This window comes from Heterodontus francisci, chromosome 31, assembly GCF_036365525.1.
Source record: "Heterodontus francisci isolate sHetFra1 chromosome 31, sHetFra1.hap1, whole genome shotgun sequence".
NCBI lineage: Eukaryota > Metazoa > Chordata > Chondrichthyes > Heterodontiformes > Heterodontidae > Heterodontus > Heterodontus francisci.
In genome coordinates, this window is record NC_090401.1 from 10,978,064 (window position 1) to 11,122,242 (window position 144,179).

Below are 144,179 nucleotides of genomic sequence, written 5' to 3' on the forward strand. Positions count from 1 at the left end.
CGGTGGAGTGTTCAATGCAGGGTTCTGCTTAAAGGGAATTTGTAGCTGAATTTCGTCACAGTTTGTGAAGAGTTTGTTTAACGAGAATGCCAGCAAACTGGATGCAGTAGGTGCTTGTCATCAGCGTGCCATTCATTCCCACTGAGTCATCTCCTTATTATTTTCTCCCCAGTTTTTGACTTTTAAGTGAAGGTGTACTGGGATACCATTTCACAAGAGCCTGGTGCTCCCATCGTACTTCACTTTGTGTGAGTCCACACCATGAGTGCTGGCAAGCTATTTAACTATGGGGTGCATCAAGCCTAGCCTATTCCTGTTCTCACCCAATGACCACATCCATCTGCCCTCCAATAACAGTTACTGGCTAGTGATCAGGAGCAGGATGTCTGGCTAAATTGCTGTCTCCTTAGCCTGGAGGTGCACAGACCACCTGTAGCCCCCTATAATTTCATTGGCTGAGCTCAGCAAATCAAGTGTAGGCCCTGAGGCCTCGCTTCCTCAGCTCTGGTTATCTAAGCCCAGGCATCTCACTCCTATTTATCCCTCTGTTTCTAACTCGCCAGTTGGTCCTGTTTGAATGTCCTGGGCCTGGAGATTTGGGATAGGCTGTTGTTAGAGCTATTGTATCATTGGTGGGTAAAACCCCAATCAGAGCACCGGGATCTGCTATTGTCTGCAACTGGAGATAGCAAGGAATTACCAGGAATATGGATCACAAGATCATTGTGGATGAGAAACCATTGTAATCTATAAAAAAGAAAGACTTGCATTTTTCGAGCGCCTTTCATGTCTACTGGACATCCCAAAGTGCTTTACAGCCAATGAAGTACTGTACAAGTGTAGTCACTGTTGTAATGTAGGAAACGCAGCAACCAATTTGCGCACAGCAAGCTCCCACAAACAGCAACGTGGTAATGACCAGATAATCTGTTTTCGTGATGTTGCTCAAGGGATAAATGTTGGCCAGGACACCGGGGAGAACTCCCCTGCTCTGCTTGGAAATAGTGCTGTCTGATTTTTGAAGTGCACCTGACAGGGTCGCAGTTTAACGTCTCATCTGAAAAATAGAAGATTCTACAGTCTCCTCATTGTTGGATTTACATGTCAGACTTGCTTACTGAAAAACAGTTGTGCAGCTTTTGAAGATAAAAGCTCAGGCACCCCTGAGCTATCGCCACACTGGCCAGAGAGAGACGTATTCTCCTGGTCTGGATGGTTCAATGCCATGCTACATCATTGCACTGACCTAGCAAATTAGTGAGAGAGCTCTGGACTTTTCTAAATGACTCTCAGTTATCAAGGTGTTTGAAATCCATGAAAAACTAGAAGGACTGTAGGCTCACGACTGGATCAGACAGGAGGTAAGGTTTGACATGTGATATGGAGATGCAAGTTGGGTTTTAAAGCTGCTCTTAGTCAGGTATTGGAGCATTAATCACTTTGATTTAAGCTGTGCTGTGTTCTGGTGTCCTGGGGCAGCAGCGTGCAATTTTACACCAATCACACACATACAGATCGATTTTTACAATTTTATTTGCGTAACAGAAATGCTGGGTGCTCAAGGCCAGGAGGCTCTCCTATTGGATTGTGACTATTAATGTCTTCGAGAATGTTGTGGATGGGGCAGGGCTCATTCCCCAGAATGAACCAAGCAGGTGAGGGAGTGGGGAGGGAGTGGAGGGGACTGGGGAGGGACTGGGGAGGGCATGGAGGGACTGGACAGAGACAGGAGGGGGACTGCGGAGAGACTGAGACTGATTGAAAGGGATTGGGGAGGGTTGTTAGTTGGGAGCTAGGATATTCTAAAGTAAAACAGGACATTTAGACAAAAGATCACATGATTGTGAGCAGATACACGAACTTATGTGTGATTGTGAAATGGATATTAACGTGCATTTTTGTGTGAAACGGAAGAGTAACATATGTGGCAGTGTGAAATAGGATGACAATGTATGTGATCATGTAAATCTAGGTGAAACGGGCTTTGATGCATATGGTGTACGAGTGAACTAACATATAGGGGAATGTGAAATGCTGTTAATGTATATGTGAGTGCAGTTATTTACAGGGCATAATGTACTGTAACCAGTGAAATGTGTAAGGTTCAATTTGTACACATGCTGTGGCTGGATCTAAAACGTGTACATTTCCTCAAACTGTGACTGCATCGAAGCAGCAAGTTGTTGGGTTTGAGAAGCATCTCAATGCAGTACTGAGTGCACGGATTGGACTGCACAATATAGATCAGAGATTCCTGGTGAGCTGTGACCAAGAAGTTGAGGCAGGAATGCACTCGGAGAAGGTGACAAATAGAAGAGAGTGTGCCATGAGATGCAGGTGGAGAGGAGGCTGAAACTAGCTAACTCCTTCTATGCTCTGGAATGTGAGCAGTTTGATGGAGACTGTTTCGAGAAGAGTGAGGAGGTTGGCGAATAATATGTGGACTACCGCCTGCATGAATGGTACCGCAGGTCAGGGAGCCACAGAGAAGCTAGACACGTAGAGAAATAGACTTTCAGGGCTACGAGGATCGAGCGGGGGAGTGGGACTGACTGGATAGCTCCGTGGAGAGCCGGCATGGAATCAATGGGCCAAATGGCCACCTTCTGTGCCATAAGTGACTGAAATTCTATGACATCAGTAAGAGAGTTTATGATTGGAGGATAGACTGGAACGCTTGTGTGCCAGTCAATCAACACCCCACATGCACAGAATTACTTGCTTTTCCCCTTTAAGGAGATACTCCACGGAAGAGCTGCCATATTACCCGTCCCTGGCCCCCGACACTCCATCAACCAATCAGCAAGCTCAGGCAGATCACCTAAATGAGGCCAGACCATGAAAACAGTTTGTGTTCCCTGATGATACTGCTGGAGTAATGTGATCACTCTGCCCACTGTGCTGGTACCACTGGAGTAATGTGATCACTCTGCCCACTGTGCTGATACCACTGGAGTAATGTGATCACTCTGCCCACTGTGCTGGTACCACTGGAGTAATGTGATCACTCTGCCCACTGTGCTGGTACCACTGGAGTAATGTGATCACTCTGCTCACTGTGCTGATACCACTGGAGTAATGTGATCACTCTGCCCACTGTGCTGGTACCATTGGAGTAATGTGATCGCTCTGTCTACTGTGCTGGTACCATTGGAGTAATGTGATCACTCTGCCCACTATGCTGGCACCACTGGAGTAATGTGATCACTCTGCCCACTATGCTGGTACCACTGGAGTAATGTGATCACTCTGCCCACTGTGCTGGTACCACTGGAGTAATGTGATCACTCTGCTCACTGTGCTGATACCACTGGAGTAATGTGATCACTCTGCCCATTGTGCTGGTACCATTGGAGTAATGTGATCGCTCTGTCTACTGTGCTGGTACCATTGGAGTAATGTGATCACTCTGCCCACTATGCTGGCACCACTGGAGTAATGTGATCACTCTGCTCACTGTGCTGATACCACTGGACTAATATGATCTCTCTGCCCACTGTGCTGGTACCATTGGAGTAATGTGATCACTCTGCCCACTATGCTGGCACCACTGGAGTAATGTGATCACTCTGCCCACTGTGCTGGTACCACTGGAGTAATGTGATCACTCTGCCCACTGTGCTGGTACCACTGGAGTAATGTGATCACTCTGCCCACTGTGCTGGTACCACTGGAGTAATGTGATCACTCTGCCCACTGTGCTGGTACCACTGGAGTAATGTGATCACTCTGCCCACTATGCTGGCACCACTGGAGTAATGTGATCACTCTGCCCACTATGCTGGTACCACTGGAGTAATGTGATCACTCTGCCCACTGTGCTGGTACCACTGGAGTAATGTGATCACTCTGCTCACTGTGCTGATACCACTGGAGTAATGTGATCACTCTGCCCATTGTGCTGGTACCATTGGAGTAATGTGATCGCTCTGTCTACTGTGCTGGTACCATTGGAGTAATGTGATCACTCTGCCCACTATGCTGGCACCACTGGAGTAATGTGATCACTCTGCTCACTGTGCTGATACCACTGGACTAATATGATCTCTCTGCCCACTGTGCTGGTACCATTGGAGTAATGTGATCACTCTGCCCACTATGCTGGCACCACTGGAGTAATGTGATCACTCTGCCCACTGTGCTGGTACCACTGGAGTAATGTGATCCCTTTGCCCATTGTGCTAGTACCACTGGAGTAATGTAATCACTCTGCCAACTGCACTGATACCATTGCAGCAATATGATCCCTTTGCCCACTCTGCTGATACCACTGGAGTAATGTGATCACTCTGCCCACTGCGCCCGCCTCTGTGCTGTATATGAATATCATCCCCGCTGCTCCCCAGCTCAGGCCTCGAGTTAAAGTAGCATATCAAGACTAGGTGACAACATTGGAACTTGATCTGTATATTTAAAGGGGTGCTGCACCCGAGTATGCATATATAAAGAGCACACTGCACCACCCCCCCACCCCCACCCTCAATCTGCATATTTGCTGTGGGAAAGGAGCAGGTTAATCCCACACTCTATTTTAACTGGTAGTTTTACTAACTGAAGACACAATCTCAAGCACTGACAGGAAGGAGTTGACATTCACAGTCTATCTTGATTGAGGTAGTAAATTAAAACGAGTTACATTGTAGCCATGGAAAAGTGGGAAAGAAACTTTGAGAGGTTTGCAGTGGCAACAGTGTTGTAATAAGGTGTCAGCCATGACTCAGGGGGGTAGCACTCTGAGTCAGACGATTGTGAGTTCAAGACCCACTTCAGATACTTGAGCACAATGTCTCAGCTGGCATTTCAGTGTAGTACTGAGGGAGTGCTGCACTGTTGGAAGTGCCATCTTCCAGATGAGATGTTAATCAGAAGCTCCATCTTCCCTCGCAGGTGGGTGTAAAAGATTCATCAATAGTAATTCAAGGAAGGGCAGAGCAGTTCTCTCTGGTTTCCTAGCCAATAATCCCTCAATAGATCATCTCGTCATTATCACATTGCTGTTTGTGGGAGCTTGCTGTGCACAAATTGACTGCAGTCTTTTCTAAATTACAACAGTGACTGCACTCCAAAACCACTTCAATGGCTGCAAAGTGTTTTCAGTAGTGAAAGCTGTTAGATAAGCTCTTCCTTTTTTCTATTTAATATCAAACCTTAATGTCACTACACTATCTAATGTAGATTGGAAGAAGGCAAAAGCTTCTGGTTAAATTAGCCAGTATCTAGGAACTGCTTCCTGAAACCCTCAGTCATGCCTTCGTTCCCTCTCGGCTTGACTATTCCAATGCACGCCCGGTTAGTCTCTCATTTTCTACCCTGTGTAAACTTGAGATCATCCAAAACTCTTCTGCCTGTGTCTTAACTCGCACCAAGTCCCATTCACCTATCACACTTGTGCTTACCAACCTTTTTTTCATTCATTCATGGGATATGAGCATTTATTGCCCATCCTTCATTGCACTTGAGAAGGTGGTGGTGAGCTGCCTCCTTGAACTGCTGCAGTCCATGTGAGGTAGGTACACCCACAGTGCTGTTAGGGAGAGAGTTCCAGGATTTTGACTCAGCAACAGTGAAGGAACGGCGATGTAATTCCAAGTCAGGATGGTGTGTGCCATGGAGGGGAACTTACAGGTGGTGGTGTTTCCATGTGTCTGCTGCCCTTGTCCTTCTACGTGGTAGAAATTGTGGATTTGGAAGGTGCTGTCAAAGGAGCCTTGGTGAGTTGCTGCAGTGCATCTTGTAGATGGTAGACACTGCTGCCACTATGCGTCGGTGGTAGAGGGAGTGAATGTTTAAGGTGCTAGATGGGGTGTTTTGTATGATGTTGAGCTTCTTGAGTGTTGTTGGAGCTGCACTCATCCAGGCAAGTGGAGCGTATTCCATCACAATCCTGACTTGTGTCCTGTAGATGGTGGATAGGCTTTGGGGAGTCAGGAGGTGATGGTGGTGTAGTGGTAATGTCACTGAACTAGTAATTCAGAGGCCCAGGCTAATCCCCTAAGGACATGTGGTAGCTGGTGGAATTTTAAAAAAGTCAATTAATTAATAAATTCAATTAATTAATTTTTAAAAATCTAGATTTGAAAGCTGGTCTCAGTAATGATGCCAGGAAATTATCATCGATTGTCGTAAAACTCGATCTGGTTCACTAATGTCCTTGAGGGAAAGATAGCTGCCGTCCTTACCTGGCCTGGCCTATATGTGACTCCAGACCCACAGCAATGTGGTTGACTCTTAACTGCCCTCTGAAAGGCCTAGCGAGCCACTCAATCATCAAGGGCAACAAATGCTGGTTTTGCCATCAACGCTGACATCCCATGAAGGAATAAAAAAGAAGTTACTCACTGCAGAATTCCCAGCCTCAGACTTGTTCTTATTGCCACAGTATTTATATGGCTGGTCCAGTTCAATTTCTGATCAATGGTAGGTAACTCCTCGAATGTGCTGGGGGGATTCAGTGATGGTTGAGATGGCTAGATTCTCTCTTGTTGGAGATGGTCATTGCTTGGCACTTTTGTGGCATGAATATTACATGCCATTTATCAGCCCAAATCTGAATGTTGTCCAGGTCTTGCTGCATGTGGGCATGGATTGCTTCATTATCTGAGGAATCATCAGCGAACATCACCACTTCTGACCTTATGATGGAGGCAAGGTCATTGATGAAGCAGTTGATGATGGTTGGGCCTAGGACACGACCCTGAGGAACTCCTGCAGTGATATCCTGGGGCTGAGATGATTGCCTTCCAATAACCACAACTGTGTTCCTTTGTGCTAGGTATGACTCCCAACCAGTGCAAAGAATCCTCCCTGATTCCTATTGACTCCAGTTTTGCGAGGGCTCCTTGATGCCATACTCGGTCAATTGCTGCTTTGATGTCAAGGGCAGTCACTCTCACTTCCCCTCTGGAATTCAGCTGTCTTGTCATGTTTGGACCAAGGCTGTAATGAGGTCAGGAGCTGAATGTCACTAGTGGAATCCAAACTGAGCAGCAGTGAGAAAGTTATTGCTGAGTAAGTGCTGTTTGACTGTCGGTGACACCTTCCATCACTTTGTTGATCATTGAGAGTAGGGATGGTAATTGGCCAGATTGGACTTGTCCTGCTTTTTGTGTACAGGACATACCTGGGCAATTTTCCACATTGTCAGGTAGACCTATATTGTCTCCCGGTCAAGCAATGTCTTGATTTTGAAATTCCCATCATTGTTTTCGAATCCCTCCATGGTCTTTCCCTTCCCTATCTTTGTATTCTCCTCCAACCCCACAAACATCTGTGATATCTGTGCTCTACTATTTCTGGTCTCTTCAGCATCCCCGATTTTAATCACTCCACCACTGGTGGCCGTGCCTTCAGTTGCCTGGGCTTTAAGCTCTGAAATTCTCTCTCTATACCTATCCACCTCTCCACCTTGCTTTCCTCCTTTAAGACGCTCCTTACAACTTACTGCTTTGACCATGCTTTTGGTCACCTGGCCTAATATCTTTTTTGTGGCTTGGTACCTGTTTTATTTCATAATGCTCCTGTGAAGCGCCTGTTATTACGTTAAAAATGCTATATAAATATAAATTGTTGTTGTAGTAGATCCTATGTGGAAGAATGTTTGGCTTCAATAATACCCTGTCAACACGCTGGCTGAATTTATATAGTAACCTCATATCTCCAACTGATATTAGAATATTGAGGTAACTTGCCTCAGAACAATTTATATTTCCAAAGCATAACACACTTGATATTGATTCCCCTTATGTGTTACAGATATAATCTTTTTGTTTTTATGAACTGAGATGGGAATCTATAATGAAGAATGCTTGCATTTATTATGGTGCATCATCACATCTCTCTTCAAGCTCGAGCAGAAAGCACAGCTGAATGAGCTGGTTCTGCAGTGAGTTGGTTTGGGAGTGAACTTGTACTGGAATAAGCTTGTTCTGGAGTGAGCTTTTTTTTTTAGTGCATTCATGGGATGTGGGCATCGGTGGCTAGGCCAGCATTTATTGCCCATCCCTAATTGCCCTTGAGAAGGTAGTGGTGAGCTGCCTTCTTGAACTGCAACAGTCCATGTGGGGTAGGTACACCCACAGTGCTGTTAGGAAGGGAGTTTCAGGGTTTTGACCCAGCGACAGTGAAGGAACGGCGATATAGTTCCAAGTCAGGATGGTGTGTGGTGTGTGACTTGGAGAGGAAATTGCAGGTGGTGGTGTTCCCAATCATTTGCTGCCCTTGTCATTCTAGTTGGTAGAGGTCGTAGGTTTGGAAGGTGCTGTCTAAGGAGCCTTGGTGCGTTATTGCATCTTGTAGATGGTACACACTGCTGCCACTGTGCGTCGGTGGTAGATGGGGTGCCAATCAAGCGGGCTGCTTTGTCCTGGATGGTGCCGAGCTTCTTGAGTGTTGTTGCAGCTGCACCCATCCAGGCAAGTGGAGAGTATTCCATCACACTCCTGACTTGTGCCTTGTAGATGGTGGAAAGCCTTTGGGGAGTCAGCAGATGAGTTACTCGCCCCAGGATTCCTAGCCTCTGACTCGCTCTTGTAGCCACGGAATTTATATGGCTACTCCAGTTCAGTTTCTGGTCAATGGTAGCCCCTAGGATGATGATAGTGGGGGATTCAGCGATGGTAATGCCATTGAATGACAAGGGGAGATGGTTAGATTCCCTCTTATTTATTTTTATTTAGAGATACAGCACTGAAACAGGCCCTTCGGCCCACCGAGTCTGTGCCAACCAACAACCACGCATTTATACTAACCCTACAGTAGTCCCATATTCCCTACCACCTACCTACGCTACCGGTAATTTACAACGGCCAATTTACCTATCACCTGCAAGTCTTTGGCAGGAAACCAGAGCACCCAGCGAAAACCCATGCGGTCACAGGGAGAACTTGCAAATTCCGCACAGGCAGTACCCAGAATCGAACCCGGGTCCCTGGAGCTGTGAGGCTGCGGTGCTAACCACTGCGCCACTGTGCCGCTCTTGTTGGAGATGGTCATTGCCTGTCACTTGTGTGGCGTGAATGTTACTTGTCACTTATCAGCCCAAGCCTGGATATTGTCCAGGTCTTGCTGCATTTCTACACGGAAATGCTTCAGTATCTGAGGAGTCGCGAATGGTGCTGAACATTGTCCAATCATCAGCGAACATCCCCACTTTTGACCTAATGATTGAAGGAAGTTCATTGATGAAGCAGCTGAAGGCGGTTGGCCCTGAGGAACTCCTGCAGTGATGTCCTGGAGCTCAGAAGATTGACCTCCAACAACCACAACCATCTTCCTTTGTGCTGGGTATGACTCCAACCTGCGGAGAGTTTTCCTCCTGATTCCCATTGACCTCAGTTTTGCTAGGGCTCCTGGCATGAGTTAGTTGGTTCTGGAGTGAGTTAGTTCCAGACTGAGCTGGTATTTGAGTGAGTTAGTTCGAGACTGAGCTGGTATTTGAGTGAGTTAGTTTGGGAGTGAGCTGGTATTTGAGTGAGTTTTCTCTGGAGTGAGCTGGTATTTGTGTGAGTTTTCTCTGGAGTGAGCTGGTATGGGAATGGAGCGAGTTGGGAACAGCATGATCTATAAACTGGGTAAACTGGTAATCGAATGAATTGGAAAACATTAAACTGGGAACAGGGGAGTTGGGAACAGATTAAATTGGAGTGGAGTGAGCTGGTCAGGGAAGTGAAGTGGGAACAGAGTGAAGTGAAAATCAATGTGAGCTGGGAAGAGAACAAACTTGTAAGGAAGGAAATAATGGAGTGAGCAATGAATGGAGTAAAGTGGGAACAGATTGATGTGGGAATGCAGTGAGCCGGGAATAGTGAGGGCTTCTTAAAAGGGTATTTGTGAATCAGGTACTAAGGAAATTAACTGAGGGAGAAAAATAATAATTTAAAGGGATTTTTCTTTCTCTTTTTTTCTCTTTTAGGCCATTTATTATAACTAAAACAACCTGTAAATTTTAAAGTTTCCTAAGTATGAAATACTTTGTGGGTTGTAGACGTTGTGAGATTTTTGCCTTGCAGGGCCAGATTCTGGCAGGGTGGGGGGGTGTCAGCTGCATGGTCGATGTACTCAAGGCTGAAGTGGTCCACCTTAGTGAGCGACTGGTCATTCAGTAAAATATCAGGAAGGGAGAAGTTTTTAATCAATGAGCTATTAGAGAAGACCACATTGCAGGTCAGAGTAGGAGATCAGATCTAGAGGAGAAGTGTCGATCTCAGCCAGAAGCCGTGGTGAGGTAACGAGGCAAGAGCAGTCAAATTTGGTGCTGTCTAATATGTTCTCCCCTCTGGAAAAGAATGATGTGAAGTAGAGCAGGGCTACCTGACCCAAACCCGACGGGACCCGATGACATGTGTCGGGTTTGGGTTTGAATCGGGTCGGGTCGCTTCTTCCAGGTCCGACATTCGGGCTTGGGTTGGGTCGGGCCGGGTCGGACACAGTGACAGCCAGGACGTCAAGGCGGGAAACACTCCGCATTAGTCTGCTGTGAGCGATGCCATTCAAGGTAGAGCACAACCTCTTTAATATAATCAACTTTATTCTGATGGTCGGGTCGGGCGCGGGAAAAACTGAAAGGACTTAGGCCGGGTCAGGCTCGGGTCGGATGTGGTTCTGTCGGGCTCAAGTCAGGTTTCATTTGCAGACCCGAGCAGGCCTTTAATGTGAAGACTTAAAAGGTGTCTGCGACAGGATAAAATGTGCTTTTCCCTGGGGCAATCCAGCAGCCTCAGAGGGGGATGTGCTTTGTCCTGGGGCAATCCAACAGCCTGACAGGGAAGGAGGGAAAAACAGTAAGTGTGACAAGTCTGATATATGGGGATTTGGTTATTCAGTTTACAGATAGAATTCTGAGCAAATAAGACCCAGAGAAACGAGTGCTGTGTTGCCTCCAAGTGCATGGGTCGAGGATCTGACATCCCAGGTTGACAGAATGTGAAAGGGTGCAGGTGAGGAATCAATTGTTGTCTTTCATTTGGGAACAAATGGTTGCGGTGGAAATGGGCCAGAGGTCCTGTGTATAAACTTAGGCTATTAGGAAGGAAGTTTAAAGGAAAGACCTCAAATCTAGTATTTTCTGAAATACTACTTATGCTACGTGCTAGCAAAGAGAGGCAGAGAGTAATTAGATACCAATATGTCACTAAGGCTTTGGTGTAGGGAATCAGGGTTTTGAGTCTTCAAATAATGGGAGAGCTGACACAGACTAGATGGACTCCACTTAAACAAAAATGGATGGGTGTTGGCAGGCAGTGAAATGCAAATAAGTCCAATTCCAATATTGGAAGAAAAGCAAAGTAAAAATGTTAACAATGTTCATGGGAAAGGTAAAAAGCATTGGAGCTATTTGGCTTGGAAGGTCTTGATGGCATTGATAGATTGGACATCATTAGTATCACAGAGTCATGGTAGAATGATTCCAATCAATGGTATAAATACCTGGCAGGATATAAATTGTTTAGAAGAGATTGGATCAGGAGAAAAAGAGGTGTTGTGGCAGTACATATAAACTCCAGTATATTAAAAGCAAAACACTGCAGATGCTGGATATCTGAAATAAAAACCAGAAATGCTGGAAATACTCAGCAGGTCTGGCAGCATCTGTGGAGAGAGAAGCAGAGTTAACGTTTCAGGTTTGCAGAACTGCTGCTATTATTAGGTATATGATATAGATCCCTGCCCCCCCCCCCCCCCCCCCCTACTCCCCCACCTCAACGAGGCCAGGGCAAAAGCCTTGATCTGGAACTATGGGATGAGATAAGGAAGGTGATGAGTAAGAGACCAACTGTAGTAATTGGAAATTTGTACTTAGAAGAAATTGGCTGGGACAATTTTTGACTCAGTTTTCAAAAGAGCTAACAAGGGGGAAAAACCCCTCCTGAATTTGATTTAATGGGGCAATCAGATAACAACAACATCTTATATTTATAGAGCACCTTTAATGTGATAAAACATCACAAGGCACTTTACAGAAGTATTATAAAACGAAATATGACACCAAGCTACAAAAGGAGATATTCGGTCAGATGACTGAAAGCTTGGTCAAAAAGGTAGGTTTTATAGAGCATCTTAAAGGAGGAAAGCGAGATGGAGAGGCAGAGAGATGTAGGGAGGGTATTCCAGAGCTTGGGGCCTAGGTAACTGAAGGTGTAGCCTCTAATGATGGACTTCACAAGAAGCCAGAATTAGAGGAGCACAGATATCTGGAGGGTTGTGGGGCTAGAGGAGTTTACAGAGATAGGGAGCTGTGAGGCCATGGAGGAATTTGAAAACAAGGTTGAGAATTTAAAAATGAAGATGTTGCTTGACCAGGAGCCAATGTAGATCAGCGAGCACAGGAGCAATGGGGGAACGAGACTTGGTGAGAGTTAAGGCATGAGCAGCAGACTTTTGGATGACCTCGAGTTTACAGAGAGTAGCCAGGAGTCAGTCCAGAGGTAAAGATTGCATGAATGAGGGTTCCAGCAGCAGATGAGCTGAGACAGGGGCGAAGTTGGGCGATGTTATGGAGATGGAAATAGGTGATCTCCGTGATGGCATGCATATGAGGTCGGAAGCTCATCTCAGGGTCAAATGTGACAGCAAGGTGGAGAACAGACTGGCTTAATCTCAGACTGTTGCCAGGGAGAGGGATGGAGTCAGTAGCTAGGGTATGGAGTTTGGAGTGGGAACTGAAAACAATGGTGTCAGTCTTCCCAATATTTAATTGGACGAAACTTCTGTTCATCCAATACTGGATGTCGGATAAGTAGTCCTACAATTTAGAGACAATGGAAGAGTCAAGAGAGTTGGCAGTGAGGTGGAGCTGGGTGTCGTCAGCATACATGTGAAAACAACGCTGTGCTTTCAGATGATGTCACCGAAGAACAATATGTAGATGAGAAACAGGAGTGGGCCAAAGATAGATCCTTAGGGGACATCAAATGTAACGGTGCAGGAGCAGGAAGAGAAAACATTGCAAGTGATTTCTGGTTATGATTAGATAGATAAGAATGGGACAAGGTGAGAGCAGTCCCACCCAGCTGGATAACGGTGGAGAGGTGTTAGAGGAGGATGGTGTGTTCAACTGTATCAGGTCGTGAAGGATCAGGAGGAAAACCTTTTGTCACAGTCACACAGGATGTCATTTATGACTTTGATAAGAGCTGTTTCAGTACAGTGGCAGGGGGGGAAACCTGATTGGAGAGATTCAAACATGGAGTTTCAGGAAAGATGGGAATGGGTTTGGGAGGTGACAACACATTCAAGGAGTTTGGAGAGGAAAGGGAGGTTGGAGATGGGGTGGCAGGTTGCAAGGGCAGTGGGGCCAAGGGTTGGTTTTTTGAGGAGAGGAGTGAAGAGGGAAGATTTAAAGAAGAGAGGGACAACACCTGAAGAGAGAAAACCATTTATAATATGAGCTAACACAGGGACCAGGAGGGGAATTTAGGTGGTCGGCAGTTTAGTGGGAATAGGACTGAGGGAACAGGAGATGGGTCTCATGGACAAGATGAGTTCAGAGAGGGCATGACGCGACATAGGAGAGAAACTAATGAAGGAAAGGGCTAGGGCAGGGGGGAGCATTATAGGAATTTTGACCGGGGAGCTAGTGGAAGGGAGAGACATGGCAAAGGCAGCTGATCAGATGGTCTCGATAAAGAAATCCATGAGCTCCTCATACTTATTGTTGGAGATGAGGGGAGAGGGCACAGGAGAGAGGGGTTTAAGAAGAGATTTAGTAGTGGAGGTTATCTTTGCATTCCAAGATGGTCCTGGAACAGTGAGAAGTTTTAGCAGAGGAGAGCAGGACCCAATAGTATTTTAAATGGTCCAACCAAATCGAGCAGTGAGTGGCCAAATCAATTGTCCACCATATCCTTGCAAGTCTGCATCCCTTCGAGTAAAGGGAGTGGAGATGAGGGCAGTACCAGGGGGAATGGCTGGTGTGAGAGAGACAGATCCTTTTACTGGGGACTATGGCATCAAAGGTGGAGGTGAGGATGCCGTTGAGCAAATCAGGAGCTGCAGAAATGTTGTGGCGAACGGAAAGCCAAAGGCTAGTCAGTTCAGACTTTGAAAGTGCAGTTGCAAGTGAATAGGGGGATAGTTTTTTCCAGGGACCGATAGCAGATCTGCAACACAAAGGGGCTGAGGCTTTAAGTAGCAGTGATCAGAATATGATCACATTTGACATTGCAAGAATTGGAGGGGTTACTAAAATTCAACCAAAATTGCCAAGTTTTAAGAGGACCATCGCTACGTGAAGTGAAGGATAATAATAAACATGTTTTCAGTTATAAAAAGAGAAAAAGAAAGCAAGGGAGGGAGTGGGGCTGTGGCATCAGATGAGGGCAGGACAACTCTTGCTGCACAGGCTGCAAAAGTACCAAATAAATCTTTTGCCTCAGTTTTTAACAGGGAGGAGACAGATAGGTGAAATGATCTGAAAGAGACTGAAAGGATATTGCAGAGGAAAGTTGTGACATTATTCACATTATGACCATCATGGTTGCTGGAAAGCTTTGCAATGTTAAGGTAATGTTACGACTGTGGTGGGAACGACATTCTGTCAATTCAGTCCCATCACTCCACAGGTCGCAGGATATTATTAAAGTTTTCCACCCAACCGGAAAACAGACAAATTAAACACTCTAGTAACCCCCAGACAGTGAAGAAACGGCAACATATTTCCAAGTCAGGATGATGTATGACTGGGAGGGCAACTTACAGGTGACGGCGCTCCCATGCATCTGCTGCCCTTGTTCTTCTAGGTGGAAGAGGTCACGAGTTTTGAAGATGCTGTCGAAGGAGCCTTGGTGAGTTGCTGCAGTGCATCTTGTAGATTGTTCACACTGCTGCCACTGTGCACCAGTGGTGGAGGGAGTGAATTTGTAAGGTGGTGGATTGGGTTCCGATCAATTGGGCTGCTTTGTCCCAGATGGTGTTGAGCTTCTTGAGTGTTGTTGGAGCAGCACTCATCCAGGCAAGTGGAGACTATTCTATCACACTCCTGACTTGTGCCTTGTAGATGGGAGACAAGCTTTGGGGAGTAAGGCAGTGAGTTACTCACTGCAGAATTCCCAGCCTCTGACCTGCTGTCATAGAGTTACACAGCACTGAAACAGGCCCTTCGACCCACCATGTATGCGCCGGCCATCAAGCACCTATCTATTCTAATTCTATTTCCAGCACTTGGCCCGTAGTCTTGTATGCTATGGCGTTTCAAGTGCTCATCTAAATACTTCTTAAATGTCTACCACCCCCTCAGGCAGGGCGTTCCAGATTCCAACCACCCTCTGGGTGAAAACATTTTTCCTCAAATCTACTCTAAACCTCCTGCCCCTTGCCTTAAATCTAAGCCGCCGGTTATTGACACCTCCGCTAAGGGAAAAGGTTTCTTCCTATCTACCCTATCTATGCTCCTCATAATTTTGTATACCTCAATCAGGTCTCCCCCCTCAGCCTTCTCTGCTCTAAGGAAAACAACCCTAGCCTATCCAGTCTCTCTTCATAGCTGAAATGCTCCAGCCCAGGCAACATCCTGGTGAATCTCCTCTGCACCCTCTCCAGTGCAATCACATCCTTTCTATAGTGTGGCGACCAGAACTGAACACAGTACTCTAGCTGTGGCCTTACTAGCGTTTTATACAGCTCCATCATAACCTTCCTGCTCTTATATTCTATGCCTTGATTAATAAAGGCAAGTATCCCATATGCCTTCCTAACCACCTTATCTAACTGTGCTGCTGCCTTCAGTGATCTATGGACAAGTACACCAAGGTCCCTCTGACCCACTGTACTTCCTAGGGTCCTACTCCCTTGCCTTGTTAGTCCTCCCAAAATGCATCACCTCACTGCTGTAGCCACAGTATTTATATGGCTGGTCTAATTAAGTTTTTCATCAATGGTAATCCTCTGGGTGTTGATGGTGGGGGATTCAGCAATGGTAATGCCATTGAACATCAAGAGGAGATGGTTGGATTCTCTCTTTGTTCGAGACGGTCATTGCCTGGCATTTGTGTAATGTGAGTGCTACTTGCCAGTTATCAGCCCAAGCCTGAATGCTTTCTAGGTCTTGCTGCATACAGGCATGGATTGCTTCATTATCTGAGGAGTCGCGATTTATACTGAGTATTGTGCAACCATCAGTGAACATCCCCACTTCTAACCTTATGATGGAGGAAAGGTCATTGATGAAGCAGCTGAAGATGGTTGGGCCCAGGACATTATCCTGAGAAACACATGCAGTGATGTCCTGGGGCTGAGATGATTGGCCTCCAACAACCACAACCATATTCCTTTGTGCTAGTTATGACTCCAACCAGGGGTGAGTTTTCCCCCTGATTCCCATTGACTTCAATTTTGCTCGGGCTCCTTGATGCCATACTCGGTCAAATGCTGCCTCTTTTCTTAATATCTTCATAACTGATCTGGAGCTTGGAGTCACAAACAAAGTGGCTAAACGTGCAGAAAGCTAATGAAGTAGACTGAATAGTTGAACAGAATAAGGTATAGGAGGATTTGGATATACTTAGAAAATTGGGCAGGCAGGTGGCAGATAAAATTCAACATAGAGAAATGCAAAGCGATTCACATGGGGACAAAAAAAAAATCCAAAAAGGGATTTTACTTAAATGGAAAAAAATAAGATGCATGGAAAATGAGAGTCTGGGGCTACTGATTGACAGTAAATTGAAGCTTTCACAATAATGCCCAGCAGCAATGAGTGAAGTGAATCAGATCTGGAGATGTGTTAGAAGTCCCATCTTCACATTGAGGATACCCTCCATCATGCTGTGTGGCATTACCGCCATGCTAAATGGGATAGATTTCTAACAGATCTAGCAACTCAAAACTGGGGACCAAGAGGCTCTGTGGGCCATCAGCAGCAGCATAATTGTCCTCAACCACAATCTGTAAACTCATGGCCCAGCATATCCCCCACTTTACATTGCCATCAAGCCGGGGGACCAACACTGGTTCAATGAAGAGTGCAGGAGGGCATGCCAGGAGCAGCACCAGGCATACCTCAAAATGAGGTATCAGCCTGGTGAAGCTACAATACGGGACTACCTGCATGCCAAACAGCGGAAGCAGCATGCAATAAACAGGGCTAAGCGATCCCACAACTAACAGATCAGATCTAAGCTCTGCAGTCCTGCCACATCCAGCCGTGAATGGTGGTGGACAATTAAACAACTAACAGGAGGAGGAGGCTCCACAAATATCCCCATCCTCAAAGATGAGGGAGCCCAGCGCATCAGTGCAGAAGACAAGGCTTCAGCATTTGCATCCATCTTCAGGCAGAAGTATCGTGTATGATCCCTATCGGCCTCCTCCTCAGGTCCCCCGCATCGCAGATGCCGGTCTTCAGCCAATCCAATTCACTTCTTGTGATAAGAAGAAAAAGTTGAAGGCACTGGATACTATGGGCCCTGTCAATATTCTGGCAAAGGTACTGAAGACCTGTGCTCCAGAACTAGCCGAGTCCCTAGCCATGCTATTCTAGTACAGCTACAACATTGGCACCAAATCGGCAATGTGGAAAATTGCCCAAGTATGTTTTGTACACAAAAAGCAGGACAAATCCAACCCAGCCAATTACCACCCTATCAGTCCATTCTTGATCATCAGCAGTGATGGAAGATGTTGTGGACAGTGCTATCAAGTGGCACTTACTCAGCAATAACCTGTTCACAGATGCTCAATTTGAGTTCCACCAGGGTGACTCAGCTCCTGACCTCATTACAACCTTTGTCCAAATATGGATAAAAGAGCTGAACTCGAGAGCTGAGGTGAGAGTGACTGCCCTTGACAACAAGGCAGCATTTGACCGAGTATGGCATCAAGGAGCCCGAGCAAAACTAGAGTCAATAAGAATCTGTGGGAAAATTCTCCACTGGTTGGAGTCATACCTAGCATATAGGAAGGTGGTTGTGGTTGTTGGAGGTCAATCATCTCATGATATTCCAGGATATCACTGCAGGAGTTCCTCAGGATAGTGTCCTAGGCCCAACCATCTTCAGCTGCTTCATCAATGACCTTCCCTCCATCATAAGGTCAGATGTGGGGATGTTCACTGATGATTGCATAATGTTCAGCATCATTCGTGACTCCTCAGATACCGAAGGAGCCCATGTCCATATGCAGCAAGACCTAAACAACACCCAGGCTTGGGCTGATAAGTGACAAGTAAAATACGCACCATACAAGTGCCAGGTAATGACCATCTCAAGGAAGAGAGAATCTAACCATCTATCCTTGACATTCAATGGCATTACCATCACTGAATCCCCCACTATAAACATTCTGGGGGGGTCACCATTGACCAGAAACTGAAATGGACCAGCTATTTAAATACTGTGGGACAACAGCAGGTCAGAGGCTGGGAATTCTGAGGCGAGTAACTCACCTCCTGACTCCCCAGTGCCTGTCCACCATCTACAAGGCACAAGTCAGGAGTGTGATGGAATACTCTGCATTTGCCTGGATGGGTGCAGCTCCAACAACGCTCAAGAAGATCGACACCATCCAGGACAAAGCAGCCCGCTTGATTAGCACCCCATTTACCACCTTCAACATTCACTCCCTTCACCACCAATGCACAGTGGCAGCAGTGTGTACCATCTACAAGATGCACTGCAGCAACTCACCAAGGTCCTTGGACAGCACCTTCCAAACCCATTACATCTACCAACTAGAAGGACAAGGGCAACAAATGCACGGGAACATCACCACCTGCAAGTTCCCCTCCAAGTCACACACCATCCTGACTTGGAACTATATCGCCGTTCCTTCACTGTCGCTGGGTCAAAATCCGGGAACTCCCTTCCTAGCAGCACTGTGGGTGTATCTACCCTACATGGACTGCAGCGGTTCAAGAAGGAAGCTCACAACCACCTTCTCAAGGGCAATTAGGGATGGGCAATAAATGCTGGTCTAGCCAGCAATGCCTGCATCCTAATAACAAATAAAAAAAAGAAAGCTAATGTTCTGCCAAAATAGTGAGGTAATCCTGCTCGTTAATAAATCACTGGTGCGACCGCACTAAGAATATTGTAGGCAGTTCTTGTCTCCACAGCACAAAATGAATACTGCAGCTATTGAAAGGAGACAGAAGAGAACAACAAGAATGACTGAGGGAATGGAGGGATTGGATTAAGAGGAATGATTATGTAAATTGAGCATGTTCTGTTATTGTGATATGATTGCTGTTTCTAACATTCTAAAGGGACAAAATAATATCGGCCATGATCAGCTGTTTCACCCTGTCCAGAACAGTAGAACCTGAGGACATGGCCTGAGCTTGAAGGGGGGATAAATTCAGAATCAATCTGCAGGAACTTTATTTCAGTGAGCGAGGGGTTAATCTGTGGAACAGACTCCCTCAGAAGATGGTGGAAGTGTTAATTTATTAAATGTAAATTAGGTAGATTTCTTTCGGAAAGTAACATTTCGGGATATAGTATATGAGTAATTAGTGACACAATGTGGTGAGTGTAGCATAGCTTGGGAGGAACAGGTGACTTTGGACCCATGGTTCCCAAAGCTCTCCACCATTGGGATTTTCCTCACCTGGTGTCTACCTCTGTTGTAGACTGATAAAGATTGCTGTGACTGCTCAATAACTCCAGCCTCATTGGATCTTGTGACCATCAGGATGATAAAGGGTAAACTAGTTGGATCTTGGTCTTTCTCCATCTAACAATTCCCATGCACCTGTGTCTCAAAGCACGTTGCACACAGGAGTAATTTCTGAGCCTGTGCAATCTCTGTGCAGAATTTTACTGCAAGCGCATCTTGGGAAATTGTGCACGGTTCAGCATCCAATCACCTTAGTGGAGAGAAGATCACAGGCTGTGGGAATGCAATTTTCTGGAATGGGTTCCAGAGATGAAAAGTTCCAGGCCAGGAGCACGGAAAGAGAAAAGTTACCCTGTAGTGAATGACATTGAAGTGCAGTGACCATTATTACATAGGGAGATATAGCAGCCATTTTATAGGCAGCAAAACCTTGTTGAATTCGGACAATTGGATCTTGCACATATGCCTGAATCACTGAGACAGGCAGTCAAAGTTTCGGTTTTACATGTCATTTGAAAAGCAGTGCCTTTAGCCAGGAAGAACTTCATCAGTGCTGCACTGGAATGTTATTTTAGATTGGGAGAACTGGACGACAACTTGAACTCTCGACCTTCTGACTCAGACAAGACTGCCAGTAATTGAACGAAGTTGCTATTGCCTTTTTGAATACCCAAGAGCCTTTTGCCTCACAGTATCAAAGACTGCACTATGGGGGAGGTGGGGGAAAGTCTGCTCTCAAACCTACTTAATGAAACAGATGCACAAAACCGAGTTGTTTGTTTTTGGAGTCAGTTGTGAATTAACTCTATTCTGAAATATAAAAACACTGTCAGAATCATTTTGATCTCATATTATCTCCTCATTACCATGTGTGACATCTGACTTTTATATTTCCTGTACATTTGAGGCAAAGATTCTATTGTGATCTAAAGTTAATGTAGCCTGCTGTGTGCCCGGAAGGTTTCTGCCTGTGTGCTGGGTGAGGGACAGACTGCAGTCCTTTCTCTTTTCAAAACATCATGCCTCAAAGCACAAGTCTTTTGATTTTAAATAACTGAGATTGTGCAACTTTGTGTAATTTTACAAGGCCTTTAAGCCACACTGGGGTAGATTTTAATTCCCAGCGGGTTTGGAACTGGCAATGTGGTGGGGTGAGTGGATTTAACTCCTTGGCCTTATCTGCCCACCACCTGTCATTGCCCGCCTGAAATGTGTGGATAGTGGCTGCTGAGTGGTGAGTTGGAATGGAAGATCAGGCAATTGGAGGCATCAAAGGGAGGCTTGATGGTAACAGGTAGAGGGTGGGAAGGACTCACAGGAGAGAATGGGTAATTCTGGAGAATGGGAAGCTGTAACACTCCTTGCACTCCTGCTTCTCCTGGCCCCAAAAAGTAAAGGTTTTAACTTACCTCTAACTTACCTCAGAGATTTGGAGGGGTGGGTGCAGGAAACAGTGCACAAATGGGTTGTGCCACTTCCTGCCTCCTACCACTCCTCCTGAAGGTGGCTTCTGTGCCTTGATGGCAACCTGCCTGGCAGGGGCAAGAAGCCAATTCAGATTAATAATTAACTGCAATTTTCAAAGGACAATGCCATTTTCCCAGCGTCACACGGGCCCCGTGCTGTGTCAGTACCTTGGCAACTTAGAGGAGGCGAGTGCACATTGGAAGGTCGGAGTGACATGAACATTCAATGGATTATGACCTCTATCAGCAAAAAATGGCAAGCCTGAGGCCTTCTACAGGTAGAGGCTGCCATTGCAAAATTAACTCCTAGAGACTGATGTGACGGATAGTGCTGGGGATGATGGAGTGGCTGCTGCATTAGTCTTATCACACATCCATTTCATCCTTCCCTCTCCTGCTGCATTCCCCTCAGCAGTACTCTCACTGCAGACACAGTGAAGGCTGTTGGCTGCCCTTGCAATAGCGCACACTAAATTGACCTCTCAGCTCGACCGCTGTCGCTAATGGAACAGCAATCCTGAAGATGGCCTATTAATTGGTCACCTTCTGGAACAGGAAGCCAGAAGATGCACAGCTTTCACAGCTGGGTACAGACCTGGAAATGATCCTGACGGTTAAAGATATTCTATGTTGGGAAATTGAGCCCTTGAGCACAAAGTCTAGGCTGGCACTCCAATGGAGTGCTGCACTGTCAGAGGTGCTGTCTTTTGCATGAGATGTTAGACCAAGGCCCCATCTGCCCTCTCAGATCGATATAAAAGATCCGACGTCACTATATCAAACAAGAACAGGGGAATTCTCCCCAATGTCCTGGGAGAATATTTATGCCTAAATCATCATCACTAAAAAACAGATTATCTGGTTATAAGCTCATCACTGTTGTGGGATCTTGCTGTGCACAAATTGGCTGCCATGTTTCCTAAATTACAACAGTGACTACACTTCACAAGCATGTCTTTGGCTGTGCAAACTTTGGGATGTCCTGAGGTTGTGAAAGGCGCTCTATAAATGAAAATCTTCTTTTATGCAATGCCTTCTTGAGGGAAACAAACTTGTAACTTGCTCTTCCGATTCTTTCCAATGGAGGGGGGACATTTGAACTTCAACTCAGAGTCTCCACCCGATGGTAGGGATCAAATTAAAAACTTGGCGTTGAACATATAATGGGCACAAGCCTGTACCCGACTGTTGTGTGCGTCAGCTCTGCCGATAAACTGCTAATAAATCCCACATTTGTTCCAAGGCTATACTTCCTTTCTTAAAGTACATATATTCTCACCTCTCCCCATTTCCTGTGGGTCTCGCATCTTGACCATGTACTGGTGAGCCATTGTAAAGTCTCACTAATGCTGACATGAATCCAACCACAAGGAGAGTCACTGAAGTTAAATCATGGAAAGAGGCCAATCAGACCATCCATTCCATGTCAGGGATTACACTCCACGTGACCAAATCATACCTATCACCTTGACCTACCCTGTTCCCATGTCCCATCAATCCTATTTCCTTCCTCAACCATCCAATGAAATGATCCAAAAATATCAACATTTTGCCCCATTTCCCTTCCACTCTCTGCATGGTACGGTGTAACATGATATGCCTGACCATCTGTATCTCATCTGAATGGCCACTTTTCAGCCATCAGACCAGATAGTGAGTGTCACCAGGCTATTTGCAGCTGGAGAACATTGCAATCATCAGCTGAAAAGCCCATGAGTTCCTTGGAACGAGAACACAGGCTGGATTTTCCCTTCCCTATCGTCCTACCACTGGTAGCTGTGCCTTCAGCTGCCAAGGCTCTAAGCTCTAGAATTCTCTCCCTAAACTTTTCTGCCTCTCTATACTGTCCCATCAAACACTCCCAGGACAGGAAAATCAGTGGCTGAGTTTTGGGTCCCTTGCTGTTTGTGGTGTATATTAATGATTTGGACTTACATGTGGGAGGCATGATTGGGAAATTTGCAGATGATGCAAAAATTGGTCATGTAGTTGATAGTGAAGAGGATGGCTGTAGACTCCAGAATTATATCAATGGTTTGGCTGAGTGGGCGGAAAAGAGGCAAATGGAATTCAATTCAGAGAAGTGTGAGGTAAAGCATTTGGGGAGGGCAAACAAAGCAAAGGAATACACAATAAACGGGAGGATATTGAGAGGGGTAGAAGAAGTGAGAGTCCTTGGAGTGCATGTCCACAGGTCTCTGAAGGTGACAGGACAGGTAGATAGAGTGGTGAAGAAGGCATATGAGATGCTTTCCTTTATTGGCTGAGGTATAGAATACAAAAGCAGGGATGTAATGCTGGAACTATATAAAACGCTGGTTAGGCCTCAGCTGGAGTACTGCATACAGTTCTGGTCACCACATTACAGGAAGGACATAATTGCTCTGCAGAGAGTATAGAGGAGATTTACAAGAATGTTGCAAAGGCTCGAAAGTTGCAGCTATGAGAAAAGATTGGATAGGCTAGGGTTGTTTTCCTTAGAACAGAGGAGGCTGAGGGGTGACTTAATTGAGGTGTACAAAATTATGAGGGGCCTAGGTAGAGTAGACAGGAAGGACCTGTTTCCCCTAGTCGAGCAATCAATTACCAGGGGTCACAGATTTAAGGTGATTGGTAGAAGGATTAAAGGGGACATGAGGAAAAACCTTTTCACCCAGAGGGTGGTGGGTGTCTGGAATTCACTGCCCGGATTGGTGGTGGAGGCAGAAACCCTCAACTCATTTAAAAGGTACCTGGAGATGTACCTGAAGTGCTGTAACCTTCAAGGCTATGGACCAGGTGCTGGAAGGTGGGATTAGATTGGATGGCTAGTTTTTTTCAACTGGTGCAGACACGATGGGTTGGATGGCTTTCTTCTGTGCTGTAATTTTTCTATGGCTCTATGGTTCTGGGTCAGGTACAGCACGGATTAGATACAGAGTAAAGCTCCCTCTACACTGTCCCATCAAACAATCCCAGGGCAGGTACAGCACGGATTAGATACAGAGTAAAGCTCCCTCTACACTGTCCCATCAAACACTCCCAGGACAGGTACAGCACGGATTAGATACAGAGTAAAGCTCCCTCTACACTGTCCCATCAAACACTCCCAGGACAGGTACAGCACGGATTAGATACAGAGTAAAGCTCCCTCTACACTGTCCCATCAAACACTCCCAGGACAGGTACAGCACGGATTAGATACAGAGTAAATCTCCCTCTACACTGTCCCCATCAAACACTCCCAGGGCAGATACAGCGTGGGGTTAGATACAGAGTAAATCTCCCTCTACACTGTCCCCATCAAACACTCCCAGGGCAGATACAGCGTGGGGTTAGATACAGAGTAAAGCTCCCTCTACACTGTCCTATCAAACACTCCCAGGGCAGGTACATTCATTCAGCTGAGTCATGGAACTATTGTTATCCATCACCATCCCTCGATGGGACAGCAAAGGGAAAAGATGAAGATAAATAACAAGATACCGAAAAGGGACGGATTAAACAGTCTCATTGGTTAAAAAACTCTGGCCAGCAACTTCCTGGGAGCTGCAGTCTCTCTGCTGCTGTAACTCAGGCAGAAGTGCAGTGGAAGCCCAGCCTTGCACATGTAAGCAGGTTTTACGCAGTGCTTCCAGCTAAGTTACAATGGTTCTGAGGATATTCCTGGCTACCTGAGTTTTGCCTGAAGCCGAGCTCAGGTTCAAGTATCCTGTCCCTCATGGCTGAATGGATCTCGCTTGAAATTGTCTATGCCAGGTTATTAATTGGGTGTGAATTACAACATTAAACCATTCACCCGCTGGGTGAAAAATTTACTCCTTCTACCAATTACTTTCAAGCTATGCCCCCTGGTTATTGACCTCTCTGTAAGGAAACTAGGTCCTTCCTGTCCACTCTATTTAAGCCCCTCATAATTTTACACATTTCAATTAAATCTCCCCTCAGCCTCTTCAGTTCCATAAATAACAACCCCAGCCTATTCAATCTTTCCTCATAGCTAAAATTCTCTATTCCTGGCAACATCCTGGTAAATTTCCTCTTTGCCGTCTGGTTTGGATGGTTTATATGCAAAATAACAGATGCTTTGTTTGATATGGGAATACTTGATGAAGTATCATGTTAAAATCAAGTGCAAAAATATATTAACACTTGTACCAGAAATATAACTGGAGAGCAATCTCCTGTGAGTGCTGATAGCGATGCTGGTTATTAGACCCACTGTAAAAATCCTCCCCATCTCCCAAACAGTTACAATTTAATTCTCCCTCGGTTTAAGCTAGGTACAGTATCTGTCCAACAACACACAAATCTCCGATTATAACCAACACTCTGCCAGAGGCAATGAGTGATAAACAAACCAGGGCAACAGGGACGCACTCTGCTCCCCAACACAAGGAAGTCCAGGTACAAGTAATCAGGGGCAGCGATGAGCAGTCAGTCTCACTGATTAAATTTCAATTAAGTAAATTAGACAATCAGTCTTCATATCGAGCAACATTGCCGTCTGCTTCACAGGCACATGAAGAGATTAGCACACAGGGCTTTCTATTATGTTACCTAGTGACGCCATCCAATGTGTAGTTCAGTCCCAGATATCCATTTTACTATCTGTTAACCATGCAAACACCCTTGATTAGACTCCAGCCTGTAATGCGCTCCCAGATAACATTCTATATATAAACCAATCCAAATCTTTTGTTTCGATTCCAGCCTGTAACTGACTCCTCAGTATCCATTATTCTATATAAACCACCCGAATCCCTCGATTTGATGCCAGCCTGTAACTCACTCCTCAGTATCTAGTATTCTATGTAATAACACAATTAAAAAAAACTTGATTAGATACCGGTCTGTAACTCATTCCCAGATATTCATTATTCTCCATGTAACACCCCCAAACCTCTTGGTTAGATGAAACTCACTCCAGGTATTCACAATTCGATATATAAAACATCCAAACCCTTCGATTAGATTCCAGCCTGTAACTCACTCCGGGTATTCACTATTCGATATATAAACCCCACTGAACTCTTTGAGTAGTTCCAGTCTGTAGCTCATTCCAGGGTATTCACTATTCTATATATAAACCATCTGAATCCTTCAATTAGATTCCAATCCGTAGCTTACTCCCAGGTATTCACTGTTCTATGTATAAAATGCACCCCCCCACCCCCCCCCCCCCCCGCCGCCACACACAAACCCTTCAATCTGACTCCAGTCTGCAGGTCACTCCTAGGCATTCATTAATCGATACATAAACCCCTCACACTTTTCCATTAGATAGCGGTCTGTAACTCACTCCCAGGTATCTGTTATTCTACATATGAATCACCCAAAACCCTTGATTAGATTCTAGTCTGTAACTCACTCCCGGGTATCTGTTATTCTATATATAAACCACCTGAACCTCTTGATTAAATTTCAGACTGTAACTCACTCCCTCGCTAGATTGGAAGCTCTGAGCCCCAGCTTTGCCCCTCCCCATGTATGGTTGCAAAGGTCTGTCAGCATCAAGGTGCTACTCAGGACCAGTTTGGTTTTTGTATGTGAAATGGTGCACACAGTTCACAAACGCACAAGAAGTTGAATATTGTGCAGTGGTGACTGGGTTCCATGGTACATTTTTCACTGTGTTTATCTTTTGAAGACTGTTTTTGGGAACTCTCCTTCTTGTTGAATATTCATGACAGATTTACTTATACTTTTTTGCCAGTATCTGGAGCTGTTGCCAGATATTTTTAGCTTGAGACACAAACATTGCTACAATTTCCAGGAAAAATGTAGGAGTTTAAACCTTTCCCCACAGACACACTATTGATTTGAAATAAATGCAGAAAGTGTCTTCAAGCTCTGTGATGTGATGGTATCTTTTGGGTATCAGCTGGAACCACTAATGTGCAACATCAGCCTCAGACAGGGATAAACAAGCTCTCTACTAAAGAGCAGCTGTATTTAGTTAATTAGGTAGCTAGTTTAATCTGGTTTCTGTAGCTGCAGGTACAGGGGAAAAAGCTGATTGTTGAATAACTGGTAAGTATTCTACTTATAATAAATCATTTGTAAAGTTAAGGTATGGCAGGGCAGCTCGGTCGAGCGGAATGTGCATCCTGTGACATGTGGGAAGTCATGGGCGCACCTTGTGTCCCAGACAGACAAATGTGGAGGAAGTGCAGAAGCCTGAACTCCGGGTTTCGGAACTCGAACGACGGCCGAGGTCGTTGTTGTGCATCCGCAAGGCAGAGAGCTACATGGATAGCACGTTTAGAGAGGTGGTTACACCACAGGGCAGGAGCATGCAGGCATTCAGGTTACTGTCAGGCAGTCTAAGAGAACCAGGCAGGTAGTGCAGGAACCCCTGAGACGATCTCCCTCACACTGAAGGCGAGGGCTCAGAATGCAGCATGAGCCAAGTCCATAGCACCACAGGTGGCTCAGCTGCAGAGGAAGGGTGGAAGAAGAGTGGAAGAGCAATATTGATAGGGGATTCATTAGTTAGGGAACAGACAGGTGTTTTCGTGGCTGTAGATGTGACTCCAGGATGATATGTTGCCTCCCTGGTGCCAGGGTCAAGGATATCACAGAGCGGCTGCAGGACATTCTTAAGGGGGAGGGTGAACAGCCAGAGGTCGTGACTCACATTGGTATCAACGATATAGGTAGGAAGAAGGATGAGGTCCTGACAGCAGATTTTAGGGAGCTGGGAAAGAGATTTAAAAGCATGACCTCAAAAACAGTAATCTCAGCATTACTCCCAGTGCCTCTTGCCAGTGAACATAGGAATAGGAGGATTGAGTAATTGACCACATGGCTGGAGAACTGGTGTAGGAGGGAAGGCATCAGATTTCTGAGGTATTGGGACCTGTAGAAGATGGATGGGCTACACCGTAACAGGACCACAACCAATATCCTCGCAGTGAGATTTGCTAGTGCTGTTGGGGAGAATTTAAACTAGATTGGCAGAGGAATGGGAACCTGAGAGGGAGCTCAGATTGGAGGGAAGCAAAACTGGTTACGGGAAGTAGAAAAACAGCAAAATTAGAAGATAGATGAAGTGAAGGCAAGAATCAAATAGGAGCAGAATGTGGAATAATGTTAAAAAGACAAAGTTAAGAGCACTCGATCTGAATACACACAGCATTTGCAACAAGGTAGATGATTTGAAGGCACAAATAGAGGTAAATGGGTATGATTTAATTGCCATTACAGTGACGTGATTACAGGGTGACCAAGACTGGGAACTGAATATTCAAGGATATTTGTCATTTAGGAAGGACAGGCCAAAAGCAAAAAGAGGTGGAGTAGCGCTCGTAATAAGTGACAAGACGTTAGTGAGAGAGGATCTTAGATTGAAGGATCAAGATGTAGAATCAATTTGGGTGAAGCGAAGAAACAGCAAGGGGCAGAAAATTTTGGTGGGAATTGCTTATAGGTCACCAAATTGTAGTGGTAATGTTGAGCACAGTATAAATCAGGAAATTAGAAACATAGAAAATAGGAGCAGGAGTAGGCCATTCGGTCCTTCAGCCCTGCTCCACCATTCAAAAAAGATCATTGCTGATTGTTTAATTCAGTACCCTGTTCCCGCTTTCTCCCCATATCCCTTGATCCCTTTGGCATTAAGAAATATATCTATCTCCTTCTTGAATATATTTAATGACCTGGCCTCCACTGCCTTCTGTGGTAGAGAATCCCACAGGTTCACCACCCTCTGAGTAAAGAAATTTCTCCTCATCTCGGTTCTAATTTCATACCCCGTATCCTGAGACTGTGACCCCTGGTTCTGGACTCCCCAGCCATCGGGAACATCCTCTCTACACCTAGCCTGTCTAGTCTTGTTAGAATGATCCCCTCTCATTCTTAGAAACTCTAGTGAATATAGGCCCAGTCGACCCAATCTCTCCTCATACATCAATCCTGCCATCCCAGGAATCAGCCTAGTAAATCTTCTTTGCACTCCCTCCATGGCAAGAACATCCTTCCTCAGATAAGGAGACCAAAACTGCACACAATACTCCAGATGTGGTCTCACCAAGACCCTGTATAACTGCAATAAGACATCCTTGCTCCTGTACTCAAATCCTCTTGCAATGAAGGCCAACATACCATTCGCTTTCCTAACTGCTTGCTGCACCTGAATGCTTGTTTTCAGCGACTGGTGTACAAGGACACCCTGGTCTCGTTGCACCTCCCCCTTTCCCAATCTATCACCATTCAGATAATAATCTGCCTTTCTGTTTTTACAACCAAAGTGGATAACCTCACATTTATCCATGTTATACTGCATCTGCCATGCATTTGCCCACTCACCCAACTTGTCCAAATCACACTGGAGCCTCTTTGCATCCTCCTCACAGCTCACTTTCCCCCCCAGCTTTGTGTCATCTGCAAACTTGGAAATGTTACATTTAGTTCCCTCATCCAAGTCATTAATATATATGGTGAATAGCTGGGGCCCAAGCACTGATCCCTGCGATACCCCCTAGTCACTGCCTGCCACCCAGAAAAAGCCCCATTTATTCCTACTCTCTGTTTCCTGTCACAGAATCACAGAATCACAGAATAATACAGTGCAGAAGAGGCCCTTTGGCCCATCGAGTCTGCACCGATGCATTAAAGACACCTGACCTGTCTACCTAATCCCATGTGCCAGCACTTGACCCATAGCCTTGAATGTTATGACGTGCCAAGTGCTCATCCAGGTACTTTTTAAAGGTTGTGAGGCAGCCCGCCTCTACCACCCTCCCAGGCAGTGCATTCCAGACCGTCACCACCCTCTGGGTAAAAAAGTTCTTCCTCAAATCCCCCTTAACTTCCTGCCCCTCACCTTAAACTTGTGTCCCCTCGTAACTGACCCTTCAACTAAGGGGAACAGCTGCTCCCTATCCACCCTGTCCATGCCCCTCAGAATCTTGTACACCTCGATAAGGTCACCCCTCAGTCTTCTCTGCTCCAGCGAAAACAACCCAAGCCTATCCAACCTCTCTTCATAGCTTAAATGTTCCATCCAAGGCAACATCCTGGTGAATCGCCTCTGCACCCCCTCCAGTGCAATCACATCCTTCCTATAATGTGGCGACCAGAATTGCACACAGTACTCCAGCTGTGGCCTTACCAAAGTTCTATACAACTCCAACATGACCTCCCTGCTTTTGTAATCTATGCCTCGATTGATAAGGCAAGTGTCCCATATGCCTTTTTCACTACCCTATTAACCTGCCCTTCTGCCTTCAGAGATCTATGGACAAACACGTCAACCAATTCTCAATCCAGCCAGTATATTACCCCCAATCCCATGTGCTTTAATTTTGCACACTAACCTCTTATGTGGGACCTTATCAAAAGCTTTCTGAAAATCCAAATACACCACATCCACTGGTTCTCCCTTATTTATTCTACTAGTTACATCCTCAAAAAACTCCAGTAGATTTGTTAAGCATGATTTCCCTTTTGGAAATCCACGCCGCCTTTGCCCAATCCCATTTATGCTTTCCTGGTGTTCTGCTATCACATCCTTTATAACAGACTCTAGCATTTTCCCCACTACTGATGTAAGGCTCAATGGTCTGTAGGTCCCTGTTTTTTCTCTCCCTCCTTTTTTTAAATAGTGGGATTACATTGGTATGGATTGCAAATTTGTTAAAAGACAGAAAGCAGAGATTAGGAATAAATGGATCATTCTCAGGATGGCAGGCTTTTACTAGTGGGGTACTGCAAGGATCAGTGCTTAGGCCACAGCTGTTTATAATCTATATCAATGAGTTGGATGTGGGGATCAATTGTAATATTTTCAAATTTTCTAATGACACAAAACTAGGTGGAAATGTAAGTTGTGTGGAGGATGCAAGGAGGCTTTAAGGGGACTTAGATAGGCTAAATGAATGAGCAAGAACATGGCATATGGAATATAATGTAAACAAGTGTGAAGTTATCCACTCTGGTAGGGAAAAAAACAGAAAAATAGAGATTAGGAAGTGTTGATGTCCAAAGGGACATCGGTGTCCTTGTTCATGAGACAATAAAAGTTAGCATGCAGGTGCAGCAAACAATTAGAAAGGCAAATGGTATATTGGTCTTCATTGCAAGGGGTTTTCAGTACAGGAGTAAAGAAGTCTTGCTGCAATTGTATAGAGCCTTGGTGACTCCGCACCTAGAGTATTGTGTACAGTTTTGGTCTCCTCATCTGAGGAAGGATATACTTGCCATAGAGGTTCACCAGACTAATCCCTAGGATGTCAGGATTGTCTTATAAGGAGAGATTGAGGAAACTGGGCCTATATTCTCTAAGAGTTCCGAAGAATGAGAGGTGCTCTCATTGAAATTCTTACAGGCCGTGACAGGGTGGAAGTAGATAGGATGTTTCCCCTGGCTGATGAGTCTAGAATCAGGGGACACGGTCTCAGAATAAAGGGCAGGCCATTTAAGACTGAGATGAGGAGGAATTTCTATACTCAAAGGGTGGTAAATCTTTGGAATTCTCTACCCCAGAAAGCTGTGGAAGCTCAATCATTGAGCATGTTCAAGACATAAATCAATAGATATCTGGATACAAATGACATCAAGGGATATGGGGATAGAGCGGGAAAATGGCGTTGAGGTAGATGATGAGCCATGATCTAATTGAATGGTGAAGCAAGCTCGATGGGCTGAATGGCCTACTCCTGCTCCTATGTTCCCAAGACCCTTGCTGTGCTTTAGGAATGTAGAGGACCAGGAAAGACCATTTTGGTCCTGATGCCTGAACTCAGAGTCTCGGAAAAATCTATCACTGTACCTCTCACATTCTCCACAAATTTTACTCCAGGTACCTATCCAATACTTTCCTGAATTTACTGATATAACCAGACCCCACTGCAACCCAAACAGTCTACTCCATATATTCACCACCACCTGTGTAAATGAGTTAAGTTTCTTTTCACTGCCTCTGCTAAGTTTCAGGCTGTGCCCTCTTCTTGTAGAGTATGTAACTATCTTAAACACATTGTTATTTGTCCTGTCTTTACCCCTAGGACCTTGAATACCATGGGTCTACATTATCAGCTAAGACCGTTTTAGATGCCACAGAATATCATGTTGCTCTCTCAGCCCTCATCCCTCAACTGGCACAGATTATCAAGCCTCAAAGGCTCAGTTGGGACCTGTTGAAAACAATATGCAACCTTGAGTTGCCACATGGAACCCTGGGGTGTGACACAGAAATATCTGGGGTGTCACATGGAACCCTGAAATGTCATCTGGAAGTCTGGAGTGTCACATGGGAACCATAGTAGAGTATAGAAATATAAAGAGTCCCTGGCACACTGTAAACAGGGACAGCTTATTTAAACTATGGATATAGGGCAGTATTAAGATGCACTTGAGATTTTTAACTAACATCATTTTTTTCAACTTATATGCAATTTATCTGTAATGCCATAATTACTGGCCTTTGTGCATAATTTGTTATTGGTTGAAAATAAATTACACTAATCAAATGACACAAGAACATCCAAGCAAAAACATGGATTTCAGCCTATCATGCCCACTCACACAGGAGCCTGTTTTATCTTGGATTCTCTCCTCCACCTGCTGTTCCCTCCCTGTAAGAAACATTAGCAACTTGATCGTGCACTGTTCATTTAAGTGACAAATGAATGCCAAAGGCATGTGGAATACACGCACGCATGCAATGCCAGTTACACACCACCATGCATAGTGTTCAGAGAAACAAGAGTTTGGCCTATTGCCTACAGAAATAAGGGGTTTAATGGTTATTTCAGTCTCATTCCCATATTGGGAATTTATGACAGATACTGAGCTCAATACTGCAGAAACCCTAGAGAAGTATAAAAAAAGAGGATATGAAAAAATATTGGCAAGTAAAATCAAGGAAAACTTAGTTTTTTTGTAAATATATAAAGAAAAGAAGATAACTGAAGAAAGATTAGGGCCTATTAGGGACCTTAAGAGTAACCTGTGTGTGGAGGCAAATGACGTTGGTATAGTTCTTAATGAATACTTGCATCTGTTTTCACAAAAGAAAGGAACAATATGACATTGCAATCAGGGAGGTGGAGTGTCAAATATTAGATGAAATTAACATAGTGAGAGAGGAAGTGTTAAGGAGTTTAACATCTTTGAAAGTGGATAAATCCCCAGGCCTGAACGAAATGTATCCTAGGTTGTCAAGGGAAACAAGACAAGAAATAACAGAGACTCTGACCATTGTTTTCCAATTCTCTCTGACTCCACGTATAGTTCGAGAGGTCTGGAGGACAGCTAATGTTGTACCATTGTTTAAAAAGGGAGAAGGAGATAGACTGAGTAATTACAGGGCAGTCAGCCTAACCTCAGTGGTGGGAAAATTATTGGAAAAAAATCTGAGGGAGAGGATTAATCTTCATTTAGAAAGACACTGATTAATCAAAGGATTTGTTAAGGGAAGGTTGTGTCCGAATAACATGATTGAATTTTTTGAGGGGGAAACAGGGAGGGTCAATGAGGGTAATGCATTTGATGTAATCTATATGGATTTTAGCCAGGCTTTTGATAAGGTCCCACAAGGCAGACTGGCCACAAAAGTAAAAGCCCATGGAATCCAAGGCAAAGTGACAAGTTGGGTCCAAAATTGAAATTTATGAAGGAGTCTGGACCAGCATTAAGCTTTCTCTCTGGTTGATTCTGAATGTTTGTGGTCATAACCATGAATGACATTGGCACACCCACACTGCATTGATATTGGCTCTCCTCCTGCCTCCTCCTGCACAGCAACATGTGCTGCTGTGACATTTACTGCATGACACTGGCCCATCACTTCGAGAAACCACCTTTCTACAGTCAGTGACTCCCTTGGTAACAGTGCTCCATTCATCTCTTCTCCTTTTAAGTAGGAAGCCGACACCTCATTTTGCTCAGCAGTTTACGTCTGTCCTCTTCTGAAGGCGGAGCCCTTCCTCCAGTACAGTTTCCCCTCCCCAGGAACCCTCCAATGCCTCACTAACATGGGCAAACATTCTTTGTGTGTGAATCTAGACATTGAAAGCTAGTCAGCTATTCAACCATGGACAACATTTCAAAGCCAACCCTAACCCTAACGTGTCTCCATTCCATGCAGCTTGAAAACTCTCTGAGGGACACATTCTGTCCTAAATCGTGCATCGTCAATAATCATATCTGTCTCTAAAAGATGTGTCTGTTGAGGTTTTTTTTTTATTCTTTCATCGGATGTGGGCATCACTGGCAGGCAAGCATTAGTTGCCCATCCCTAATTTCCCTTCAACTGGATGGCTTGCTTGGCCATTTCAAAGGGCAGTTAAGAGTCAACTACATTGTTATGGGTCTGGAGTCACATGTAGGCCAGACCAGGTAAGAATGGCAGATTTCCTTCCCTGAAGGACATTGATTTTTAGAACAAGCAATGATAGTTTCATGGCACCATTACTGGGACTTGCTTTCAATTCCAGATTTTTAATTACTTAATTGAATTTAAATTCCACCAGCTGCCATGGTGGGATTTGAACCTGTGCCCCCAGGGCATTAGCCTGGGCTTCTGGATTACTTGTCCAGTGACATTCCTACTGTGCCACCATTTCTCCCATTCATTAGGAAGGGAAATCGCTCAATCTAACATATTTTCCTTCCTGTTACTGCTATATATTTTATAGAACATCCAGTGTTTATGTTTAACTACCGTCAACAGTCTCACTGCAAGTTTGAAATGTCACCCCTGACATAGGAACATAGGAACTGGAGTAGGCCATTCAGACCCTCGAGCCTGTATCCCAACTCCATTTACCCTCCTTTGCTCCAAATCCCTGACAACAGTCTATCAATTTCAGGCTTGAAAGCTACAATTATCTACCAGCCTCAGCAGCTTTTTTATGGACAGAGTTCCAGGTTTCCATTACCCTTTGTGTGAAAAAGTGTTTCCTGGTTTCACTCCTAAATAGTCTGGCTCTAATTTTAAAATGATTCCCCCTTGTTCTGGACTCCCCGACCAGAGGAAATAGTTTCTCTCCATCTACCTTCTCAAATCTATTTAACATTTTAAACACCTCGATCAGATCACTATTCTCTCCTATATGTGAGGCAATAAAAACAAAGTTTATTTAACCCATAATTTAACCCGTTTAGCCCCGATTTATTCTGGTGAATCTGTATTGCACTCCCTCCAAGGCCAATACATCGCTTCTGAGGTGTGGTGCCCAGAACTGAACGCAGTTACTCCAGATGGGGTGTGACCAGGACACTGTACAACTGAAGCATAACTTCCGCCCTGTGTATTTCAGCTCTGTTGAGATGAAAGCCAACATTCCAATAGCCTTTTTGATTGTTTTTTGTACAAGTCCACTGGCCTTTAGAAGATATTACAACATTCTGGAAAGACTAACTGTTTTTTTCAGTTACTAATAAGTGTAATATAAGGATGTAAAGGGTTAATACTGAAGACAGTGAGAGCGACCCTTCCCACTGTAAGACTGATGATGTAACAGTCACATGGAATTGGCTTGAGAAGATAATATAGCAGCACGAAGGATGCCAAATTAGGAGACTTGTGGAGTCTGTATATAGTAAATGTAAATAATAAAGAGCTGTTAGTTGACATTATCTGGAGTTTAAGACTTTCTCTAGAATGCCCTGCAATGCTACTAATACAACAACAATGCACAACATGGTGGCAGTGGTAAAGCAATGGTAAAACAGTGGTGAACAACAGAGAAATTTAAAGATAAATACCAGCCCAGTACAGTAAGAAAACTACTTACCTTCAGAAGAGGCTGCGAAGAGCTCCAGGTCTGTGGTGAGTTACAGCACAGAAATACAGGTTGCACCACAGAATCGTGGTGGCCTGCAGGTAGAATCCAGCGAACGAGTGAGTCACAATACTGATGGTCTGGGATCAGGTTATAAGCCCTTTGAAAAGTCTGAAGTAATTTTCTAAAGGCATTGTGCTCAGAAAATGGAAAAAAGGTTTGGGCTGAAAGCAAGGGTGAACAGCGGACAACCCCCAAAAAGTAGGGAACTCCTGGAAAGTGTGGCAAACCCCCCCAAAAAGTAGAGACACCTCCATTAAAGCAAGCAAGCCTGAAAAAAAGACAAACTGAATTTATTAAAGAAAGGGAAAAACCCTAAAATAACCCTATTAAAACAGCGGGGAACTTCCAAAAACAGTGGGGACATCTCCATTAAAGTAAGCAAGCCCTTAAAAAGAACAAACAGAATACTTAAAGAAAGGGGAATACCCTAAAAAGTCTAATAAAGAAAGCATTGTGGATTCAAAATTTGTAATGCCTGAAAGCTTCCACTATCAAGAAGGACCCAATCAGGTACAAAATTGGTCCTTTTGGAGGAAAAGGTTTCTAAGGTTTAGAATTGCTTCTCAATTCCATACCAAATTAGAAGTGGAACAAGTAAATACTCATTTATATTCAATAGGTGCGATTGCGGATGGCGTAATTTTCCGACAAAGGATTTGAAGAGGTACTTCAAGTCTTTGATAAACATTCCAATCTTTGCAGCAATAAAATCTTGGAACGAGCCAAATGTCATGTGGGCACAGAAGATTGGTCAATCTGTAGATTCCTATATTAATGATCTGTATAGATTGGCAGAAGGATACAAATATAGTGCATTAAAGGCAGAACTAATTAAAGGCCAGATAGTCATTGGCATAGCTGATGAATACTTATCAGACCTTTGCCAATCTAAGAAAGATCTTACACTGGAAAGGTCATTCAGATTGTAAGACAGGCTGAAGTTTGCAAACAGGCCATTCTACGAGCTGAAGACAAGCTGTGGATGAGAAAAAGTCCAATGCTCATACAGTTTGTGAGGCTAAAGCCAGAGAAACACTTCATGGAAAAGAAAACACATACAGATGAGAAGATACATGACACAGGGAAACCGTGCCAATGTTGTGGAGCCAGGAAAACCACAGACGGGAGCAGTGTCCAGCAAGTAAAGCAGAATATTTTAATTGTAAAAAAACTGGACATTATGGGAAAATGTGCCAGAGCAAAATTCATTTGCTTAAGAGTACAAGCAGAAAAGCTTCACACAAAGAGCAGTGAATCAAGTACATCAATATCCAGAAAAGAAAGAACTAGGAAGTTTCCTGGGAGAAATTAGTAAACCAAATCAAAGTTTCTGGATGGCGGACATCTACGTGAATGGACACCTCACAAATTTTAATCTTGATACAGGGGCTAGTGTCACGGTACCGTCTGACCAAGAGCCATGGGTGATGAGACATTGCCTACATCCAGCAGATATACAGTTGCATGGTCCAGGCATGACACAACTGAGGGTAAAATGCAAACTCCGAGCAACTCTTCAGCATAGAGGGAGCCAACCTTATATGTCTTGCACAATCAAAAATTTTCCTTACCGAGTAGGAATGCATGCTTAGAACTGCAGTTAATTAAGAAGATAGATGATGTTAAGCAAAGGTAAACATTCGCTTTCAAGCAGAACACCTGAAGCTTTTTACAGGGCTCAGAAGACTCAAGACAGAGTACAGGATCACACTGAAGGAAGGGGCCAGGCCAGTGCGTATCTTCACACTGAGAAGGATACCTCATCCATTGTTGACCAAATCGAAGAACAATTGGAAGAGATGGCAAGAATGGATGTTATCTCTCTGGTAACACAACCAATGGAGTGGTGTTTGGCCATGGTTCCTGTCCCAAAATAAAACGGAACTCTGCGACTATGCGTGGATTTAACACAGCTCAAGAAAGCAGTAGCGCGTGAGATTCACTCAATGTCCACAGTTGATGACAGTTGACCGAACCTCTCTCAGAACACCATGTTTACAAAACTTGATGCCAATAGTTGGTTTTGGCAGGTACCGTTATATTATGGACCACACTTATAACACCTTTTGGGTGGTTTAGTTTCAATAGGTTACCGTTTGGAATAACTTCCTCACCAGAACTTTTTCAACGGTCTATGTCCAACATCTTAGAAGGACTCAAAGGAGTTATATGCCACATGGATGACATCCTGATTCAGAGAGGAACATGACCAAAGAGCTTTTACAGAAACCTCAAGAAACAGAACTAAGTCGAAATGAGAAGTGTCAATTTTCTTGGGTTACAAAGTGAGCAGAGAAGGTATAACGGCAGATCAACAAAAGACAAGAGCCAATCGAATTTCCTACTTCTACTACCGTTCACCAACTCCAGAGATTCCTGGGAAGGGTAAATCAACTAGCAAAGTTTCTACCTCACATAGCACAGATAACTGATTTAAAAAAAAAAATTATTCTTTTCATGGGATGTAGGCATCGCTGGCCAGGCCAGCATTTATTGCCCAAATCTAATTACGCATGAGAAGGTGGTGGTGAACTGCCTTCTTGAACCACTGCAGGTACACCCACAGTGCAATGAAGAAGGGAGTTCCAGGATTTTGACCCAGCAACAGTGAAGGAACGGCGATATAGTTCCAAGTCAGGATGGTATGTGGCTTGGAGGTGGCAGGTGGTGGTGTTCCCATGCATCTGCTACCCTTGTCCTTCTAGGTGGTAGGGGTTGTGGGTTTAGAAGGTGCTGCCTGAGTAGCCTCGGTGCGTTACTACAGTGCATCTTGTAGATGGTACACACTGCTGCTACTGTGCGTCAGTGGTGGAGGGAATGGATGCTTGTGCTAATCAAGTGGGCTGCTTTGTCCTGGATGGTGTTGAGCTTCTTGAGTGTTGTTGGAGCTGCACCTATCCAGGCAAGTGGAGAGTATTCCATCACACTTCTGGCTTGTGCCTTGTAGATGGTGGACAGGCTTTGGGGAGTCAGGAGATGAGTTACTCGCCACAGAATTCCTAGCCTCTGACCTGCTCTTGTAGCCACAATATCCAGTTCAGTTTCTGGTCAATGGTAATCCCCAGGATGATGATAGTGGGGGAATCAGCGATGGTAATGCCATTGAATGTCAAAGGGAGATGGTTAGATTCTCTCTTGTTGGAGATGGTCATTGCCTGGCACTTGTATGGCACGAATGTTACTTGACACTTATCAGCCCAAGTCTGGATATTGTCCAGGTCTTGCTGCATTTCTACACGGACTGCTTCAGTAGCTGATCTGCTAAGGTAACTCCTCAGAAAACAGCAAGCGTGGTGTTTGAATTCCCACCAAGAGCAAACATTCCAACCCTACACTACCGACAGCGATAGTGGCAGACGCGATCAGTTGGATTGGGCACAGTTCCTTTTCAGGAGTTCCCATAGACCAATATTCTACACATCAAGAGCTTTGTCAGAAACAGAGACGCGCTCTACGGTTGTCGAAAAAGAAGGTCTAGCTGTCACATGGGCATGTGAAAAGGTTTCAGACTACATTATTGAATTATGTGTTGTCATCAAGATAGACCATAAGCCTTTGGTATCTTTGTTAGATAAAAAGGAAATTGCAAAAATACCTCCACATATACAAAGATTTTGTCTAAGATTAATGAGGTATACATATGAGACAGTATACATCCAAGTTCCAATCATCAGCCAAGATCAAGAGCAATGGTAGACCATCCAACACAGGAAGACGTGAATTTCATATGCGACATAGAATCATATTCGCAACATACAGCACAAAATTGGCCAGCGAGCATACAGAAGTTGTGAGAAATATGACAAGCCCTGAAGAACGATGGAGATTGCATTTGCATTAGACAATATTGTACACAAGGGTGGCCACAAGAAAGTCCAGGAGGGAAGGAGGGAGAGCAATGAAGACATTTCATGAGTATAGGAAATACTTTACTGTAATTGATGACTTATTAGTTTACAATGGCAGAATTGTTACTCCTAGTTCAATGAGATTCGATATCTTGGATCATCTACGCCAAGGCCATTTGGGTATAACTAAGTGCAGACCGAAGGCACAATCTTTGATATGGTGGCCTGGAATATCTAAGGACATCGAGACCATGATCCAGAACATTCAGACATGTGTGATACAGAGGCCAGAACAGTGCCACTCTCTATTAAATACCCAATTTCCAACTAGACCTTGGCAAAGGCGAAGTATGGATTTATTCATGTTTAGTGGGAAGACATATATCATCATCATCGATTACTTTTCAAGTTGGATAGAAGTCCAAAGACTACATTCAATGACTACCGAGTTAGTTATCAGAACTCTTCAAGACATCTTTGTGATACATGGGATTTCAGATGAAATATTATCAGACAACAGACCACAGTTCATGAATTAATGTTTTATTCAGTTTGCAGTGAAGATGGACTTTCAGCATCTCACAAGCTCACCGGGGTATCCACAGTTCAACGGTGAGGCGGAAAGAGGAATGAGAACCATAAAGTCTTTACTAAAGAAAAATGAAGATCTTCCAATCTCACTCCTACTTTATTGTTCAATGCCGTTAGTGTGTGGATTATTACCAGCAAAATTACTGATGGCAGGAAGTTAAGAACACAGCTTCCAGTGTTGCCTCAGAAATTGATTCCTGGATTGAAGGCTCAAGACTACGAGAAAGTATGAGATAGGGAAAACTCTGATAGAAGGAAACAAATGTGGAATTATAACAAAAGATTTAGATCGAGAAGCTTCCCAAATTAAACAATGGTTATAGTATGGATACGTGACCTGGAAAAGGAAGGCACAGTAATCCATAAACATGAGGACTATCAGCGATTGTATGTTATACACATGATTGAAGGGAACATACAAAGAAATCAGAGGAATATCATTCCTGTTCCCCAAAAGCAACAGCCAAGAATCCATTGGAAGACCCAGCTGAGGATGAACAAACCCAAACCGAACAGAATACTACAATCTGTTGTAAAGACCAACCAAGTCAGCAATCCAGATTTACAAAGAAGACTACTGATCATCCCAGACAGACTACAACCAAATCAGGCAGAGTCGTCAAACCTCCTATCAGACGAAATCTATGAAGTCAGAGACTTGGGGGGAGAGAGGGTAGCAGATAAGTCATGAATGTATATATGAGAAAATGTTGGATAAAAACTTGAGGAGAGATGTAGTATAAGGATGTAAAGGGTTAATACAGTGAGAGCGATCCTTCCAACTGTAAGAGTAATGATGTAACAGTCACATGGGATAGGTTTGAGAAGAAGAAGATATAGCAGCACGAAGGATGCGAGCTGAGGAGGCTTGTGGAAATTGTAAATAGTAAATGTAAATAACAATGACTTGGTGGTTGACTTTATTCGGAATTTAAAAGTCGGATTTTAAGCATCCACCACCAGGAGTGGCAGCAGGAGAAAAAAATGGCGATGGCATTCGTGGGCTGCACGCCACCACGCCATCACAATCTATCGTGCGGCAGCTCATTTAAATGCGCTATCGGACTGCCCCCCCCCATCACGTGGAAGGGGTACTGCCCGACGCCGGCAATGTCGTCAGCTGCCAGCTAATTTAAGTTTTTAAAGGGAATAACTCTTCCCCCCCATTTTTATATCAAAATTCTATTGCCCCTTTCCCATCCCCCAATAACAATCAAATTAAGTATCTGCCCTTTCCCCCCCAAAACACTTAACTTTCAAATATGACATTCCCCCCACAAACTGAACAAAGTTCACAGGTCACCACTTCCCACCATCCCCTACACTAATGATGAAAGTTTGACCCCGTTTCCCTCCCCCGACCCCGCCACCGCCCTAGAAATCTCATGATCACCCCTTCCCCACTACTGCGGTGCCTGCTTTCCTCAGATGGGAAAGTGAAGGCTCAGGAGTACCGGCCACCACTCTGAAGATCGCAGCCCGACCGTTAGATCGCAGGTAAGTTTATTTAAATTTATTCCTTTAATTCATTAACATATTTAAATCTGGGTCCCGCCGCTGGGCGATGGGAAGCCGCCACAGAGCTTCGCCGATGCCGGAAAGATCAGGCCCTGCCCTCCCAGCGTCGGGCTCCGTGGTGGGCCCCTGCCTGATTGATCTTTTGGTCCCCCCTGCCATGGAGCCCGACGTCAGGAGGCCTGGAAAATCCCGGCCCAAGTCTTTCTGTTGAATGCCCTGCATCGCTACGAATACAACAAGAACACACTTGTTGTAAGCTGCAAGTATGGGATTTTTTAAGTGAATTAATAAATATTTTCCTCGGTGTTACTTCCTTTTTGAAATCAGAGTCAAATTGATAGGAAGAAAAAAAACTTGCAAATGCTGGAAATCTAAAACGAAATTAGATAGAGCTGGAAATACATAGCAGGTCAGTTAGTAACTGGACATAGTAACAGAGTAATGACTGGTTAATTTTCTGGGGCCATCCGGTGCTGCTGTCTATATCTGAAGCACTGAAATGACTTTATGCAATACAGAAATTCAGATCCTGGTTTCCAGTGTTTCTGTGTTTAACAGATAAAAGTGTCCACAGAATGAATGGAAAGCGCACAGTAGTGTTATTCTTGTTGGTGGGTTTCAACGGTGGCAATTATTTTTGGAGAAAGTTCCTTTGAACTCATCTTTCCCCAAGTGCAGCTTCAGAACCAAAGGCTGCCAGCTGGAGTTCCACCTGGCGGGACACTGCTTTAGAAAATGCACAGGCCTCTTTTGGTCAATATCATTTCAAACCCTGACCTTCCATGGCCCACATTAATTTTGCACAGAGCACACAGGCAGTCTGCAATGATCCATTGTTGCTCAAAGCCAAGAAAATATGGGTTTGATGTGGTGTTCACAGGCTTCGATTCTGTCAAGTGAAAGTTCTCCCCGTGTCTGCATTCTGTTATATTCAGGAGATACTGTCCTGTCTGTTGGGACTACACCAGTCCCACAGGCTGATCGTACTGGCTCTGCTGACCTTGGGATGATACCCAGGCAGAAGTCCCACCTGGGACTTGCATTCAGGCCACAGAAAGATAAATCACATTGCACTGATCCGATCTACCGAGACTGAAAGTTAAACAAAAAGATTTTGAGCTGCCAATTCTTGAGCATGTGTGACAGATGGGGCCACACTGGAGGGTTAGGAGAAGGTGTTTGTGAGACCATGTAGAGGGAGCTTTATTCTGTATCTAATCCTTTTTTTCACTCTGTATCTAACCCTTTTTTTGGTTTTTTTTTAAGGTGACCTTTACGCCCCAGGCCCCTTTTATTTATTTTTGTCGAGGTGGCCTTTATTCCTCAGGCCCCCTTTATATGTATATTCAAGAAATAACTTTATTAAAAACACATAAATGAAACAAAAACTCAAATTGAAATGCCATTTTCGGTGTCGATGATGCACTCCAGCCCCTGAGGTGCCCAGTGGTCGTGAAAGGCCTCAAGCGAACCGGCGGACACCGCATGCTCCCCCTCCAAGGTCACCTGGCGCAAACGTAACCTTGGAAGAGGGGCAGGCAAAATTGGCAGACAAACCCCCTGACGGCCCACTGCCTAGACTTGTGAATTGCCACCTTGACCAGGCCCAGGAGCAGACCGACAAGGAGATCCTCCTCCTGGCCCACCCCTCTCCGCACTGGGTGGCCAAAGATCAGGAGCGTGGGGCTGAAATGCACCCAACACTTGAGGAGCAACCCCTTTAAATACTCAAAGAAGGACTGCAGCCTCACACACTCCATATATACATGGATCATGGACACGTCCAGGTTGCAGAAATTACAGGCGGGCTAGGAGTCCGTGAACCTGCTTAAAAGTGAACAGTTCTCCCAATTGATTCTCGGGAGGATGCTGCAGGAAAGGTCTGCTGGCACTCGCGGACCCTCTGCAACTCAACGGGATCTGTGACCATGAGGAGCACATCATCGGTGCAAGCCGAGAGGACAACCCGCATGGCCGGCCCGCGCCGAGCCAAACCTGCCAGCCTCCTGCGAAGCAGGCACAGGAACGGCTCATCGCAGATGGTATATAGTTGGCTGGACATGGGGCATCCCTGATGCACTCCTCTCCCAAAGCGAAGGGCGCCATCAAGAACCCATTAACTTTGACCAGACACTCTGCAGCGACGTACAAAAATGGGACCCGGGCCACCAATTGCGGATCGAGTCCAAATGCGCGCAAAGTCCCGAAAAGATATTCGTGATCCACCATGTCAAACAGCTTCTCCTGTTCGAGGGAGAGAAAGGCGACTGACAGACCAGTTGTCTGGGAAAGATAGATCCTGTCCTGGACCCGGTGGATGGTGTCCTGGATGGACCGGCCCGGGACCATGTAGGACTGGTCGGGGTGGATCATATGGGCCAGCACGGAGCCCAGTTGGGTAGAAATAGGCTGGGCAAAGATTTTATAATCCATACTGAGGAGGGAGACCAGACGCCAGTTCTTAAGCAGGTGGAGATCGCCCCGCTTCGGCAGCAGGATTATGACCGCCCTGCGCCACAAGGGGCATCTCCCCGATCGCCAGGCTTTCCCCCAGGACTCGCATGTAATCGCCTCCCCAGGATGTCCCAGAATGCCCTGAGGAAAGCCACATCAGCCCGTCCAGCCCCGGGGATTCGCCCCTCGAGTGCTGCTGGAGGACGCTGGTCAGTTCCTCCAATGTGAGCGGAGCCTCCAGTCGTTCGGCGCCCTCTGGGCTGACCTTCAGCCGGTCCTCCCACAAAACTCTGTGTGCCTCCTTACTGGATGGATCCGGAGAGAACAATGTGCCATAATAGGAATGGACCAGGAGGCCCATTCCCTCTGGATCCGTGATGGAGGATCTGTCATCGGCCTGCAGCTCAACAAGCTGCTTACAGACCCCACGCCATTTTGCCAGCAACTGGAAGAAGGATGAGGCGTGGTCCCAATGCTCCAGAATCTGGATCTGCGACCTCACGTACACGCCTCGGGACCCTACGAGCTGAAGGTCTCTTAGCGTGCCCTTCTTCTCTTTGTACACCTGCCACAGCGCCAGGTCTGCGATGGCCTGACCGAGACTGGACTCCAAGTCGAGCACCTCCTTCTCCAGGCGCCCGATCTTGGCTTCCCGCCTCTTGGTCGACCCCTTTGCATACTCCTGACAGAAGACACGGATGTGAGTCTTGCCCACATCCCACCATAGCCTCAAGGAGGGGAAGCCCGCCTGCTTCCTTCTCCAGTCGGCCCAGAATCGACGGACTGAGTCCTGGAATTGCTCGCCCTCCAGAAGCCGGTTGTGAAAGTGCCAGTACGCGGATCCCGCCCACGTGCAGAGCGGAGTGAGCTCCGGACACACACCAGGTGACGGTCCGAGCACGGCACCAGCCGCATGGAGGCCACTGAGATGCAGGAAACATACGCCTGCAAAATGTAGAGGTGGTCGAGTTGTGACCCTCCTCTTCCAGACTTCCATGTGAGGCAGTGGAGTCAGGATGGAGATTTCGCCAGACTTCCACCAAATTAAGGGAGCTGATCAGTTCCCTCAACCTCTCCACCAACGCTTGGCCACGCTGGGGACTGGAGCAATCCCTCACCTCGAGGGTACAGTTAAATTCCCCCCCGAGGATGGTGCAATCGTTGCTATCGATAGAGCTCAAGAAAGCAAACACTTCTTTGAAGAAGCACGCTTGCAACGCACCAGGCCTGGGCGTGTACACATTGACAAAATGGAGTGACACACTACCCAGGCGAACAGCGAGGTGGAGCAAGCAGCCCGGCACGAGCTCCTTGACCCCCAAGATCTCCCTTTGAGAAGTCAGGGCCAACAAGATAGCCACCCCATTAGAAATAGGGATGAGGTGACTCATGTAGACCCCATCCTGCCACTCCAGGAGCCAGGTGGCTTCGTCTCCTGGAACGGTGTGGGTTTCCTGCAGAAAGCTCACGACATAGCTCCCTTCCCTGAGGACTGAGAGATTGTGAAATCTGCGGTGAGACCCCCTGCTGCCCTTAAGGTTGAGGCTGGCTCTGGTTCTCTTCATGTCAAGAATCCTTTGAAATCCGTCACCAACACTTCATTGTGAGGAGAGAGCGGAAGCGCACCTCACCTTCCACACCCCCAGCAACTGTTTGAGGAAAACATTTTACTGGCGCTTCTCAACCAGTTTCATGCCCGTGCCCTTCTCCCCCTTCTTGAGGGCGGCATGGATGGCCAGGATGATCAGCGCCAGACTCGACCACCGGCCGAGGGCCAGCTGAACTTTTTGGCGGCAACCCCTGCAGGCCGCAAGGATGTCCCAGAGTTCTGCAGTGGGATGAGAGGGGACTCGATAGGAGGCACGAGGGAGTCCATTGCCTCACTGGCGATGGATTCGTGGTCGTCCTCTGTGCCCCATACCGAGTCCCCATCCTCCTTCGGGTTGTCACCGCCAGCAGCCGACACAGCCATCACACACTGTGGGATGTACGTCTCAGCCACGCCAGTTGGTCCCGTCTCTGTCTCAATCCCGTCCCCAGGATCGATAGGCTGGAGTTTAGCCCTTAGGCGGAGGAGTCCTCTCTGGGTTCATCTATTGGGCTGAAGCCTATGGCCCCAGGGATCCAGTGCTCACCCTCCCATCTCCGTCCCCAGGCCAGTGGGCTGCCCAAGGGGGATGGTAGTTCCCGAATCCGGAAATCCATCTGGAGCCGGGACCGGAGGCGGAAAGAGGAAGCCACCTCCCGCTCTGCCAGTACCCACAGACCCAGAAGCTAGGGAATTATGCAAATATTCTCTGCGTTGGGCACATCCTAGGTGGCAGTATCAGGCTGTTGGGACAGTTGACCCTCACAGGTCTCACCCCCACCTAGGGCACCCGGCGCATCAGCCAGAGAGACTTCTCACGTGGGGTCCACAGGCTCCCCCACCACAGGCGAGCCCTCTCCCTCCTCATTGGGAATTGTCAAATTTACAGGGGCTTTCCCCACCCCATCCTGAGGGACAGAGGGCTGCCACTTAGGACTCGAGGCCCTGATGGCGCTGGTGGTGGGGGGAGGCTGAGGACCCACGCCAGGAGATGGACCCCGCAAGTACTGGCCCTCTTCAGAGGTGGGGTGCCTCCTCCTCTTATTCTGGGAGGGGCGCCGAGGCTCAGAGATCTCCATCTCAGTCGAGGCCTCTGCTTCTACCTCTGCATCCCCCTGCCCAGATCCCTTGGGCCCGAGCTCAACCGCGGGGCAGGTGGGCTCCCCTGGATCGGGCCTAGGGCTAAGCTCAGGCTCAGGTTGTTGTTCTTTGTCCAGGGGGCGCGCCTTCAGGTGTTTTGACTTGCGCCGTGCCTTCCTTCCACTGTACGGGTTGCTCCCTCCCCTGTGAAAACCACGGCCTCCAGAACCTCCTGTACGGTGGTTGTTGCAGGTGTCGGGGGGGTAGGGGGAGGTGCCCTAGGCTGCCGAGGTTGAGTTGGCAACCCGGAGTTTGGGGCAGCTCTTCCGATCATGCCCCACCCCCTTACAGGTATGGCACCACGCCCCGTCCGAGGTCCAGAAGATGCAGTGGGCCACTCCTGGAACTCAACATTAAATTGGCCCTCTGTGACCTCCTCCCGTGCCAGCTGCATAAATAACTGGCGGCGGAAGGGGTATATATGCCGGAGGCTGTTCTCCCGAAGACCAAGCGGGATTAGGGTGAGCCCTGTCATTACCTCCCCCAGATGGTGCAGGTGGGGAAGGAGGAGCTCACCAGGAATGAAGGGCGGGACATTAGACAAAATGACAGTGAGCCCCTTGCTCAAGGCCAGGGATACCGCCTGCTGGGTCTTCAAGAAAAATACAGCCTTCCCGTATATTGTAGAGGCAGCAATAATGGGAGAGGGGCCGACAACCTCAGCCATTGCTTTCATACATGCCTCTATTGGCATGTTGGGGTGGATGTAGCTCTTGATCCCATGCTTTGATGTTATCAGCACAAACAGTGACGGGGCAACAGGTGTAGCTGCAGCAGTCGCAGCAGCATACGTGCGAGAAAGCCCCGCCACCAGCAAAAGGGCTTGCCATGGGGTCTAAGAACCACGCCCACCCCTCAGAAACAAAGCAAATCACAGTTTTTTTTAAACTTAAGCAATATGATGGGGAGGGTGGGAGTAGAGGAGTTAAGGGTGGAAAAGAAAAGGAGAGGACAGGTGGCCCAGTGGTGGAAGGGAGAGAAAGGCTGCGAGGATGTTGCTGTATGATTGGTGGTCGGAGCACCTTCCTGCAGAGTCCAAAATCCAGACTTCCAGTCAGGGGAGGGTTCTTCTCCCAGGTCGGCCGGAACTGCCCGGTTCTCTCCTTTTCCTGCTGTTGTATAAAAACTTACTTCAGCCGGGCGGCTCCAGCTGTCCCGAACCACGCAGTTGGAGGTGGGGAGGGAGATCTCTTTGTGCAGGATGGAAGAAAAACACAAGAGCAAATACAGGAGCTCCCTATAGAATTTGGCAGCCCCACCCCTGGATCTTCCGGTACCTCCTCCCTCCCCCAACAGTTCAAACAAAAACAGTTCTCTGGTGCTCCAACAAACACCTGTAGGTCTTCTTTGTTCTCACAAAATAGAAACAGTTCCACAGTTGAAGATGTAAGTTGTAGCTCTCTGATCTCTCCACTCCAGTTGCAGCTCCCACAGCCTGCTCAGTTGCAGCTGTTTTGCCTAATTGCACACAGGAAGTACTCCAATCTCTCCAGCCAATCCCGTGCTGTACCTGCCCTGGGAGTGTTTGATGGGACAGTGTAGAGGGGTTTTTACTCTCTATCTAACCCCGTGCTGTACCTGATCAGATGTTGGCACTGGCTGCTTATAATTGAAAATGTTCCTTTTCTCAACCCTTCCGCACCCCTCAGCTTCATTACCCCCCGAAAAGAAAAACAGAATTCCTTAAAAAAGCTAATAATTTTTAAATGATGGCCAAGCACAGTCCTCTGCCCTCCTTGTGGAGGAAGCTGTGCTGTACAATGGAGAAGAGTGCCTCTGTCCCCCAGCAGGTTGTATCACCAATATTACTCCTCTGATCAGTGCATTGTAAAGACGGTCTTATTGTCGCCATCCTGTGCCCTGTAACTCTGCCATAAACCTGGTTTATAACATACAATAACACTCCATTTTATTGCATTCACAATTATCTGGAAAGTTTGTGAATGTAAGCCAACTTCTCCCATAATGCACCACAGCTTGGTGAGCCAATTGTGTTTGTTAATGGCTGCTCATTGCAGTCGTCCAATCCAATTCACGACCACTACTGCACCTCGACCAGACATCTCAGCATAGGATAGTATTTGTGCCCAAACTATTGGATTTTACTGCATGTTTTAAACAGGTAGACTGTGAATAAGAAGCTATACATATTTAACAGCAGAAGCTCTACCTAGGAGATTTAATAGCACAGTTGTTGCTGCAGCCAGGCAATGGTGTGTGTTCTGCATATTAGCGAGGGGAGGGAGTTATTTTAAAGAACTGTGCTGCATATCTTTGTGTGTATTAACATTTTATTCCTCCTGGGAGTGCAGGACATCTTTTTTTTATTCCAGCTTTCTTTCCTCTGCTGATTGTGTGGTAAAGGTTCCAGAGGTACTGTTCACTGACTGCTCATATTTTACATAGAATTACATAGTATTTACAGGCCATTCAGCCCAACTGGTCCATGTTGGTACTTATGCTCAACCTGAGATTCCTCCCACCTACTTCATCTCACCCCATCAACATATCCTTCAATTCCTTTCTCCCTTATATGTTTAACTAGCTTCCCGTTGAATATGTCTATGGTATTTACTTCCACCACTCCAGCTCAATGCAAGTTCCACATTCTCTCCACTTTCTGGGTAAATTTCCTTATAGGATTTATTGGTGACTATCTTATATTTATGATCGCTAGTTTTGATCCCTCCACAAGTGTCAACATCTACTTTACTTGTGAGCCTAGATCAAGAGTATTTCTCACATGTTCAAACAGGAGGCATCGTTGGATGGCAATCGGAAGCAGGAAGATAGGCTGATTTTATTTTGCCTCCCTTCCCCAGGAACATGGAGGCCAGGTTCAGCAATCTACTGTCTGTCTCGTAGGATCAGCTAACTCAACCTAGATCAGCAGCCTCAGTCTTGCGACTCGGTCCCACATTTTCTGTACCTTTTCCGACATGGAGACATCTGATCACTTTGCAGGAATCAGATTGTATCTTAATTCGAGGGCAGCCTGTAAAGATAACCAGATGAGGCCTCATCGACTCTGTAAAGTTGCTAGTTCAGGAGACTATTATTTTTAAATAACTGGTTCATTGGTTTGAGGCTCATTATCATATCACAGGTGGATTCTAGGATTTCTTTTTATTGGTTGAATTTTCAGCCCTAATTGACGTAGTTTTATTTTTGGAGATTCTACTGTTTCCATATTTTCACTTAAATGTGAGCACAGGACAACTGTACACTCCACAGGAGAAGCCTGAGCATGACCTGGAACCATTAAGACGTTACTTTACCCCAATCCAATAATATCCAGCTGGGAATATTGAGACGAATAAGAGCTCCCCTCACTCCCTACCCGAGGCATGAGCAAATCCCTTCAAGAAAGAAAGGAATTCTTGTATTTATACGGTGCTTTTCATGACCCCAGGACATCCCAAAATGCTTTACCGCCAATGAAGTACTTTTGAACTGTAGTCACTGTTGTAATGTAGGACACATGGCAGCCAGTATGTGCACAGCAAGATCCCACAAACACCAATGTGATAATGAAGGGCTGAATGGCCTACTCCTGCTCCTATTTTGTATGTTTCTATAGCTCTTGGGTCTAAAGGGATCAAAGGGTATGGGGCAAAAGCAGGAACAGGTTACTGAGTTGGATGATCAGCAATGATCATAATGAATGGCAGAGCAGGCTCGAAGGGCTGAATGGCCTACTCCTGCTCCTATTTTCTATGTTTCTATGACAGATAATCAGTTTTAGTCATGTTGGTTGAGGGATAAATATTGGCGAGAACAACAGAACTCCTCTGCTCTTTTTTGAAATAGTGCCATGGCATCTTTTATTTATTTATTTAGAGATACAGCACTGAAACAGGCCCTTCGGCCCACCAAGTCTGTGCTGACCAACAACCACCCATTTATACTAATCCTTCATTAATCACAGTACCCTCTCACACCCCCACAATTCCCCTACCTACACGAGGGGCAATTTACAATGGCCAATTTACCTATCAACCTGCAAGTCTTTGGCTGTGGGAGGAAACCGGAGCACCCGACGGAAACCCACGCCGTCACAGAGAGAACTTGCAAACTCCATACAGACAGTACCCAGAATCAAACCCAGATCACTGGAGCTGTGAGGCTGCAGTGCTAACCACTGCACCACTCAAAAACTCAAAACTTTTACCTTCATGTGAGATAGCCTCAGTTTAACCTCTCATCCAAAAGACAGCTGTTCTATCCCAGTGTAGTACTCCCTGTACTGCACTAAAGTACAAGCCTATATTTTGTGCTCAAGTTTCTGGAGTGGGACTTAAAACCTGCAAGGCGAGACTGCTATCACTGAGCATAGCTAACACTTAGAGAAGTGTGACTGACAAGAAAAGTCACTGTAGATATGTCACCTTATAAAATTAGAAAACCTGTGGCATTGATCCTGTTAAATCAGACTTATCAGGACTGGACCATTAGACATTGTCAAACACGATTGGTCAGATCTTCCTGGATTCAGGGAGGACGTCCCAGTAGTGGCTTGGCCAGTGTCTGGTGATATTCACAAGTTAACCTAGGCATTCCACCCAGTTCAACCCTGAGACCAGCTTTAGGCCCAATCTGGACATTGGGAAGGCAACAAACACCACAAAGCTAATGAGGTAACTGATCTCTCTGGAGGGGACAGAACATCCAGGTGTTGTCTGTGGGTACTAGATTATTTTTTGGTCAATTGACTCTGCAGTTCAGTTGGATTTCTGTGCTCTCCCTGCCGCTGGCCAAGATGAGTGCACGTTTTATAGTACCTCATCTCTGAGCGAGCATCTCTGTTGCATCTCTACACATGCGTAGCCCACTGCCCTGCACATTAAATTGATCCTGTCCCCAGGATTTGGGACAGGGTTACAAGCTTTACCAAATGGCGGAGAGAAGCCCCACTCTTCTTGCACTGTTAGTGATGGAGCAAGGACCCGATTTTAGCCCCAAACTATTTATGTGCTGCAAATGGGGTGAGTGGCCCCTTTAAGACAACAAAGTACAATGGATGCTAAGCAAACAGTGGGTGAGTTCACACTCCGGTCAGTTTGGGGTTGCAGACATTATGGCTCCTGTTCCTGGACTGCGTCAGGGGGTTTGGTAAGTGAATGAATATTAATGGTTAATTTATCAAGACTAGTTTTTGTTTTGTTTGCATCTAGCAATTAATTGAAATTCCTGTTTCAGTTAAGAGGCAAGTTAGGTTACTTGCAGTTTTAAACTGGGGTATACTAACACTCTGAGGGTAGCTGTAGCTAGTTAATTAGGTAGCTAGCTTAAGCTGGTTTCTGAGCTTTAGCAGAGCTCTAGCAGAGCTGACATAGCATTGTTTTCAGGGTATAAGTTCAGGGGACTCTCAGTGCTGCTTGTCAGCATTGAGTGCTGCTGGAGGGCACAGAGTGTGAAGAAGGGAGTTTGGTAATTGAGGGGTTTGGTAAGGAGGGGAACTATAAATTAAGAAGAAAATAAATTTGAGTTCACGGCATGTAAAGTGGGAGTTTGCTGCGTGAGGGAGGGACTCCATTCTTTCTTTCTTCTACCTTTTTTCAGCCTCCAGTAACTGCATCTCTCTTCAGTACGGGGGAAGAAGTTGATTGGTGAGTAACTGGTAAGTTATTTTACTTCTCATTGTAATAAAAAGTTTTTAAAGATACGTTATGGCAGGTCGGCTTGGCGAAGTGGAATGTACGTCCTGCAGTATGTGGGAAGTCATGGACGCACCACGTGCCCAAGATGAACACATCTGCAGGAAGTGTCACCGACTGCAGAAGCTTGAGCTCCAGGTTTTTGACCTCGAGCGGGGGCTGGAGTTACTGTTGTGCATCCGTAAAGCAGAGGATTATGTGGATAGCACATTTAGGGAGGTGCTCACACTTCAGGTTAGAAGCTTGCAAGCAGAGAGGAAATGGATGACTGCCAGGCAGTCTAAGAGAACCAGGCAGGAAGTGCTGGAGTCCCCTGAGTATATCATGCTTGCTAATCGATTTTCCATTTTGGATACTGGTGAGAGTGATTTATTCTCAGGGGAATGCAGCCAGAGCAAAGTCCATGGCACCACAGGTTGCTCAGCTGCACAGGTGGGGTAGAAGAAGAGTGGAAGAGCAATAGTGATAGGGGATTCGATAGTCAGGGGAGCAGACAGGCGTTTCTGCGGCAGCGAACATGACTCCAGGATGGTGTGTTGCCTCCCTGGTGCCAGGGTCAGATTTTAGGCAGTTAGGAAGGAAATTAAAAAGCAGGACCTCCAAAGTAGTAATCTCAGGATTACTCCCAGTGCCACTTGCTAGTGAGCATAGGAATAGCATAGGAATAGGAGGATTGATCGATTGAACACGTGGCTGGAGAATTGGTGAAGGAGGGAGGGCATCAGATTTCTGAGGCATTGGGACCAGTTCTGAGGCAGGTGGGACCTGTACAAGATAGACGGGCTACACCTTAAGAGGACTGGAACTAATATCCTCGCAGGGAGATTTGCTAGTGCAGTTGGGGAGGGTTTAAACTACCTTGTCAGGGGGATGGGAACCTGAGGGGTAACTCAAATTGGAAGGAAGTAAAGCTGGTAACAGGAGGTAGAAAAGTAGCAAGTGACATTAGAAGGCAGGCGAAACAAAGGTGAGCATCAACTGGGCTTAGAATGTAGAATAATGTCAAGAAGACAAGGTTAAGTGCACTCTACCTGAATGCATGCAGCATTCGCAACAAAGTAGATGATTTAAAAGCCCAAATCGAGGTAAATGGGTATGATCTAATTGTCATAATAGAAACATGGCTACAGGGTGACCAAGACAAGGAACTGAATATTCAAGGGTATTCAACATTTAGGAAGGTCAGGCAACAAGAAAAAGGAGGTGGTGTTGCACTGATAATAAGGGAATGGATCAGTGCATTAGTAAGGGAGGATCTCAGATTGGAAGGACAAAATGTGTAATCTGTTTGGGTGGAGCTAAGAAACAGCAAGGGGCAGCAAACATTGGTAGGAGTTGTTTATGGGCCACTAAACAGTAGTGGTAGTGTGGGGCATGGCATTAATCAGGAGACTAGAGAAGCATGTGGCATGGGTAATACAGTAATCATGAGTGATTTCAATCTGCATATAGACTGGGTAAACCTAATGAGCACTAATGCTGTGGAGGATGAGTTTCTGGAGTATGTTAGGGATGGTTTTCTGGAGCAGTATGTTGAGGAACTGACTAGAGAACAGACTATTTTAGATCTAATATCATGTAATGAGAAAGGGCTAATTAATAATCTTGTTGTAAAAGAACCTTTAGGGGTGAGTGACCATAATATGATAAAATTTTACATTATGTTTGAAAGTGAGGTAGTTCAATCTGAAGCCAGGGTGTTAATTTTGAACAAAGGAAATTATGAAGGTATGAGGGGCAAATTGGCTGAGGTGGATTGGAAAATACATTGAAAGGTCTGACAGTACACAGGCAATGGATAGTCTTTAAAGAAATATTACATAGTTTACAGCAATTATACATTCCTTCAAGGCACAAAACCCCCAAAAGTAAAGGCAGTCAACAGTGGATAACAAAAGAAGTTAAGGATTGTACAAGATTAAAAGAAAAGGCCTATAAAGTTGCCAGAAATAATAGTAAACCTGAGGATTGGGAGGATTTTAGAATACAGCAAAGGAGGACGAAAAAACTGAAAAAGAAAGGGAGAATAGAATATGAATGTAAGCTGGCAAAAAATATAAAAACGGACTTTAAAAGCTTCTATAGGTACGTAAAAAGGAAATGTTTGGCTAAGACAAATATGGGTCCATTACAAGCAGTCAAGAGAATTTATAATGGGGAATAGAGAAATGAGAGAAATGGCAGAGAAGCTAAATGATTACTTTGTGTCTGTCTTCACTGAGGAAGATACAAGAAATCTCCCAGAATTACAGATCCAAGGGTTTAGGGGGAATGAAGAATTGATGGAAATTAATATTAGTAAGAAGGCTGTATTGGAGAAATTAATGAGGCTGAAGGTTGATACGTCCCCAGGATCTAACATTCTTCAACCCAGAGCATTGAAAGAGGTAGCTATGGAGATAGTGGATCCATTGGTGACCATCTTGCAAAATTCTATAGATTCTGGAGAAGTTCCTGCAGATTGGAAGGTCGCAAATGTCACCCCACTATTTAAGAAGGGAGGGAGAAAGAAAACAGGGAATTACAGACCTGTTAGCCTTACATCAGTCGTTGGGGGAAAATGCTAGAATCCATTCTAAAGGATGTGATAAATGGACACTTGGATAATAATGATCCCATTGAGCATAGTCAACATGGATTTATGAATGGGAAATCATGTTTGACGAACCTGTTGGAGCTTTCTGTGGATGTTACTATCAGAATTTATAAAGGGGAGTCGGTGGATGAGGTATACTTGGATTTTCAAAAGACCTTTGATAAAGTTCCCCACAGGAGGTTGGTTAGCAAAATTAAAGTACATGGGGTAGGAGGTAATATACTGGCATGGATTACGGATTGGTTAACAGGCAGAAAACAGAGAGTAGGAATAAACTGGTCATTCTCACATTGGCAGGATGTGACTAGTGGGGTCAGTGCTTGGGCCCCAGCTGTTCACAATATATATCAATGATTTGGATGTGAGGACCAAATGTAGTATTTCCAAGTTCATGGATGACACAAAACTAAGGTGGGAACGTGTGTTGTGAAGAAGATACAAAGCAGCTTCAAGGGGATTTGGACAGACTTAATGAGTGGGCAAGAACGTGGCAGATGGAATATAATGTGGAAAAATGTGAGGTTATCCACTTTGGTAGGAGGAATAGATGTGCAGAGTATTTCTTAAATGATAAGAGATTAGAAAGTGTCGATGTACCAAGGGACCTGGGTGTACTTGTCAATAAGTCACTGAAAGCTAACAGGCAGGTGCAGCAAGCAATGAAGAAGGCTAATGGTATGTTAGCCTTTATCGCAAGAGAATATGAGTACAGGAGTAGTGAAGTCTTGTTTCAATTGTATGGAGCCTTGGTTAGACCGCACCTGGAGTACTGTTTGGAGTTTGGTCCCCTTACCTTAGGAAGGATATTATTGCCATAGAAGGAGTGCAATGAAGGTTCACCACACTTGTTCCCGGGATGGCGGGACTGTCCTAAGAAGCGAGATTGGGGAAACTAAGCCTGTATTCTCCAGAGTTTCGAAGAATGAGAGGTGATCTCATTGAAACCGACAAAATACTTAAAGGGATAAACAGGGTCGATGCAGGTAAGATGTTTCTCCTGGTTGTGGAGTCTAGAACCAGGGGACACAACTTCAAAATAAGGGGGAAGCCACTTAGGACAGAGATGAGGGAGAAATTTCTTTACTCAGAGGGTTAAGAATCTTTGGAATTCTCTACCCCAGAAAGCTGTGGAAGCTCTGTCATTGAGTATGTTTAAAGCAGAGATTGACAGATTTCTAAATACAAATGACAAAAGGGGATATGAGGATAGTGTGGGTAAAAGACATTGAAGTGGATGATCAGCCATGATCGTATTGAATGGCAGAGCAGGCTCAATGGGCTGAATTGCCTACTCCTGCTCCTAAGTTCCGATGTGTCGCCACACATTCCAAACCACTCTCTTTGGCTCATTGCAATATTTAAAAGTATGACATGGAAATTTGATTGGGCCATGTGTGACTTCTGACATGTCACAAAGTAGGAAGTTTGTGTAAAATCTTTCCAGAGAAATAGATAGATAAATTTCATTTTTTTGGAGAATAATAAACACCGAGGATTCATGTCTTGCAGACGTACAATTTCCACTGCTTGTATCAGACTTGGAGACGTTCATGCAGTTTGTCCATTGTCTGAGGTAGGCAGGAGAATGAGTAGTGCTTTTCAAACTCGAACCTGATGTTGTGTCAGCTGTGGCTCAGTTGGTAACATGCTCAACTCATAGTCAGAAGCTTCTGGGTTCAAGATCTGCTCCAGATACCTGAGCACAACAATCTAGAGTAATATAAAAGCAAAATACTGCGGATGCTGGAAATCTGAAACAAAAACAAGAAATGCTGGAATCACTCAGCAGGTCTGGCAGCATCTGTGGAAAGAGAAGCAGAGTTAACGTTTTGGGTCAGTGACCCTTCTTCGGAACTGACAAATATTAGAAAAGTCACAGATTATAAACAAGTGAGGTGGGGGTGGGGCAAAAGATAACAAAGGAGAAGGTGCAGATTGGACCAGGCCACATAGCTGACCAAAAGGTCACGGAGCAAAGGCAAACAATATGTTAATGGCGTGTTGAAAGACAAAGCATTAGTACAGATTAGGTGTAAATACACTGAATATTGAACAGCAGCAAGTGCAAACCTGAAGAAAAACAGCCTGAAAAAAACAGTGGGTAAGCAAACTGAACAAACTAAGATGAAATGAAATAAATGCAAAAAAAGATTGTAAAAAATGTAAAAAGGAATGAAAAAACAAGGAAGCAAAAATAACTAAAAATGAAAGTAAAATGGGGGGCTGTCATGCTCTGAAATTATTGAACTCAATGTTCAGTCCGGCAGGCTGTAGTGTGCCTAATCGGTAGATGAGATGCTGTTCCTCGAGCTTGCGTTGATGTTCACTGGAACACTGCAGCAATCCCAGGACAGAGATGTGAGCATGAGAGCAGGGGGGAGTGTTGAAATGGCAAGCAACCGGAAGCTCAGGGTTCTGCCTGCGGACTGAGCGGAGATGTTCCGCAAAGCGGTCACCCAGTCTGCGCTTGGTCTCCCCAATGTAGAGGAGACCACACTGTGAGCAGCGAATACAGTATACTACATTGAAAGAAGTACAAGTAAATCGCTGCTTCACCTGAAAGGAGTGTTTGGGGCCTGGGATAGTGAGGAGAGAGGAGGTAAATGGGCAGGTATTACACCTCCTGCGATTGCAGGGGAAGGTGCCCTGGGACGGGGACGAGGTGGTGGGGGTAATGGAGGAGTGGACCAGGGTGTCGCGGAGGGAACGATCCCTTCGGAATGCTGACAGGGGAAGGGAGGGGAAGATGTGACTGGTAGTGGCATCACGCTGGAGGTGGCGAAAATGGCGGAGGATGATCCTTTGGATATGGAGGCTGGTGGGATGAAAAGTGAGGACAAGGGGAACCCTGTCACGGTTCTGGGAGGGAGGGGAAGGGGTGAGGGTAGAGGTGCGGGGAATGGGTCGGACACGGTTGAGAGCCCTGTCAACCACAGTGGGGGGAAATCCTCGGTTGAGGAAAAAGGAGGTCATATCAGAAGCACCGTCATGGAAGGTAGCATCATCAGAGCAGATGCGTCGGAGACGGAGAAACTGGGAGAATGGAATGGAGTCCTTACAGGAGGTAGGGTGTGAAGAAGTGTAGTCGAGGTAGCTGTGGATGTCAGTGGGCTTATAATGGATATTGGTAGACAATCTATCCCCAGAGATGGAGACAGAGAAGTCGAGGAAGTGAAGGGAAGTGTCAGAGATGGACCATGTAAAGGTGAGAGAAGGGTGGAAATTGGAAGCAAAGTTGATAAAGTTTTCCAGTTCGGGGCGGGAGCAGGAAACGGTGAGAAAGGTGGAAATGGGAAGCTTCCTTCAAGTAAAAGGTGTCGCTATGGGTACCCGCATGGGTCCTAGTTATGCCTGTCTTTTTGTGGGATATGTCAAGCATTCTTTGTTCCAGTCCTACTCAGGCCCCCTCCCCCAACTCTTTTTCCGGTACATTGATGACTGTATCGGTGCCGTTTCCTGCTCCCGCCCCGAACTAGAAAACTTTATCAACTTTGCTTCCAATTTCCACCCTTCTCTCACCTTTACATGGTCCATCTCTGACACTTCCCTTCCCTTCCTCGACTTCTCTGTCTCCATCTCTGGGGATAGGTTGTCTACCAATATCCATTATAAGCCCACTGACTCCCACAGCTACCTCGACTACACTTCTTCACACCCTACCTCCTGTAAGGACTCCATTCCATTCTCCCAGTTTCTCCGTCTCCGACGCATCTGCTCTGATGATGCTACCTTCCATGACGGTGCTTCTGATATGACCTCCTTTTTCCTCAACCGAGGATTTCCCCCCACTGTGGTTGACAGGGCCCTCAACCGTGTCCGACCCATTCCCCGCACCTCTACCCTCACCCCTTCCCCTCCCTCCCAGAACCGTGACAGGGTTCCCCTTGTCCTCACTTTTCATCCCACCAGCCTCCATATCCAAAGGAACATCCTCCGCCATTTTCGCCACCTCCAGCGTGACGCCACTACCAGTCGCATCTTCCCCTCCCTTCCCCTGTCAGCATTCCGAAGGGATCGTTCCCTCCACGACACCCTGGTCCACTCCTCCATTACCCCCACCACCTCGTCCCCGTCCCAGGGCACCTTCCCCTGCAATCGCAGGAGGTGTAATACCTGCCCATTTACCTCCTCTCTCCTCACTATCCCAGGCCCTAAACATTCCTTTCAGGTGAAGCAGCCATTTACTTGTACTTCTTTCAATGTAGTATACTGTATTCGCTGCTCACAGTGTGGTCTCCTCTACATTGGGGAGACCAAGCGCAGACTGGGTGACCGCTTTGCGGAACATCTCCGCTCAGTCCGCAAGCAGAACCCTGAGCTTCCGGTTGCTTGCCATTTCAACACTCCCCCCTGCTCTCATGCTCACATCTCTGTCCTGGGATTGCTGCAGTGTTCCAGTGAACATCAACGCAAGCTCGAGGAACAGCATCTCATCTACCGATTAGGCACACTACAGCCTGCAGGACTGAACACTGAGTTCAATAATTTCAGAGCATGACAGCCCCCCATTTTACCTTCATTTTTAGTTATTTTTGCTTCCTTTTTTTTACATTCCTTTTTACATTTTTTACAATCTTTTTTTGCATTTATTTCATTTCATCTTAGTTTGTTCAGTTTGCTTACCCACTGTTTTTTTCAGGTTGTTTTTCTTCAGGTTTGCACTTGCTGCTGTTCAATATTCAGTGTATTCACACCTAATCTGTACTAATGTTTTGTCTTTCAACACACCATCAACATATTGTTTGCCTTTGCTCCGTGACCTTTTGGTCAGCTATGTGGCCTGGTCCAATCTGCACCTTCTCCTTTGTTATCTCTTGCCCCACTCCCACCTCACTTGTTTATAATCTGTGACTTTTCTAATATTTGTCAGTTCCGAAGAAGGGTCACTGACCCGAAACGTTAACTCTGCTTCTCTTTCCACAGATGCTGCCAGACCTGCTGAGTGATTCCAGCATTTCTTGAATCTAGAGTAATACTTCAGTGCAGTACTGAGGGACTGCTGCACTGTTGGAGATGCTGGCTTTCAGAGGAGATGTTAAACAGAGGCCCTGCCTGCCTCTCAGGTGGATGTAAATGATCCCATGGCATGATTTAAAGTAGAGCAGGGGAATTCTCCTCAGTTTAAGCCAACATTTATTCCTCAACTGACTAAACCAGATTACATGTTCAATTATCTCATTGCTGTTTGTGGGAGCTTGCTGTGCCCATTGGCTGCCATGTTTCCTACATTACAACAGTAATTACACTTCAGAGTTACTTCGTTGACTATAGAGCTTTGGGACATCCTGAGGTTGTGATAGGTGATATATAAATGCAAATTCTTTCTTTCAAATCACTAGTGAACAAAGTAGACCAGCATGTATGTGGGTTCACAATCTTAAGATGCACTTGTTAATAAAAGTCAAAAACTAAGTCTGCTTGAAATAGCTGGAGTGTTTAACATAGTGTTTGGAGTGAGTTTGTTATTGATATCTCTGCTAATGGTTAATGTTGGTTGCTGGGTAGAAATGGAGACTGTACTTACACAGAATCTGCCAGAAGCTTTGCCCTCTCCTTAAACTCACAGCTTAAAGAAATCCTGCTTGAACTAAACAGTAAGCAGCAAACTGCCACATTTATCAACTTGATGGTGGAGCTGAGGGACCTTGTGGGCTGCATGAGGTCAAATAAACTGTGCAGCATTTCTCTGTGCCCCTATTCTATCATTTTCAGAATGTTCTGATTAACAGCATACTGTTAATGCTGTTTGCTTTTCTTGTGCTGTGGACTCTTGCCCACAGGGAACATGACTGAGGAACTTGGAATTAATTTACTCGACATCTCCAGACTGCAGACAGAGAGCAGCTTTCCATCCTAGCTGTCTGAACTGGATTTCAACCCAGCTCCTGGCACTAAAAGTCAGTGTTCCTTAGGCAACTGTGCCTCTCCACTGCCCCCATTCCGACCCACCCCAGCCTCCCTACCCCACTCCCTATTCTGGTCTCTTAAAACTCTGACTTTGATAAGGACCTGAAGAAATGCCAGAAATAGGCTCTAAGATTCATGGCCTCTTCCTGTTTGCTGGAACAATGCCAGACACAGTCAAAAGCTAAGGTTAAACATCTTCAACAGTAGTGCAGAGCATGTGTATAGTACAGGGACACCGGGAAGCTTTGCACTCATTGAATCTCTCCCAACTGCACATTGCATATAAAAGCAAAATACTGCAGATGCTGGAAATCTGAAATAAAAACAGAAAGTGCTAGCAATACTCAGCAGGTCTGGCAGCATCTGTGGAGAGAGAAGCAGAGTTAACATTTCAGGTCTGTGATCTTTCATCAGAACTGGCAAAGGTTAGAAAAGAATTAGGTTTTCACCACAAGCATTAACGCACTCTTTGCCTTTGTCCCAGGACAGCTTTGTTATTCAATCTCTCCTGCCCTCTGCCCTGTCAAACACCTCATCATTTGTTCTCTTCCCACCATCCACCCCCCACCCCCTTCACTTGCTTAAAACCTAATTATTTTCTAACCTTTGCCAGTTCTGATCAAATCAGACCTTCTCTCTCCACAGATGCTACCTGATCTGCTGAGTATTTCCAGCACTTTCTGTTTTTATTGCACATTGCGTATGTTCTCTAGATACAATTTTCTGCTTTATTGGCTGGAATGCCACAGCAACACAATACAATGTGTCCCCTGCATTACACACCTCCCTCTCATTCACTCTGCTTCATTGTTTAAAGAAACATTACTTGTTTCCTGAATGGCTTGGTGTCTAAGTGCAATGCCCAATGCAGTACTGAGCCTCACAGAGTAGGAATCATAGTGACCTGTGCTCCGTTAGCTGGCAGTTATGGTGCTACAACTGGCCTCAGTACCTCTGCGGTGGTGAATGGAATAAAGTCAGCCATGGTTCCTGCCCTGATATTCAGTGACCCCTACAGGATAGAATGTGTGTGCATGTATATCTGTGTGTTAGGTGTTGTGTGCATGTTAGGCGCAGGTGTGTGCATGTATGTGTCTGCATGTTAATCATGTGACTTAGGATGTGAGAATGTATGTTAGGTATGTATGTGTTAGGTGCATACATGTATGCTAGGTGTTTATATGTGTGCGTATGTATTTGTGTGCACATGCTTGTGTGTATCTGCATGTTGGAAGCCTGTGTGTGTTAGATGTGTTGTGTGTGTTAGATTGTGTGTGTTTGTGTCTGCATGTTAGGCACGTAAGAACATAAGAAATAGGAGCAGGAGTAGACCATATGGCCCATCGAGCCTGCTCCGTCATTCTGTATGATCATGGCTGATCTGTGGCTTCAACTCCACTTTCCCGCCTGCTCCCTCTATACCTTGATTCCCTGAGAGACCAAAAATTTGTCTATCTCAGCCTTAAATATATTCAACAATGGAGCATCCACAATCCTCTGGGGTAGAGAATTCCAAAGATTCACAACCCTTTGAGTGAAGAAATTTCTCTTCATTTCAGTCATAAATGACTGGCCCCTTATCCTGAGACTGTGCCTCCTTGTGTTCGAGATTCCGCAGCAAGGGGAAACAATTCCCTTCAGAATCTCGTATGTTTCAATGAGATCACCTCTCATTCTTCTAAATTCCAGAGAATATAGACCCAATTTACTCAGCCTCTTATCATAGTACAACCCTCTCATCCCAGGAACCAATCCAGTGAACCTTTGCTGTACCGGCTCCAAAGCACTTTGGAATCATAAAAACTCAGCTGTTCACTAATGCCTTTTAGAGAAGGAGATCTGTCATCCTTACCTGGTATTGACCGACATTTCAGGGATAATGACCATAACGCTGTAAGATTTAAGGTAGCTATGGAAAAGGACAAGAGAGACCGGAAATAAAATTACTGAATTGGGGGAAGGCCGATTTCAATATGATAAAACAGGATCTGGCCAAAGTGGATGGGAGTACCGACTTGCAGGACAGTCTGCATCAGACCAGTGGGAGTAATTCAAAAACGAAATAGTGAGAGTTCAGGGCCAACATGTTCCCGTAAAGGTGAAGGGTAGGACCAACAATTTCAGGGAACCCTGGATGTCAAGGGATATAGAGGACTGGATAAGGAAAAAAGAGGCTTATTGCAGATTCAAAGTGCTGAAAACAGCAGAGGCCCTGCAGCAGTATGGAAAGTGTAGGGGGGTAGTTAAAAAAGTAATTAGGAGAGCAAAGAGGGGACATGAAAAAACACTGGCGGGCAAGAAAAAGGAAAATCCCAAGGTGTTTTATAAGTGTATTAAGGGCAAGGGGATAACCAGGGAAAGAGTAGGGCCCATTAGGGACCAAAGTGGCAATCTGTGTGTGGAGCCAGAGGGCATAGGTCAGGTTTTAAATGATTACTTTTCATCTCTGTTCACTATGGAGAAGGACGATGTAGGGTGTAGAGATCAGGGAGGGGGATTGTGATATACTTGAACAAATTAGCATTGAAAGGGAGGAAGTATTAGCTGTTTTAGTGGGCTTAAAAGTGGATAAATCCCCAGGTCCAGATGAGATTTATCCCAGGCTGTTATGTGAGGCAAGGGAGAAAATTGCAGGGGCTCTGACACAAATTTTCAAATCCTCTCTGGCTACAGGAGAGGTACCAGAGGACTGGAGGACAGAGAATGTGGTATCATTATTCAAGAAGGGTAGCAGGGACAAACCAGGTAATTACAGGCCAGTGAATCGAACATCAGTGGTAGGGAAACTATTGGAAAACATTCTGAGGGACAGGATTAATCTCCACTTGGAGAAGCAGGGATTAATCAGGGATAGCCAGCATGGCTTTGTCAGAGGGAAATCGTGTCTAACAAACTTGATTGAATTTTTCGAGGAGGTGATTAGATGTGTAGATGAGGGTAAGGCAGTTGATGTAGTCTACAGGGACTTCAGTAAGACTTTTGATAAGGTCCTGCATGGGAGATTGGTTAAGAAGGTAAGAGCCCCTGGGATCCAGGGCAATTTGACAAACTGGATCCAAAATTGGCTTAATGGCAGGAGGCAGAGGGTGATGGTCGAGGGTTGTTTTTGCGAGTGGAGGCCTACGACCAGTGGTGTACCGCAGGGATCAGTGCTGGAGCCATTGCTGTTTGTAGTGTACATTAATGATTTAGACATGAATATAGGAGGTATGATCAGTAAGTTCGCAGATGACACAAAAATTGGTGGTGTCGTAAATAGTGACAGGACAATATAGATGGACTGGTAAGATGGGCGGAGCAGTGGCAAATGGAATTTAATCCTGAGAAGTGTGAGGTGATGCATTTTGGGAGGACTAACAAGGCAAGAGAATATACAATGGACGGTAGGACCCTAGGTAGTACAAAGGCTAAAGGGACCTTGGTGTACTTGTCCACAGATCACTGAAGGCAGCAGCACAGGTGGATAAGGTTGTTAGGAAGGCATATGGGATGCTTGCCTTTATTAGCTGAGGCATAGAATATAAGAGCAGGGAGGTTATGCTGGAGCTGTATAAAATGCTAGTTAGGCCACAGCTGGAGTACTGTGTACAGTTCTGGGCACCACACTATAGGAAGGATGTGATTACACTGGAGAGGGTGCAGAGGAGATTCACCAGGATGTTGCCTGGGGTGGAGCATTTCAGCTATGAAAAGAGATGGGATAGGCTAGGGTTATTTCCCTTAGAAGGCTGAGGGGCGACCTGAATGAGGTATGCAAAATTATGAGGGGATAGGATAGATAGGAAGAAACTTTTTCCCTTAGCAGAGGGATCAATAACCAGGGGGTATAGATTTAAGGTAAGGGGCAGGAGGTTTAGAGGGGATTTGAGGAAAACCTTTTTCACCCAGAGGGTGGTTGGAATCTGGAACACACTGCCTGAAGAGGTGTTAGAGGCAGGAACTCTCACATCATTTAAGAAGTATTTAGATGAGCACTTGAAATGCCATAGCATACAAAGCTATGGGCCAAGTGCTGGAAAATGGGATTAAACTAGATAGGTGCTTGATGGCCAGCGCAGACACAATGGGCCGAAGGACCTGTTTCTGTGCTGTAAAAATCAATGATTATGATTGCATGTGATTCCAGATCCACACCAATGTGATTGACCTTTACCTGATCCCTGAAATGTCCTGGCAATCTGCTTAGTTGTCAAGGGCAATTAGAGATGGCAACAAATGCTGGCCTGCCAATGATGCCCACATCCCATGAAAGAATATATTTTTAAAAAGTCACGTCCTGGGGATTTATTGGATTTTAGTCCCTTGAGTTTCTCCAGTACTTTTTCTCTGTTGATATCAATTGCCTTAATTTCCTCCCTCTTATTAGCCCCTAGATTACCCTCTTATTCTGGTATGTAACTTGTGTCTTCTATTGTGAAGACAGACACTTGTTACGGCCACGTGGTGAGGGATGTGAATGTTTCCCACTGTTCAACTCCCACCTGACCACAGCAAGTGTTTTTTGTTATTGAGGTTTTAACCCCATTGTGTTTTATTTGTCAAATAAACAGACAGCAACAGGTTTTCTTGTAGGTTTAAAACAGAAGATTAATTTTTTTTTATTGAGCATTATGCCTTAACCTGAAATTGTCACAACTGTACCCAATCACACACACATAAAACACAAGAAGAAACAGAGAGGAAAAGGGGAATGTGGTTTGAAGTGAGATAGGTTTTCGGGGTTCATGTAAACCTGTTGAATTTTCTTGGAGGTCAATTTCTCTATAGTTGAAGGACTGGGGTGTTTGTAGATTTCTCTGTTGGTTGAAATTTCAGTCTGAAGACAGGGATCACTTCCAATTCTCTGCTGCACGAGCTGACTATAGAATTCACAGTAAGGCACCTTCCTTTTAGCTTGCTGGATTTTCTTCCAACACTCAACTGGACAGACTTTGGTGATGCTTTTTTCCTGGGTTTCTCTCTCCCTCTCTCCAGAGAGCTACCTTTTAATCTAGAAGTCTCTCACATCTTATTTCTATTGGGAAAAACAGATCTTCCTCCCTATGGTGACTGACAATGGCCCAGTATGTGGCTACTTCACACCGTCTTTGTTTCAGCAAAAGCATTCAATTCAAAAATGTCTCTTGATGGGTTCAGAATGGGTGTAATTGACACTGCTTAGCTTTGGAATGTATTCTTCTATCCTTGCCGGACAGTAGACATTTTGAATAGACAGCGCCAGATCTTTTGACCTTCAGTGGCCATTTTGAAGCACATTGTCCACTTTTCTAAAAGAAAAGTCCATTTTTATAACCCTTCAGGTCGAGTTCTTGTATTTTCAGTTGCTGTACTTTATGGGAACATAACATAAAATATTTGTTCAATGTCTCTGCCATTTCCTCATTTCTCCTGATAATTTCTCCTGCCTCTGCCTCTAGGGGCCAACGTTTACTTTAGATACTCTCCTTTTTATATACTTGTAAAAGATTTTGCAATCTGTTTTTATATTCTTGGCGAGTTTACTCTCGTATTCTATTTTTTCCCTTTCTATCAACTTTTTGTGAGCTGTTTGCTGGTTTCTAAAACACTGTTAGATGTGTGTGTATGTGTTAGATGTGTGTGTTAGATATGTGTGTGTCTGCATGTTAGGCATGTGTTAGATCTGTGTGTATTAGATCTGTACATGTCTGTGTGTGTGTACGTGTATACGTGTGTACATGTGAGCATGGGTTAATTTTAACCATTAGGAAACTGACTCAATCAGATGGCCCACCTGATTTACACCCCACCCATTTTCACTTTCCATCAGAGTCCATGTAGGTGAGTGAGAAGAGACCTCATGGAGCTCTATAAAAAAAGAAAGAAAAACTTGTATTTATATAACACTTTTCACAACCTCAGGACATATCAAAGCCCTAACCTTGAGCTCATCCAAAACTCGACTGCCCATATCGCATTCACTTTTGTGCTTGCTGACCAACATTGGCTTCTAGTCCGGCAATACCCCAATTTTAAAATTCTAATCCTGGTTTTCAAATTCTTACATGACCTCACCCCCTCCCCCATCTCTGTAACCTCCCTACGAATAGCCCTACAAACCTCTGAAAACTCTGTAGTTCTCCAATTCTGGCCTCTTGCTCTTTCCGGACTTTAATCACATCTTCTTCTTCTTCGGCCTCGTTGTCTCAAGACACAATGGGTAAGCACCTGGAGGTGCTCAATGGTTTGTGGAGCAGCGCCTGGAGTGGCTATAAAGGCCAATTCTAGAGTGACAGACTCTTCCACAGGCGCTGCAGATAAAATTGGTTGTCAGGGCTGTTACACAGTTGGCTCTCCCCTTGCGCTTCTGTCTTTTTTCCTGCCAACTTCTAAGTCTCTTCGACTCGCCACTCTTTAGCCCCGCCTTTATGGCTGTCCGCCAGCTCTGGCGATCGCTGGCAACTGACTCCCACGACTTGTGGTCAATATCACAGGTCTTCATGTCGCATTTGCAGACGTCTTTAAAGCGGACACATGGGCGGCCGATGGGTCTGATACCAGTGACGAGCTCGCTGTAAAATGTGTCCTTGGGGATCCTGCCATCCTCCAAGCGGCTCACATGGCCAAGCCATCTCAAGTGCCGCGGACTCAGTAGGGTGTATATGCTGGGGATGTTGGCCGCCTCGAGGAATTCTGTGTTGGAGATACGGTCCTGCCACCTGATGCCAAGGATTCTCCGGAGGCAACGAAGATGGAATGAATTGAGACGCCGCTCATGGCTGACATATGTTGTCCAGGCCTCACTGCCGTAGAGCAAGGTACTGAGGACACAGGCTTGATACACTCGGACTTTTGTGTTCCGTGTCAGTGCGCCATTTTCCCACACCCTCTTGGCCAGTCTGGACATAGCAGCAGACGCCTTTCCCACGCGCTTGTTGATTTCTGCATCGAGAGACAGGTTACTGCTGATAGTTAAGCCTAGGTTGGTGAACTCTTGAACCACTTCCCGAGCGTGGTTGCCGATATTGATGGATGGAGCATTTCTGACATCCTGTCCCATGATGTTCGTTTTCTTGAGGCTGATGGTTAGGCCAAATTCATTGCAGGCAGCTGCAATCCTGTCGATGAGTCTCAGCAGACACTCTTCTGTGTGGGATGTTAATGCAGCATCGTCAGCAAAGAGGAGTTCCCTGATAAGGACTTTCTGTACTTTGGACTTCGCTCTTAGACGGGCAAAGTTGAACAACCTGCCACCTGATCTTGTGTGGCGGAAAATTCCTTCTTCTGAAGACTTGAACGCATGTGAGAGCAGCAGGGAGAAGAAGATCCCAAACAGTGTAGGTGCGAGAACACAGCCCTGTTTCACACCACTCAGGATAGGAAAGGGGTCTGATGAGGCACCGCTATGCTGAATTGTGCCTTTCATATTGTCATGGAATGAGGTGATGATACTTAGTAGCTTTGGTGGGCATCCAATCTTTGCTAGGAGTATGAAGACACCACGTCTGCTGACGAGATCAAAGGCTTTGGTGAGATCTATGAAAGCAATGTAGAGAGGCATCTGTTGTTCACGGCATTTCTCCTGTAGCTGGCGAAGGGAGAACAGCATGTCAATGGTGGATCTCTCCACTCGAAAGCTGCACTGTGCCTCAGGGTAGACATGCTCAGCCAGCTTCTGGAGTCTGTTTAAAATGACTCGAACGAAGACTTTCCCCACTATGCTGAACAGGGAGATTCCACGGTAGTTGTTGCAGTCACCGCGGTCACCGTTGTTCTTATAGAGGGTGATGATATTGGCATCGCGCATGTCCTGTGGTACTGCTCCCACATCCCAGCCCAGGCAAAGCAGTTCATGGAGTGCTGAGAGTATAGCAGGCTTGGCACTCTTGATGATTTCAGGGGTAATGCCGTCCTTCCCAGGGGCTTTTCAACTGGCCAGAGAATCAATGGCATCACTGAGTTCCGATTTTGTTGGCTGTACCTCCAGCTCATCCATGACTGGCAGAGACTGGGCTGCATTGAGTGCAGTCTCAGTGACAACATTTTCCTTGGAGTACAGTTCTAGGTAGTGCCGCATCCAGTGGTCCATTTGCTTTCGTTGGTCAGTGATCGTTTCCCCTGATTTAGACTTGAGGAGGGCGATCTTCTTGATGGTTGGCCCACAAGCTCTCTTGATGCCATCATACATTCCTCTGATGTTTCCGGTGTCGGAGGCCAGCTGAATACGACTGCCAATAGTCATTTGCGCAGCGCCTGGCTGTTCTTTGTGCAGCGCTTCTGGCTACTTTACATGCCACGGATGTTAACTCACTGGGGGCTTTCTTGTAGTTCAACAGTGCACTTAGTGGCTATCACAGGTTCCAGATCTTCAAAGTGAGATTGAAGCCAGTCTACATTCCGCTTCACACGTTTGTCATAGGTGGTCATTGCTGAGTCATAGATGATGTCTCTGATGTGGGCCCACTTGGTTTCTGCATCCCCTGTAGGAGTGTTTTGAAGGGCTTTTTCAAGTGAATTTAGAAACTTATGTAACAGCTGTGGATAAGAAATTCTGTTAGTGTTGATGCGCAGGCTTGGAGTGATGTAGGTTCTTTGGTTTGAGTCTAACTTTGCTGCACACCAGGGAGTGGTCGGTGTCGCAGTCCGCACTGTGGAAGCTGCGTGTGATTTGAACGCTGTTTAAAGAGGCTCGCCTTGTGACGATGAGGTCCAGCTGCTGCCAACGACGTGATCTTGGGTGCCTCCAAGAAACCCGGTGACAGGGTTTAGTGTGAAAGAATGAGTTGGTGATGCAGAGGTTATGATTGGTACACAACTCAAGCAGTCTCTGTCCATTCTCATTCATCCTTCCAATGCCATAGCGCCCAAGGCAGGAGGGCCATGAGTCATGGTCATCCCCAACCTTGGCGTTAAAGTCCCCCAGCAGGAACAAATTTTCGGTGTTGAGAATGCTACTAATGATATTATGGAGTTCCTCGTAGAATTAGTCTTTAGCTTCAGGTAGGGAGCAGAGTGTTGGAGCATAGATGCTGAGTAGGTGTACTGGATCAGAGGCAGTGAACAGTCGGATGGACAGTATGCGTTCCGAGCCATTTGAAGGTGGCTCTATCATGCTGAGCAAAGAGTTTCTGATGGCGAAGCCCACTCCATGCTGTCTTGGTTCTTCAGGATCCCTACCCTGCCAGAAGAAGGTGTCGTTTTGCTCTCTTAGAGATCCGCTCGCAGGGAGGCGTGTCTCCTGAAGTGCTGCAATGTCCACATTGAGTCTACTGAGCTCGTTGTTAATGATGGCGGTCTTCCGAGAATCGGTGATTTGTGTAAGGTCTTCCGACAGGCCAGGAAATATAGTTCTGACGCTCCAGCTTGCAAAACAAAGGGCTTGTAACTTCTTTCCTTTTTTTTCTCGTGCTGTTTGGTGCGGTGTTACAGTCCCCTTGTTGGGCAATGACCCTGAGCTCCAAGCACCCATTGAAGCAGGTGGACTGTGGCGGGACAGAACCTTACTGACCGGGGGCTGCCCAGTTTGAGGCAGGCAGTAGCTGTCCAGTGAGATGCGATGACCTCTCCCACTGCCAAAGGCAACCCGTGGCGCCCAATCTCTATGCCAATTGAGCTGGACTTATAACCCGTAACTGCTGCCTTCCGTGTTGTTTTGGTTGCTGTGAGGCGACTGTGGAGTGACCTCTCCATGGCACATGACTGGGCGGATCTATGGAGTTTGTGAGTTGCGCAAACGTCAAAACTCCCCTCTCGGCCTTTCTGGTGGGGTCCAAAGGAGTGCAGAGTACAACGTTTGGCACCGGTATGGCTGCAGGAACTGCGGGAAACATGCCAAAGGTGACACATGACGGCCTTCGGGGTTCTGCTCTGGATTTTCTGTTAGGGTTTACTCCCTTAGCCTTGGTCTCTCCCGAGACGCCCACAAGGCAGTGGGGTTGTTAGCTCCTATCCCGGAGCAGGGGCCCTAACAAGTAAGCTATGTAATTTCATGGAGGGAGAGGGAAGGGGGGAACAGGGTGCGGGGGAAGGAGGTGCGGCAGATGCCGGGGGGTGCGGGTGGGGGAAGTGGGTGCGGGGGATGCCAAGGGGGAGGGGGGTGCGAGGGGGGAGCTGGGGAGGGGGGTGCGGGGGGGAGCTGGGAAGGGGGCGCGAGGGGGGAAGGGGGTGGGGGGAAGAGGGTGCGAGGGGAGAGCTGGGGAGGGCAGTGCGGGGGGGGGAGCTGGGAAGGGGGCGCGAGGGGGGGAGGGGGTGGGGGGAGAGGGGTGCGAGGGGTGAGCTGGGAAGTGGGTGCGAGGGGGGAGGGGGTGGGGGCAAGGGGTGCGAGGGGGAGGGGGTGCAGATGGAAGGGGGTGTGAGGGGTGCAATGGAGGAGGGGGTGGGGGAAGAGGGTGCTGGGGGGAGATGGTGCAGAGGGGGAAGGGGGGAGGCGTCCAGCGGGGTCGCGACCCTGGCGAGCGGGCCAACCCACAGCCTGCACGGCCTCTTTGATGTTGGCGTCCTCCAGGCTGATGCTGCGCTCGTGGTCGCCATCCAGCTCACGCTGGAGCTTCTTTCCCGGCTCCCAGCTCCCAGCTGTGACGGCGGAAGGGTGACCGAGGCCGGATTGACGCACAGAGCCTCGACGACCGCCTCATGGGCACTCGGGCGACCTTTCACGTCCCTGGCCAGCACCTTCCAGGTTGATCGCCTTTCTGGCTGTGCAAATGTTCCAGCATTGCAAGGTGTTCTAGGATCCCATAGCTTGACCGTTTGATCCCAACTTCCTGTGACCATTACATTCACTTCTGGACATGTAATGCAACAGTAACAACTCCAAGTTCTTGAATGGAATGTTTCCTCAGACCGCCAAGGCCTTAAATGACCAGAAACATCAGAAACATTAGTCCTTGATATATAGGATACGTGACCGGGTACTTTTCCAACCAATCTGACCGATTGCAATTTTAATTGCAGGAGGCATATCACCACTGCCTCTCCCCTAAACCTCTCCATCTTTCTACCCTGCTCTCATCTTTTAAGATACTCCTTAAAACCTACTTCTTTGACCAAGCTTTAGCCACCTGTCTTAAAATTTCAATGACCCCGGTGTCTAATTTTATTTGAAAATCAGTCCTGTGAAGTCCTTTGGGATGTTTTAATACGTCGCCAGTGCTGTAAAAATGCAAGTTATTGTTGTCTACTGTCAAAGCGCCAAGATACTACTTAGAATAGAAGTTAAGCTGCAGTGATATTTCAAATAAAACCACAACTGCCTGTTCAGGTGCGAACTGGTAATGGGCAAGCTCAGGACTGAAATCAGGCATTAAGAGGCTGGAATGGAGGGATTGCAGGTTTCTATGAAATGGTCGCACTCACCTATATTGATCTTTGTAATTTACAGGTAGGTACTCCCTACCAGCTCATTTATCCTGCGTTCTGTCCCAGTCTTTTCAACTCTGTGAGGTCCTGTCAGACTTAATGTAATGAAGAGCTGTGCTCTCACCTGCTACCTCATTAAAGATCACTGTTACAAGTTAAACTGGGAATGGACACAACTCTCAGTTCAACATTTCAAGCATGGAGATTCATTTTACAATTCAAGCAGAAATGTTGGACAGACACAGTCGCAAAGAAACAAACAAAGACACATCGATTCCTCTGTTTATCAGTAAATCGATATTTTTTAAACACTAGCATTGATGGGATGAATATCTCTCTGTGCCTGTAAACATCCCCATAATTATGGCCATTTTTAATCACAGGGACTGTGCACTGGAGCACAAGCTTGCGAAATCACGTAGCAAAATATGACTGTGAATTCGGAGTGTTTCTCAGAGTGGCCAACATGATAAGGATGTGGAAAATGCAAGTAGCACAATAGCTCTTAGAGACCGTGTTTGAGCAGTGTGGAGGAAGCTTTACACTTTATCAAACCTTGCTGCATTTAGAACATAGAACAGTACAGCACAGTACAGGCCCTTCGGCCCACGATGTTGTGCCGAACCTTTAACCTACTCTAATATCAAACTAACTACCTACCCTTCATTCTACTATCATCCATGTACCTATCCAAGATTCTCTTAAATGCCCCTAATGTATCTGCTTCTACTACCACCGCTATAACTGTGTCCAATTCCAATTGGATCCAGAGTAAAGCTCTCTTTACACTATCCCATCAAACACTCCCAGGACAGGTGGAGCATGGGTCATATACAGAGTAAAGCTCCCTCTACACTTTCTTTTTGGTTTTTTTTTGGGGGGTGGACAGTGTAGATGGAGCTTTACTCTGTATCTAACACCGTTTTTTTCCTTGTTTTTACTCTGCATCTAGCTCCCTCTACACTGTCCCATCAAACATGCCCAGGGCAGGTACAGCACAGGTTAGATATAGAGTAAAGCTCCCTCTACACTGTCCCATCGAACAGGCCCAGGGCAGGTACAACATGGGTTAAATACAGAATAAAGCTCCCTCTACACTCTCAGACCAAACAATGGATTAGCACCCCAGTACTCCTAGACAAGCCGTGGCCACTCTGAGTGAGATTTCCACTTACTACTGAATCAGGAGCAGTATTAAGCTTTGTGTCCAGTTCCAGTATGGTCTGGATTGAGTCTGCTCCAAGTTCAGTCTTTGTATGAACCAGCTAACAGCAGAGGGAACTTTCATCGTATTCTGACCAGATATCAGAAATGAAAGATCAGTATCTAACCCACTGCAGCACCCTTTCCTGTAACTATGCCTTTCATAAACCTTGCAAGCACAGAAGGAGACTATTTGTTTCATTGTGCCTGTTCCGGTTCTCTGAAAGAATTATCCCTTCAGTCCTACTCAGCTAGCCTTCCTCATTTTACCACTTCTCACTATCTAATAAAGGAGGCATAACTAACCATCCCTCTGTTGCTCCTGCACACTTGGAATTTTCAACATGTTCAATTTTTGATGGAAAAGCATATGTTAAAACAATCTGTTGTTCTTTAATTCAACAGTTCATCCTGAAGCGTCCCAGAGAAAATTCACACAGCAGAGAGATCAGTGACCTCGGAAACCACAAAATGTACAACGGGGCCACGAGTAAAGCAGCAAGGAATGTGCTGCGGAGTTCGAGTATAAGTGGGGAGATGTATGACATGGAGAAGAGCAGTGGCAGCCAGCAGGAACCAGTGGCAGATAATGCCATTAAGAAGAGACGGTCTAGTCTCGGTGCCAAAATGGTTGCCATCGTTGGACTGTCACAATGGAGCAAAAGTACAACTCAACTCAACCAGACTGGTAAGTTAAAGATTAAACTGGTTTGGTTTACACAGATGGTTGGAAAAGAACGTACAGGCTATTTTAAGATTACCACTCTGAACTACTGTGAAATCCATGTACAAAGCATGCCAGTGTATAAACCACCTCCTCAGGTTAATGAGTTGAATGACACAGTGGTTTGTACAGTAAGTAGGCTAGATGATAGCGTATGCCATCTCCTCTGACACTGCCCAGTGTAGCCTGCAGGCCAGAGATCCCACCTTCAATTCCCAGCCTGTGATGAGTTAGCTGATCTCAGCTGGAATGGCAAGTTGGGTGCACCAATTGGATCCAGCATCCCAAAGCAGGAAAGAGAACGCCATCCCAGGTTTCTAATCCAGGATCCAGTTGGCAAGCGCACGTGTAAGAGTCCGATGAGGATAATATCAGGCTCAGTTGTGCTGCGCTTTGCAGTTAAATGAACTGCTGCACTCATTTTAGAATCTAATATATAAAAAACAATGGGTATTTGAGCAAGATATGAGAGAGTTACCAGGCCTGTGGAGGAAAAGTGAATCAGGAGGGTAAAGGCGTAAAACCAATGTAGAGATGACTTGTAGTAATTGACATCAACAAAGTACTTCATATATTGAAAGTATTTCCACAGCTTCAGAAAATTAAATGCGTTGAGACCAGTTTCTGAATAGATTAACTGTACACGGACTGTTGAAAGAGTTTTGCTGATTACATTTTTATTGTTCCATTCCCTCATCCCCCTCCTACTCTATCGCCCGTTCTTACCTCGAGGAATCAGTTGTGACTCAGTGGGAGCACTCTTGCCTCAGAAAGTTATATATTTAAGTCGCCCTCCAGGGATTTGAACACATGCTTTAAGCCAACATTCCCAGTATTGAGGGAGTGCTGCACAATCAGAGGTGCTTGCTGTCTGATGGGTGAGACATTAAATTGAGGCCCCATTTGCTCTCTTAAGTGAATGCAAAAGATCCTGTGATACAATTTAAAGAAAAGCAGGGAGTTATGCATTGGGTCCTGGCCAATGCTTTTTTCCCTCAATCAAAATAACTAAAGCAAATTATCTTTTCTGGTCACTATAATTTTGCTGTTTATGGGGCCTTGCTGTGCACAAATTAGCTGCTACATTATAGCAGTGATGATACTTCAAAACTACTTCAATGGTTGGAAAGCCCTTTGAGGTGACCTGAGAATCATAGAATTATAAGAACATAAGAAATAGGGTAAGGTGTAGGCCATTCGGCCCCTTGAGCCTGCTCTGCCATTCAATAAGATCATGGCTGATCTGATCTTCGCCACAACTCCACTTTCCTGCCTCTTCCACATAACCCTTTACTCCCCTATAGTAAATCTGTCTAACTCAGTCTTGAATATATTGAATGGCTCACCCTTCACTGCTCTCTAGGGTAGAGAGTTCCGAAGAAGGGTCACTGACCTGAAACGTTAACTCTGCTTCTCTTTCCACAGATGCTGCCAGACCTGCTGAGTGATTCCAGCATTTATTGTTTTTGTTCCAAAGGCTCACAACTCTCTGAGAGAAGAAATTCCTACCAAAATGTATCACCTCGCACTTCTCTGCTTTAAATTTCATCTGCCATGTGTCCGCCCATTCCACCAGCCTGTCTCTGTCCTCTTGAAGTTTATCACTATCCTCCTTACAGTTCACAATACTTCCAAGTTTTGTGATATCTGAAAATTTTGAAATTATGCCCTGCACAATCAAATCCAAGTCATTAATATATATCAAGAAAAGCAGTGGTCCTCGTACCAACCCAAGATAAACCCCACTGTATATCTTCCTCCAGTCCAAAAAACAACCGTTCACCACTACTCTCTGTTTCCTGTCCTTTAGCCAACTTCGTATCCATGCTGCTACTGTCCCTTTTATTCCATGGGTTTCAGCTTTGCTGACAAGCCTGTTATGTGGCACTTTATCAAATGCTTTTTGGAAGTCCATGTACACCACATCAACTACATTATCCTCTTCAACCCTCGCTGCTATCTCTTCAAAAAGCTCAATAACATTAATTAAAGATGATTTGCCTTTAACAAATCCATGCTGGCTTTCCGTAATTAATCCAGGTTTATCCAAGTGACTGTTAATTTTATCCCAGATTTTCATTTCTAAGAGCTTTCCCACCACCAAGGTTAAACTGACTGGCCTGTAGTTGCTGGGCTTATCCTTACACCCTTGTGTGAGCAAGGGTGTAACATTTGCAATTCTCCAGTCATCTGGCACCACCTCTGTATCTGAGGATTGGAACATTATGGCCAGTGATTCCACAATTTCCATCCTTATTTCCCTCAGTATCCTTGGATGCATCTCATCTGATCCTGGTGACTTACCTACTTTAAGTAAAACCAGCGTTTCTAATATGTCCTCTTTATCAATTTTTAGCCCATCCAGTACCTCAACTACCTCCTCTTTGATGGCAGCATCTTCTTCCTTGGTAAAGACAGATGCAAAGGACTCATTTAGTACCTCATCCATACCCACTGCCTCCATGCGTAGGTCTCCTTTTTGGTCCCTAATCAACCTCACCCTTCCTTTTACTACCCTTTTGCTACTTATATACCTTTAGATAACTGAGGTTGTTAAAAGTGCTAAAGGAATGAAAATTCTTCCTTCTTTTCTTCCACAAAGGACCATCAATGGAACTATAAAGCCACGATTTTGATGCTTTCTTTACTGCTGAGAATTGATGTAGAGTAAAGCTGTGTCTACACAGTCCACAGCAACATGGCTCTGCCCAACCTCTGAAAAGCATCTCTGACTGCACCAGTGTGGCATTTTCTAATTCCACACCAACTATCCTATAATGAGATTGACAATGTTTAAAAATGTATTCTCAGGATGTGGGCAATGCATGGAAGAAGAGAGTTAATTCCCCATTCCTCATTTCCCTTGAGAATGTGATATTCAGCCACCTTCTTTGTGGGCAGTTTGTGTGGTGAAGGGACTCCCACAGTGTGTGAGGTCGGGAGTTCCAGCATTTTGACCCAGCAACAGTGAAGGAATGGCGATATAGTTCCAGGTCAGGATGGTGTGTGACTTGGGGGGGGGGGGAACATGGTGTTCCCATGCATCTGCTTCACTTGACCTTCCACGTGGTGGAAGTCGTGGGTTTGGGAGAAACTGCTGAAGTGAGGGATAAATCAGGCCGCAGTTTTGTGGTGCAGATTTACATCTTTTGGCTAGGACTGCCCAACAGTGGTGAGAATGCGGAACTCAAGGAGTGATTGAGCCAAATATCATTGACTCATTAAAGGAGACGCTAGATATGTTCATTAGGGAGAGACAAATAGAAAGATATGATTATAGAGTTAGATGAAATAAGGTGAGAGGAGGCGCTTTGTGAAACATAAATGCTGGCATAGTCCAATTGGGCTGAATGGCCTCTTTCTGTGCTATAAACTCTTTGTAAAATTAAACATGAACCCTTACTGCCAATCGATAGTCTTGGCTGGGTTTGAGCTCAGATGCCAGAGGTGAAGGGCTACTCTCTGAAACACTGCACTACCCAATACTCTATAGATATGTTTGAAGGGTTTTGATTGATTTAAACATTGACTTTTCAAGTAAGGAGCACCTACCTGTTGGTAGTCAGACTATGAGCCCAGCAACTCTGTTTTCTAAGTTGGAGGGTGGCCTAAATAAGTATGACTGGTGTATAAAAAGCTGTTTGACGTTTAGACTGTTTCTTTCTGCATTGGCTCCAGTGTAGCACATCAGCAAATTGCAACAGAGAGCCAAGCACCCTTCGTTACTCTCTGAAATCTTAGGAAGACAGCCTCAGAGGAATGTTCTAGAAGGTACATGCCTAAAGACTATTTTCAATGACATTTTCAGAGTGGTTACATGGCTTGCTCCCAGGCTGTGAGTCATGATCACCGCCACCCCACCCCCATCCTGCCACCAGAAGGCACTACAGGCTGTCCCAGTCTAACCCCTCTCTGGATTTTTACTCTTGCTAGTCACAGGTATCCAGCTTCCACTCAGCAGGTTTCAGACTGTGATCTGGGTGAAGCAGGACCTGAATCTGCACCTCATTTCACAGCAGCGGTCAACAAGGCAAATAAAATGCTGAGCTGTATTAGCCTCACCCTCACACTGTGCAACTGAGGAAACAAGGCCAAGATAGGCAGCAATAATGCAGGAAGATGTTGGTATGCCAAAGGCTGTCAATGGTTTTGACTTTTTCCAGATCAACCCCCTTTTTTATCATCTTTTGACAATAATGACTTGCATTCATATAGTGTCTTTAATGTAGTAAAACAGTCCAAGGCGCTTTACAAAAGTGTAATCAGACTGAAATTGATACCGCGCCTCATAAGGAGCTGTTAGGGCAGATGGCCAAAAGCTTGGTCAAAGAGGTAGGTTTTAAGGTAAGTCTTAAAGGAGGAGAGAGGTGCAGAGTTGGAGAGACTTAGGGAGGAAATTTCAGAGCTTGGTGTCTTGGCAGCTTGAAGGCACGGCCACCAATGGTGGAGCGATTAAAATTGGGGCTGCACAAGAGGCCAGAATTGGAGGAACGAATAGAACAGTGGCTACTTCAGTCGTGTAATTACCCCGTTCAAAAGGAAACATTACATCCTAGTAATATATATTGTCTTGTTATTTTGTAGCAGCCTCTATTTAGCCTGGAAGCGGCGAGGGGAACAGCTCCTGCCTCATTGTTGGCTTCTTGTGGTTAGTGTATTTGGAGATTTGCCCAGAATTCTAACTCTTTAATAACGACACTTGTACAAATTGTCCTGTGAGGGTGATGAGGAAGGGGAGCTAGGTTGGTTCATTGACACTGGGTATTGACTATTTTGTGATGTTTGAGGTCCTTTGAAGAAAGGAGCAAACCCTTGATTGGCTGAGCCCTCTGTGACTTGACTTTGCAGCCCTGAGGTGTTGAACACATCGAGGTAGTTCTCAGTCAGAGAGTATTCTTGTCTTCCACAGCCAGCAGCCAAAGGCTGTGTGTACATCAAAGTGAGCAAGCCTACCCTCAAAAGGCTGAGCTAAGGTATATGAACTCCTGTCTTGGACCTGAGTTTAGACAGAAAGTTGTGTCCTTATTGTTTTCATAAAATGAGAAGTGTAAGCATGTTTCTATTTATTCATGCTCGAGATATGGGTGTCACTGACCAGGCCAGTACTTATTGCCAGTCCCTAGTTGCCCTGAGATGGTGCTGGTGAGCTGCCTTCTTCTTGAACCACTGCAGTCCATGTGGTGAAGGTGCTCCCACAGTGCTGTAGGGTTGAGAGGTCCAGCACTTTGATGATGAGAGAATGGTGAGACACTTCCAAGTCAGGATGGTGTGACTTGGAGGGAAACCTGGAGGTGATGGTGTTCCCATGCACCTCTTGCCATTGTCTTTCTCGGTGATGGAGGTAGCAGACTTCAATGCTCATTGTGAAGAATGTATTCTGTTCATTCATATGTTCTGTGTAAATAAATCACTTCGTGATTTGAAGTCTGTGTCACATCCTGCTACAGTACTTATTCCATCTGTCTTTTATAAAAATAGTATTCATTTTAATGTATTTGATATCACAGTAGTTAGTAAACAAAGCAAGGGCTCAATGTTACAATCTTGAATCGTTACATTTTCTAACTAGATATTGGGCAGTATAAGAGTAAAAATAATTAATTGGGGGAGGGCCAATTTCAATGGGGTGAGAACAGATTTTGTCCAGGTAAATTGAAATCAAAGATTGGCAGGCAAAACTGTTTTGCTGCCTTCAAAGAGGAGATATGTTGGGTACAGTCAAGGTACATTCTCATGAGGGGGAAAGGTAAGACAAACAAGGCCAAAGCTCTCTGGATGACAAAGAGATAGAGAATAAGATAAAACAGGAAACGGTTGCATATGACAGATGTCAAGTTGATAATACAAGTGAGAACCAGGCTGCATATAGAAAGTTCAGAGCGGGAGTGAAAAAAGAATAAGACAAGCAATAGAGAGTATGAGAAAAGACTGACAGCTAGCATAAAAGGAAAGTCTTCTATCGTTATATATAGTCGTAAAAGGGTGGTAAAAAGAGGAGTGGGACCGATTAGGGACCAAAACAGGGATTTGTGCATGGAGGTAGAGGGCATGGCTGAGGTACTGAATGAACACTTTGCATCTGTCTTTACCAAGGAAGAAGATGCTGCTGAAGTCATTGTGAGAGTAGTTAAGACACTGGATGGGCTAAAAATTGATAAATAGGAGTTACTAGAAAGGCCGGCTGTAGTTAAAAGTTGATAAGTCACCGGACCAGATGAGGGAAGTAAGAGTGAAAATTGCAGAGGCATTAGCATAATCTTGCAATCCACCTTAGGTGCAAGGGTGGTGCAAGAGGACTGGAAAATTGCAAATGTTACACCCTTGTTCAAAAAAGGGGAGAAGGATAAGCCCAGAAGCTACAGGCCAATCAGTTTAACCTCAGTGATGGGAAAGCTTTTAGAAATGATAATCTGGGACAAAATTAACAGTCACTTGGACAAGTTTGAATTAATTAAGGAAAGCCAACCTGGATTTAGTAAGGGCAAATTATGTAAAACTAATTTGATTGAGCTTTTTGATGAAGTAGCAGAAAGGGTTGATGAGGGTAATGGAATAAAAGGGACTGTAGCAGTATGAATATGAAGTTGGCTGAGTCACAGGAAACTGAGAGTAGTGGTGAATGGTTGTTTTTTGGACTGGAGGAAGGTACACAGTGGGTTCCCCAAGGGTCGGTATTAGGACCATTGCTTTTCTTGATATATATTAATGACCTAGACTTGTGCAGCACACAATTTCAAAGTTTGCATATGAGTCAAAACTTGGAAGCATTATGAACGGTGAGGATAGTGATAGACTTCAAGAGGACATAGACAGGCGGACACATGGCAGATGAAATTTAATGCAGAGAAGTATGAAATGATACATTTTGGTTGGAAGAATGAAGAAAGGCAATATAAACTAAAGGGTACAATATTAAAGGGGGTACAGGAGCAGAGGGACCTGGGGGTATATGTGCACAAATCATTCAAGGTAGCAGGGCAGGTTGAGAAAGTGGTTAAAAAGGCATACAGGATCCTGGGCTTTATAAATAGAGGCATCGAGTACAAATGCAAGGAAGTTAAGGTGAACTTTTATAAAACACTGTTTCAGCCTCATCTGGAATATTGTGTCCAATTTTGGGCATCACAATTTAAGAAGGATGTGAAGGCATGAGAGAGGGTGCAGAGAAGATTATGAGAATGCTTCCAGGGTTGTGGGACTTCAGTTATGTGGATAGATTGGAGAATCTGTGGCTGTTCTCCTTGGAGAAGACAAGAATCATGAAGTTAAAAGCAAAATACTGCGGATGCTGGAAATCTGAAATAAAAACAAGAAATGCTGGAATCACTCAGCAGGTCTGGCAGCATCTGTGGAAAGAGAAGCAGAGTTAACGTTTCGGGTCAGTGACCCTTCTTCGGAACTGACAAATATTAGAAAAGTCACAGATTATAAACAAGTGAGGTGGGGGTGGGGCAAGAGATAACAAAGGAGAAGGTGTAGATTGGACCAGGCCACATAGCTGACCAAAAGGTCACGGAGCAAAGGCAAACAATATGTTAATACTGTGTTGAAAGACAAAGCATTAGTACAGATTAGGTGTAAATACACTGAATATTGAACAGCAGCAAGTGCAAACCTGAAAAAAAACAGTGGGTAAGCAAACTGAACAAACTAAGATGAAATGAAATAAATGCAAAAAAAAGATTGTAAAAAATGTAAAAAAGAATGTTAAAACAAGGAAGAAAAAATAACTAAAAATGAAAGTAAAATGGGGGGCTGTCATGCTCTGAAATTATTGAACTCAATGTTCAGTCCGGCAGGCTGTAGTGTGCCTAATCGGTAGATGAGATGCTGTTCCTCGAGCTTGCGTTGATGTTCACTGGAACACTGCAGCGATCCCAGGACAGAGATGTGAGCGTGAGAGCAGGGGGGAGTGTTGAAATGGCAAGCAACTGGAAGCTCAGGGTCCTGCTTGCGGACTGAGCGGAGATGTTCCGCAAAGCGGTCACCCAGTCTGCGCTTGGTCTCCCCAATGTAGAGGAGACCACACTGTGAGCAGCGAATACAGTATACTACATTGAAAGAAGTACAAGTAAATCGCTGCTTCACCTGAAAGGAGTGTTTGGGGCCTGGGATAGTGAGGAGAGAGGAGGTAAATGGGCAGGTATTACACCTCCTGCGATTGCAGGGGAAGGTGCCCTGGGACGGGGACGAGGTGGTGGGGGTAATGGAGGAGTGGACCAGGGTGTCACGGAGGGAACGATCCCTTCGGAATGCTGTCAGGGGAAGGGAGGGGAAGATGCGACTGGTAGTCATGAATCATGAAGTGTCTGGACAGAGTAGATAGAGAGAAACTTCCCATTGGTGGAAGAGTCAAGAACCAGAGGACACCAATTTAAGGTGATTGGCAAAAGAATCAAAGGTGACATGAGGAAAACCATTTTTACGCTGTGAATGGTTAGGATCCGGAATGCACTGCCTGAGCGTGTAGTGGAGGCAGATTCAATTGTGGCTTTCAAAAGGGAATTGGATAAGCACCTGAAGAGAAAAAAAATAGCAGGGCTACGGGGAAAGGGTGGGTGAGTGGGACTAGCTGTGTTGCTCTTGCAGAGAGCCGGCATGGACACAATGGGCTGAATGGCCTCTTTCTGTGCTGCAACCATTCTATGCTTCTATAAGGTGCACTCTGGATTATAGAGGTGTGAAGTTCACTTACAGGAGTGACTGCTTCGCTGAGCCAGACAGAATAAAATAAACATAAAAGCTCCTGTGGAACTTTTCAAAGAGCAAGGGAGTTCTCCTCTATGTTCTGGTCAATGCTTATCCCACAACCAGCATAACTAAAAATAACTGTCATTATCTCGTTGCTATTAATGTGACCTTGCTGTGCACACATTGACTGTTACATTTCTACGTTACAACATGTTACACTTCAAAACTATTTAATTGACTGTTCTCTCTTTCTTTGGGCCAAATTTTAACTCTATGTCAGTAAACGGGTTTTAAGTGAGTTAAAATCAAGCCCAAATTTGTTATTAAATGTGTGGGAGTGAAGGGTTCAGATTCCTGAGATGCTGGGACTAGTTCTGATACAGATGTGCCTCTACATGTTGGGTGGAGTTGGGACTAATGTCCTTGCTGGGAGGCCAATTAGTGAAGTGGGGAAGTTTTAATCTACTATGGCAACTGGAAGGGAGGGAAACAAAATCAACAAACATAATGGAGACCAAAAGGGAAAAGAAGTATAGGAAAAAAGAAGTTGAGAAGTTGAGAAGGAGAAGGAGAAATAAGTAAAATTACTTTGAATGCCAGACAGAGGGAGACTTGAATTGTATGTAGATGAATGTATAAAATATTGTGAATAAGATTGGCCTCCTTATCAATGGTAGGTTGTAAATACATTACTCTTAAAGGCAATCACACAACAGATTCTTGATAAGCAAGGGGGGGGGGGAAAGGTTATTGGGGTTAGGCAAGGATGTGGAGTTGAGGTTACAATCAGATCAGTCATGACCTTGGTTAATGGCGGAGCAGGCTCGAGAGGCCGAGTGGCCTACTCCTGCTCCGAATTCGTGTGTTCATATGATCGTATGTTTGACTGGTAAACTATAGGCACAATTTATGATGGGCATATGAATGACCTCTTTCTGTTCTGGAAACTCCTAGAAGGTGAGGAATTGAAAGCTGTGATAGGCACTAAATTCTTTCCATGAATTACATACGAACATGCGAATTAGAAGCAGATGTAGGCCATTCAGCCCCTCTAGCCTGCTCCCGCATTCAATAAGATCATGGCTGATTTGTTTGTGTCTCGAATTCCACACTCCCATCTACTCCCGATAACCTTTCATTCCCTTGCCTAACAAGAATCTATCTACCCCCACCTTAAAAATATTCAATGGCCCTGCCTGCACCACCTTGCAAGGAGTTATTATCACAGTGATTTGGATATAGTGGTACCTGTATGATTCTGCTCTGAACTTAAAACAAATGTGAAAACACTTATTAATTACCTGTTAATAAGTTGACTCTAAAAGACTGGGAAGAAAGACCCAGGGTATTGCTCTGGGGTCTCTGGTTCGAATCTCACCATAGCAGAAGGTGGAATTTGAATTCAATTAATAAATCTGGAATTAAAAATTAGTCTAATAATGGCCATGAAACCATTGTCGATTGTCGTAAAAACCCATCTGGTTCACTAATGTCCTTTAGGGAAGGAAATCTGCTGTCCTTATCTGGCCTACATGTATCTTCACACCCACAGCAATGTGGTTGACTCTTATATGTCCTCTGAAATGGCCTAGCAAGTCACTCAGTTGTATGAAACCGCTACAAATTCACTAAGAAATGAAAGCGGACGGACCACACGGAATCAAGCTTGGTACCAGAAACGACAATGGCAAAACCAGCCATGTTGGACCTGCAAAGTCCTCCTTACTAACATCTGGGTGCCTGTGCCAAAGTTGGGAGAGCTGTCCCACAGACTAGTCAAGCAACAGCCTGACATAGTCATACTCATGGAATCATACCTTACAGACCAGACACCACCATCACCATCCCTGGCTATGTCCTGTCCTACTGGCAGGACAGACCCAGCAGAGGTGGCAGTGCAGTGGTATACAGTCAGGAGGGAGTTGCTTTGGGAGTCCTCAACATCGAAGTCTCATGGCATCAGGTCAAACATGGGCAAGGAAACCTGAAGCTGATTACCACCTATCACCCTCCCTCAGCTGATGAGTCAGTACTGCTCCATGTTGAACACCACTTGGAGGAAGCACTGAGGGTAGCAAGGGTGCAGAATGTACTCTGGGTGGGGGACTTCAATGTCCATCACCAAGAGTGGCTCGGTAGTACCATTACTGGCCGAGTCCTAAAGGGCATAGTTGCTAGACTAGGTATGCAGCAGGTCGTGAGGGAACCAACACGAAGGAAAAACATACTTGACCTCGTCCTCACCAATCTGCCTATTGCAGATGCATCTGTCCATGACAGTATTGGTTGGAGTGTCCACTGCACAGTCCTTGTGGAGACGAAGTCCCATCTTCACATTGGCGATACCCTCCATCGTGTTGTGTGGCACTACCACCGTGCTAAATGGGATAGATTTCGAACAGATCTAGCAATGCAAAACTGGGCAGCCATGAGGCGCTGTGGGCCATTAGCAGCAGCAGAATTGTACTCGACCATAATCTGTAACCTCATGGCCCGGCATATCCCCTACTCTACCATTACCATCAAGCTGGGAGATCAACCCTGGTTCAATGAAGAGTGCAGGAGGGCATGCCAGGAGCAGCATCAGGCATACCTCAAAATGAAGTGTCAACCTGGTGAAGCTACAACCCAGGACTACATGCATGCAAAACAGCATAAGCAGCATGAGATAGACAGAGCTAAGCAATCCCACATCCAACAGACCAGATCTAAGCTCTGCATTCCTGCCGTATCCAGTCATGAATGATGGTGGACAATTAAACAACCTACTGGAGGAGGAGGCTCCACAAATATCCCCATCCTCAATGATGGGGGAGCCCAGCACATCAGTGTGAAAGATAAGGCTGAAGCATTTGCAACAATCTTCAGCCAGAAGTGCCGAGTTGATGATCCATCTCGGCCCCCTCCTGAAATCCCCAGCATCACAGATGCCAGTCTTCAGCCAATTCGATTCACTCCGTGTGATATCAAGAAACGTCTAACGGCACTGGATACTGCAAAGGCTATGGGCCCTGACAACATTCTGGCAATAATACTGAAGACCTGTGCTCCAGAACTTGCTAGTCAAGCTGTTCCAGTACAGCTACAACATTGGCATCTACACGGCATTGTGGAAAATTGCCCAGATATGTCCTATACATAAAAAGCAGGACAAATCCAACCCAGCCAATTATTGCCCCATCAGTCTACTCCTAATCATCAGTAAAATGATGGAAGGTGTCATCAATAGTGCCATCAAGCGGCACTTGCTTAGCAATAACCTGCTCAGTGACACTCAGTTTGGGTTCCGCCAGGGCCACTCAGCTCATGACCTCATTACAGCCTTGGTTCAAACAAGGGAAAAGAGCTGAACTCAAGAGGTGAGGTGAGAGTGACTGACCTTGATATCAAGGCAGCATTTGACTGAGTATGGCATCATGGAACCCTAGCAAAACTGAAGTCAATGGGAATCAGGGGGAAACTCTCCGCTGGTTGGAGTCATACCTAGCGCAAAGGAAGATGGTTGTGGTTGTTGGAGGTCAATCATCTCAGCTCGAGGACATCACTGCAGGAGTTCCTCAGGATAGTGTCCTAGGCCCAACTAGAAGAGTGAGGAGGGATCTCATAGAAACCCATAAAATTCTAACAGGACTTGACAGGGTAGATGCAGGAAGGATGTTCCCGATGGTGGGGGAGTCCAGAACCAAGGGTCATAGTCTGAGGATATGGGTAAATCTTTCAGGACTGTGATGAGGAGAAATTTCTTCACCCAGAGAGTGGTGAGCCTGTGGAATTCGTTACCACAGAAAGCAGTTGAGGCCAAAACATTGTATGTTTTCAAAAAGGAGTTAGATATAGCTCTTGGGTCTAAAGGGATCAAAGGGTATGGGGCGAAAGCGGGAACAGGTTACTGAGTTGGATGATCGGCCATGATCATAATGAATGGCGGAGCAGGCTCGAAGGGCCGAATGGCCTACTCCTACTCCTATTTTCTATGTTTCTATGTTTTCTATGTAACTATCTTCAGCTGCTTCATCAATGACCTTCCTTCACTAATAAGATCAGAAGTGGGGTTGTTCGCTGATGATTGCACAATGTTCAGCATCATTCGTGACTCCTGAGATACTGAAGCAGTCCGTGTAGAAATGCAGCAAGACTGGGACAATATCCAGGCTTGGGCTGATAAGTGGCAAGTAACATTCACGCCACACAAGTACCAGGCAATGACCATCTCCAACAAGAGAGAATCTAACCATCTGCCCTTGACATTCAACGGTATTACGATCGCTGAATCCCCTACTATCATCATCCTGGTGGGGGGTTACGATTGACCAGAAACCGAACTGGACCTGCCATGTAAATACCATGGCTACAAGAGCAGGTCAGAGGCTAGGAATTCTGTGGCTAATCACTCACCTCCTGACTCCCCAATGCCTGTCCACCATCTACAAGTCACAAGTCAGGAGTGTGATGGAATACTCTCCACCTGCCTGGATGGGTGCAGCTCCAACAACACTCAAGAAGCTCGACACCATCCAGGACAAAGCAGCTGCTTGATTGGCACCTCATCTACAAACATTCACTCCCTTCACCACTGACGCACAGTGGCAGCAGTGTGTGCCATCTACTAAATGCACTGCAGCAATGCACCAAGGCTCCTTAGACAGCACCTTCCAAACCCGCGACCTCTACCACCTACAAAGCCCAGGGCAGCAGGTACATGGGAACACCGCCACCTGTAAGTTCCCCTCCAAGCCACACAACATCTTGACTTGGAACTATATCGCCGTTCCTTCACTGTCACTGGGTCAAAATCCTGGAACTCCCTTCCTAACAGCACTGTGGGTGTACCTACCCCACACGGACTGCAGCGGTTCAAGAAGGCAGCTCACCACCACCTTCTCAAGGGCAGTTAGTGACGGGCAATAAATGCTGGCCTAGCCAGCGATGCCCACATCCCATGAATTAATATTAAAAAAATTGGATTCTGGAATATCTTGTTAAGAAGTATTTTATATATTTATCCATACATACATACACAAAAGGGTCAATTTTACCCTAACTTGTTGGGGGGAAACCCACCGAAGCAGGTGGGACACTGATTTTACAATGTTACTGATTAATTTTGATGGGCAGTAAAATCGGGCAGGGTGTAAAACCAACATTGCACCCAATTCCATTTTTTTTCGCAATAGGCGGGATAGGCTAAAGTTGGCCCTATTGGCAGGGCGTAAAATCAGCATGCCAGCTGATCTGTTGGGGTTCCACTCTGTGAGTTTAATTAAAAGGGACGGTAGCAATATGGATACAAAATTGACTGAGTGACAGGAAACAAAGAGTAGTGGTTAATGGATGTTTTACGGGTGGGAGGATGTCTTGTAGTGGAGTTCCCCAGGCTCAGTGTTAGGACCCTTGGTTTTCCTGATATATATTAATGGCCAAGTGTACAGGGCACAATTTCAAAGTTTGCAGATGATATGAAACTTGGGAGCATTGTGAAAAGTGAGGAGGATAGTGTAGAACTTCAAAAGGACAGAGACAAGTTGGTGGAATGGGCAGACAGGTGGCAGATGAAGTTCATTGCAAAGAAATATGAGGTGATTCATTTTGGCAGGAAGAATATGGAGAGACAATGTCAAAAAAAGGGTACAATTCTAAAGGGGATGTAGGAGAAGAGGGACCTAGGTATATATGTACATAAGTCATTAAAGATGGCAGGACAGGTTGAGGGAGCAGTTAATAAAGCATACAGTATCCTGGGCTTTATTAATAGGGGTATAGAGTACAAGAGCAAGGAAGTTATGTTGAACTTGTAGAAGATACTAGTTTGACCTCAGCTGGAGTATTGTGTCCAATTCTTGGCACCGCAATTGAGGAAAGACGTGAAGGCATTGGAGAGAGTACAGAGGATTCATGAGAATGGTTCCAGGGATGAGGAACTTCAGTTATGAAGATAGATTGGAGAAGTTAGGACTGTTTTTCTTGGAGAAGGCTGAGAGGTGATTTGATCGAGGTATTCAAAATCATGAGGGGTCTGGACAGAGTAGATCGAGAGAAACTGTTCCCACTCGTGAAAGGATTGAGAACGAGAGGGCACAGATTTTAAAGTATTTGGTAAGAGAAGCAAAAGTGACATGAGGAAAAACTTTTTCACGCAGCAAGTGGTTAAGATCTGGAACGTGCTGCCTGAGAACGTGGTGGAGGCAGGTTCAATTGAAGCATTCAAAATGGATTTAGACAGTTCTATGAAAAGGAAGAATGTGTAGGGTTATGGGGAGAAGGCAGGGGAATGGAACTGAGGGAATTGCTCTTTCAGAGAGCCAGTGCAGACATGATGGGCCGAATGGCTTTCTTCTGCACTGTAACAATTCTGTGATTCTGTGAAAATTACTCCCATAGTCTCGCTTTTAGCCATTATTCAATGTTTGTGCAATTTGCAACTAAATATTCTGAGTAACTGAGAACTCCAAAGCAACCAGCAGAAATAAATGTTAATGTTTGGAGGAAATTCTGAATAAAGCTCTAAATGCAAACATGTCTTATCAAGTAGATGTTATTAAAATTTATTTAGGCAGAACCTTTTCATGGCACTGAATACTGTTGGAGACATTTTCGAAAAAGAAGAAAAGAAAAAAATTAGATTTTCTTCCCAGGGTTGCTACTTCTGTTAGAACTGAAATGGGTCTGCCTGTATTTTGGTCTGAGTAAGGAGATCTGAGATCAGTCTGTCCGACTGTGTTTGGTAAGAAATGTAATATATATAATTTTTGTTTCAATCTGTACATTTTACACTCCCATATCCTTGGCTGTTCTGATAGATTCTTGCAGGAGATTGATCATAAGGGGACAATTTTGATGACCATAAAATAATATCGATTAAGCTTGAGTAACAAAGGGATGTTGAGCCATGTAGGTTCTGGCAGGAGTCCACTGGAAAGGCTACAGATTGGAGGCACCTTTCTGTGAAGAACTTGCTGACTTCAGTCCTAAGTTTACCCTTCTATGAGTTTGAATTAGTGCTCCATGCTCACATTGTCACGTTTCAGTTAGTAGTTTTATGTGTGAGATTCCCTCTCTGTCGCTTCATTTCAAGGTTGAATAGCCCAGATTTCTCCATTCTTTCCTTAACTCAGTTGCTCTGAGTCCAGCGCCTTGAAAGTGTTGCCGTGCTGTCTGTATTTGCTCTAGTAGTTGCAGGAGATTGATCATAAGGGGGCAATTTTGATGACCATAAAATAACACTGGTTAAGCTGGAGTGGCAATGGGATGTTGAGCCATGAGGGACCTCACAATAGAACCAGATCAACTGCTCACACGGGTCCATTTCTCAGTGAGAGAGTTAACAGCAATGGCAATTCCAGCTCATTTGTTTTTCATGCTCTCCCCAGCCCAGGGACAATGAAGTCCAATTTTAGCATCTCCAACTCTCCCTGTGCGAGCTGAACCAGGCCAGGGATCGAGACTGGGTCCTTCCCAATCTCCATGGCTCAGTATCACATCGGGTGCCGGTCTCCTTTATTCAGAATTGCAAAGTTGGCATGCTAAAGGAAGATCCATCTTCTTTATAGCAGATCATTTTATGGGAGGAGATTGTGCAAGGGGTGCTACACAGCCAGAAAGGAACATCTCCAAATATCCATCCATCAATTTAAATAGAGGGAAAGTCAACGTGGCTCCTTCATCGGCCCGCACTCCCCCCTTTTGTTACTGTCTCTTTATTCACCAAGTCCAGACCCAACAAACCCCGTCACAGGGTCAGCAACATCGAGCCCATGACTACTGGCTACAACTGGAGAAATATCCTCTCCGTATGTCTGTGAGATTACACAGTCCAGTTGACACTGCATTACGGTGACTGGTTTCCAATTTCAATATGTAGTGGAACCAATTTAATTCACCGTTTTTCTTCTAAGCATCTGTTTCCTGCAGTCGCAATAAGATATTGTGAGGACTAGCATTCCTTTCAGGAATGGGAGATTTTGAAAAGATTTTTTTCTCTTAAAAAAGCATATTTGAGATATGAAGCGCTGTTGGGAATATGTGCAAGGGCTTCTCACTTTATATCTTTACGTTTTCCAAGTTAATTTTCCTCTCAGATTCTGTACACAGGTTGCTAAACATTTAGATATTGTGCAGTAAAGCTTCCTCCTTCTCTGCTTCCATCTCCCCACCTTTTCAAAGAATGTTTCGTGCAATGTTCAGACATGAATGGGAAAACAGAAATCGTGACTCAACTATAAATCTGCAATTAATGAGATTCTGGTACTTAACACAGTCTCTTGTCAATTAAAGAGAGATGTCTTTGTTTTACTTCATTTTCTACCTCCCCTGGTGAAGGTGCTGATTCTCCAAAAGGCTGGGTTAATTGAAAGTCTCAAGATTGAGATTGACAGATATTTTTTTATGGCTGAGGGTGTCAGGGAGGGGTAAGGTTAGCTGGGCACTTTGTTCCAGAAGGCAGTCACACCCCTTAGGATAGGATGTCTGATTTGGTCAATGGTCAGGGACAGGAGAGTGTGACAGTGAGTCAGACAGGTAAGGGGATCGCGAAAGTGGGAGTGGAGCAGTTCAACCCTTGCAATTGAGCAACAAAAGCGATGCTCTTGCAACTTGTATGGACAAGAGCAGACTGACCAAGGCATCATGGTACAGGAAGCCATTAAAGTGGGGGAAGTTAAAAGGAATGTCATGGTAGTAGGGGACAGCATAGTGAGGAGGATTGACACTGTTCTCTGTAGCTGACAGCGAGAGTCCAGAAGGCTGTGTTGCCTACCCAGTGCCAGGGTTCAGGACATCTGCTCAGGACTGGAGAGGAACTTACAGTGGGAGGGGGAGGATCCAGTGGTCGTGGTCCAAATAGGTACAAATGACATAGATAGGACTAGGAAAGAAGTTCTGCACAGAAAGTATAAGGAACTAGGCGCTAAATTAAAAAGCAGAACCTCAAAGGTAATACTCTCTGGATTAATAACTGACCCATGAACAAATTGGCATAGGGTAAATGAGATTAGAGAGATGAATGCATGGCTCAAAGACTGGTGTGGTAGAAGTGGGTTCTGGTTCGTGGGGTACTGGCACCAGTACTGGGGAGGCTGTACCGTTGGGACGGACTTCACCTGAACCGTGCTGGGACCAGTGTTCTACTGAGCCGTATAACTAGGGAAGTAGGGAGGGCTTTAAACTAACCAGAGGGCGGAAGGGATCATGTCGGAGAAGTTTGAGTAAATTAAAGGGAAATGACAAAGCAAAAGATCAAGGAAGCAAGAAAGGTAATGATGATCAGACTATGGCAGGAAGGGACAGTGATTGCAAACTTAAGAGTGTGCCAGCAGATAGGGCCAGAGTTTGCAAAAAGAGTTAAAAAAAAATTGAATTAAGGGCTCTGTATCTGAATTCCCGCAGCATTTGCAATAAAACAGATAAATTGTCAGCTCAAACTGAAATTCACATGTATGACCTGATAGCCATTACAGAGACATGGCTACAAGGAAACCAGATCTGAGACCTGACTATTAAGGGTCCATAACATTCAGGAAGGACAGGAAGCTGGGAAAAGGTGGTGGGGTGTCTCTGTTAATTAAACAGGGCATTAGTACCATAGTGAAAGATGACCTTAGTTCTTAAGGTCAATACATAGAATCAGTTTGGGTGGAACTAAGAAACAGCAGGAGGTAGAAAACATTGGTCAGAGTTGTTTATAGGCCACCAAACAGCAGTGGTGATGTAAATCACAGTATAACTCAGGAAATTAGAGGTGCATGTCATAAGGGTAATACAATAATCATGGGGTATTTGCATCTACATATAGACTGGGTAAACTTTATTAGTAATAGTGTTGTGGAGGACAAATTCTTGGAATGTATGCAAGATTGGGCTGAAATTTATAATAGTGCCGCTGAAATCAGCAGCAGGCAAAAACAATGGTGGCCCACCCGCACACACAGCACGTCGCGGAGCCTTTATGTTCCCGTCATCCGTCCTGCAGCGATCTTTGTCCCACTCACCGACACTCCAACACCTTCGGTTTAAAGTTAATGCACTTTGTGGGGGGCGTGGGGGGTGGGGGGGAGGTGGAATTCAGGTGGACAATGTAAGTGGTTTGGGGAGAGAGGGCAAGTAATTAATTCTATGGTTATTGCGGGGGTGGGGTGGGGTACTTGAGGCAAAATAAATGTTTCACTTTTTTTTTATTCACTGTCTCTTTAAATTTTTGAATTCAACAGTAGGGCTCAAAGCACTTTAAAAATGGTGTCAGCGCCTGCACACAGGTAGTAAATGGTTCTGTAAATTCTTTTTCAGTTGTTTAAAATCAGCTTACTCCCAGGTGGTAGTCTAGACACTCTGATTAAAAATCCGTATTTGTTTGTGATAAACCCAGTTTCAGCTGTGTTGATCAGCCTGCACCAGGTTTTCACTCCAAAATACATCAAGGAATATATTTTAATACAAGAGAAAGATAAAACAATTACGTTCTAAAATGCTGCCCAATTGCACTGGGTCATGGAAGATTTTATGTTTGGCAATATGCAAATGAGTTCAAGCAGAAACTTCAGCAAAAAATTAACTTCAGAAAAGTAACACAATTTTGAGCATAATTTGCATCTAGATTGTCAATTTTATCCCAAAGCAGAAACTCTACCCACCCCCCCTCTTCATTTCCCAACGTGTCAGAACCTCATTATACCAACAATTTGATCAGCAGGTATCAATAGATCTCTTCAAAAGCTGCAATGCAGAATGCTTTTTGTTCTTTAAGTTTGGAAAATCTTAGAAAGCATGAGATTTTCCAACTGAGAAGGCTGATAATCACTGTGTATGCGCGATAGTATTTTCCACCAGTCTTAATAGGAAAGATCAGCAATTCTTCCATTTGCCAAATGCGCCAAATAGGGCAGCACAGTGAAACTCAACCCTGTCCTCATCACAAACCCACACATACCTTTTCCAGCAGATCTGGATGCTTAGTGATGGGGAATAGAAACCCTGGCCAATTTTAGGGATGCCAAGTGCAACATTTCCGAGTGGCCCTCTGGCTGAGGTCCATTGGGGTTCTATGCAATGGGAGTGAATGGGAAGAGGTTTGATCCATTGGGATTCTATGCAATGGGAGTGAATGGGAAGGGGTTTGATCCATTGGGATTCTATGCAATGGGAGTGAATGGGAAGGGGTTTGATCCATTGGGATTCTATGCAATGGGAGCGAATGGGAAGAGGTTTGATCCATTGGGATTCTATGCAATGGGAGCGAATGGGAAGAGGTTTGATCCATTGGGATTCTATGCAATGGGAGTGAATGGGAAGGGGTTTGATCCATTGGGATTCTATGCAATGGGAGTGAATGGGAAGGGGTTTGATCCATTGGGATTCTATGCAATGGGAGCGAATGGGAAGAGGTTTGATCCATTGGGATTCTATGCAATGGGAGTGAATGGGAAGGGGTTTGATCCATTGGGATTCTATGCAATGGGAGTGAATGGGAAGGGGTTTGATCCATTGGGATTCTATGCAATGGGAGCGAATGGGAAGAGGTTTGATCCATTGGGATTCTATGCAATGGGAGCGAATGGGAAGAGGTTTGATCCATTGGGATTCTATGCAATGGGAGTGAATGGGAAGAGGTTTGATCCATTGGGATTCTATGCAATGGGAGCGAATGGGAAGAAGTTTGCTCCATTGGGATTTGACTCGATGTGTGCGAATATGAAGGGATTTGATGAAAATGAAGATGTTGGTGGGGATGAAGATGAATGTGAGAGTGAAGATGAAAATAATGAGGATGAAGATAAAGGCAAGAATGAAGATGTAGGCTCGGGTGATGAAGATGGTGAGGGTGAAATTGAAGGCAATAGGAAATAAAATAAAAATAAGACTTGCATTTGTATACTGTCTTTCACAAACACCAGATGTTCCAAAGCGCTTTATAGCCAATGAAATATTTTTTGAAGTGTGGAAAATGCAGCAACTAATTTGCACACAGCAAGCTCTCAAAAATAGCTATATGAGAATGACCTAATAATCTCTTACTGATAATGATTGAAATATAGCTATTGGCCAGGCTGCCAGGGATAACTCCCCTACTCTTCTTTGAAATAGTGCCATAGGAGTTTCTACATCCACTTCAGAGAGCAGGTTAACAGCTCACCTGAAAGGCAGCACCCTCTCAGTGCTGAACTGGAGCATCAGCCTAGATTTCTACAGTTAAATCCAGGAGTGGGACTTGAACCTACAACTGAGAGATGAGCATACTACTAACAGAGCCATGGTCGATACATATAGCACGCTAGTGAAGATGAAGGTGAGCTGCAGGTGTCCTTGTGAGCCTCACATCTAGCTGGGCATTTTAAACAGGGCATATCGATAAGTACATTCAGTACCAAGGGCCCTGTTGCACAACCAAATCTTGATAAACAAGTCACTCAATTTCTAGGAAATGGCTTTCTGCAGTTCGAAGATCCAATTTGCCATTGTTCGTAGTCTGGCCAATCTAATCAGTCACACCACTGACCCAGACAGAAAACAACATAAATGCTCGACAAACAATATATTTGCTCTATTTGAGAGCAATTTGGCAAGGGAACATCCGTGCTGAATGAGCTTACCATCAAATGCAGATTATTAGAGAGCATTTTCTCTTGGTAAAGAAATTCTATATTTGAAGAGTCACTGCAACAAGCTGCAAACCATCTACAGACAGCCCTAGAATCGATCCCCATGAGAGTCTATTAAACCACAGCAATATCTTTCCTCTTGTAACATTCAGCAGCAGTTTCATTTCACAATAACTTTCGTTACATCTGGGTCTGTGAAATGAGTAACTTTGGATTTTAAACAGGCTAACACCTCTAATAAAATAGTGGAAATAGACATTGTCTCATCCAAAAGATGACACCTCCAACAGTGCAGCACTCCCTCAGTACTGCACTGCATTGTCAGCCTAGATTACATACACCAGTCCCAGGAGTTGGACTTGAACTCACTACCTTCTGACTCAGAGGTGAGAGTGCTTCCCATGAATCACAGCTGACCTCTGTGGTGGAATGTCAGATTTTCAGCAGAATGCCACATTTATATTGCCATCTTCATAGTAATAGCTCAGTAATCATAAAGGTCAGTTTAGCCCTGCCTTGATGCTTCAGTTGGTAAATGGGGTTGACCACATATATCCTAATGACACCCAGCTCTACATCTCAACCATTTACTCCACTCTGTGTTGTCAAGTTGCTTCTCCAACAGCTAGTCTTCGATAACTCGTAAGTTTCATCCAGTGCAACATTGGGAAGACCGAAACCATGGGCCGGATTTTCAAAGTGGAGGTGGGAAACAGGAGCCAGGTCTGGTTTTTGGTCTGAAACCTGCCAGCTCTGGGTAGCTGATTCAGATTGTAGTTTTTTAATTGGTATGGAGACGGGTTTCCTGTTCTCTTAGAGCCAGTGGAATTGAAAATAGCAGAAGGTCAGATCACGTGTAGGGCTCAGGTAGACTCCGACGGCAGCCATCACTGAGGCTGCTGGATTTCCTGAGGGAGAGATCTACCTTCCACAGCACCAGAGGGCAATGAAATGTCACAGGAGAGCTGGAGGGCTGGCACTAGGGACAGGGCAGACCCTCACTTCACTGATACCAACCTGGATCTAATGCTGAAGGCCATGAGGGAAAGGAGGGACGTCCTCTTCCCGGAGGGTGGCAGGTGGAGGCCACCCCGTCGTGCAGCAGGGACACCTCTCTGTTCAGTGTTATCCCTCTACGAACCCCCCTCCTCCCCTGTGGGCCGAGACCCTTGCAGGAGGGTATTGGAGGGTGCCACCTGACTGATCCAAGCACCACAATCACATCTTCAGAAACCAGATGGCTTGCTTAATGGTTGGCCTGCTGAGTAGGTGGCATTGGTTGTTTCGCCTCGGTGCCTCCCGTAGAGGTGTCAGTAGCCATTTCCTAAGGGGATTTCCCTTGTCCCCTTGGAGCCAGCCATGCACTTTGGGGGATGGAGTGAAGGACCGAGGCAGCTGCCAGGAAAGCGAGTGCAAACATGGAGGAAGCTCTTATTGTAGTATCAGACCATTGGGGCATTGAAGGAGTGGAAGCCCTTCCAGCTGATGGATCTCCCTGGACGGTCATTGGGTGCCCTGATGCCACATGGGTACAATTGATGATGCCCTGTACCTGAAGGAATCCATAAATGGCATCAACACTCAATGTCCTGTACCAGTGCAGGCTCATCTGTTTCAAAGTGGGTGTAGTCCCCTGCCCTCCTGAAAAGGGCATCCTTGACCTGCTTGATGGCCTAATGAGATGTCAACTGTGAGATGTCACCTAGGTCCCCAGCTGATCCCTAGAATTACCTGGTTGCATAAAAGTTCAGGACACCTGAGACCTTGACAGCTGCAGGTCGGGGACTGCTATGGGGACCGTGAGGCCTCAATCATTGTTGATCAGAGCATATAGCACTGGGACCATCTGCCCGGATAGGCCCCTGCTCCTCTGGCACTGGCACGCTGTCATTTGCAGGGAGCTGACTCTTGGGCTGTGCACCTGATGTCTTGGGTAGCGTCTTCCTCCCCTTGCAGCCCCCGCTGTACTCCTCTGGCCTCCTGCTGTCCATGTGTCGCTGCTCATCCTCGCTGTTCTGTCCAATGTCAGAGTCACCTGTTTCCATCTGACCTCTGTCAGCTAGGCCTTGATGCTCACAGGCCTCCCGTACCAACCCTAGGTGTCACAGTGACGCCAATGGGCTCACTTCCTAATCCGGTTTCATGGCACTCTCCAAGGTAACATTTAACTCTTCCAGCTTCAACAATATCAACATGGAGACACACTTCAGGCGGCTAAGCTTTATTTGCTTCCTCTGCTTTAAACAGCCATTTCCATTCACCTCATCTGCCCTTATCTCCTTCCACGATGCTCACATCCTCACAAACCTGCCGTGTTCCCCCATGGCGTTTTCCCATTCCCAGCCTTTAAAAATACCTCCCTGCTCCTGACAAGCCTGTTAATGAGCTCTTTAATAGACTCAGCAGACAATTAATTGGACACGGGCACCCGACCCATTCCCTTCCTGCCAGCTGAAGTTTAAAAATAGCATCTCATTCTGGAGGCGGTGGGACCCAGTGCTGACCTCCGAGAACATGATCCTCAAATTGTGCTTGCTGCTGTCCCTGCTCCCAGCAGGGATTGAAAATCTCGCCCCATGTCTTTGACTCCCACCATAAACTTGGTTCCTCAGCATTGATTCCATCCCCACCTTAACCATTGTTTCAGGCTGAATCATCCTATTGGGCACTGAGCTGAACTTCCAACCCCATATCTCCGTCATCACCAAGACTGCTTACTTTTACCTCCGAAATATCACTGCTCCTGCATCAGCCCATCTGTCACTGAAACCTTCATCCATGCATTTGTTACCTCCGGAATAGGCTATTACAATGCTCTCCTAGTCAACCTCCCATCCTCCACTCTCTATAAATTCCAACTCAGCCAAAATCTGCTGCTGGTATGGCATCCTGCATTGTGCACTGCTCACCCATTACCCTGTGCTCGCTGATCTATAAAGGCTTCTGATCACCCAGTGCTTCAGATTTAACATTTTCATCCATAAAAACATAAGAAGTAGGAACTGGAGTTGGCCCATTGACCACTCAAGCCTGCTCCACCATTCAATAAGATCATGGCTGATCTGATTGTGGCCTTAACTCCACTTTTCTGCCTCCCCCCCCTCCCCCCATAATCCTTGACTCCCTTGTAGACAAAAACTCTGTCTAACTCAGCCTTGAATAGATGCAATGACCCAGCCTCCTCTGCTCTCTGAGGTAGAGAATTCCAAACACTAATGACCCTCAGAGAGAAGAAATTCCTCCTCATCTCTGTCTTAAATCCAGACAGATTTTACACTCCCTAGGCCCTTAATTAGTCTTGGGCGGGACTTCCATCTCCTTGAAGCAGGAAGTCCCACCTAATGGAGCTGCCGGCCAATCAGCAGGCCGGTAGCTCTTAGTCCCAGCAGCGCCATTGGGAGCTGTGGCCACTGCTGGGACTACACCCAACCATCAGAAGAAGATGAAGGATGGCCCCAGATAAAAGGTACGTTTTTAGGGCCTCGCCGGGGGCAATCAGTCAGAGTGTTGTGCGTTGGGGGCGGTTGGGGCTTCGAAGGTGGCTCTCAGTGGGGCAGAGGGTGCCCAATCAAGAGGGCCTCTCCCAGCCTGCGAGAAGGCCACCTGGTTTCATCAGGTGGGCTTTTTGAGGCCTCAATTGCCCGCCAGGGTAAAATAACCATGGTGGTGGGCGGAGGCCCTTAAGTGCCAGTTAATTGGCCACTTGATTGGCCTGGGACTGGTGGGCCATTTTTCGCCACTGCCGCCCCGCGTAAATTGGCAATGGGAGCGGGAAGGGGTCGGGACAAATATTTGAAGGGGAGAAATTTGCAGGGCTATGATGAAAGAACAGGGGAGTGACATTATTTGGTATCTCTTTCAAGATGCTGGAACAAGCAGGATGGGTTGAATCAACTTCTACTGTGCTGTCTAGTTCTGTGAAGCACTTTGAGCTGTTCTTCTACATTCAAGCATGATATTAATCCAAGTAGTTGAATCATACGTGTTTATGTTTATGTTTAGAGATACAGCACTGAAACAGGCCCTTCGGCCCACCGAGTCTGTGCCGACCATCAACCACCCATTTATACTAACCCTACACTAATTCCATATTCCTACCACATCCCCACCTGTCCCTATATTTCCCTACCACCTACCTATACTAGGGGCAATTGCTAGTGGCCAATTTACCTATCAACCTGCAAGTCTTTGGCATGTGGGAGGAAACCGGAGCACCCGGAGGAAACCCACGCAGACACAGGGAGAACTTGCAAACTCCACACAGGCAGTACCCAGAATTGAACCCGGGTCGCTGGAGCTGTGAGGCTGCGGTGCTAACCACTGCACCACTGTGCCGCCATTAACATTGTAATATTAATTGTTCCTTTGCTGTGTGATCCGTTGTAAGACTCATAGGATTACAATAATATCCAAAGAAAATGTGGGTTTTGTTATAACTGAACTGGAAGATATATATACAGGTACTGCACGGGCCACATCTAAACACGTCTTGCTCTGTTGGACTCCACCCACAACTAACTGGTTATGCGTGACACGACATTAATTCCTCCAGTGATCTTCACTTGCAGTTCCTTAAGGAGGTCCGCTCTTAAGATCGTCCTACAACATTCTCCTTTTCTCCAAAGATAAAAACATATGTACAATAAACAACGATGTGGTTCGGGCTAACTATGCACGATTAAAACAAAATGTTATTTACAGTTAAACAAAGTTCACACTCTCTAAAACATAGAAGATGTTTGCTTATTCATCCCGATCTGGTTATTGTGATTCTCCTCCATTCTTTGGAAAGCTTAGCAAAATGCTGACTGGCAACATCAATAATCACTGGCAATCCCTCTGGCCTCTGGGTACTTGCTGCAACGCACTGAAGTCCGAGGAGAGAGTCCCAGTCATATTATCTCTTCGTGTCAAGACTCCCAACCTTTGTGCTGTCCTGTACCTGGATCGACCTGTAAACTTGACCTGGGCATTATGTGCCATCTTCGGGGCATTACTGAATTCATGTACTGTGACAATTCATAGACCTCGGCAAACTGGAAGTCCTGTGACAGCTGTTCCAGTTGTGTCTCCAAGATAAAATATTTGTGGTAGCCATTCGTAGCTCCCATACCTGTAAGGTTATCGTTCCATTGCACTTGATTGGAGAACCATTGTAGGCAGTCAGCTTAGCTGTGGTGGGTTGTACCATAGATTCCCATCTCTTTAGATACATGCCCTCCAGTACACAGATAGGCACAATATTTGCACTTGCTCTGGTGTTGATTTTTACTCTGAGCTTAGGCTTGCCACTCTTCTGCGAACATATTAGAGTCATCGAGTTATACAGCACTGAAAAAGGCCCTTCAGCCCATCGTGTCCATGCCAGGTGTCAAGCACCTATCTACTCTAATCCCATTTCCCAGCACTTGGCTTGTAGCCTTGTGTGCGATGGCGTTTCAAGCGCTCATCTAAATACTTCTTAAATGTTGTGAGGGTTCCTGCCTCTACCACACCTTCAGGCAGTGCGTTCCAGATTCCAACCACCCTCTGGGTGAAATTTCTTTTCCTCAAATCCCCTTTAAACCTCCTGCCCCTTACCTTAAAACTATGCTCCCTGGTTATTGACACCTCTGCTAAAGGAAAAAGTTTCTTCCTATCTACCCTATCTATGCCCCTCATAATTTTGTATACCTCAAAGTCCCTCCTCAGCCTCCTCTGCTCTAAGGAAAACAATGCTAGCCTAGCCTATCCAGTCTGTCTTCATAGCTGAAATGCTCCAGCCCAGGCAACATCCTGGTGAATTTCCTCTGCACCCTCTCCAGTGCAATCACATCCTTCCTATAGTGTGGCGACCAGAACTGTACACAGTACTCCAACTGTGGCCTAACTAGCATTTTATACAGCTCCAGCATAACCTCCCTGCTCTTATATTCTATGCCTCAGCTAATAAAGGCAAGTATCCCATATGCCTTCCTAACCACCTTATCTGCCTGTGCTGCTGCCTTCAGTAATCTATGGGCAAGTACACCAAGGTCCCTCTGACCCTCTGTACTTCCTAAGGTCCTACCACCCATTATATTTTCCCTTGCCTTGTTAGTCCTCCCGAAATGCATCACCTCACACTTCTCAGGATTAAATTCTATTTGCCACTGCTCTGCCCATCTTACCAGCCCATCGATACCGTCCTTTAATCTAAGGCTTTCTTCCTCACTATTTATGACACCACCAATTTTCGTGTCATCTGCGAACTTACTGATCATACCTCCTATATTCATGTCTAGATCATTAATGTATACTACAAACAGCAAGGGTCCCAGCACAGATCCCTGCGGTACACCACTGGTCACAAGCTTCCAATCACAAAAACAACCGTCGACCATCACCCTCTGCCTCTTCCCACGAAGCCAATTTTGGATCCAATTTGCCAAATTGCTCTGGATCCCGTGGGTTCTTACCTTTTTAACCAATCTCCCATGCGGGACCTTATCAAAAGCATTGTAGACTGCATCAACTGTTTTAACCTCATGTACACATCTAGTCACCTCGTCGAAAAATTCAATCAAGTTTGTTTGATCTCCCTCTGACAAAGCCATGCTGACTATCCTTGATTATTTTTTATTTATTTATTATTTAGAGATACAGCACTGAAACAGGCCCACTGAGTCTGTGCTGACCAACAACCACCCATTTATACTAATCCTACATTAATCCCATATTCCCTACCACATCCCCACCATTCTCCTACCACCTACCTACACTACGGGCAATTTACAATGGCCAATTTACCTATCAACCTGCAAGTCTTTGGCTGTGGGAGGAAACCAGAGCACCCGACGGAAACCCACGCGGTCACAGGGAGAACTTGCAAACTCCACACAGGCAGTACCCAGAACTGAACCCGGGTCGTTGGAGCTGTGAGGCTGCAGTGCTAACCACTGCGCCACTGTGCCGTCTTGCCTCTCCAAGTGGAGATTAATCCTGTCCCTCAGAATTTTTTTCCAATTGTTTCCCTACCAGTGATGTTAGACTCACCGGCCTGTAATTACCTGATTTATCCCTGCTACCCTTCTTGAATAATGGTACCACATTTGCTGTCCTCCCGTCCTCTGGCACCTCTCCTGTGACCAGAGAGGATTTGAAAATTTGTGTCAGAGTCCCTGTTATCTCCTCCCTTGCCTCATATAACAGCCTGGGATACATCTCATCTGGGCCTGGGGATTTATCCACTTTTAAGCCTTCTAAAACAGCTAATACCTCCTCCCTTTCAATGCTAATTTGTTCAAGTATATCACAAACCCTCTCCCTGATCTCTACACCTATATTGTCCTTCTCCATAGTGAACACAGATGAAAAGTAATCATCTAAAACGTCACCTACCAGCTCCACAAACACATTGCCACTTTGGTCCCTATTGGGCCCTTCTCTTTCCCTGGTTATCCTTTTTCCCTTAATATACTTATAAAATGCCTTGGGATTTTCCTTTATCTTGCCCGTCAGTGTTGTTTCATGCCCTCTCTTCGCTCTCCTAATTACATTTTTAAGTACCCCACCCTACACTTTCTAGACTCCTGTAGTGTCTCCACTGTTTTTAGCACTCTGAATCAGCCTTTTTTTCCTTACCCAATCCCCTATATCCCTTGACATCCAGGGTTCCCTGGACTTGTTGGTCCTACCCTTCACCTTTACGGGAACATGTTGGCCCTGAACTCTCACTATTTCCTCTTTGAATGACTCCCACTGGTCTGATGTAGACTTTCCTACAAGTAGCTGCTTCCAGTTCACTTTGGCCAGATCCTGCTTTATCATATTGAAATCAGCCTTCCCCCAATTCAGTACCTTTATTTCTGGTCCATCTTTGTCCTTTTCCATAGCTACCTTAAATCTTACAGAGTTATGGTCACTATCCCCGAAATGCTCCCCCACTGACACTTCTACCACTTGTCTGGCCTCATTTCCTAGGATTAGGTCCAGTATTGCCCCTTCTCTTGTAGGACTTTCTACGTGCTGACTCAAAAAGCTCTCCTGTATGCACTTTAAGAATTCCGCCCCCTTTAAGACTTTTGCACTTAGACTATCCCAGTTAATATTAGGGAAGTTGAAATCTCCTACTATTATTACCCTATTATTTCTACACCTCGCTGAGATTTTCCTACATATCTGCTCCTCTATCTCTCCCTGACTATTTGGAGGCCTGTAGTACACTCCCAGCCAAGTGATTGCTCCCTTTTTGTTTTTAAGTTCTACCCATATGGCCCCATTTGAGGAACCATCTAAGATATCATCCCTCCTTGCTGCAATAATTGACTCCTTGATCAATAGTGCAATGCCACCTCCTCTTTTACACGCACCCCCCCCCCCCCTCATGCCTGAAGATTCTATATCCTGGAATATTGAGGTGCCAGTCCTGCCCCTCCCTCAACCATATCTCTGTGATAGCAATAAAATCATATTCCCATGTGTTAATCAACTCCCTCAATTCATCTGCTTTACTGTAAGACTCCTCACATTAAAATAGATGCAATCCAGCCTTGCATTATTCACTGGTGCCTTAACACGTCTATATTTGCTCTGCCTTCCAGACTGACTTAATTTATCTTCTATATTTGGCTACGCATCACCCCCTACCGTACCTCCACTCTGTATCCCATACCCCTGCCAAATTAGTTTAAACCCCCCCCCACCCCAACAGCACTAGCAAACCTCCCAGCAAGGATGTTGGTCCCGTTCTGGTTCAGGTGCAACCCGTCCAACTTGTACAGGTCCCACTTTCGCCAGAAACAGACCCAGTGATCCAGGAAACTAAAGCCCTCCCTCCTTCACCATCCCCTCAGCCAAGCATTCATCTGCTCTATCCTCCTATTCCTATACTCACTAGCACATGGCACTGGGAGTAATCCAGAAATTACAACCTTTGAGGCTCTGCTTATAAATCTGCCAGTTAGCTCCCTAAATTCTTGTTGCAGGGCCTCATCCCTCTTTCTACCTATGTTGTTGGTACCAATGTTGGTACCAATATTATCCCGATCATGGCGAATGCCTCAGGTTGCTTAATAGCTTTGACATGTTGATCCAAATTGTCTATGTGCGATGCTTGCTCACTGTTCACACAAATGCATTCTTCTTTCATATCCTCCTGACAATCTGTCTCTCTGTTGATCTAATGTACCTGCTTGGACTTTGGTTGCGTGTTGACATACCTTTTGTTGTATTCGCCACCCTGTCTTGCAGACGTTCCCTCTGCATGTGATCTGCTCTCACTCCTGTGTGCAGTATCTGAGCACAGATCTCTGCACTGCCTTGGCCAATATCCTCATATACCACAAGCTTTGCACTGGCCCTGGTACACTGGACAACTGCGAATTGGGTGAGTCAGGCCACATTTTCCATAAGGCTTAGCAGACTTCTGAGCCTTGGTTACCATACCAACTGTTGTACCTGCCCTCAAAGCTTGTAACTGTTGGCACCCAGCCATGATGGCTTCCAATTTCCTTCCATCATTGAGTAGTGCATCTATGGTGTGCCCATTCTTCTTTTCTAGCAGGTGTTTTTGAAAGGCCTCTAGTGGTGATTACTAGCTCTATAACTCATTCCAACAATTCAATATCGGCAAAGTCACAATATTGAGCTTTGTCTCGGCACCTTGCAACAAACTGGTCAATGGACTCATCTCGCCTTTCTCGGTAGGTCATAAGCTATGTTCTTGGAAACTTACCTTCACTTTGAGTTGCTGCACCAGGAATGTCCATAGCTTGCTAGGTCCTTCTGATCCTCAGCTGATTATCCTGACATATTGATCTGTTTCAGGCTCTCATTGCCCAGTGCGATCTTAAGTTTGGTAGCTGGTTTTTCTGGTTCTCTCACTTCTTGATCCACGAAGCACAGCTCTATTTGCTGTCAAAACAGTTTAAATTAAGACATTATGTGCAATGCCGTCCAATCTATAATGGGATATCTGAAAGCCATTATTTTAATTATCCTGCTTTATTATAAATAATGTTTTTTCACAGGTTTTCTTTTTCAGAGGCGTACTTCTTTTTGTTTTCTTTTTAAGACAGGTTTGCTTTTGCAGGCCTGTCCCTTTTAAGAATGAGACAATGCATCATTTTTGTTTAATAGACAGATGTGTTTACACAGACTTTTTTTTTAAATGTGTGCTACTGCTTTTTTAAGAGAATTGGAGCTTGCAATACTGGCAGCCGACACAACCAGCCTTCTACTTTGTGCTGGACCTCAAGTGGCACTGTTGAGTTCTTCCTGCACTTTTCGGCTTACACCCATCCGCGAAGCCAAAAAAAACTGGGAAAGCTAAAACAATAATGGCTTCAGCTACTGCTTTTCTAACCTTTTGGCACACTGCCAGATACATGAAGGTTCTGATCTTCTGGCAAATTGCCTGCTGAATTCAGAGTTTCAACACCTCCTGTCTGTATTCTAGCTAGCTGCAGTGTGATGTGATCTCTTGCTGACTACTGTCCAGTCCCTTCAGCCACTCCAGGTAGGCTGCCTGCTGTTCTTTGCTCTTTGTTGGTGTTTTCTTAAGAAAAAATCCAATGCTGCCATGATGTAATCTTTGGTGGTCTTCAGATAAAAAATATATCCCAAATATTGCCACCATGTAATATTACTTGTTCCTTTTCTGTGTGATCTATTGTAAGACTCACAGAATTGCAAGTAATATCCAAAGAAAATGTGGGTTTTATTGCAACTGGATGGAACATATATATACAAACAGTTACGACACGAGCCACATCCAAACATATCTTACTTCCTCCAGTGACCTTCACTTACAGCTCCTTAAGGTGGTCTGCTATTAAGGTTGTCCCATACATTGAGCAGTATAGACCAGAAATGACCCAATCCACAGTCCTTTGCACAATAGGTCTGGTACAATTGGTCTCAGTGCCCCTGGCGCGGGGAGGGCAAAGAAAGTTACAATATGGTGACCTCTGCTGGAAAATGAATGCATGTGCATGTATTCCAGTCTGGTGTTAACATGAGACCTGCAATATTCAAACAAACTTCAAGCATTTGTTGCTCAGGCTGACTCATGGAGATCTAGACAAGGTGGGGAGAGCTGGCAACACTTGTTGGAACCATAACCCAGCAAGAACCAATGTTTTCAAGAAAGGACGTTTTATTTTTGTGACCTCCTTGGGACTTATCCATTTGCTATAAAGACTTCTGCGTAGGACTTGTTGCGATAAAGGTTCAGGCCAGTGCAGTAAAGGAATTTTTCATTCGTTTGGAGAGGGTACAGAGGAGGTTTACCAGGATGTTGCCTGGTCTGGAGGGCATTAGCTATGAGGAGAGGTTGGAAAAACTCGGATTGTTTTCACTGGAACGACGGAGGTGGAGGGGCGACATGATAGAGGTTTACAAAGTTATGAGCGGCATGGACAGAGTGGATAGTAAGAAGCTTTATCCCAGGGTGGAAGAGTCAGTTACTATGGGACATAGGTTTAAGGTGCGAGGGGCAAAGTTTAGAGGGGATGTGCGAGGCAAGTTTTTTACACAGAGGGTGGTGAGTGCCTGGAACTTGCTGCCAGGGGAGGTGGTGGAAGCAGATACGATAGCGATGTTTAAGAGACATCTTGACAAATATATGAATAGGAAGGGAATAGAGCGATATGGGCCCCGGAAGTGCAGAAGGTGTTAGTTTTGGCAGGCATCAAGATCAGCGCAGGCTTGGAGGGCCGAATGGCCTGTTCCTGTGCTGTACTGTTCTTTGTTCTTTTTCTTTGTTCCTGGGATGTGAGCGTCACTGGCTAGTCCAGAATTTATTGCCCATCCCTAATTACCCTTGAGAAGGTGGTGGTCAGCTGCCATCTTGAACCGCTGCAGTCCATGTGGGGTAGGTACACCCACAGTGCTTAGGAAGGGTGGTCCAGGATTTTGACCCAGCGACAGTGAAGGAACGGCGATATAGTTCCAAGTCAGGGTGGTGTGTAGCTCAGAGGGGAACTTGCAAGTGGCGGTGTTCCCGTGCATCTGCTGCCCTTGTCCTTCTAGGTGGTAGAGGTCACAGGTTTGGAAGGTGCTGTTGAAGGAGCCTTGGTACGTTGCTGTAGTGCATCTTGCAGATGGTACATACTTGTTGCCACTGTGCGTCAATGGTGGAGGGAGTAAATGCATGTGGATGGGTGCCAGTCAAGCGGGTTGCTTTGTCCTGGATGGTGTCGAGCACCCAACCAGGCAAGTGGAGAGTATTCCATCACACTCCTGACTTGTGCCTTGTAATTGGCAGACAGGCTTTGGGGAGTGAGGAGGTGAGTTACTCGCCACAGAATTCCTAGCCTCTGACCTGCTCTTGTAGCCACGGTATTTATGTGGCAGATGCAGTTCAGTTTCTGGTCAATGGTAATGCCCAGGATGTTGATAGTGGGCGATTCAGCAATCATAATACCATTGAATGTCAAGGGGAGATGGTTAGATTCTCTCTTGTTGGAGATGGTCATTGCCTGGCACTTGCGTGACGCAAATGTTATTTGCCACTTATCTGCCCAAGCCTGAATAATGTCCCAGTCTTGCTGCATTTCTACACTGACAACTTCAGTATCTGAGGAGTCCCAAATGGTGCTGACCATTGCACAATTATCAGCGAACATCCCCACTTCTGACCTTACGATTGAAGGAAGGTCATTGATGAAGCAGCTGAAGATGGTTGGGCCTAGGACACTACCCTGAGGAACTCCTGCAGTGATGTCCTGGAGCTCAGATGATTGACCTCCAACAACCATAGCCATCTTCCTTTGCGCTAGGTATGACTCCAGCCAGCATAGAGTTTTCCCCCTGATTCCCATTGACTCCAGTTTTTCTAGGGCTCCTTGATCAAATGCTGCCTTGATGTCAAGGTTATTGATATTCAATCATTCAAAAGAGATGCTAAAGCTACAGAATACAATTACCTAAAACTAGGTGACCAGACTGTGGAATTGCATTGGCCATTGCTGTACATGGTTACATAATGGATTCAGGACACCACACGTTTCTTTTTCGCTGTGTGAATGCCAGCAGCACTAAAATGTCTTATTATGGAGGGAAATAGAAGATGGAGATACTGAGAGAGGGATTTCCAAACTAGCCAAAGGAGTGGCCTAGTCAGCCTATGCATAGTGTTATGGAAGTGATTTTTTTTGTTAAAAATATTTTTTGAGGATTTTCTAGTCAAACTGAAGAAATGTTGGACCTTTTTTTTCAAGGGGATACTTAAAGAACTGGTTTGCAAAAATGTTTACTGGCTGTCATATGACTCAAGTTAAAAATAGAACTGAAACCCTGATAACAGGTGAAGATGTGGGTAGAGAAGTCAGTCGCGCACCCCTAGATAGGACAAGCCTGGGAGCAGCAGCTTAGAGGTCAGAAAAACTCGCAAGCTTTAGGTTGTAGAGTCAGTGTGTTTTACCTTCTGGAGTGAGCTGCTGATAAAGTTAGCCTGCTGCTGAAGAAGTGAGGGAAGGAGGGAAGACCACAACCCAGCTCGCTTTCCAGTAATTCTCTGAAAGACCCTGAGAAGTCCACTGTGTCAATTCATCTCGTCTCCTGTCTTTGAAGAAAAGCCTGCTAAATTAATTCTCAACACCACCTGAAACGAACTGTTCTAAAAGATCTTAGTGACCCATACACGTGTACTTGGAAGTTAGACTGTATGCCAGTTTTGCAACAACATATCCCATCTGCTGTTTTCTTCAAAAATGTGCAAGTAATCAGCCCAAGTGTTTTTTTTTTTGTCTGTAACAGAGCTCTGAGCCAAAATCCCTTTTATTTTTCTGGCTAACTGGTGTATGTATATGTTTGTGTGTGAGTGTGAGGGGCTAAGATAAAAAAAGGGGACTTTAAAATTTCAATCTGTGTATTGATCCTTTACTTCATTACTGGTTAAGGCTTGTTTTATAATAAACTGACAATTTTGTTGTTCATTAAAGAAACCTGGTTGGTGTATTCTATTCTGGGATAAAAATAGAGTATATGATTGACCTTATTGGTAAGTGGGAAAATTTAAATATATGTTGTGACCCGTGGAGAAGTGGAACTAGAATAAACAGTGCACTCCTCCCACCTCAGTCGTAACAACTGTGACCATTCAAATGGTGCTCTGTGCCCAGTCTCTGTTGGAGATGAGCTTTTGATCTCTTTTGCTATATCATCCAAACATGCACCCCCTAGACCATCTTCAGGATGGTGCTGGATCACTCAGTTCATCTTTAATGTTAAACCTTCCCCAATGCAGCTGCACGACTTTAAATCTTTGCAGAAAACCAGATCTTACACCTCTTGATTGTCAAAGTGATTTGTGAATTGGTCAGGCACATCCCCTCGGAATGCAGCTATGCCCTCAAAGCCAATCAAAGGATAGGCATGAAGCAGGAGCACTACCTACTCTGTACACCTGAAGTTTACCTTCTTCATTGGGACCCGTCCTCACAGACTGGTCTCATACAGCAAAGTGAGCAAAGTGGGTGATAGTTGATGTCCTGTGAGTATTCATGTGCTGACATTTATAGATCTGTTTTCCAATTGATTTGGTCTTGATCTACCTCTAATTGTGAGTGAGAGAGAGAGAGAGACAGAGACGTGAAATGAAAGGTGTTTTAAAAAGCCCCTATCTGTTCACTGATGACAGTAAAGATTCACTGTTGTGGAATTGGACATTGTCTGAATGTGGTATAACTTTGTAATGTACTCCCAGCCATCTGAGACCCATTTCTACTTGACCAACTAGCAAGACTCAGCTGAGAAAAGCTCTTCAATCTCTCATCACAAATTTTAAAATTTATTTATGTTTATTTAACACCAAATGAGGTTAAAACTACGACTTCAAATTCAGCTACTGAAGATATTAAGGAGAAATTTTCTTCATTACCATTTTTCTCACACATAAAAGAACTGTTCTGTCTGGTAAAGGTTTTCCATTGATGCAGGGTGGCTGAGGTGGCCTTTTGCTGGAGCACTAATGAAAGATTCACAGTATGAGCTCCGACAGCCTCTTATAGACACTGTTGCCATGGTGATTTTGTGAATGGTTTAGGAAGGCAAAAACGGATTGCATGCGGGCACGAGCAATGCAGCCTTGAGCAGGACAGTCTTTTAGTTTGAGAAAGCCGAATAAAATGCTGAGTATTGTTTTCAAACTGAAAAGGAAGATGAATTATCTGCATGGCACAGGAGTAGGCCATTGATGCACCAGTGGGCTGGGCCGGGCAGTGGCAGGATCTGAATAGCTGTCTCGGTTCTCTGTGTGGTAATGATTTCAGGCAGGTTACAGGGCAAGGCAGCAAGGAGAGGTCAGGAAATGGCCCAAAGGAAAGGAGGAACAACTGAAGGACAAGCTTATCCTAGCACCTACAAAAAGCCAATTACACATTAACATGAACAGTAGATGAGTGCAGTGCTTTGGAATTCCAACAGATGGCACCATACAGTATTGGAACGTGTGCTACCACCACTTCCTCCCACACCACCCCACCCCCCCCCCACTCTCCATTTCTCCAAGATGTTTATCTCAGCCATAGTGCTGAGCCCAACCCTGTCCACAGCCACATCCAACCGGCAAACGCAGTCCAGCAGGAGTCATTGGACAGCAATCAGAAGCAAAGGGTACACCATGGGTAGACTGCTCTCCTGCACCACCTAATGGTTGACCCAAGCACAGTAAAAGCAGAAAACTGGAATTTTCACATCCTCCAGCTTGTCCTCAATTGGTTTTCGATCAATGAAGACCTAGAAAGAGGAAGTAGACAAGAACCTATTCGTTGGTTGGCAACCTTCCATCTATGAAAGATGATGAACATGCAGCAAAAAATTCATTAGGTGGCGTGTCTTCTCTTGGTGCACCTTTGTTGATGACTATGAAGGCCAGTCGTTGCAAGTTCTACCACAAGTGTCAAATGTGAAGCTGCCAGGTGACACTGTGAGTTGTTGCTTTTGATGTTGGCGCCTGTTGCCAAACTGCCGTAGCCACTGGTCATCATGGTGGTGCACAGCACTCCACAGGATGTGTCACCATTTCCCTGTTTCGCCAGCTAGTGACTCCCAGGTGTGATAGTCGACATTTAGGGCCTTCATGTCACGCTTGCAAACATCCTTGAAGCAGAGCTTTGGGCGCCCCATTGGTCCCGGCTACCTCACCATACAGAAGGCCCTTGGATATGCGACGGCCTTCCATCCTGCGGACATATCTGGTCCATCGAAGCCTCCTCTGTTTGATTGGTGCCAACACACTTGGGAGCTCCGCCTTTGAGAGGACTGCCACATTTGTGATTTAGTCCTGCCAGGAGATACTCATAATGCACCACAGATAGTGAAGATGGAAATTATTGAGCTTCTTTTCCTGGTAGCTGTAAGTTGCCCATGTTTCACAGCCACACAGCAAGGTGCTGAGAACACAGGCCTTATAAAACATCAGATTGTTCCTAAGGGTCAGCTTGGTGTTAGCCCATGCACATTTCATGAGTCGGCCAAAGGTGGTAGCTGCTTTCCCTATGCGTGTAATATTGTTGAAGACCGCTATCAGGTCACTTTAACCTTCTTATCTCTGATGAAAAGGCCCAGTGATAAAAGCTTCTCAAGTCTCTCCGTGGCTCATCCCTGCATAACAAAAATATCCTAGTGAATCTACAATACACCTTTTATCCCTTTCCTACAATGCGGTGCCTAAAACTGCATAATATAATTCATTCTATGGGGCCCAGAGATAAATACTGGAGATATGATATAAGGTACGCAAACAAGCCCTAAGTTTTATTTAGATTACAACACATCGTGCCAGTGCGGCTCCTTGAGAAAGCTATCCAATGAGATCCACTCTCCTCTCTTTTTTTCCCCCATAACACTGCAATAATTTCCTTTTCCAGTATTTATCCAATTCCTTTAAAAAGTTATTATTGAATTTGCTTCCACCATCCTTTCAGGCAGTGCATTCCAGTTCCTAACAACTCGCTGTATAAAAGAATTTCTCCTCATCTCCTCCCTTTGTTTTGCCACGTATCATAACTCTGTGGTTCTCTGATTATTGACCTTCCTGCCACTGTCTTCTCCTTATTTACTGTAACAAAACTCTCTATAATTTTGAAGAGCTCTATTAATCTCCCCTAAATCTCTGCTCTAAGCAGAACAATTCTAGATTCTTTAGTCTTACTAAATAACTGAAGTCCCTCAACCCTGGCCCCATTCTAGAAAATCTCCTCTGCACCCTCTCCAAGGCATTGACATCCTTCCTGAAGTGTGATGCCTAGAATTGGGCACAACACTCCTGCTGAGGCCTAACCAGTGATTTGTAAATGTTTAGAACAGCTTCCTTGCTTTTCTGGAGGTAACCTTTGAAGAAGTAGCTTCACAGTTATGAATAACTCATGAAACAGGTTGAATGCAGGCTCCTGTAAAACATTCAAAAGAGAAAAATCCTGATACAGAAAAAAAAGCAGAAATATGGACTTTCTGTCAAGGCAGGTGGGAGCCTGAAAATGGTGAGAGCAGTTCCATTCAGTATGTGAGATTGTGGACTGTAAAGGTCTCTCCTCAGGTATAGTGAATGGATAGAATAAGACTCTTGTTGATGGAACAGACTCTAATTAAAGGCACTGACTCTTGTTGAAGGCATGGAGGGATATACTCTTGTCAATGGAATAGCCTTTAATCGAATGAATTCTCCCTTGTCGAAAGGAGGGATGCTTTTCTCTGGGACACACTTTTGAGGGAGGGATGGAACCTTCTCACTGGGACAGACTTTTGGAGAAGGGAAAGTATCTTGTTAATGGGACAGACAGTTGAAGGTACAGACCCGTGTCGACTATGTGGATTCTTGTTGAAGCAACAGATTGTTGTTAAACAGACGATACATTGCAAAAAGGACAAACTTTTGTAAAAGAGACCGACTCTTGTCAATGCGACAGAGTCTTGAAGAAGACCCTGATGTTGTCGAAGTAACAGACTCCTGTCAAAGGCACAGACTCTTGTCAAAGGGATGGACTCTTTTTGAAGGGTTAGAATCTTGTCGATGGAATGGTGTCTAGTCGAAGCAATCAACTCTTCCTGAAGGCATGGAAGTTTGGCAAAGGGACATACTTTAGTCAATGGGACAGCTTTTTGTTGAAGGCACGGACTCTTGTCAAAAGGATGAACTTGTGTTGAAGGTACTGAGTTTGTCAAAGGGACGTTCTCTGGTCAAAAGGACAGAATCTTGTTGAAGTGTTGGACTAGTCGAACGAATGGTCTCTTGTAGAAGGGAGCAGGTGTTGTTGAGCAGAAGGGGGCTCTTGTGTAAGGGACAGACTCTTTGTGAAGGGATGAACTCTTGTTGCAGGATGGACGTTTGTTGCGGGTAAGGATCTTGTTGAAGGAATATTCTCGTGTTGAATGTTCAGACATTTATCGAAGGGACAACTCTTGTAGTCAGGATGGGCATTTGTTCAAGGGAGACTCTTGAAGAAATGGTCGGCTTTCCAATAGGATGAAATATTGTTGAAGGGGTGAACTCTTGTTGAAGGCGCTCAGCCTGTCAAGGGGATGGTCTCTTATAGAAATGACAGATTCTTGCCAAAGGGACAGACTCTTATAAATGGGCAGAATTTTCCTGATGGGCTAGATTTTTCTTGAAGTGACCAATGCTTGTTGACTTGTCGAAGAGACACTTGTCGAAGAGATGGAATCTTGTTAAAGGGACAGATGCTTGTCAAAGAGATGGAATCTTGAAGAAGAACTCCTGTTAAAGATATGGAACGTGTTGAATGGTTGGACTCTTGTTGATGTGACAGACTATTGTGGATGTGCAGGATATTGTTAATTGGAGGGGCTCTGGTAGAACAGACAGACTATTGTCGAAGGGACAGACTCTTATTGATGGAAAAGAATTTTATGGAAGGCCAAAATCTTGTCAAATAAATGGGCCTTAATACTCGGAATGGACGCATGCTCAGGGAAACCATTGCTGAAGGAATAAACAGTTTTCGAATGGGACAAAATGCTGTCAAAGGGATAAACTCTTGTAGAAGGTACTGATTTTGTCGAAGGGACATTCTCTTGTCAAAAACAAAGAATCTTGTGGAAGACATGGAGGACTGAAGAAGGGACAGATATTTGCAGAGTGGGGAGTCCATTCCAGAAAGGACAGACTTCTGTTGAAGGGTCAGGCTCCTGTTGAAGGGTCAGGCTCTTGTTGAAGGGTCAGACTCTTGGTGAAAGAAAAGACTCTAGTGAAAGGGTCAGACTCTGGTTGAAGGGTCAACTATTGGTGAAGGGTCAGAGTCTTGTTGAAAAGACAGACTCTTCTTGAAGGGTCAGGTTCTTGAAGGGTCAGGATCTTCTTGAAGGTTCAGACCCTTGTTGAAGGATCAGACTCTTGTTCAATGGTCAGACTGTTGTTGAAAGGACAGACTTTGTTGAAAGAACAGATTATTGTTGAAGGGTCAGACTCTTGTTGAAGGGTCAGACTCCTGACGAAAGGTCAGACTCTTGTAAAAAGGACAGATTCGTGTTGAAGGGTCAGACTCCTGATGAAAGGTCAGACTGTTGTTGAAAGAACAGACACTTGTTGAAAGGACAGTCTCTTGTTGAAAAGAAAGACTCTTATTGAAAAAACAGACTCTTGTTGAAGGGACAGACTCATGTTGAAGAGACAGACTGTTGTTCAAGTGACAGACTGTTGTTGAAAGTACACTCTTGTTGAAGGGTTAGACTCTTGTTGAAAGGACGGACACTTATTGAAGTGGCAGATTCTTTTTCAAGGGTCAGACTCTTTTTTAAGTGTCAGACTCTTGTCGACGTTTCAGGATCTTGTTGAATCTACAGGCTCTTGTTGAAGGGTCAGAAAGTTGTTGAAGGGACATACTCTTGTTGAAGGGTCAGACTCTTGTTGAAAGGACAGACTCTTGTTGAAGGTTCAGATTCTTGTGGAAAAGACAGACTCTTGTGATACGACGGACTCTTATTGAATGGTCAGACTTTTGTTGAAAGGACAGACTCTTGTTGAAGGTTCAGATTCTTGTGGAAAAGACAGACTCTTGTGATACGACGGACTCTTATTGAATGGTCAGACTTTTGTTGAAAGGACAGACTCTTTTGAAGGGTCAGACTCTTGTTGAAAGGACAGACTCTTGTTGAAGGTTCAGATTCTTGTTGAAAGGACAGACTCTTGTTGAAGGTTCAGACTCTTGTTGAAAGGACAGACTCTTGTTGAAGGTTCAGACTCTTGTTGAAAGGACAGACTCTTGTTGAAGGTTCAGACTCTTGTTGAAAGGACAGACTCTTGTTGAAGGTTCAGACTCCTGTTGAAACGACAGACTCTTGTTGAAGGTTCAGACTCTTGTTGAAAGGACAGACTCTTGTTAAAGGTTCAGACTCCTGTTGTAACGACAGAATCTTGTTGAAGGTTCAGACTCTTTTTGAAAGGACAGACTCTTGTTGAAGGTTCAGACTCTTGTTGAAAGGACAGACTCTTGTTGAAGGTTCAGACTCCTGTTGAAACGACAGAATCTTGTTGAAGGTTCAGACTCTTGTTGAAAGGACAGACTCTTGTTGAAGGTTCAGACTCTTGTTGAAAGGACAGACTCTTGTTAAAGGTTCAGACTCTTGTTGAAAGGACAGACTCTTGTTGAAGGTTCAGACTCTTGTTGAAAGGACAGACTCTTGTTGAAGGTTCAGACTCCTGTTGAAACGACAGACTCTTGTTGAAGGTTCAGACTCTTGTTGAAAGGACAGACTCTTGTTAAAGGTTCAGATTCTTGTTGAAGGGACAGACTCTTGTTGAAGGGTCAGACGCTTGTTGAAAGGACAGACTCTTGATAAAGGGTCAGTCTCTTGTTGAAGGACAGACACTTGTTGAAAGGACAGACTCCTGTTGAATAGTCAGACTCTTTATGAATGGACAGACACTTGTTCAAAGGACAGTTTCTTGTTGAAGGGTCAAATGCTTGTTGAAAGGACAGACGCTTGTTGAAGGGACAGACTCTTGTTGAAGGGTCAGGCTCTTGTTGAAAAGACAGACTCTTGTTGAAAGGACTGACTCTTGTTGAAGGGACGGACTCTTGTTGAAAGGACAGTTTCTTGTTGAAGGGTCAAATGCTTGTTGAAAGGACAGACGCTTGTTGAAGGGACAGACTCTTGTTGAAGGGTCAGGCTCTTGTTGAAAAGACAGACTCTTGCTGAAGGTTCAGACTCTTGTTGAAAGGACTGACTCTTGTTGAAGGGACGGACTCTTGTTGAAAGGACAGACGCTTGTTGAAGGGACAGACTCTTGTTGAAGGGTCAGGCTCTTGTTGAAGGGACAGACTCTTGTTGAAAGGACAGATGCCTGTTGAATGGACAGAGACTTATTGCAAGGACAGACTCTTGTTGAAAGAAAGGAATCTTGTTGAAGGGTCAGACTCTTGTTGAAATGTCAGACTCTTGTTGAAAGGTCAGACTCTTGTTGAAGGGTCAGATTCTTGTTGAAAGGACAGATTCTTGTTGAAGGGTCAGACTCTTGTTGAAGGGTCAGATTCTTGTTGAAGGGTCAGAATCTTATTGAACTGTCAGACACTTGTTGAAGGGTCAGAGTCTTATTGAAGGGTCATACTCTTGTTGAAAGGACAGACTCTTGTTGAAGGGTCAGAGTCTTATTGAAGGGTCATACTCTTGTTGAAAGGACAGACTCTTGTTGAAGGGTCAGAATCTTATTGAAGGGTCAGACACTTGTTGAAGGGTCAGAGTCTTGTTGAAAGGACAGACTCTTGTTGAAGGGTCAGAGTCTTGTTGAAGGGTCATACTCTTGTTGAAACGACAGACTCCTGTTGAATAGTCAGACTCTTTATGAATGGACAGACACTTGTTCAAAGGACAGTTTCTTGTTGAAGGGTCAAATGCTTGTTGAAAGGACAGACGCTTGTTGAAGGGACAGACTCTTGTTGAAGGGTCAGGCTCTTGTTGAAAAGACAGACTCTTGTTGAAAGGACTGACTCTTGTTGAAGGGACGGACTCTTGTTGAAAGGACAGTTTCTTGTTGAAGGGTCAAATGCTTGTTGAAAGGACAGACGCTTGTTGAAGGGACAGACTCTTGTTGAAGGGTCAGGCTCTTGTTGAAGGTTCAGACTCTTGTTGGAAGGACAGACTCTTGTTGAAGGTTCAGATTCTTGTTGAAAGGACAGACTCTTGTTGAAGGTTCAGATTCTTGTTGAAAGGACAGACTCTTGTTGAAGGTTCAGACTCTTGTTGAAAGGACAGACTCTTGTTGAAGGTTCAGACTCTTGTTGAAAGGACAGACTCTTGTTGAAGGTTCAGACTCTTGTTGAAAGGACAGACTCTTGTTGAAGGTTCAGATTCTTGTGGAAAAGACAGACTCTTGTGATACGACAGACTCTTATTGAATGGTCAGACTTTTGTTGAAAGGACAGACTCTTGTTGAAGGTTCAGATTCTTGTGGAAAAGACAGACTCTTGTGATACGACGGACTCTTATTGAATGGTCAGACTTTTGTTGAAAGGACAGACTCTTGTTGAAGGGTCAGACTCTTGTTGAAAGGACAGACTCTTGTTGAAGGTTCAGATTCTTGTTGAAAGGACAGACTCTTGTTGAAGGTTCAGACTCTTGTTGAAAGGACAGACTCTTGTTGAAGGTTCAGACTCTTGTTGAAAGGACAGACTCTTGTTGAAGGTTCAGACTCTTGTTGAAAGGACAGACTCTTGTTGAAGGTTCAGACTCCTGTTGAAACGACAGACTCTTGTTGAAGGTTCAGACTCTTGTTGAAAGGACAGACTCTTGTTAAAGGTTCAGACTCCTGTTGTAACGACAGAATCTTGTTGAAGGTTCAGACTCTTTTTGAAAGGACAGACTCTTGTTGAAGGTTCAGACTCTTGTTGAAAGGACAGACTCTTGTTGAAGGTTCAGACTCCTGTTGAAACGACAGAATCTTGTTGAAGGTTCAGACTCTTGTTGAAAGGACAGACTCTTGTTGAAGGTTCAGACTCTTGTTGAAAGGACAGACTCTTGTTAAAGGTTCAGACTCTTGTTGAAAGGACAGACTCTTGTTGAAGGTTCAGACTCTTGTTGAAAGGACAGACTCTTGTTGAAGGTTCAGACTCCTGTTGAAACGACAGACTCTTGTTGAAGGTTCAGACTCTTGTTGAAAGGACAGACTCTTGTTAAAGGTTCAGATTCTTGTTGAAGGGACAGACTCTTGTTGAAGGGTCAGACGCTTGTTGAAAGGACAGACTCTTGATAAAGGGTCAGTCTCTTGTTGAAGGACAGACACTTGTTGAAAGGACAGACTCCTGTTGAATAGTCAGACTCTTTATGAATGGACAGACACTTGTTCAAAGGACAGTTTCTTGTTGAAGGGTCAAATGCTTGTTGAAAGGACAGACGCTTGTTGAAGGGACAGACTCTTGTTGAAGGGTCAGGCTCTTGTTGAAAAGACAGACTCTTGTTGAAAGGACTGACTCTTGTTGAAGGGACGGACTCTTGTTGAAAGGACAGTTTCTTGTTGAAGGGTCAAATGCTTGTTGAAAGGACAGACGCTTGTTGAAGGGACAGACTCTTGTTGAAGGGTCAGGCTCTTGTTGAAAAGACAGACTCTTGCTGAAGGTTCAGACTCTTGTTGAAAGGACTGACTCTTGTTGAAGGGACGGACTCTTGTTGAAAGGACAGACGCTTGTTGAAGGGACAGACTCTTGTTGAAGGGTCAGGCTCTTGTTGAAGGGACAGACTCTTGTTGAAAGGACAGATGCCTGTTGAATGGACAGAGACTTATTGCAAGGACAGACTCTTGTTGAAAGAAAGGAATCTTGTTGAAGGGTCAGACTCTTGTTGAAAGGACAGACTCTTGTTGAAGGGTCAGAGTCTTGTTGAAGGGTCATACTCTTGTTGAAACGACAGACTCCTGTTGAATAGTCAGACTCTTTATGAATGGACAGACACTTGTTCAAAGGACAGTTTCTTGTTGAAGGGTCAAATGCTTGTTGAAAGGACAGACGCTTGTTGAAGGGACAGACTCTTGTTGAAGGGTCAGGCTCTTGTTGAAAAGACAGACTCTTGTTGAAAGGACTGACTCTTGTTGAAGGGACGGACTCTTGTTGAAAGGACAGTTTCTTGTTGAAGGGTCAAATGCTTGTTGAAAGGACAGACGCTTGTTGAAGGGACAGACTCTTGTTGAAGGGTCAGGCTCTTGTTGAAGGTTCAGACTCTTGTTGGAAGGACAGACTCTTGTTGAAGGTTCAGATTCTTGTTGAAAGGACAGACTCTTGTTGAAGGTTCAGACTCTTGTTGAAAGGACAGACTCTTGTTGAAGGTTCAGACTCTTGTTGAAAGGACAGACTCTTGTTGAAGGTTCAGACTCTTGTTGAAAGGACAGACTCTTGTTGAAGGTTCAGACTCCTGTTGAAACGACAGACTCTTGTTGAAGGTTCAGACTCTTGTTGAAAGGACAGACTCTTGTTAAAGGTTCAGACTCCTGTAGAAACGACAGAATCTTGTTGAAGGTTCAGACTCTTTTTGAAAGGACAGACTCTTATTGAAGGTTCAGACTCTTGTTGAAAGGACAGACTCTTGTTGAAGGTTCAGACTCCTGTTGAAACGACAGAATCTTGTTGAAGGATCAGACTCTTGTTGAAAGGACAGACTCTTGTTGAAGGTTCAGACTCTTGTTGAAAGGACAGACTCTTGTTAAAGGTTCAGACTCTTGTTGAAAGGACAGACTCTTGTTGAAGGTTCAGACTCTTGTTGAAAGGACAGACTCTTGTTGAAGGTTCAGACTCCTGTTGAAACGACAGACACTTGTTGAAGGTTCAGACTCTTGTTGAAAGGACAGACTCTTGTTAAAGGTTCAGATTCTTGTTGAAGGGACAGACTCTTGTTGAAGGGTCAGACGCTTGTTGAAAGGACAGACTCTTGATAAAGGGTCAGTCTCTTGTTGAAGGACAGACACTTGTTGAAAGGACAGACTACTGTTGAATAGTCAGACTCTTTATGAATGGACAGACACTTGTTCAAAGGACAGTTTCTTGTTGAAGGGTCAAATGCTTGTTGAAAGGACAGACGCTTGTTGAAGGGACAGACTCTTGTTGAAGGGTCAGGCTCTTGTTGAAAAGACAGACTCTTGTTGAAAGGACTGTTTCTTGTTGAAGGGTCAAATGCTTGTTGAAAGGACAGACGCTTGTTGAAGGGACAGACTCTTGTTGAAGGTTCAGACTCCTGTTGAAACGACAGACTCTTGTTGAAGCTTCAGACTCTTGTTGAAAGGACAGACTCTTGTTAAAGTTTCAGACTCCTGTTGTAACGACAGAATCTTGTTGAAGGTTCAGACTCTTTTTGAAAGGACAGACTCTTGTTGAAGGTTCAGACTCTTGTTGAAAGGACAGACTCTTGTTGAAGGTTCAGACTCCTGTTGAAACGACAGAATCTTGTTGAAGGTTCAGACTCTTGTTGAAAGGACAGACTCTTGTTGAAGGTTCAGACTCTTGTTGAAAGGACAGACTCTTGTTAAAGGTTCAGACTCTTGTTGAAAGGACAGACTCTTGTTGAAGGTTCAGACTCTTGTTGAAAGGACAGACTCTTGTTGAAGGTTCAGACTCCTGTTGAAACGACAGACTCTTGTTGAAGGTTCAGACTCTTGTTGAAAGGACAGACTCTTGTTAAAGGTTCAGATTCTTGTTGAAGGGACAGACTCTTGTTGAAGGGTCAGACGCTTGTTGAAAGGACAGACTCTTGATAAAGGGTCAGTCTCTTGTTGAAGGACAGACACTTGTTGAAAGGACAGACTCCTGTTGAATAGTCAGACTCTTTATGAATGGACAGACACTTGTTCAAAGGACAGTTTCTTGTTGAAGGGTCAAATGCTTGTTGAAAGGACAGACGCTTGTTGAAGGGACAGACTCTTGTTGAAGGGTCAGGCTCTTGTTGAAAAGACAGACTCTTGTTGAAAGCACTGACTCTTGTTGAAGGGACGGACTCTTGTTGAAAGGACAGTTTCTTGTTGAAGGGTCAAATGCTTGTTGAAAGGACAGACGCTTGTTGAAGGGACAGACTCTTGTTGAAGGGTCAGGCTCTTGTTGAAAAGACAGACTCTTGCTGAAGGTTCAGACTCTTGTTGAAAGGACTGACTCTTGTTGAAGGGACGGACTCTTGTTGAAAGGACAGACGCTTGTTGAAGGGACAGACTCTTGTTGAAGGGTCAGGCTCTTGTTCAAGGGACAGACTCTTGTTGAAAGGACAGATGCCTGTTGAATGGACAGAGACTTATTGCAAGGACAGACTCTTGTTGAAAGAAAGGAATCTTGTTGAAGGGTCAGACTCTTGTTGAAAGGACAGACTCTTGTTGAAGGGTCAGAGTCTTGTTGAAGGGTCATACTCTTGTTGAAACGACAGACTCCTGTTGAATAGTCAGACTCTTTATGAATGGACAGACACTTGTTCAAAGGACAGTTTCTTGTTGAAGGGTCAAATGCTTGTTGAAAGGACAGACGCTTGTTGAAGGGACAGACTCTTGTTGAAGGGTCAGGCTCTTGTTGAAAAGACAGACTCTTGTTGAAAGGACTGACTCTTGTTGAAGGGACGGACTCTTGTTGAAAGGACAGTTTCTTGTTGAAGGGTCAAATGCTTGTTGAAAGGACAGACGCTTGTTGAAGGGACAGACTCTTGTTGAAGGGTCAGGCTCTTGTTGAAAAGACAGACTCTTGTTGAAAGGACAGACTCTTGTTGAAGGTTCAGATTCTTGTTGAAAGGACAGACTCTTGTTGAAGGTTCAGACTCTTGTTGAAAGGACAGACTCTTGTTGAAGGTTCAGACTCTTGTTGGAATGACAGACTCTTGTTGAAGGTTCAGACTCTTGTTGAAAGGACAGACTCTTGTTGAAGGTTCAGACTCCTGTTGAAACGACAGACTCTTGTTGAAGGTTCAGACTCTTGTTGAAAGGACAGACTCTTGTTGAAGGTTCAGACTCTTGTTGAAAGGACAGACTCTTGTTAAAGGTTCAGACTCTTGTTGAAAGGACAGACTCTTGTTGAAGGTTCAGACTCTTGTTGAAAGGACAGACTCTTGTTGAAGGTTCAGACTCCTGTTGAAACGAAAGACACTTGTTGAAGGTTCAGACTCTTGTTGAAAGGACAGACTCTTGTTAAAGGTTCAGATTCTTGTTGAAGGGACAGACTCTTGTTGAAGGTTCAGACTCCTGTTGAAACGACAGAATCTTGTTGAAGGTTCAGACTCTTGTTGAAAGGACAGACTCTTGTTGAAGGTTCAGACTCTTGTTGAAAGGACAGACTCTTGTTAAAGGTTCAGACTCTTGTTGAAAGGACAGACTCTTGTTGAAGGTTCAGACTCTTGTTGAAAGGACAGACTCTTATTGAAGGTTCAGACTCTTGTTGAAAGGACAGACTCTTGTTGAAGGTTCAGACTCCTGTTGAAACGACAGAATCTTGTTGAAGGTTCAGACTCTTGTTGAAAGGACAGACTCTTGTTGAAGGTTCAGACTCTTGTTGAAAGGACAGACTCTTGTTAAAGGTTCAGACTCTTGTTGAAAGGACAGACTCTTGTTGAAGGTTCAGACTCTTGTTGAAAGGACAGACTCTTGTTAAAGGTTCAGACTCCTGTAGAAACGACAGAATCTTGTTGAAGGTTCAGACTCTTTTTGAAAGGACAGACTCTTATTGAAGGTTCAGACTCTTGTTGAAAGGACAGACTCTTGTTGAAGGTTCAGACTCCTGTTGAAACGACAGAATCTTGTTGAAGGTTCAGACTCTTGTTGAAAGGACAGACTCTTGTTGAAGGTTCAGACTCTTGTTGAAAGGACAGACTCTTGTTAAAGGTTCAGACTCTTGTTGAAAGGACAGACTCTTGTTGAAGGTTCAGACTCTTGTTGAAAGGACAGACTCTTGTTGAAGGTTCAGACTCCTGTTGAAACGACAGACACTTGTTGAAGGTTCAGACTCTTGTTGAAAGGACAGACTCTTGTTAAAGGTTCAGATTCTTGTTGAAGGGACAGACTCTTGTTGAAGGGTCAGACGCTTGTTGAAAGGACAGACTCTTGATAAAGGGTCAGTCTCTTGTTGAAGGACAGACACTTGTTGAAAGGACAGACTACTGTTGAATAGTCAGACTCTTTATGAATGGACAGACACTTGTTCAAAGGACAGTTTCTTGTTGAAGGGTCAAATGCTTGTTGAAAGGACAGACGCTTGTTGAAGGGACAGACTCTTGTTGAAGGGTCAGGCTCTTGTTGAAAAGACAGACTCTTGTTGAAAGGACTGTTTCTTGTTGAAGGGTCAAATGCTTGTTGAAAGGACAGACGCTTGTTGAAGGGACAGACTCTTGTTGAAGGTTCAGACTCCTGTTGAAACGACAGACTCTTGTTGAAGGTTCAGACTCTTGTTGAAATGACAGACTCTTGTTAAAGGTTCAGACTCCTGTTGTAACGACAGAATCTTGTTGAAGGTTCAGACTCTTTTTGAAAGGACAGACTCTTGTTGAAGGTTCAGACTCTTGTTGAAAGGACAGACTCTTGTTGAAGGTTCAGACTCCTGTTGAAACGACAGAATCTTGTTGAAGGTTCAGATTCTTGTTGAAAGGACAGACTCTTGTTGAAGGTTCAGACTCTTGTTGAAAGGACAGACTCTTGTTAAAGGTTCAGACTCTTGTTGAAAGGACAGACTCTTGTTGAAGGTTCAGACTCTTGTTGAAAGGACAGACTCTTGTTGAAGGTTCAGACTCCTGTTGAAACGACAGACTCTTGTTGAAGGTTCAGACTCTTGTTGAAAGGACAGACTCTTGTTAAAGGTTCAGATTCTTGTTGAAGGGACAGACTCTTGTTGAAGGGTCAGACGCTTGTTGAAAGGACAGACTCTTGATAAAGGGTCAGTCTCTTGTTGAAGGACAGACACTTGTTGAAAGGACAGACTCCTGTTGAATAGTCAGACTCTTTATGAATGGACAGACACTTGTTCAAAGGACAGTTTCTTGTTGAAGGGTCAAATGCTTGTTGAAAGGACAGACGCTTGTTGAAGGGACAGACTCTTGTTGAAGGGTCAGGCTCTTGTTGAAAAGACAGACTCTTGTTGAAAGGACTGACTCTTGTTGAAGGGACGGACTCTTGTTGAAAGGACAGTTTCTTGTTGAAGGGTCAAATGCTTGTTGAAAGGACAGACGCTTGTTGAAGGGACAGACGCTTGTTGAAGGGTCAGGCTCTTGTTGAAAAGACAGACTCTTGCTGAAGGTTCAGACTCTTGTTGAAAGGACTGACTCTTGTTGAAGGGACGGACTCTTGTTGAAAGGACAGACGCTTGTTGAAGGGACAGACTCTTGTTGAAGGGTCAGGCTCTTGTTCAAGGGACAGACTCTTGTTGAAAGGACAGATGCCTGTTGAATGGACAGAGACTTATTGCAAGGACAGACTCTTGTTGAAAGAAAGGAATCTTGTTGAAGGGTCAGACTCTTGTTGAAAGGACAGACTCTTGTTGAAGGGTCAGAGTCTTGTTGAAGGGTCATACTCTTGTTGAAACGACAGACTCCTGTTGAATAGTCAGACTCTTTATGAATGGACAGACACTTGTTCAAAGGACAGTTTCTTGTTGAAGGGTCAAATGCTTGTTGAAAGGACAGACGCTTGTTGAAGGGACAGACCCTTGTTGAAGGGTCAGGCTCTTGTTGAAAAGACAGACTCTTGTTGAAAGGACAGACTCTTGTTGAAGGTTCAGATTCTTGTTGAAAGGACAGACTCTTGTTGAAGGTTCAGACTCTTGTTGAAAGGACAGACTCTTGTTGAAGGTTCAGACTCTTGTTGGAATGACAGACTCTTGTTGAAGGTTCAGACTCTTGTTGAAAGGACAGACTCTTGTTGAAGGTTCAGACTCCTGTTGAAACGACAGACTCTTGTTGAAGGTTCAGACTCTTGTTGAAAGGACAGACTCTTGTTGAAGGTTCAGACTCTTGTTGAAAGGACAGACTCTTGTTAAAGGTTCAGACTCTTGTTGAAAGGACAGACTCTTGTTGAAGGTTCAGACTCTTGTTGAAAGGACAGACTCTTGTTGAAGGTTCAGACTCCTGTTGAAACGAAAGACACTTGTTGAAGGTTCAGACTCTTGTTGAAAGGACAGACTCTTGTTAAAGGTTCAGATTCTTGTTGAAGGGACAGACTCTTGTTGAAGGTTCAGACTCCTGTTGAAATGACAGAATCTTGTTGAAGGTTCAGACTCTTGTTGAAAGGACAGACTCTTGTTGAAGGTTCAGACTCTTGTTGAAAGGACAGACTCTTGTTAAAGGTTCAGACTCTTGTTGAAAGGACAGACTCTTGTTGAAGGTTCAGACTCTTGTTGAAAGGACAGACTCTTATTGAAGGTTCAGACTCTTGTTGAAAGGACAGACTCTTGTTGAAGGTTCAGACTCCTGTTGAAACGACAGAATCTTGTTGAAGGTTCAGACTCTTGTTGAAAGGACAGACTCTTGTTGAAGGTTCAGACTCTTGTTGAAAGGACAGACTCTTGTTAAAGGTTCAGACTCTTGTTGAAAGGACAGACTCTTGTTGAAGGTTCAGACTCTTGTTGAAAGGACAGACTCTTGTTAAAGGTTCAGACTCCTGTAGAAACGACAGAATCTTGTTGAAGGTTCAGACTCTTTTTGAAAGGACAGACTCTTATTGAAGGTTCAGACTCTTGTTGAAAGGACAGACTCTTGTTGAAGGTTCAGACTCCTGTTGAAACGACAGAATCTTGTTGAAGGTTCAGACTCTTGTTGAAAGGACAGACTCTTGTTGAAGGTTCAGACTCTTGTTGAAAGGACAGACTCTTGTTAAAGGTTCAGACTCTTGTTGAAAGGACAGACTCTTGTTGAAGGTTCAGACTCTTGTTGAAAGGACAGACTCTTGTTGAAGGTTCAGACTCCTGTTGAAACGACAGACACTTGTTGAAGGTTCAGACTCTTGTTGAAAGGACAGACTCTTGTTAAAGGTTCAGATTCTTGTTGAAGGGACAGACTCTTGTTGAAGGGTCAGACGCTTGTTGAAAGGACAGACTCTTGATAAAGGGTCAGTCTCTTGTTGAAGGACAGACACTTGTTGAAAGGACAGACTACTGTTGAATAGTCAGACTCTTTATGAATGGACAGACACTTGTTCAAAGGACAGTTTCTTGTTGAAGGGTCAAATGCTTGTTGAAAGGACAGACGCTTGTTGAAGGGACAGACTCTTGTTGAAGGGTCAGGCTCTTGTTGAAAAGACAGACTCTTGTTGAAAGGACTGTTTCTTGTTGAAGGGTCAAATGCTTGTTGAAAGGACAGACGCTTGTTGAAGGGACAGACTCTTGTTGAAGGTTCAGACTCCTGTTGAAACGACAGACTCTTGTTGAAGGTTCAGACTCTTGTTGAAATGACAGACTCTTGTTAAAGGTTCAGACTCCTGTTGTAACGACAGAATCTTGTTGAAGGTTCAGACTCTTTTTGAAAGGACAGACTCTTGTTGAAGGTTCAGACTCTTGTTGAAAGGACAGACTCTTGTTGAAGGTTCAGACTCCTGTTGAAACGACAGAATCTTGTTGAAGGTTCAGATTCTTGTTGAAAGGACAGACTCTTGTTGAAGGTTCAGACTCTTGTTGAAAGGACAGACTCTTGTTAAAGGTTCAGACTCTTGTTGAAAGGACAGACTCTTGTTGAAGGTTCAGACTCTTGTTGAAAGGACAGACTCTTGTTGAAGGTTCAGACTCCTGTTGAAACGACAGACTCTTGTTGAAGGTTCAGACTCTTGTTGAAAGGACAGACTCTTGTTAAAGGTTCAGATTCTTGTTGAAGGGACAGACTCTTGTTGAAGGGTCAGACGCTTGTTGAAAGGACAGACTCTTGATAAAGGGTCAGTCTCTTGTTGAAGGACAGACACTTGTTGAAAGGACAGACTCCTGTTGAATAGTCAGACTCTTTATGAATGGACAGACACTTGTTCAAAGGACAGTTTCTTGTTGAAGGGTCAAATGCTTGTTGAAAGGACAGACGCTTGTTGAAGGGACAGACTCTTGTTGAAGGGTCAGGCTCTTGTTGAAAAGACAGACTCTTGTTGAAAGGACTGACTCTTGTTGAAGGGACGGACTCTTGTTGAAAGGACAGTTTCTTGTTGAAGGGTCAAATGCTTGTTGAAAGGACAGACGCTTGTTGAAGGGACAGACGCTTGTTGAAGGGTCAGGCTCTTGTTGAAAAGACAGACTCTTGCTGAAGGTTCAGACTCTTGTTGAAAGGACTGACTCTTGTTGAAGGGACGGACTCTTGTTGAAAGGACAGACGCTTGTTGAAGGGACAGACTCTTGTTGAAGGGTCAGGCTCTTGTTCAAGGGACAGACTCTTGTTGAAAGGACAGATGCCTGTTGAATGGACAGAGACTTATTGCAAGGACAGACTCTTGTTGAAAGAAAGGAATCTTGTTGAAGGGTCAGACTCTTGTTGAAAGGACAGACTCTTGTTGAAGGGTCAGAGTCTTGTTGAAGGGTCATACTCTTGTTGAAACGACAGACTCCTGTTGAATAGTCAGACTCTTTATGAATGGACAGACACTTGTTCAAAGGACAGTTTCTTGTTGAAGGGTCAAATGCTTGTTGAAAGGACAGACGCTTGTTGAAGGGACAGACTCTTGTTGAAGGGTCAGGCTCTTGTTGAAAAGACAGACTCTTGTTGAAAGGACTGACTCTTGTTGAAGGGACGGACTCTTGTTGAAAGGACAGTTTCTTGTTGAAGGGTCAAATGCTTGTTGAAAGGACAGACGCTTGTTGAAGGGACAGACTCTTGTTGAAGGGTCAGGCTCTTGTTGAAAAGACAGACTCTTGTTGAAAGGACAGACTCTTGTTGAAGGTTCAGATTCTTGTTGAAAGGACAGACTCTTGTTGAAGGTTCAGACTCTTGTTGAAAGGACAGACTCTTGTTGAAGGTTCAGACTCTTGTTGGAATGACAGACTCTTGTTGAAGGTTCAGACTCTTGTTGAAAGGACAGACTCTTGTTGAAGGTTCAGACTCCTGTTGAAACGACAGACTCTTGTTGAAGGTTCAGACTCTTGTTGAAAGGACAGACTCTTGTTAAAGGTTCAGACTCCTGTAGAAACGACAGAATCTTGTTGAAGGTGCAGACTCTTTTTGAAAGGACAGACTCTTATTGAAGGTTCAGACTCTTGTTGAAAGGACAGACTCTTGTTGAAGGTTCAGACTCCTGTTGAAACGACAGAATCTTGTTGAAGGTTCAGACTCTTGTTGAAAGGACAGACTCTTGTTGAAGGTTCAGACTCTTGTTGAAAGGACAGACTCTTGTTAAAGGTTCAGACTCTTGTTGAAAGGACAGACTCTTGTTGAAGGTTCAGACTCTTGTTGAAAGGACAGACTCTTGTTGAAGGTTCAGACTCCTGTTGAAACGAAAGACACTTGTTGAAGGTTCAGACTCTTGTTGAAAGGACAGACTCTTGTTAAAGGTTCAGATTCTTGTTGAAGGGACAGACTCTTGTTGAAGGGTCAGACGCTTGTTGAAAGGACAGACTCTTGATAAAGGGTCAGTCTCTTGTTGAAGGACAGACACTTGTTGAAAGGACAGACTCCTGTTGAATAGTCAGACTCTTTATGAATGGACAGACACTTGCTCAAAGGACAGTTTCTTGTTGAAGGGTCAAATGCTTGTTGAAAGGACAGACGCTTGTTGAAGGGACAGACTCTTGTTGAAGGGTCAGGCTCTTGTTGAAAAGACAGACTCTTGTTGAAAGGACTGTTTCTTGTTGAAGGGTCAAATGCTTGTTGAAAGGACAGACGCTTGTTGAAGGGACAGACTCTTGTTGAAGGGTCAGGCTCTTGTTGAAAAGACAGACTCTTGTTGAAAGGACAGACTCTTGTTGAAGGTTCAGATTCTTGTTGAAAGGACAGACTCTTGTTGAAGGTTCAGACTCTTGTTGAAAGGACAGACTCTTGTTGAAGGTTCAGACTCTTGTTGAAAGGACAGACTCTTGTTGAAGGTTCAGACTCTTGTTGAAAGGACAGACTCTTGTTGAAGGTTCAGACTCCTGTTGAAACGACAGACTCTTGTTGAAGGTTCAGACTCTTGTTGAATGGACAGACTCTTGTTAAAGGTTCAGACTCCTGTAGAAACGACAGAATCTTGTTGAAGGTTCAGACTCTTTTTGAAAGGACAGACTCTTGTTGAAGGTTCAGACTCTTGTTGAAAGGACAGACACTTGTTGAAGGTTCAGACTCCTGTTGAAACGACAGAATCTTGTTGAAGGTTCAGACTCTTGTTGAAAGGACAGACTCTTGTTGAAGGTTCAGACTCTTGTTGAAAGGACAGACTCTTGTTAAAGGTTCAGACTCTTTTTGAAAGGACAGACTCTTGTTGAAGGTTCAGACTCTTGTTGAAAGGACAGACTCTTGTTGAAGGTTCAGACTCCTGTTGAAACGACAGACACTTGTTGAAGGTTCAGACTCTTGTTGAAAGGACAGACTCTTGTTAAGGGTTCAGATTCTTGTTGAAGGGACAGACTCTTGTTGAAGGGTCAGACGCTTGTTGAAAGGACAGACTCTTGATAAAGGGTCAGTCTCTTGTTGAAGGACAGACACTTGTTGAAAGGACAGACTCCTGTTGAATAGTCAGACTCTTTATGAATGGACAGACACTTGTTCAAAGGACAGTTTCTTGTTGAAGGGTCAAATGCTTGTTGAAAGGACAGACGCTTGTTGAAGGGACAGACTCTTGTTGAAGGGTCAGGCTCTTGTTGAAAAGACAGACTCTTGTTGAAAGGACTGACTCTTGTTGAAGGGACGGACTCTTGTTGAAAGGACAGTTTCTTGTTGAAGGGTCAAATGCTTGTTGAAAGGACAGACGCTTGTTGAAGGGACAGACTCTTGTTGAAGGGTCAGGCTCTTGTTTAAAATACAGACTCTTGTTGAAAGGACTGACTCTTGTTGAAGGGACGGACTTTTGTTGAAAGGACAGACGCTTGTTGAAGGGACAGACTCTCGTTGAAGGGTCAGGCTCTTGTTGAAGGGACAGACTCTTGTTGAAAGGACAGATGCCTGTTGAATGGACAGAGACTTATTGCAAGGACAGACTCTTGTTGAAAGAAAGGAATCTTGTTGAAGGGTCAGACTCTTGTTGAAAGGAGAGACTCTTGTTGAAGGGTCAGAGTCTTGTTCAAGGGTCATACTCTTGTTGAAACGACAGACTCCTGTTGAATAGTCAGACTCTTTATGAATGGACAGACACTTGTTCAAAGGACAGTTTCTTGTTGAAGGGTCAAATGCTTGTTGAAAGGACAGACGCTTGTTGAAGGGACAGACTCTTGTTGAAGGGTCATACTCTTGTTGAAACGACAGACTCTTGTTGAAGGGTCAGAATCTTATTGAAGGGTCAGACACTTGTTGAAGGGTCAGAGTCTTGTTGAAGGGTCAGAATCTTTTTGAATGGACAGACACTTATTGAAAGGTGAGACTCTTGTTAAAATTGCAGACTCTTGTTGAAGGTTCAGACTCTTGTTGAAAGGATAGACTCTTTTTGAAGCTTCAGCTTCTTGTTGAAAGGACAGACTCTTGTTGTCGGGTCAGACTCTTCTTGATAGGACAGACTCTTGTTGAAAGTTCAGATTCTTGTTGAAGGTTCAGACTCTTGATGAAAGGACAGACTCTTGTTGAAAGTTCAGATTCTTGTTGAAGGTTCAGACTCTTGATGAAAGGACAGACTCTTGTTGAAAGTTCAGATTCTTGTTGAAGGTTCAGACTCTTGATGAATCGACAGACACTTGTTAAAAGGACAGACTGTTGTTGAAGCGTCAGACTGTTGTTGAAGGTTCAAACTCTTGTTGAAGGTTCAGACTCTTGATGAAAGGACAGACTTTTGTTGAAGGTTCAGACTCTTGATGAATCGACAGACACTTGTTAAAAGGACAGACTGTTGTTGAAGCGTCAGACTGTTGTTGAAGGTTCAAACTCTTGTTGAAGGTTCAGACTCTTGTTGAAGGAAAAGACTCCTGTTGAAGAGTCAGACTCTAGTTGAAGGGACAGACACTTGTTGAAGGGTCAGACTCTTGTTAAAGGTCACCTCTTGTTGAAAGGTCAGACTCTTGTTGAAGCGTCAGACTCTTGTTGAAAAGCAGACTCTTTTTGAAGGGTCAAGCGCTTGTCGAAGGTTCAGACCCTTACTGAAAGCACAGACGCTTGTTGAAGGTTCAGATTCCAGTGGAAAGGACAGACTCTTGTAGAAGGTTCAGACTCTTGTTGAAAGGACAGACTCTTGTTGAAGGGTCAGACTCTTGTTGAAAGGACAGGCTCTTGTTGAAGGGTCAGACTCTTGTTGAAAGGACGGACTCCTGTTGAAGGTTCAGACTCTTGTTGAAAGGACAGACTCTTGTTGAAGCGTCGGACTGTTGTTGAAGGTTCAGACTCTTGTTCAAGGGTTAGACTCTTGTTGAAAGGATAGAATCTTGTAGAAGACATCAGACTCTTGTTGAAGGGTCAGACACTTGTTGAAAGGACAGACTCTTGCAGAAGGTTCAGACTCTTGTTGAAAGGACAGCATCTTGTTGAAGGGTCAGACTCTTGTTGAAAGGACAGACTCTTGTTGAAGCGTCGGACTGTTGTTGAAGGTTCAGACTCTTGTTCAAGGGTTAGACTCTTGTTGAAAGGATAGAATCTTGTAGAAGACATCAGACTCTTGTTGAAGGGTCAGACACTTGTTGAAAGGACAGACTCTTGTTGAAGGTTCAGATTCTTGTTGAAAGGACAGACTCTTGTTGAAGGTTCAGACTCTTGTTGAAAGGACAGACTCTTGTTGAAGGTTCAGACTCTTGTTGAAAGGACAGACTCTTGTTGAAAGGACAGACTCTTGTTGAAAGGACAGACTCTTGTTGAAGGTTCAGACTCTTGTTGAAAGGACAGACTCTTGTTGAAGGTTCAGACTCTTGTTGAAACGACAGACTTTTGTTGAAGGTTCAGACTCCTGTTGAAAGGACAGACTCTTGTTGAAGGTTCAGACTCCTGTTGAAATGACAGACTCTTGTTGAAGGTTCAGACTCTTGTTGAAAGGACAGACTCTTGTTAAAGGTTCAGACTCCTGTTGAAACGACAGACTCTTGTTGAAGGTTCAGACTCTTGTTGAAAGGACAGACTCTTGTTGAAGGTTCAGACTCCTGTTGAAACGACAGACTCTTGTTGAAGGTTCAGACTCTTGTTGAAAGGACAGACTCTTGTTGAAGGTTCAGACTCCTGTTGAAACGACAGAATCTTGTTGAAGGTTCAGACTCTTTTTGAAAGGACAGACTCTTGTTGAAGGTTCAGACTCTTGTTGAAAGGACAGACTCTTGTTGAAGGTTCAGACTCCTGTTGAAACGACAGAATCTTGTTGAAGGTTCAGACTCTTTTTGAAAGGACAGACTCTTGTTGAAGGTTCAGACTCTTGTTGAAAGGACAGACTCTTGTTGAAGGTTCAGACTCTTGTTGAAAGGACAGACTCTTGTTGAAGGTTCAGACTCTTGTTGAAAGGACAGACTCTTGTTGAAGGTTCAGACTCTTGTTGAAAGGACAGACTCTTGTTGAAGGTTCAGACTCTTGTTGAAAGGACAGACTCTTGTTGAAGGTTCAGTCTCTTGTTGAAACGACAGAATCTTGTTGAAGGTTCAGACTCTTGTTGAAAGGACAGACTCTTGTTGAAGGTTCAGACTCTTGTTGAAAGGACAGACTCTTGTTGAAGGTTCAGACTCTTGTTGAAAGGACAGACTCTTGTTGAAGGTTCAGACTCTTGTTGAAAGGACAGACTCTTGTTAAAGGTTCAGACTCTTGTTGAAAGGACAGACTCTTGTTGAAGGTTCAGACTCCTGTTGATACGACAGACTCTTGTTGAAGGTTCAGACTCTTGTTGAAAGGACAGACTCTTGTTGAAGGTTCAGACTCTTGTTGAAAGGTCAGACTCTTGTTGAAGGTTCAGACTCTTGTTGAAAGGACAGACTCTTGTTAAAGGTTCAGACTCTTGTTGAAACGACAGAATCTTGTTGAAGGTTCAGACTCTTGTTGAAAGGACAGACTCTTGTTGAAGGTTCAGACTCTTGTTGAAAGGACAGACTCTTGTTAAAGGTTCAGACTCTTGTTGAAAGGACAGACTCTTGTTGAAGGTTCAGACTCTTGTTGAAAGGACAGACTCTTGTTGAAGGTTCAGACTCCTGTTGAAACGACAGACTCTTGTTAAAGGTTCAGATTCTTGTTGAAGGGACAGACTCTTGTTGAAGGGTCAGACTCTTGTTGAAAGGACAGACTCTTGATAAAGGGTCAGTCTCTTGTTGAAGGACAGACACTTGTTGAAAGGACAGACTCCTGTTGAATAGTCAGACTCTTTATGAATGGACAGACACTTGTTCAAAGGACAGTTTCTTGTTGAAGGGTCAAATGCTTGTTGAAAGGACAGACGCTTGTTGAAGGGACAGACTCTTGTTGAAGGGTCAGGCTCTTGTTGAAAAGACAGACTCTTGTTGAAAGGACTGTTTCTTGTTGAAGGGTCAAATGCTTGTTGAAAGGACAGACTCCTGTTGAAGAGTCAGACTCTTTATGAATGGACAGACACTTGTTCAAAGGACAGTTTCTTGTTGAAGGGTCAAATGCTTGTTGAAAGGACAGACACTTGTTGAAGGGACAGACTCTTGTTGAAGGGTCAGGCTCTTGTTGAAAAGACAGACTCTTGTTGAAAGGACTGACTCTTGTTGAAGGGACGGACTCTTGTTGAAAGGACAGACGCTTGTTGAAGGGACAGACTCTTGTTGAAGGGTCAGGCTCTTGTTGAAGGGACAGACTCTTGTTGAAAGGACAGATGCCTGTTGAATGGACAGAGACTTATTGCAAGGACAGACTCTTGTTGAAAGAAAGGAATCTTGTTGAAGGGTCAAACTCTTGTTGAAAGGACAGACTCTTGTTGAAGGGTCAGAGTCTTGTTGAAGGGTCATACTCTTGTTTATACGACAGACTCTTGTTGAAGGGTCAGAATCTTATTGAAGGGTCAGACACTTGTTGAAGGGTCAGAGTCTTGTTGAAAGGACAGACTCTTGTTGAAGGGTCAGAATCTTTTTGAATGGACAGACACTTATTGAAAGGTGAGACTCTTGTTAAAATTGCAGACTCTTGTTGAAAGGATAGACTCTTTTTGAAGGGTCAGACTCTTCTTGATAGGACAGACTCTTGTTGAAGGTTCATATACTTGTTGAACGGACAGACTCCTGTTGAAGCGTCAGAATCTTGTTGAAGGGGATGGACTCTTATTAAAGCGACAGACTCTTGTTGAAAGGACAGACTCTAGTTGAAGGTTCAGATTCTTGTTGAAAGGAAAACTCTTGTTGAAGGTTCAGATTCTTGTTGAAAGGAAAACTCTTGTCGAAGGTTCAAATTCTTGTTGAAAAGACAGACTCTTGTTGTAGGGTCAGTCTGTTCTTGATAGGACAGACTCTTGTTGAAGGTTCATATTCTTGTTGAAAGGACAGACTCTTGTTAAAGCTTCAGGTTCTTGTTGAAAGGACAGACTTTTGTTGAAAGTGCAGATTCTTGTTGAAGGTTCAGACCCTTGTTGAAGGAAAAGACTCCTGTTGAAGAGTCAGACTCTAGTTGAAGGGACAGACACTTGTTGAAGGGTCAGACTCTTGTTAAAGGTCACCTCTTGTTGAAAGGTCAGACTCTTGTTGAAGCGTCAGACTCTTGTTGAAAAGCAGACTCTTTTTGAAGGGTCAAGCGCTTGTCAAAGGTTCAGACCCTTACTGAAAGCACAGACTCTTGTTGAAGGTTCAGATTCCAGTGGAAAGGACAGACTCTTGTAGAAGGTTCAGACTCTTGTTGAAAGGACAGACTCTTGTTGAAGGGTCAGACTCTTGTTGAAAGGACAGGCTCTTGTTGAAGGGTCAGACTCTTGTTGAAAGGACGGACTCCTGTTGAAGAGTCAGATTCTTGATGAATGGACTGACACTTGTTGAAAGGACAGACTCTTGTTGAAGCGTCGGACTGTTGTTGAAGGTTCAGACTCTTGTTCAAGGGTTAGACTCTTGTTGAAAGGATAGAATCTTGTAGAAGACATCAGAATCTTGTTGAAGGGTCAGACACTTGTTGAAAGGACAGACTCTTGTTGAAGGTTCAGATTCTTGTTGAAAGGACAGACTCTTGTTGAAGGTTCAGACTCTTGTTGAAAGGACTGACTCTTGTTGAAGGGACGGACTCTTGTTGAAGGTTCAGATTCTTGTTGAAAGGACAGACTCTTGTTGAAGGTTCAGACTCTTGTTGAAAGGACAGACTCTTGTTGAAGGTTCAGACTCTTGTTGAAAGGACAGACTCTTGTTGAAGGTTCAGACTCTTGTTGAAAGGACAGACTCTTGTTGAAGGTTCAGACTCTTGTTGAAAGGACAGACTCTTGTTGAAGATTCAGACTCTTGTTGAAAGGACAGACTCTTGTTGAAGGTTCAGACTCTTGTTGAAACGACAGTATCTTGTTGAAGGTTCAGACTCTTGTTGAAAGGACAGACTCTTGTTGAAGGTTCAGACTCCTGTTGAAACGACAGACTCTTGTTGAAGGTTCAGACTCTTGTTGAAAGGACAGACTCTTGTTAAAGGTTCAGACTCCTGTTGAAACGACAGAATCTTGTTGAAGGTTCAGACTCTTTTTGAAAGGACAGACTCTTGTTGAAGGTTCAGACTCTTGTTGAAAGGACAGACTCTTGTTGAAGGTTCAGACTCCTGTTGAAACGACAGACTCTTGTTGAAGGTTCAGACTCTTGTTGAAAGGACGGACTCCTGTTGAAGAGTCAGATTCTTGATGAATGGACTGACACTTGTTGAAAGGACAGACTCTTGTTGAAGCGTCGGACTGTTGTTGAAGGTTCAGACTCTTGTTCAAGGGTTAGACTCTTGTTGAAAGGATAGAATCTTGTAGAAGACATCAGAATCTTGTTGAAGGGTCAGACACTTGTTGAAAGGACAGACTCTTGTTGAAGGTTCAGATTCTTGTTGAAAGGACAGACTCTTGTTGAAGGTTCAGACTCTTGTTGAAAGGACTGACTCTTGTTGAAGGGACGGACTCTTGTTGAAGGTTCAGATTCTTGTTGAAAGGACAGACTCTTGTTGAAGGTTCAGACTCTTGTTGAAAGGACAGACTCTTGTTGAAGGTTCAGACTCTTGTTGAAAGGACAGACTCTTGTTGAAGGTTCAGACTCTTGTTGAAAGGACAGACTCTTGTTGAAGGTTCAGACTCTTGTTGAAAGGACAGACTCTTGTTGAAGATTCAGACTCTTGTTGAAAGGACAGACTCGTGTTGAATGTTCAGACTCTTGTTGAAACGACAGTATCTTGCTGAAGGTTCAGACTCTTGTTGAAAGGACAGACTCTTGTTGAAGGTTCAGACTCCTGTTGAAACGACAGACTCTTGTTGAAGGTTCAGACTCTTGTTGAAAGGACAGACTCTTGTTAAAGGTTCAGACTCCTGTTGAAACGACAGAATCTTGTTGAAGGTTCAGACTCTTTTTGAAAGGACAGACTCTTGTTGAAGGTTCAGACTCTTGTTGAAAGGACAGACTCTTGTTGAAGGTTCAGACTCCTGTTGAAACGACAGAATCTTGTTGAAGGTTCAGACTCTTGTTGAAAGGACAGACTCTTGTTGAAGGTTCAGATTCGTGTTGAAGGGACAGACTCTTGTTGAAGGGTCAGACGCTTGTTGAAAGGACAGACTCTTGATAAAGGGTCAGTCTCTTGTTGAAGGACAGACACTTGTTGAAAGGACAGACTCCTGTTGAAGAGTCAGACTCTTTATGAATGGACAGACACTTGTTCAAAGGACAGTTTCTTGTTGAAGGGTCAAATGATTGTTTAAAGGACAGACGCTTGTTGAAGGGACAGACTCTTGTTGAAGGGTCAGGCTCTTGTTGAAAAGACAGACGCTTGTTGAAAGGACTGACTCTTGTTGAAGGGACGGACTCTTGTTGAAAGGACAGACGCTTGTTGAAGGGACAGACTCTTGTTGAAGGGTCAGGCTCTTGTTGAAGGGACAGACTCTTGTTGAAAGGACAGATGCCTGTTGAATGGACAGAGACTTATTGCAAGGACAGACTCTTGTTGAAAGAAAGGAATCTTGTTGAAGGGTCAGACTCTTGTTGAAATGTCAGACTCTTGTTGAAAGGTCAGACTCTTGTTGAAGGGTCAGATTCTTGTTGAAAGGACAGATTCTTGTTGAAGGGTCAGACTCTTGTTGAAGGGTCAGATTCTTGTTGAAGGGTCAGAATCTTATTGAACTGTCAGACACTTGTTGAAGGGTCAGAGTCTTATTGAAGGGTCATACTCTTGTTGAAAGGACAGACTCTTGTTGAAGGGTCAGAGTCTTATTGAAGGGTCATACTCTTGTTGAAAGGACAGACTCTTGTTGAAGGGTCAGAATCTTATTGAAGGGTCAGACACTTGTTGAAGGGTCAGAGTCTTGTTGAAAGGACAGACACTTGTTGAAGGGTCAGAATCTTTTTGAATGGACAGACATTTATTGAAAGGTGAGACTCTTGTTAAAATTGCAGACTCTTGTTGAAAGGATAGACTCTTGTTGTAGGGTCAGACTCTTCTTGATAGGACAGACTCTTGTTGAAGGTTCATATTCTTGTTGAAAGGACAGACTCCTGTTGAAGCGTCAGAATCTTGTTAAAGGGACAGACTCTTGTTGAAAGGACAGACTCTAGTTGAAGGTTCAGATTCTTGTTGAAAGGAAAACTCTTGTCGAAGGTTCAAATTCTTGTTGAAAAGACAGACTCTTGTTAAAGCTTCAGGTTCTTGTTGAAAGGACAGACTCTTGTTGAAGGTTCAGACTCTTGATGAATCGACAGACTCTTGTTAAAAGGACAGACTGTTGTTGAAGCGTCAGACTGTTGTTGAAGGTTCAAACTCTTGTTGAAGGTTCAGACTCTTGTTGAAGGAAAAGACTCCTGTTGAAGAGTCAGACTCTAGTTGAAGGGACAGACACTTGTTGAAGGGTCAGACTCTTGTTAAAGGTCACCTCTTGTTGAAAGGTCAGACTCTTGTTGAAGCGTCAGACTCTTGTTGAAAAGCAGACTCTTTTTGAAGGGTCAAGCGCTTGTCGAAGGTTCAGACCCTTACTGAAAGCACAGACTCTTGTTGAAGGTTCAAATTCCAGTGGAAAGGACAGACTCTTGTAGAAGGTTCAGACTCTTGTTGAAAGGGCAGATTCTTGTTTAAAGATCAGACTCTTGTTGAAGGGTCAGGCTCTTGTTGAAGGGTCAGACTCTTTTTGAAAGGATAGACTCTTGTTGAAAGGACGGACTCCTGTCGAAGAGTCAGATTCTTGATGAATGGAAAGACACTTGTTGAAAGGACAGACTCTTGTTGAAGCGTCGGACTGTTGTTGAAGGTTCAGACTCTTTTTCAAGGGTTAGACACTTGTTGAAAGGATAGAATCTTGTAGAAGACATCAGACTCTTGTTGAAGGGTCAGACACTTGTTGAAGGTTCAGACTCTTGTTGAAAGGACAGACTCTTGTTGAAGGTTCAGATTCTTGTTGAAAGGACAGACTCTTGTTGAAGGTTCAGTTTCTTGTTGAAATGACAGACACTTGTTGAAGGTTCAGATTCTTGTTGAAAGGACAGACTCTTGTTGAAGGTTCAGATTCTTGTTGAAAGGACAGACTCTTGTTGAAGGTTCAGACTCTTGTTGAAAGGACAGACTCTTGTTGAAGGTTCAGATTCTTGTTGAAAGGACAGACTCTAGTTGAAGGTTCAGACTCTTGTTGAAAGGACAGACTCTTGTTGAAGGTTCAGACTCTTGTTGAAAGGACAGACTCTTGTTGAAGGTTCAGACTCTTGTTGAAAGGACAGACTCTTGTTGAAGGTTCAGACTCTTGTTGAAACGACAGACTCTTGTTGAAGGTTCAGACTCCTGTTGAAACGACAGACTCTTGTTGAAGGTTCAGACTCTTGTTGAAAGGACAGACTCTTGTTGAAGGTTCGGACTCTTGTTGAAACGACAGACTCTTGTTGAAGGTTCAGACTCTTGTTGAAAGGACAGACTCTTGTTGAAGGTTCAGACTCTTGTTGAAAGGACAGACTCTTGTTGAAGGTTCAGACTCTTGTTGAAAGGACAGACTCTTGTTGAAGGTTCAGACTCTTGTTGAAACGACAGAATCTTGTTGAAGGTTCAGACTCTTGTTGAAAGGACAGACTTTTGTTGAAGGTTCAGACTCCTGTTGAAAGGACAGACTCTTGTTGAAGGTTCAGACTCCTGTTGAAACGACAGACTCTTGTTGAAGGTTCAGACTCTTGTTGAAAGGACAGACTCTTGTTAAAGGTTCAGACTCCTGTTGAAACGACAGAATCATGTTGAAGGTTCAGACTCTTTTTGAAAGGACAGACTCTTGTTGAAGGTTCAGACTCTTGTTGAAAGGACAGACTCTTGTTGAAGGTTCAGACTCTTGTTGAAAGGACAGACTCTTGTTAAAGGTTCAGACTCTTGTTGAAAGGACAGACTCTTGTTGAAGGTTCAGACTCTTGTTGAAAGGACAGACTCTTGTTGAAGGTTCAGACTCCTGTTGAAACGACAGAATCTTGTTGAAGGTTCAGACTCTTGTTGAAACGACAGACTCTTGTTGAAGGTTCAGACTCTTGTTGAAAGGACAGACTCTTGTTGAAGGTTCAGACTCCTGTTGAAACGACAGAATCTTGTTGAAGGTTCAGACTCCTGTTGAAACGACAGAATCTTGTTGAAGGTTCAGACTCTTGTTGAAAGGACAGACTCTTGTTGAAGGTTCAGACTCTTGTTGAAAGGACAGACTCTTGTTGAAGGTTCAGACTCTTGTTGAAACGACAGACTCTTGTAGAAGGTTCAGACTCCTGTTGAAACGACAGACTCTTGTTGAAGGTTCAGACTCTTGTTGAAAGGACAGACTCTTGTTGAAGGTTCAGACTCTTGTTGAAACGACAGACTCTTGTTGAAGGTTCAGACTCTTGTTGAAAGGACAGACTCTTGTTGAAGGTTCAGACTCTTGTTGAAAGGACAGACTCTTGTTGAAGTTTCAGACTCTTGTTGAAAGGAGAGACTCTTGTTGAAGGTTCAGACTCTTGTTGAAACGACAGAATCTTGTTGAAGGTTCAGACTCTTGTTGAAAGGACAGACTTTTGTTGAAGGTTCAGACTCCTGTTGAAAGGACAGACTCTTGTTGAAGGTTCAGACTCCTGTTGAAACGACAGACTCTTGTTGAAGGTTCAGACTCCTGTTGAAACGACAGAATCTTGTTGAAGGTTCAGACTCTTGTTGAAAGGACAGACTCTTATTGAAGGTTCAGACTCTTGTTGAAAGGACAGACTCTTGTTACAGGTTCAGATTCTTGTTGAAGGGACAGACTCCTGTTGAAGAGTCAGACTCTTTTTGAATGGACAGACACTTGTTCAAAGGACAGTTTCTTGTTGAAGGGTCAAATGCTTGTTGAAAGGACAGACTCTTGTTGAAGGGACAGACTCTTGTTGAAGGGTCAGGCTCTTGTTGAAAAGACAGACTCTTGTTGAAGGTTCAGACTCTTGTTGAAAGGACTGACTCTTGTTGAAGGTTCAGACTCCTGTTGAAACGACAGACTCTTGTTGAAGGTTCAGACTCTTGTTGAAAGGACAGACTCTTGTTGAAGGTTCAGACTCTTGTTGAAAGGACAGACTCTTGTTACAGGTTCAGATTCTTGTTGAAGGGACATACTCTTGTTGAAGGGTCAGACGCTTGTTGAAAGGACAGACGCTTGTTGAAGGGACAGACTCTTGTTGAAGGGTCAGGCTCTTGTTGAAAAGACAGACTCTTGTTGAAAGGACAGACTCTTGTTGAAGGTTCAGACTCTTGTTGAAAGGACAGACTCTTGTTACAGGTTCAGATTCTTGTTGAAAGGACAGACTCTTGTTGAAGGTTCAGTTTCTTGTTGAAAGGACAGACTCTTGTTAAAGCTTCAGGTTCTTGTTGAAAGGACAGACTTTTGTTGAAAGTGCAGATTCTTGTTGAAGGTTCAGACTCTTGTTGAAAGGACAGACTCTTGTTACAGGTTCAGATTCTTGTTGAAAGGACAGACTCTTGTTGAAAGGACAGACTCTTGTTGAAGGTTCAGACTCTTGTTGAAAGGACAGACTCTTGTTACAGGTTCAGATTCTTGTTGAAAGGACAGACTCTTGTTGAAGGTTCAGTTTCTTGTTGAAAGGACAGACTCTTGTTAAAGCTTCAGGTTCTTGTTGAAAGGACAGACTTTTGTTGAAAGTGCAGATTCTTGTTGAAGGTTCAGACTCTTGTTGAAGGAAAAGACTCCTGTTGAAGAGTCAGACTCTAGTTGAAGGGACAGACACTTGTTGAAGGGTCAGACTCTTGTTAAAGGTCACCTCTTGTTGAAAGGTCAGACTCTTGTTGAAGCGTCAGACTCTTGTTGAAAAGCAGACTCTTTTTGAAGGGTCAAGCGCTTGTCAAAGGTTCAGACCCTTACTGAAAGCACAGACTCTTGTTGAAGGTTCAGATTCCAGTGGAAAGGACAGACTCTTGTAGAAGGTTCAGACTCTTGTTGAAAGGACAGACTCTTGTTGAAGGGTCAGACTCTTGTTGAAAGGACAGGCTCTTGTTGAAGGGTCAGACTCTTGTTGAAAGGACGGACTCCTGTTGAAGAGTCAGATTCTTGTTGAAAGGACAGACTCTTGTTGAAGGTTCAGACTCTTGTTGAAAGGACAGACTCTTGTTGAAGGTTCAGATTCATGTTGAAAGGACAGACTCTTGTTGAAGGTTCAGACTCTTGTTCAAGGGTTAGACTCTTGTTGAAAGGATAGAATCTTGTAGAAGACATCAGAATCTTGTTGAAGGGTCAGACACTTGTTGAAAGGACAGACTCTTGTTGAAGGTTCAGATTCTTGTTGAAAGGACAGACTCTTGTTGAAGGTTCAGACTCTTGTTGAAAGGACAGACTCTTGTTGAAGGTTCAGATTCATGTTGAAAGGACAGACTCTTGTTGAAGGTTCAGACTCTGGTTGAAAGGACAGACTCTTGTTGAAGGTTCAGACTCTTGTTGAAAGGACAGACTCTTGTTGAAGGTTCAGACTCTTGTTGAAACGACAGAATCTTGTTGAAGGTTCAGACTCTTGTTGAAAGAACAGACTTTTGTTGAAGTTTCAGACTCCTGTTGAAAGGGCAGACTCTTGTTGAAGGTTCAGACTCCTGTTGAAATGACAGACTCTTGTTTAAGGTTCAGACTCTTGTTGAAAGGACAGACTCTTGTTGAAGGTTCAGACTCTTGTTGAAAGGACAGACTCTTGTTAAAGGTTCAGACTCTTGTTGAAAGGACAGACTCTTGTTGAAGGTTCAGACTCTTGTTGAAGGTTCAGACTCTTGTTGAAAGGACAGACTCTTGTTAAAGGTTCAGACTCTTGTTGAAAGGACAGACTCTTGTTGAAGGTTCAGACTCTTGTTGAAAGGACAGACTCTTGTTGAAGGTTCAGACTCCTGTTGAAACGACAGACTCTTGTTGAAGGTTCAGACTCTTGTTGAAAGGACAGACTCTTGTTAAAGGTTCAGATTTTTGTTGAAGGGACAGACTCTTGTTGAAGGGTCAGACGCTTGTTGAAAGGACAGACTCTTGATAAAGGGTCAGTCTCTTGTTGAAGGGAAAGACTCATGTTGAAGAGTCAGACTCTTTATGAATGGACAGACACTTGTTCAAAGGACAGTTTCTTGTTGAAGGGTCAAATGCTCGTTGAAAGGACAGACGCTTGTTGAAGGGACAGACTCTTGTTGAAGGGTCAGGCTCTTGTTGAACAGACAGAATGTTTTTGAAAGGACTGACTCTTGTTGAAGGGACGGACTCTTGTTGAAGGTTCAGATTCTTGTTGAAAGGACAGACTCTTGTTGAAGGTTCAGACTCTTGTTGAAAGGACAGACTCTTGTTGAAGGTTCAGAATCTTGTTGAAAGGACAGACTCTTGTTGAAGGTTCAGACTCTTGTTGAAAGGACAGACTCTTGTTGAAGGTTCAGACTCTTGTTGAAAGGACAGACTCTTGTTGAAGGTTCAGACTCTTGTTGAAAGGACAGACTCTTGTTGAAGGTTCAGACTCTTGTTGAAACGACAGAATCTTGTTGAAGGTTCAGACTCTTGTTGAAAGGACAGACTCTTGTTGAAGGTTCAGACTCCTGTTGAAACGACAGACTCTTGTTGAAGGTTCAGACTCTTGTTGAAAGGACAGACTCTTGTTAAAGGTTCAGACTCCTGTTGAAACGACAGAATCTTGTTGAAGGTTCAGACTCTTTTTGAAAGGACACACTCTTGTTGAAGGTTCAGACTCTTGTTGAAAGGACAGACTCTTGTTGAAGGTTCAGACTCCTGTTGAAACGACAGAATCTTGTTGAAGGTTCAGACTCTTGTTGAAAGGACAGACTCTTGTTGAAGGTTCAGATTCTTGTTGAAGGGACAGACTCTTGTTGAAGGGTCAGACGCTTGTTGAAAGGACAGACTCTTGATAAAGGGTCAGTCTCTTGTTGAAGGACAGACACTTGTTGAAAGGACAGACCCCTGTTGAAGAGTCAGACTCTTTATGAATGGACAGACACTTGTTCAAAGGACAGTTTCTTGTTGAAGGGTCAAATGCTTGTTGAAAGGACAGACGCTTGTTGAAGGGACAGACTCTTGTTG